The 123,975-nt window shown below is 37.0% G+C and overlaps 4 protein-coding genes across 5 annotated transcripts; 1 reads left to right on the forward strand and 3 right to left on the reverse strand.

The window, feature by feature from the left end:
• Positions 1-2,133: 2,133 nt before the first annotated feature.
• Calr (calreticulin) lies at positions 2,134-10,227 on the reverse strand. Its single transcript, XM_089254255.1, has 7 exons — positions 9,963-10,227; positions 9,663-9,767; positions 6,109-6,312; positions 5,386-5,948; positions 4,864-4,956; positions 3,672-3,794; positions 2,134-2,348 (listed from the first exon to the last, which is right to left on the reverse strand). The coding sequence occupies exons 1-7, from the start codon at positions 10,048-10,050 to the stop codon at positions 2,313-2,315; spliced, it is 1,212 nt and encodes a 403-aa protein (XP_089110381.1). The 5' UTR covers positions 10,051-10,227; the 3' UTR covers positions 2,134-2,312.
• Positions 10,228-12,733: 2,506 nt separating this feature from the next.
• casp (Fas associated factor casp) lies at positions 12,734-46,411 on the reverse strand. Of its 2 annotated transcripts, none has more exons than XM_089254238.1 (18): positions 46,303-46,411; positions 39,677-39,745; positions 37,235-37,526; positions 35,921-36,033; positions 33,501-33,586; positions 32,828-32,930; positions 26,460-26,549; positions 26,055-26,135; positions 25,224-25,344; positions 25,033-25,096; positions 24,372-24,453; positions 23,947-24,101; positions 23,206-23,342; positions 20,229-20,317; positions 19,492-19,572; positions 18,321-18,410; positions 17,992-18,210; positions 12,734-14,156 (listed from the first exon to the last, which is right to left on the reverse strand). In XM_089254238.1, the coding sequence occupies exons 1-18, from the start codon at positions 46,339-46,341 to the stop codon at positions 14,073-14,075; spliced, it is 1,995 nt and encodes a 664-aa protein (XP_089110364.1). In that variant the 5' UTR covers positions 46,342-46,411; the 3' UTR covers positions 12,734-14,072. The 2 variants fall into 2 exon arrangements, with proteins under 2 accessions (XP_089110364.1, XP_089110363.1); XM_089254237.1 differs by having other exon boundaries at positions 25,224-25,356.
• Positions 46,412-48,049: 1,638 nt separating this feature from the next.
• Positions 48,050-61,798, forward strand: LOC149065252 (uncharacterized). The gene is made up of 5 exons (XM_089254196.1): positions 48,050-48,177; positions 52,276-52,461; positions 55,189-55,383; positions 57,465-57,547; positions 58,439-61,798. Exons 1-5 carry the CDS (start codon positions 48,159-48,161, stop codon positions 58,475-58,477), a joined length of 522 nt encoding a protein of 173 aa, XP_089110322.1. The 5' UTR covers positions 48,050-48,158; the 3' UTR covers positions 58,478-61,798.
• Positions 61,799-66,905: 5,107 nt separating this feature from the next.
• LOC149065253 (E3 ubiquitin-protein ligase RNF170-like) lies at positions 66,906-97,555 on the reverse strand. The gene is made up of 5 exons (XM_089254239.1): positions 97,317-97,555; positions 80,463-80,665; positions 78,776-78,849; positions 74,227-74,400; positions 66,906-69,706 (listed from the first exon to the last, which is right to left on the reverse strand). The coding sequence occupies exons 1-5, from the start codon at positions 97,421-97,423 to the stop codon at positions 69,431-69,433; spliced, it is 834 nt and encodes a 277-aa protein (XP_089110365.1). The 5' UTR covers positions 97,424-97,555; the 3' UTR covers positions 66,906-69,430.
• Positions 97,556-123,975: the final 26,420 nt, after the last annotated feature.

The raw sequence follows: 123,975 nt of genomic DNA on the forward strand, positions 1-123,975 counted from the left end.
TGGTCAAACCCCATTAGACCGGAACTCCAAGAGACCCGAGAAATCACTTCGTAATAACGAAATTTCGTAACAAAGGAATTCCAGATTTTTATATTGTTCCTATGTAAACCTATCCGAGGGATTAGAAAAGTTTTCGTTAAAACAATATTTTTCCCGTTGTAATGGTATTTGTTTCAATGAGAGTTGACTGTATTTCCTCTCAAGCTATTTTTTTACGTGTATTTGGAGGCTGCATGGGTAACAGGCACTTTACTGGTGAGCCATTAATGCTAAATAGAAAAACACCAACTGGGGTGAAAATTGCTGTAGTTAAGGGAGACTGCTGTCTCCTCAGCGCTTCACGCTACTAATGCGTGTTATAAGGAATTGAAAAGTACGGTTCTCTGGTGTATTAGTCAGCGCACTTGCCCGGTATGCAAGGGGACCCACGGGTTCGATTCCCGGAGGAGACTAATCCTTTTCTACATCTAGAAAATTCAATTTCTCAATTTTTACGGTTGACCTCTCGAATCTCCTAGGCCAAGCACGGATCCACTTTTCATCCCACCCATTTAATTAGTTGGGAGAAATAGGCCTCTAAAATATGGAACAATCCAACAACCCTAAGCAATAAATCAAACCTCACCCTGGACTAGAGTTCAGTGAGCTTTCTTCAATGCATGGCAGTATCAACATTGGGAGAATACATAGCTAGGTAACGGCTTACATATTTGCACTCGAAAATCATAGCACCAGATTTCACCATTTGGCCCTATGGATTAAGGTTGCCCTGGTGCAATGGCCAGCTCTGCTATAGATTCTGAAAGTAGTCACATTTTTGCCCACCATATTCCACTTGGAAGCTTTATTTCTTAACAGTTCTCTGCCCCTTCACCAGAAAACCGTTACGAAATGTGGCCGGGCCCCCTTAGAACATCCCAGGCAGACCCGACGATTTTAGTAAACTTGTTCCTGAGAAGCCATTTTTCCACAGTGCTGTTCCAGAAGCAATCTAGACTGTACAAGTAGTGTTTCTCAGAGTCTTTCCCAAACATGCCTTATTTTCTTAATCCACGACACATCAGGGAAATACTTTCTGCACATTGTTTGGTCCGAAGTTCACTTGAGCATCAGAAAAACTTTCCTTGATGTGCAGTGGGCTGAGAATAAAGCATGCATTTCTCTTGTCACTGAGTTAATAGTCTTATGTTCCTACTCAACGTATCGTGCTGTAATATATATATATAACATACACAGCATGATATGTATGTTATATAGAAGAAATGAAATTTTTGCATTTCTGGTATATTGTGCTTGTCCAGATTGCAATAGGAGACCAAGGTTCATTTCCTGACAGAAACTAATAACTTTTCTTCCTAAACTTCTTTACATTCCTATCCAAGTGTAGCTTCCTTAACCGTTGGAGTCCCGGGGGTATTGAAAAAACACTGTCGAAGAATCCCAAACAGTGCAACCGCACTTTCTCTAAATGAGTATGAAAAGACCCAAGCAGTGCGATAGCACTTGTTTTATTTTATGTCGAGAAATACCAAGTGGCGAGATAGCGCTTTGTTTATTTTACATAGATGAATCATGTTTTGTTCGATAAAAATTGAGAAAACAATGAAATTAAAATTTTTATTTTGTAATGTATTATTGCATTATTATACCTATTGTAAAATGTACTATTTACATTAAAAGGAGCTGTGTGATGTACTTGCTTCAGTAAATCTGAGCGTGCGACTTCAACAATCGGTAACGCACCGTCAGTTGTCCACAATGTTTGAAATGTACTGGGTTTTCTCGACATAAAATCTCAATGCTTGGGACTAACGGTTAATAACCTTGTTTCTTTATTTGGCATAAGTCTGATGAGTAGATAGAGGGAACATTGATGCAAATGGCCTAAGCGGCAAAGATTTCAAAGTGAAATGTTATACTTTGTATTAACACACAAAAACATGAAATATAGCATCTATAACAAGTCTATGGCAGTATTTCCTATGTTTTATCATGCCAACCCCCACCCTTCCCGAATATGACAGTTAAAGATGAAAGAGATTGGTTTTTTTGTCTGACTTTGCGGTTCAACAAGTGATATATTAATTATAAGCAATGACAACACAAACGAAATTCAAATATGCACGAAACTACTTCGGAAAAACAAAAACAATCTTTTTTATATCACAAATAAAAATGACATTATCTTGATGAAAAGCAATATATCCCAACTGTACAAAAAGTCGACTTAGACTAAGAGTCCTTACAACAGATGATGAACTGCGCTCTCCAAGGGGGAATGGTTAGATGACAGATATAAATTAGGAAGCACCTCATAACTCTGTATGCTCGTGGTCGTGTTTCTCCTCCTGTGAAAAAACAATCAGATTTCATATAAAAACAAACCAAACACTTTTAAACAGGGAGCAATTCATTATCTCGGCACATTAACGAAAAAAGAAAAATACTAGGTGTGCCAATGTGTTTCATTAGCAACGAGATCATTGTAATAGTTCTAAATAGAGAAATTATTGGTGATTAAGGGAAGACTTTGAAAGTTTAAATATGTGTCAGTGATTTAGTCATTATTTCATAATGCCATTTTTAAAAAATGACACTATGAAATAGAATTGACTTATAAAGTTTTTTTTAGTAATACTTCCATCACACATTGATAATATGATTCATCATAAATCATGATTGTTGAATGTTACTAGGGCATGACAAATCAAAAAATAATTTAGACGCCACCCAAATTTCCAAGAGCTAAGCAGTTTTTTTTTAAGAAAAACAGTCTCTCCCAACTGATATTTTTAGACTCCCAACCTTTTCAAAAATCAACATAGAAAATTTTATACGTCAATACTAATTTCATAGTTTTCACGAGGACCCTGGGATTAGTCAAGCTCCGATGTATACTGTACATTTGATTCACTAATATAAGGTAGACAAGATTTTTATGTCATAAAAATCAATGGATAATCACTGATAAAGTTTTGTACATGGAATATTTGCTCATAAAGATCAAATACCGTTTCTAGCCTTATTCAAAGGATAAGGAGAATTCATGTCAAACCACCCCCCCCCCCACTCCCACTTTTGTTAAAAAATACATCCATATAAAAGCTAGGTCCAGATTGACTGTACCATGCCAATCAAAACAAAAATAGGAATTGCCAGCACAAATGCTTACAAAATAATTTCTTTTATGTACCAATGCTTACTGTGGATATAATTGTGTCTCTACAGTACAAAGCAAGGGCGTCTGAAGTGTTTCGAACATGTGGGCACTCGTCTTCAGTTTCACGTGAGAAACTTTGATGTCTAAATCAATTTTGGGGGTGCTCGGACCCATTCTATAAATTTCTGTAGGTGCTCAAGCACCCACAGCACAACTGGTACAAAATCACCTAGTGTGCTGAACGTCTTCTAAAATCTACCTCAGCACAGCCTGTATAAACCAGGTTTTACAGGGAACATGCAATGAACAATAAACAGTCATTGGATCAAGGCCTAAAAGCAGGTGCAGAACTTCAGACTAGCTAAACACATTGAATTTTGTACATATTTTTATGTATAAAACCTTTCCCCAAAACAAAAGTTGATGAGGATGACTTGACTGGACATTCTTATTTAAGCCCCGCAGATCACTATTGAAGAAATTCAAGAATTTTGATATTAGCTTTTAATACCTCTTTATCTTCCTCCTCTTCATCATCCTCATCGTCATCATCCTCATCATCTTTCTTAGTTTCAGTTTCGACTTTCTTCCTTTCCTCTTCATCTTGTTGATCTTTCATTTTCTTTTCGGCTTCCTTCAAAAAGAATAAAAAATGTTTATATTTGGATCTTGCACATGGGAGCGAAAATTCATAAACAGCATGGGCAATTCAGTTTCTGATTAGTTCAAACGTATCTATTTTCCTCGCCTAAAAATTAACTAGACGAAGATGAATGATAAAGTACAATTGAGACATGATCTTCCACCTTCCCCATACAGCAGGGGAGGGCAAACAATAAAACACCCACCCCATTCACTATACACACCCTAGAAGATTCCCAGCACCCTCCAATACTAGATAAGATTCTACATGCTCTAGCAAACCGACAAGTTGTCTATAATGAAGCTTATTCTCTACCGATTAATTAACACTTACCACCAATTTTTACACTTATGTAAATGGATTGACAAAGAAAAAAATTTTGAATACAGACACTAGAATATATAGCTGGAAATATAACCCCGCAAAACCAGTCATAACAATTTGTGATTCATATTTTTGGAGTCTTCCAGAGTTTGTACCGTGACAATTACAGTGGGAAAATTAAAATTAAGAAGCCACACAGATCGAAACTGAATAGGACAGACTTCATGTGGATACTACTCTGACTCATCTCAGAAGACTATTTGTGGATTAATGAATTTGAAATCTAGCTGAATGTCCATTGAACAAGAGTGTCCTGGATGCCAAACTGAAGTTTCTAACTCAGGTACAACTGGAGAATTCCTAGTATTGTGATGGAAGATCAGATTCAGCAAGATTACTGATGCTGCGGGCATCTGAACAGAATGGGTTCGCAAAATATTCTTCACGAGAACTCTGACAGTTTTATACACGATTGGATGCTGCAACAGTAAAGGTTGAAACAGAAACTAGGTAGAAAACAATCTAAACTAAATACAAAATATAATTTCAAAAATTTGCCGATACTCGCCAACATCCGGGTTAATAACCAAGTCACTAAAGAAAATTTAGGGGGGTGGGGGGGTCCAATAACTGATACAGACAATTTATCAATCAAAATGAACAGTTAAAATAAATTACAAAATCTGATAGGTAGTTCCTGTTAACAAACAAATTTGAGAACATCTAGTCAACTTACTTTGGTGACACCCCACACTTCATCGCCAACTTTCTGAGCATATTCTTCATCATCAGTGATCAAGAAGTTATCGAATATGGTACCAGACTTCACCTATCGAAATACACAGTATGTATTTTGTATAAGATGAAAACAATTCAACGGCATCAAGAAATCTGTTACAGCAATATATAATAAAATTGGCAAGTGAGACATTAATGAAAACTTCAAAAAGAAAAATGCTTTGTCTTGACTATTCATATGAACTTTTACATTCAATATCTATTTAAAGCCGGGATTACACTATAAAAGTCTGATAAAAGATCTTTTACAAAACTTTGTTTTTTTTTCAACCAATAAGATAGTTAAATTTGCCGATACATTCAACTGATATGTTTATTTGTTGCATTTTCAAGTTTTATATAATTCCTATAGAACTTTTATAGCGTAATCCCACAACCCAAAATTTAATAATTCATACTAGGGTCTTTCGGTCATAGAAAATACATTTTCTATGTGTGGGATGAGCAGATTAATACTAACCTGCCATAGATCCAGTCCAATACCGCAAACTTCCTCATGCAGGTACAAGTCAGTATCAGGTTTGTATTCCGGATTATCAATCTCTGGATGAATCCATGGTCCCTTGTAGTTGGGATTATCAATCTGGCGAGGCTTCCATTCACCTTTGTAGGCTGGGTTGTTGATCTGGGGTGGTTCCCATTCGCCGTCCATGTCGTCATCCCAGTCTTCTGGCTTTGTGGCCTCTGGATCAGAAATGTATTCCGGCTGGTCCCAGTCTTCGGGTTTGGTGTCAGTGGCATCGTCGATTTTGGGATTGTCGTCCCAATCCTCTGGCTTCTTTGCTTCAGGATCCTTGATCTTCTTGGGAGGGAGGAACTGCCAGTCCTTTTCTAGTTCCCCACTTTCTACCTTCTCGTTATCGATCTTCACGACGTACGAGTTATCTGGCTTGACGATAAGCGTGTACAGATGAGTATACACATCATCCTTGCATCTGATATCCTTCTCAACAAGCAGATTCTTTCCCTTGTAATTGAATATCACGTGGACTTTCTTAGTGCCTGGGCCACAAATATCTGGCCCTATAAATATAAATAAAAGAATTTGTTAACACTTATAACACCTCGCAAATACTTCTAAAAGCAGGTGATCATTCACAAAAAAAAAAAAAATACACAGCGAATACATGAAACTGTGAACCCAGTTCAACTAGCACTTCTGTGAATGAAATATTCGCCTTACCGAACATGATCAGATAAGGTGTTTCGCCATGAAGATTCTTTGGATCCAAAGCACAGTTGAAGAGCTTCAAATAACCACCACCGCAGTCGATATTCTGTTCGTGTTTGACTGTGAACTGGATGACCATAGTCTTATCTTTGTTACTAAAAGGTTCAAACTTCGTGGAAAGAGCATAGAAACGAGCATCTTGAGATGTCATAAGACCTATTAAAAAAAAGATAAAAAATTAAAATTTATTACAATTCACAAAGAAATCAAAAAGTGATGGTTCGTACCAATGCTATTGTAGCCATGGTCGCCTTTGCAATGATTAATTTACAATCCACTCAAATTCACTTCAGCACCCCACCCTCGAATAATGATATTACGTTATGTAATGTAATATCATGTAATGTATGTTACATTATGTAATATTTTCTAGTCTTCAATTAGATTTCACAAGACAAAGAAAGAATAAAGGATTTGATTCTCATTCAACACAAGGTGATGTCCTGCCACTAGTGTTTCCTTAACACATGAGGACCCACTCAAGCACCTCAATTGCAAAAAGGTACCTGGTGGTAATGTGATCTAGTACTACGATTTTTAAGAGTAAGAATAAAATTTCTAGGTAGATATTTCATATAACGGCCCTGAGAACATTACATGGTTTGAGGATCCATGACACAGCTGAGATGACTTCATCTCTGAGACATTTCAAATTATTGCCCCACCCAAGCCTCCTAATGCAATCAAATACAGTGAAATCTTGATAACTCAACACGTGGATAACTAAACATTTATTATTCCCTATATACTAATTTCAATATAAAGGAAAGTCTCTAAATCAACACATGTTTGACATAACTCCGCTTAAGTCGACTACGATTTTTGTCCCTTTTCCACGACTGGATTTTACAATTGCCCGTGTTTTACCAGTTATAAGAATTTTTCAACATTGTTCGTGGGTATTTCGACAATCTTTTGATTCTTTGTTCAATATGGTGGGTCCCTTTTATGCGTTGGGGTGGGGGCATGCTTGTGAAAAATGAATGTTTGAAACCTCTTGACTGGCCTCTGAAACGCCATTTTAGTGGCGTTTATAGAAAAAATCTTTCATTTTTTTCATGGTCAAAAAAGTGTGGATATTGTCAATATCCAATAGGGATCAAATCTCATCTATTGAAAGTTTTGATATTGTCTGTTGCGAAGAATGTTTTTGGCAGAACTCAGTTTTAAGAAATTGTGTTCTCGAAATGATTTCTTGGAAAAGAAGTAAAAGAAAAAAAGAGCTGAAGCTTGTGGTTAGACGCTGAATATATCATTTGGTTTTCATCATGAGTATCGACTGCAGTGCAATGGCTCCACACGAACTTCATACTTTAACTTAAAAATCAAACATTGAAATTTTGAAAGAAAAAAAAATGAATTAGAGAAAAAGAGTGAACTCTCCAAAGAATATGGAGTTGCACGGAACACCATTTAAAAATTTGGTAAAAATAAGGAAAAAATTTTATCAGCATTTGATTCTTATGAACCAAGCAGAAAACGCATAAGAAATCAGACTTCAGTGGTGTCGAAGAAGCAACACTTTTGTGATTCAAATTCATTCGATCTCACTCAATTCCATTATCAGGACCAATAATTCAAGAGAAAGCAAAAAATTTCGCAAAAAGTCAACATCAGAGATTTTCGAGCAATGGTTGAAGAAGCTAGATAGAAAATTTTCAAGTGAAAAAGTTATTTAATTCGCATAACTGCATCGTTCATCCACAAAAATATACTTGATTATTTTTCATGAAGTAAATTTTTTTTATACATTTTGATTATATTATGAAACAACCCAGAATAACCCCAAATTAATGAGAATCAACATTTTATTTAATGGCATTGTTCGAATGTGTATAATTACTTACACAAAAAACGATTGGACAAATTTAAAGTGAAACCCTGCTAACTCGACATCCACTTAAATCGACATGTTTGCGATACTTTTGGGGTGTCGAGTTACCGAGTTTACTGTACTAATTTTTGAGAGAGAGAATGAAATTTTTAAGTGGGTACGTCCAACTTAATAAGACGCTCCTGAAAAACACTTTGCTGGTTCCATGAGCATGGTCAGTTTGAACGCATCAACTTTTTATTCACACCAAAACTGGCAACCCTGACAGCCGCATTTGTATTGGCTAGTTTTTACAACCCTTATCAACCACATATTTTATTGATTCAATTTTTGTGAAAATTTTTTCCATAGTTTTCTTGCATTTCCCCAACAAATTTCAACTGAAGCTTTTGGCTAAATATCAGTTACATTTAAAAAAAAAAAATCTGGTTTTTTCAATGAATAAAGCCCCACATAGAGCTTTCATTACACGTTCCTGAAGAAATCCACAGATGTGGTTGCTATGCACCTTTACAAAAAAAAGGAGTTTTGCTAATTTAGCAATGACTTTGATAGTGAGTGTCTCATCTACAGTTTGGAAAAAAAGACTTGTTCGGCCAAACGCTTCCATTATCGCATATTGTAACATTAGATTCATGCAAGGGCGTAGCCGGGGGGGGGGGGTCTGGTTTCCCCCCCCCCTGAAATGTGAGAAAATGACCGAAAAAAGGGAAAAAGATGGCCAAATCTATTGTTCTGTCACTTTGGTCCCCCCCCCCCCCGAACAAAATTTCTGGCTACGCCCCTGGATTCATGTAATTAATTACACTTTTGTCTTGAATTAATAGCACTAAAAGTAACCATTACTTGACACGGAAAAGTCACCACATATTTAATGCTGACCATGGTTATGGAAAATTAGCCACTTCATTCTGGAACGAATATTGCCTATGGATAGGAGATGTCTCGGCACTAACTTGTAGCCAGCTCACGAGTCCTCCCCCACACCAAATATTCACCACCCCATCGATACAATACTTATAGAAATACAGTGAAAGATGTAATGATAAATCACTCTAGAACAATATTTTTTTCAAGTCTTCAGAATCTCCTACAGCAGGGATTCTCAAACTGCACCGCCAAATTCTTCCAGGGGTGCCACAAAGCAGCAGCGGCTGCCTCCTTGACAAAAGGTTTTTAGATTCTTAAACTGGCTTGGGGGAGCAACGGGTAAACGTTGATTAGGGATGGAAAAAAAATTCGAGAACCCCTGGCCTATAACCTAATGTTAAACTGCTACCTCTTGATATAACGATAATCCCTCTACAAAAGATATTTTTTCCTTGGTCCCCAGCTGTATTAAGGTTTCACCGCATATTGGTTCAACACCCTCCCTCGATTTCCAAATCACTTTACGCCTATGCCCCTACCCAGAGCTTTCTTGTCCCAGCGAACCCCTCCCCCCAACTCTTGAACTAAAGATAATAAAAAGAAAATGCCTAGAAACAAGGGATCAACTTCGAAAGTTTTTCTCCTTTAAACAAATTGCACAGCAGTAACGGTTCATTAACAATTTATGTATTAATTAAAAAATGGGGGAAAATGATATCAGTTTACGGATCAATTAAAAGGAGGGGAGGGGCACAATCTAAAATTTCGAAGAAAAAACGCTGTTTCACGGAGGGGAAAATACCTTTATCCTTTTCAGCGTCGCCAAAGAATTTGCCATGGCTCAGCACAAATTTCCCCAACTCTTTCCCCGTAGCCTCGCTCTGCGTCCATCTAGATTGCCAGCCATCTGTAAAATGGAGAAATATATATATAACACACACATGGTTATGATCTGTGAATATAAAAATTAATAATGAACATCAAAATTTCAAATACATGCGAATTTCAAAGAAATGGAATCTAGAAGAAGAAGAAGAAAAAGAGAAATCGGGTGGGGACGTTTCTATATTCAAGTCGGAAACTACGGAACACGATGAATTACCGGCGTCGGTGAATTCCTCCCGGAAATACTCTTTGGGTTCTGCGAGAACAGAACACAGAAGACAAAATATTATCGATGAAGTCAACATAATTATTCCTGAAAACACCGAGCTTCACAAACTCGCACACGACACGCGAAACAGAAGGATGCCGGCAAATTGAGGCGGCGGACAGCGCAAAAACATACAGGGCTTTTAAAACAGATATGGTACGAGTCTGACAACTGGAAGTTTTTCATTGGTCCAACATTCTCGGCCAATCAACGTCTACCACGCTGAAACTCGTGGTTTTGCTGACTGGTTTGGCAAGTGTTCGCACTCCAGATGCAGCCAAATAGAATAGTCTGAATTACTCGATTAGTGGAATCTACTGATAATTAATTTTTTTTTTTTTTTTGATAAACACGTAAAAATCGAAATTAATTCAAAATCGGTTTGTGTTTTACTCAATAATTTGAGATCATAATCAACGTCACGCGATTGAATTTATTTGGCGTCAGGGAGGGTTGCCGTGAAGTGGGTCGCCAATAGTTGGGTGTGTTATCTGTGAGTTTCGGTTGTTTTAAAATGTTTCATAATCTTTATGAAATAATATGCAGGTCTTTAGATAAGATTAATGAACACCCTATAGTGAACAATTATATTGTGTTATGTGGGTGAAGATCAGAATTTATAATAATTGGCGAATTTCACGTTATATCCTGAAATACATGGTTTAAAATGATAATAAATGACGGAAAATATTGATTTTTCTTCTTCCGTATTTAAAGCCTTTCAAATTAATTCAAAATTGAGATTTGCAATGATAATTAAAATGCAACGCTGATGAAATGCAACTCATTAATTAAAAATTAAGAGTAATGACACGAAAAGATTGTTTTCTAGGAAACAATGAAAGAGGTTGAACCCTGATTTCATAAATAAAAATATGCAGACATGATTTAATTGAATTTATTTTTTGGTTTATTTGTATGAGTTATGTATTATTTCTTCTTTTTAGAACGGCAATAAAATAAAGAATGCTTTTCTGATTGGATGAAGACGAGTAGGTTTCAAATCGAAACCATTCTGAATTCACGGTTACGAAAACTTTTTACTCAGTTGAGACTGCATGGGTTGTCTGTTCTTTTTATAACCAGAACATCCAGATATGGCCATCTTAGACAGCATCATAGGCCACACGGCAAGTGTTTTTTCTAATAGCCTTCCCAGACTAGAAACTCCTAACAAGCTTCGAAATGGAATCTCGAAATCTTAACCAGATCCCATTATCATGAGAGCCCCCCATCTAGAGTCGCATTAAGAGCACCATGGGCTACCGGGTTAAGTGATTTTTCCGAGGCCCACAACCAGGCCTTTCAACTATATCTCACGTTTGTGAGGCCCCCGAGCCGTGCGGGACATGCGTTAAGACAGCATTGCCCTCACCTCTTTGCACTTGAAGCTTTCGGGCTATTCCTTGTTGAGCACCAGGAGTCAAGACTGCACAGCAGCTAGACATTCATACTCTTTCTCAACAGGATTTGAATCCAGACCCGTCAACAATTACAATCATAGCCGGATGCAGAGGACTCCGCCTCCAGGCTCATTAAATGTTTTTTTTTTATTGACGTAAGCAGGAGAGCTGAGGTGGAAAATCACCTCCCACACCGTCCAAAAAGTCTGTGTCCGCTTATGCCTGACGTTAGGTATTAATTTAATTCATCAGAGTGTGCTAGGGCTCCTTGACACTCCAGGCTGACTTAGCTGCCATCTGTGACGTCAGTATTATCGCTATAGGCCAGTTTCCTAAACTTCTTGTTCCCTCGCCTTCCTTCCAAAAAAATTCTCTCCTCACCGCCCCCCCCGAACAAACCCAAAGCTTCAGCTGCCCCCTTGGGAACTTCCATCGCCCACTTTGGGAAACACTGCTTTAGGCAATCGTAAGGCGCCTTGATAAGGACATTTGAAGTGGCTATAGGCAACTGCTGTTCTCTATCGTGCTTTTTTTAGCAATTAAACGTCACTTCGAAAAAACAGATTTTGTCGCTCTACGATGGGAACAATGAGTTCACCCAGTTATATAGGCGCTTTTTGGGTGTCTGCCCCCCTCCAAAAAAGTTCCTATAGATCTCATCTATAGGTATGCAGACATCATGGACGGATTCTGTTCCCGCAAGACGATGAAACCTCCAAGAACAAAAATGGACTAAATAATGCTACGCCACATCGGAAGATTTTTCTTTACAGGTGAATTAGTCCACAATAACCGCAGCTATTGCGCATCAAACCCATATCGCATCTTTCGTACTATTTTGGCATCGTATAGGCAGAGCCGCAACTGGGAGGAAGGCGGGTCTACGAGGGGGTGACCAAGTATCTATAGCTGCGGCCCTGCGTATAAAACTGATTAGCTCCTCTAGCGCCGTGGCAGAACAGAACTAGCAGCCCCCCCCCCCCCCGGCTTTCAAAAATACAATAGAAATGGATAAACCAAGATTATATACACACATTTTTAGTATATGTTCTGTGCTTTCCCCAGGAAAAAGTTGAAATTATAGGCCTGAAAAGGGGATTCACCTTCATTTCTTCTTGCAATAATATAGACCTTATTTCCAAGGGGCTTTCTGAAGCTATAAATCTAGTTGTTGAAGAGCTACAACAGTTGAACAATGATTTTCCAGAGGAAAAGTTCCATGGGTGGAAACCTAGTCAAACGTTTCTAATAATGATTTTTTTTTAGTCAAATTGAAGGCATATTAACAAAATAAAGTGCTAATAAGAACCATCAAAATAACCAATAGCAAAATGTTTATTTTGTACAACTTTATCTTCAAATGACATGTGCTTTCAAAATTCCAGAGGAAACAAAAATCAATAAATAAATTCAAACCTTAACGGAAGCTGAAACATGCATCTTTTTTCTTAATATCAATGTAATGAATGCCAGCATTAATAGAATTTTACAAGAAGAAAGTTTGCATTCATTTGAAACCAAATCTTATAAACTAAAAAGTTACACCTGTGTGAAATATTTTCAAATTTTTGCCAGAAATGAACATTTATATCATTCCCCCCCTCCCCCCACTTTTCCTCCTCAACATAATGCAGCACGAGAATATACTGCTGATAAATATGTCATAAATAACAGCATAATTTTTACCCATCTTGGTCTGGTAAAATAATTATGACACAAATACATAGCTATTATAAATTATTCCTTCTTCTTAACTTCTAAGTTTGATGAAATACTAAATTTAAATACAGATTTTTTTTTTCCAGTTTAATTTGCACGCAAGAGCTTCATTTTCAATTTACTTTAATCACCAGTTGAAGGTAATGCCTTTAGAGAAAGAGACATTTCTGTGATTCAGAACATTACACAAGTTCAGATGAGAAATTATTCTAATCAGGGATACTGGAAAATAAAACGAACAGTACAGGGGAGAGGAAAAATTTAAAAAATGGCAGAATCACTTAAATACTGCCATGATTTTGTTAAACAAATAATAAAAATGAGCAATCTTTATATCAATACAGCAAAGAACTATTGGATAATCAAAACCATTGGTGCAAATGCACCATCATTTCCAGCATCCTTGATTCTTAATTCAGTAATTACTAGATATGATACAATTTTAACTTGTACAAAAGATATAAGGTGAATATAATGACAAGTAAATAATTTTTGTATAATCATTTGAGAGCTTTAGAAATAATTATGTGTTGGTCAATATAAATAAAACTTTGGGGAAAAAATTTCAAACAAAACAAATCAGATTTTAATTTTTGGTTTTTTTACAACCTGCAAGAAAGTACATAAAAAAAACTCCAAAAAAAAAAAAAAATTGTAGCACTAATTTTTTTTTCTTCACAGATCCAATCTGAAGGTGCTGCCACCTATGTATGAGCCAACTTACAACATTCATTCCTGCACCTTGCCAAAAAAAAAGTATATATATAAATTTGTCATCTACAAGTCCATATTTTTTTTTATATCACAGAAGATACAGACCAAATTCATTCTTAGCATTTGTTTTTGTAAATACAGACGACAGCAGTACAAATTTACGAGTCATGCAGAAAAGCGGGAGTGAGATGGGAGAAACGGCAGAAGAAAACAAAAAACCAAGTCAATTCTTTTCTTCAAGGGTCAAGGTCTCTTTTGGATACAGTTTCAATTCCTCGAGAGTGCAGAACTTGTTCAGAGCCGTGAGCTGAAGAAGAAAATAAAACATTAATACGGCTACCAGTGTGCAAATAATTATTTTTTGATGAGAACCAAAGGCAAAACACACAACATAAGAAATACTATTGATATGAGAAACTAAAAACATCTCGCTTTAATTACAAATTACATTGAGCTGTCATCAGTGAAATTTATGAATGAATAAAAATCCCGATACAAATACAAACTTTGTTTTGAAGTTCCAATGAATACAAGTTAGAATTTAGATAAGTAGAAAAACATGAATATGCATCTACAGTAGAACTTTAATGAAACAAAGCTGAAGAAATACCAAAAATATTTTGTACCAAAATAAGTAACTGTATTGAGTGAGTACCTCTTAACAAGATTCGACCGTATACCTATCCATTTCGTTTTGAATTTGTGACAGCCAATAATAAATGACCAACAACTAAAAGGAAGTGAGCTACCAAATGACATACAACAGGCGTGAAAAAATCAAGACACAATACTCAACCCTTACATGGCCTGTTTCTTGTATGAACATACTAGACACTTGCCCAAAGCCCACAAATTTTCAGAGCCCCAAAATTAGTTGCTTTTTGAATTTTAGAAATAACCCACATGACCTTCCCTCTCTCCTGCATTAGCCTCTACCTCAAAGAAGTCTATATACAAGAGGTCCCAAAAATTCATATTTGCCCAAGTCCCGAACATATAAAGAACAAGTGCCCTGAATAAAGTGTCTCAAAAGTTCAGACACTAGATTTTTGATTGTGTGCGTCATGGGGTACTGTTTCAAATTTTTTCCCTCATCATCAGAATGCGAAAGCTTACTTGAAACTTCAGCCATTGTCAAGGAAATTAACTTTTTAAATTCAAAAATTTGAAAAATGGCTGTCTTAAAAGTTTGGAAAAACTTCCGATTATATGTAAATTTTGACGATTTTGTCTGTACGGTATATCAGGGATATGATATTATAGAAGTGGAAAGCTGACTGGTTTTCATTTAAAGAAAAAATGCTCATAGCATATTTTGTATGACGAAATCATGGGAGTACAGAGATACTTCAGCTAACAAAGATAATTCCTTTCTGAATCATGTTTGTGTGTGTGTGTGTTAGCCGAAACATGATTTCCCCATAGGTTTCTATGGGAAATTGTTTAATTTGTTTCAGGTTAAAGCCAAAAATTTGAAAAAGTAAGTTTTATAAAATGATAAAAAGTACTATAAAAAAAAAAACTAAGTGAAAGCTGAGCTGAACAGCTTCATTGGATAAATGAGTAGTCTACATCTATAAAATATAGACTAATCAGGCTCTAAACTTTATTCTACTAAAGCTGGTGTTGATGCAACCCAGTTGAGTTCGTAGGTGTCCTAATCCATTTGTGATTTGGTCAGCTCATTTCTGTGTATGATACATACAGATGGGAAAAACAAGCTCCTGGAATGTCGAGACTCTTTAGTTTGATGCTACGAGTCTTGCACTAAAAAATCTGTGTTCTGAAAACATAGGCCCCCTTTTATCATCGATGCATTTCTTATTAGCTGAATCTTTCATTTTGCATGAAATGGTTCAAAACCTTTGAGAAACAGAAGTGAAAGTACATCTGAAAAATATTTTGAAGTCAACATGAGCAAATCAGGCTCGAATGACAGGAATTCTGATCTGGATGAAAATTCACCTCATGTTAGCAATTGCATCCATATCAGCAAAAATGTTTATTAGCCAAATCTGTATTCATTAGCCAAGGCAGAAAAATCATGGAAAAATCTTCGTAAGCCAAAAAATTAGTAAGTTCAGGTATTCACTAGCCAAGGTATCACTGTACTTCTTTTGAAAGCAAAAAAAGAAAAGAAAAAAGCAGTAAAAAACATTGACTGCTTTAAGAAGGTCAAAATGCAGCACTTATCATGTATTGACTCAACATGTGTCTAAAAGATCCCACAACTAATTGTGGTAGGCAATGCAGTACAAATTTATGCGAAGAAAAAACCATTAAAAGATTGGCTTAAACACAAAAAATGACACTGTAAAATTACAAAAGCTACTGGGGAGTGAGGAAAGACTTAAGAACTTTTTTCAACAGACAGAAAGATGGCACTTCTGTAATGGTAAGGCTAGCATTTGCTTCTAATAGTCGGGCCTCCATAACTTTTGGAACGGTCTTCAAAATTCGGATTCTTATGATAATACCCTTGAGAACAATTTCCTACAGACTAGAGAAGATATAGGAGCACCAAACTGGATATTTCGACTTCACAATGTCTTCAAAGATCAGCTGCCACAAAACAGCTCTTTAATAGTAAAAATGAATCAGTTTCAGATTGGCCACTGCCTTCGATATACCCATCTAGCATTTGTACCCAGGGAAAGAAAGTATATATAATCTTTTTTCCCCCCCATAAAGTTCGGGGAGTGGGAAAACTCCCTTGAAAAATTAGCGTAAAAATTATTTTTTCTCATCTGATATGTGTATTTTTTTCCAAACTCCATGTCGAAAGTGGCTGCTGTTTGGAAATCGTTGTTTGGAGGTTTCTTGTAATGATAAGCCTATGGGACACGTTTGATTCCAAAAAATGTGGCTATTGTTCAGAGGTGGCCCTTAGATGAAATTTTAATGTATTCAATTTTGAATTATGGAATTTGTGCTTGAGGGCCATGAGATACCAACATATATCACTTCTCACCCAAATAAAATAGAATGTCATACGTTAACACTGACACAAAATTATATGCACAGGATTGTAAAATTTACATTACTAAATAATAATTGGTTGATAAAAACTAAAATAAAAATTCAGCTAGACATAAAAACATGTCATGTCCCAAAAAGAAATAAAACACTTTTCTAAAAAAACCACTCCTATAGTCTAAAAAAATATTGAACTATTTTCATAGCATTAACCCTAGAATACTAACTAAAAAATCTGATCAAAACTACGTGTTAACTGTCTAGTAGTATTCTAGGGTATAACAATACAATTAATGCTACAAATTCCACAAAAGACACATTATGTCGATTATAAGAAACTTATAACGAAGATAATACAGTAATATACTTTGATCTCTCATTATTCCCGCCTGAATATTTCTCAGATGTACGAATAATGAATAGAATACTATAATAAATAACTAAAATATCTTACTAACTAATGCTGTTGCATTGTAATAACTGTATCACAAAGTGTGTTTTTCTCTTTATTGTTTTTGTCTATATTGTATTGTTTTGTACTGTGACGTTCACCGTGTTTTTTGTACTTTTGTCTGATTGTGTGTATGTATTTGAAAAAATAATAATGATAAATAAAAAACAATATTTGACTGTTGATAATTTAAAGAGCTTTGTCGAAGAGGCATGGTACAGTATTAATATTGGAATCCTACAGAATTCAATAAGATCCATGGAGGATCATGTGTTTTAGGTTATTAGAAAAAGTTTATTAGCTATTAAAAACCTGCAATTCTAGAAATTTGAATTTTTCTCTAAACTTTTGAGGAAGCGATTTTTTGTATTTTTGATATTCTAAATGTTCTTTTGTAGAATTTTTCCTTCTATAAATATAGAAATGCTTCAGAAATTATCCACTGGAAGGAGCTTCATTTTAAACTTTTGAAATGAACTGTATACTTTTCGGTATGTTGGAAATTTTTTTCTCATTTCCAACCCCCCTCTTAAACAAGTGACTCAGCTGCATACTACACTGGAGCCTTATTAAAATTTGGATCAACAAGATTTGTTGACGACAGAAAAATTTATGAAAGCTGTTTGAATTATCAACATTTGATATGAAATGGTTTCTGAACGAACTGAAGCATGCATCATGCTCATGAACCATTGTCATGTGTTTCTATACTCACATCTCTCCTGGGCCAGCTGGCAAGCACTTTGTAATTGTCAACTGGATAGCCCTGTGAGCCAATATAGGTAAGCAGAAGATTTAAGGGATCAGTTGCAAGAAAACGACGTTCTAGCATAATGCCATTAGGCAAGCGGATACGGATGTGACTGACAGGAAGATTGTGATCTCCTTCTGGCGGCTCAGGTGGGAGCTGATCAGCTAAAGACTTCTGCATTGCCTGATAATATTAGTAAAAGGAAACAATGAATATAATGTTGACAGGAGAGAGATGTTATCATTGGATATTTTTAGAGAAACCAAAAACTGTTTTGAGATTGAATTACATACCCTTTTGATCTCTTCTTGCTCTTGCCGAATCTGTTCTTCTTCAATATCTTTCTTCTGCTTCTCTTCTTCCTCTTGCTTCCTGGCTGCTGCCTAAAGAAAATAATAAAAATAATAGTTGAGACGTCATTCTGGCAACTCAATAAGTTTTCTGAGCCATTTAGCCCTGGTCTGAAATTGAGAAGAGTACAGACATTTTGTCTGCCACTCTTCCCTTTGAAATAACCATGCCATAGCAAGTATAGAAGAGCATATATATATATATATATATATATATAACATTTGTCAGAGAATGATGTCCATGTACGGTCCTATTCAGTGCACACAAGCTCGAGGAAATATTGAGATATTTGTTGCCTTTTTTGTCGAGTGGTCTACGGCGCTCTCCTGGCAAAGTGAGAGGATGTGGGTTCAATTCCCCACAAGGGCAGTTAAATTTTCTCTTTCCTAAATATATATCTTCGCATCAGCCAACTGTTAAAAACCTTCGCATTCAACATTTGAATTAAAAATTTTAATATTCATTCATTGTATATCATTGTGTATCATCTATGTTAGCTACACAAACCTTTCTGTTCTACTGCCCATTTTTCAGAAATTTTCTTGTTATTGTCTCCCAATTTAAATGAATCGATAGGATCCTATGTCATATCCATGGCTTTGAATACCCCCCCCCCCCCCCCCACCTTGCATGAGGCGATATTGCCCATTTTCGTAAACACTGATCTACATGGATTACAAAATTCATGGGTTTGAATTCAACTGAAGTAAATTTTGCTCTTTAGGTGAATTACCTAGCAATGATTTTAGAGTTATTTTGAATATTAAAATGTTATATTTATAACGGCTACAACTACTAATGAACTGAACATGCACCTCGTACATATTCCTCTGTGGAATTTCTAACAAATCTGTGCATATCGGAATGTGTTGTGTGAGTATGTATATGCATGACCCTAACATATGTATATTACCAAACTTTTGCCTGTTATATGTGTTTGCTAGTGCTGTCATCTGCAACTTTAGCAGAATTGCCGGATTTGAAGTGGATGTAATTGTTTTTGATCAATAATATACGTTCGACTGAATTAAATGTAACATTATGTTTGTAAATCATGTGTAAAAATGAAATAAAAACAATATTTTTCCCTTGAAAAATGAGCTGAAATAACACCTTTGCACGATCTGCCATCAGAGATTCTTCATAGGCTGCATCTTGCTCTCGCTTGACTTGTTCCCTAGCTTCTCGTTCCTCCTATAATAATTTCAACACAGATCATCTTAATCATTTTCCAAAACTGAAAAAAATATCATAACTGATGCAAATAATTTATGCACTCAAAAAAACTACGAAACTATTTCTAGTAGAAAATTTCCTTGCAAGTTTTTGAGAATAAAATCTCATCTCGATAAAACCACATGCCTGCAGAGAAATACACCATCAAAATAGTTTTGCAGAACTTGCAAATGATGGATGTACCTGAACTCTATTTCAATTACGTCCTTTTAGCTCAATGATGTTCCGCTGTTTTCATGAAAGCATGCTTATGTGCTGTATCATCATCATCTTTAACCCAAAGTGGCAAAATGCAACAAATATCAATATTGGAACAATCCTGATTCAATCAAATAATCCTCGCTCAAAGGCAATTTTATTTGAGATGAATTCAAATTCATTATCATGAGCTATTATGAAAATCAGTTAATTGGACATAAAAAGGAAACATATCAGAAGAAAAAAAATATTGTGTTTTACATTCACTGTTTCTGTCTCAAAATCATGGTATGGACAGGCATTGTGAATAACAACACACTACTCCTCCCTTATCTTTGTTTCAAAATCAATTGTAAAATTTTCTAGTATTTATGCTTTATCCATGTATAATATATATAGACTTCTTCTACACTTACTTCTTCTCTTATTTCTGAAGATACTTCAGTTGTAAACACATCAACTGCTTGCATCAAACGAGTCATCAATTCGTCTAAACACACATCACCTAAAATGATTTGAAAATACTGATATTAAGAATAGTACAGAAAATTCTAGAATATAACATTAATTGTGTCTCTAACCACAAACTTGCTATTAACCTCTTAACAGTGCAATTGATTTCAGAAAAATTTCATTCACCAATTTTTCTTGGTTCGTTGTTGTGCATTATATCAATAAGGTATTTAACCAGTCAAGTGGTTATGATGGCATTTGCAGACTTTTCAGTCTTTTTCACATAGGTATGACGAAATAATTTGTCTTTCATGTGCTGCCATCTGTACAAGCCACCCTTCTACTTTATTATCTCACCACTAGATGGAGTTGAAAAATTATATTTCAAGGTCTGAGATTATTATTACTACAGTAGACTCTCGGTAACTCGACACGTGGATAACTTGACTATCCGGATAACTCGACATCTATTATTCCCTTGGTTGGCACAATACTAATTTCAATGTAGGAAAACCTCTCTAACTCGACACATGTTTGGCTTAACTCCGCTTAAGTCGACTACGATTTTTGTCTCTTCACCATGACTGGTTTTTACAATTGGCCTTCTATTATCAGTTATAAGAATTTTTTGACATTGTTCATGGGTACTTTGAGAATTCTTTGTTTCTTTATTCTCTATGATGGGTCCCCTTTTTTGCATTGGGGGTGGGGGGGGGGGGGAGTCGTGTATGTGAAGAATGAATGTTTGAAATCTGTTGGCTGGCTTATCATTTTAGTGGAGTTTCCAAAAAAGGTCTTTCATTCTTTTCATGGTCAAAAAAACGTGTGAGTATTGTCAACATCCAATAGGGATGAAAATCTTATCTAGTGGGAGTTTTGATATCGTCTGCTGTAAAGAATGTTTTCGGTGGAACTCAGTTTCCCGATTTCTTCGAAAAAGAGTAAAAAAAAAAAAGAGCTAAAGCTTAGTAAGACGCTGAATATGTCATCTGGTTGTCTCTTGAACTCGCCAAAGAATATGGAGTTGCACGGAACACTATTTCAACATTTGCCAAAAATAAGGAAAAATTTTTGTCAGCATTTGAATCTTATGAACCAAGCAGAAAATGCATAAGAAAATCAGACTTCAGTGACATAGAAGCAAATCTTTTGTGGTTCAAATCCACTCGATCTCACTCAATCCCATTATCCAGACCAATAATTCAAGAGAAAGCAAATGGTTTCGCAAAAAATCTCATTCAAGGTATTTTACTGCGAGCAGTGGATGGTTGACCCGATTCAAACAGCGCCATGGCATTGTTTTTAGGAAAGTTTGTGGAAAGAGCATACCTGCATCTCAAGAAAATGTTGAAAATTGGAAGAATGATATTCTGAAACCAAAAATTATAGAAGAGTATAAAGATGCAGATGTATTTAATTGTGATGAGACACTTATTTTTTCGCCTTTTGCCTAACCAAACGCTTGCCTTCAAAGGCGAAAAATGTGAAGGAGGTAAAAAACACAAAGATCGTTTGACAGTTCTTTTGGCTGCAAACTAGAAAAATTGAAACTGTTAGTTTTTTTAATCGGAAAATCAAAAACCTGCAGTTCATCTCTCCATGATGCATTGAAAGCTGTGATACGTCGATTCCTATGCACTCAGGTAAAAGCCTAACAATAGCGGGATAAACTGAACGGAAGTGTAGAATTTTTGTTTTCTCTGCGGAAAGAAAAACAAACAAATATACTTGATTATTTTTCATGAGGTAAATTTATTTACATGTTTCGATTCTATTATGAAACAACCCCAAATTAAAATTAATGAGAGAATTAGCATTTTATTTAGTCAAATCGTTTGAATGCGTATAATTATGTACACAAAAACGATCGGACAAAAATTTAGAGCGAAACCCAGCTAACTAACTCAACATCAGCTTAAGTCAACATGTTTGTCGATACTTTTAGGGTGTCGAGTTACTGAGAGTCTATTGTATTATCTTTGTCATGTTTTGCAAAAAGCTGCACCCCCCCTCGCCTTTTGTTTTTTCGATTTCCGATTACCTTGGGAAGACACATGTTTTATTATTCATTATTTAATTATTTCATTTTTAATTGGAATGCTGTATTTTTGAAATATATGACATCCATATTTTTATGGGCATCTTTTTTCTCAGCCACCTCGTTGGGCATTTTGCCTGTTGTGGCATTATTTGTATTACTCATATATCTTTTAGCAAAGGTTCAACTACTATGATTCTACATAAATCCGTCAACAGCATTTCTTTTAGTCACAGGACATTATGACCCCCCCCCCTTTTGGGATGTTATATTACGTCTCGACACATTCAAGCTATAAAAAAATATTTTAATATTTCAAACTTCCAAGAAAAGGGAAAAATGGGGAAAAGGCGTGCATCTTAAAAAAAAATTGGGCACTGCAGGTAACGCTCGAAGAAATTAATTGGACAGTTGACTGATTAAAAGACAAAGTCAATTTGGGCTTCATGGAAAAGAAAACACTTTTTTTTTGTAAAATAGTGTTTAAAATATGATAATCAAACCACATATATAAAATGTTTTTTGTTGCCTGAACTGAACTTGGGCATTACTGTCAAGGGGTTAAACAGCCCTTAGTAAAACAAAATGATTTACTCTTCAATCACACGATGGGAAAAATGGGGGTTCTCAGCTACCCATAGGAAAGAGAAAAACCAACATACAACTGATTCTAGTTTTTTTAGTTGCATTGTGCTTATTTTAAAAGTAAGTAGAAGCACTGGCGACATATATAAAATTTTTTGTCTCTTATTCGTGTGAAGGCAAATCATGAATATATAATGAGAGTATCGCATTGCAAAGATCTCTATGAATGATAGGAGCAGTTGAAGAACCAAAGCAAAATATATATATATATATAAATTCCTCCATCCCTTTAAAATTAAATGTAAATATCAACTCACCTGAGATCACAGTGAGGACTTCACTAGTTGACCGCAATCTAGAAATGATGATCAAAGCAGGTAGATTCTGAACGGTCAAAGCTCTTAAGGCATGAGCAACTCCCGGACCAAGCAGAAGTGATACAGAATTCATGAGCCTATACAGAAAGAGAACATATACAGATCACAAAATATAAATGAATGACATTATATGAATAATGGTTTAATAATGACGAAAACTGCAGAAAATGTTCACCAGCAATTTTTGTCTATACAAATATTTTTCACGAAGTAATAACAAGATTAGATTTTCATTAAAAATCCGAAGACAAAGTTACAAAGCTGCCAACCATTAACCTTCTAACAGAAAAATATTTTGGGCATGCCTAACACATGAGTGGATTGGTACTACTATTGCTTTTATTTGCCAAATGAAAAAAAAAGGGAAAGAAAAACACATAGAAAATAAAAACATCTTCACATATGAAACACGAAGGGCTAACAACGGGATATGTCTATATATAAAGAGATATTTCTTTATTCAAAAATAGGCCACAGGTGCTCTGGTGATGAACAAGGAATGGAGTTTTATTTATACAATGCTCTGATCACCATTCTGCCAACTAAATAACATTAAATAATGGTACTCTTCACCCAAATACTTCTTTGTGTTTTTCATTTTATACACAAAATTGAGATGTAATTTAAAAACAAAAATGTTGAGAAACAATATTGAAAAATATATATTAGATGTGATTTTACCTTGTTTCATTTGCTGGCTGAGATATATCCCAAGGCCACGTAACAAAGTTTTGCGTTAAATACGAGATGACAGAATCAGCACATAGCAGCTGAGAGCAAAACACATTTGTGAGAACGCTCGCATCATGGTGCACATAAATAGCAAGTGGGTGTCTCTGAAAAATTATGATGAATAAAACTATTCTCAAATCATGATAATATAAACTGACAGAAAAACTGAAAATAATCATTAAGATTTTTAAAGTTCCCATAAACATTACATCATAGTATAATGCAATTAAAAGGCTTTCTTTACGTGAGAAATAATTAACACAGAATTTTCAATATTAAATTCAAATTTTGACATCAACAGAAACAATTTGCGGAAACTTGAATACTTTGGGATTTGAATTTTACTATGAATAAAAATCAGATAATATGAATACCTCTCGAGCAGGTTTCTGACAAGATGCTTGTAATGCCTCAGCAAGTGTGCCTTGATAGAACTGCGGATGAAGTGCTCCATACCTTAAGAAAGCACCATGTTTGATTTCAAATAATACAGCAACAATTTTCAAGCAAACAGTGAAATGCAATCAGCGATTTTTGTTTCAAAAAATAGTAGATTAGTAAGTGACATAATTGATGATGATAGTAATAAAAAACACATATACGCAGCTTATTTGAAGAAGGCTTATAAATATTTTTACAATTTTAAGTGATTTGATCAACCCTGGTATGCTAGTATCCTCTTAAAATGTACAAGTTCCCTAAATCAATGATGGAACTTATTTATCACTGCTATTCATCTTGATTTCTCACAGAACCTTTAGAGATGTTTTAAGGAATTGTACTAAATGCTAGTTTCAATATGCTAATTATAATCACTTTAAATAGCATTAAAAAAACCAAAGAGTGAGGACATTTTTAAAAATCATTTTCTTTATAATTTATTCAAGGAATAAATTCAAAAGGATCGGTTGAATGGAAACAACTAATTCTATATAAATTGTAAACTTTTTCAGCAATTTATATTGATTGAGCGAAAGAAAAAAAAACGTCAACTTAACTGAGACAAAGTAGCAAATTGAATGTGAGAAATGTTACCTATTTGTGAACTCTCTTTCAAAATGAACAACTGCATCTGCTTCATTTTCTAAATTTTCTGGAACTGTAATGTACGAATGATCAATTTAAATTTTCAGCACATACAAACAAAAATTCTCATAATGGAAAGGAATTGTTGGCATTACACGCTAATATGATCTATATATAAACATTAGTCAAAAATAATTTACTTAGAGGCATAATTCTGTTTGGAGATGAACCTGCCGCAAACATGTCATCATCAACACCGAAACATTCTGCTGCATCTTCGAAGTCACTTTCACTACTCTCACTCGACGTAAGAACCACAAGCTGATTAAAAAACTGATGTTTTAATCAAATGTGTGAATGCCAAAGAAAAAAGAAAAAAAAGATACATATAAACAAAAAAAATTATTCAATCAAAGATATCAGCATTTATAAATGTTAAAAATCAGAGACATGCTCGAAAAATTAAAACTTTACCACTAATATTTACAAGAACAATTTAATTAATGATGCATTCATATCTACATGTAATGCATATTTAACTACACAAACAGTTGGAAATACACTTGATACTGTGTGTATGCAAGGAAAAAATCCCCCTTTATTTTTTCTGTACATAGTCAAATTGAAATTTATGCTTAAAACAGGCACAATTTTAATTTTTTTCAAATGAAAAGAAAATCATCACCACTGGGATCCTATACTTTAGTTTATTAAGGTTTCAACTAATACCAGATTACATTTAACAATGTTAGATTGTGCTATGAACACTTTTTTCTTCTCAGCCCAATCTATTAAAGAAACAGATATTTTCTGGATGTTATGCCAAGGTTAACTCTGAAAGAAAAGTCACCTGGTCTCCACTGGGACTCAAACCCAGGCACTCTTGCAAACCGGGAAAGAGGGCCTGGGTTCGATTCCCGGTGGAGACCAGATTACTTTTTTTTTTTGAGTTCACCTCAGCATAACATCCAAAAAATATCCATTTCCTTAATGTTAGATTGTGATAGCAGAATCAGCATAACTTAATATACCTTATTTTTGGGTTTCTTCGTTTCATCTCTGCTTAATATAAGCTCCAGAGGACCTTCTAAATCAAGTTCCCCAAGTTTCACCTGCATTTTGAAAGAGCAATATGATAAATGAGAACCTGGCTGTGGAAAAATTCTGTGGAAAACAATATAACATGATTAGTAGATAGCATGCTCTACTAATAGCTACATGGCTGCAAGGCAGTGCTATAACTAGGCAGATGCAATAGGCGCACTCGCACAGGGCCCACTTGGAGGGGGGAGGGCAGAATGGACCTAAATGAGTCATTCTAGGCACGAGAATGGGCCGGAAGGGGCCTAAATGCAAATTCTTGCACAGGGCACAGGAATGGCTAGTTACAGCACTGCTGACAGGTGACATTCAAATTTCAATTTTTTTGAACTTACATTTTCATCTCTGCTGGCAGCATCTGGCCACCCAGCCCACTGTTGAAATCGAACCGGAATATTAGTCACATCACGAAGATCTGATTTGATCTGAAAACAGAAAAAGTTAAGAATGATTTTGCATACATATATACATACAAGTCTATTATAGTTTATTGCGCAATATGCTAGAACAGGATTTAAAAATGTAGCATTAGTTAGATTAAAAAGTTGATAAGGTTTTCGCGGCCATCATTTGATAAAAATTGTTTTTTCGGGTTCGAAGACAGTCGTCCGTTTGAGTTAGTTCTCAACGTTTCCCCAACACTAGTGGTTGGCATCATCAGGAGAATTGATAAACTGGATCAAAGTCAAGTTTTCCGGAGTCTCAGGTTGTATTTATGCACATAAGTGGCTTGAACTACACTATCATTTTGCGATTGGTCAGTTGATTCTATGGCTGGCAGCATATTGTAAACAGTTGTTATGCTGGTAGAACCTGATTGGCCGAGAGATGTGGAGTTATCTGATTGGCTGTTGTCGTCATTCTGTTGCTGGATCTTGAAGGGGAAGGTTCTTGTTCTTCTGAGAGCTGGTGTCCAGGATCTGCTCAATTTCAAAGTTTCTTCTCTTCTATTATAGCTGTTTTTGTGCTTGTATATTTCAATAGCCTCTATGTAGATTCGTGGGAAGAAGTGGTCAACATTAGCTATTACCTGTGTTTTGCTGAACTGTACACTGTGGTTGTCGTAAAGCGCATGCTCTGCCACCGCCGATTTTTCTGTTTGGCCCATTCTGCAGCATCGTTCGTGCTCTTTTATTCTCGTGGCCACAGATCTTTTTGTGGTTCCAATATATACCTGACCACAGGTGCACGGTATTTGGTAGATCCCCGGTGTTGATAGATGGTCACGATGGTCTTTTGCTGATCGCAGCATTTCACATATTTTTCTGGTTGGTTTGAAAATAGTCTTTATATGATGTTTTTTCATGACCTCGCTGATTCTTGCCGTCACTCCGGGGATAAAAGGCAGCACAGCTTTTCCAATTGATTGTGACTGCTCATTTTAAGGGTGATGAATTTGGTGGGGGAGGAAATTTTGCCTTCACCCCATGCGAAATTCCCACTGAAGAAATCATCGCAAATGTTGAAGCAGCCATGAGAAACATGCCAGAAGAGCAAGCAGAAGAAATACGAGTAGAAACATCCAGAATTCTGACAAGAGCCAAGCCACCCCGGAAAAATCTAAAAGCAGCCGAACTACGAGCGATTAGGAGCCTCAACTCCGATAAAGATATTCTCATTCTGTCAGCAGACAAGGGAAATGCAACAGTAATAATGAAGACAGGAGAATACGGCCGTAAAATGACAGAACTCTTGGATCCATCAACGTATAGAGTGCTCAAAAAAGACCCAACACAAAAGATCCTGAGGAAGATGAACAGTTTGGTAAAATCCTCGTCTTTACCTGAGAATGAGAAAAAAGGTATCTGCAGAACAGAAACACTTTCTCCTCGCATTTATGGTTTGCCGAAAGTACATAAAGAACTGGTTCCGTTGCGGCCGATTGTGAGTTCCATTGGATCTCCCACCTACAATCTAGCCAAGGTGTTAACCACCATCTTGCAGCCACACATAGGAAAAACAAGCACATTTGTGAAAGATTCTGGTCACTTAGTCGAAAAAATAAGAAATATCAACTTGCAACCTGATGATATACTGGTGAGCTTCGACATTGTATCATTGTTCACCAAGGTGCCACTGAAAGACGTCTTAGCATTACTTGATGAAATATTCCAAAAAGATATAGTAGGCCTTTTCCAGCTTTGCCTTACTACAACCTATTTCACCTGGAACAACATCATCTATGAACAGACGGATGGAGTAGCTATGGGAAGCCCCTTGAGCCCGGTAGTTGCCAACTTCTTTATGGAAAAATTCGAGGAGCAGGCAGTAACAACAGCGCCTCTCAAACCAACAATTTGGCTCCGCTACGTTGACGATACATTCGTTGTTTGGGGGCATGGTAAAGAAAATCTTCACCGATTCTTGGACCATTTCAACGGAATTCATGAGAACATCAAGTACACTATGGAAATAGAGAAAGAAGGACAGATCCCGTTCTTGGACGTTCTGGTCAGCCATCAAGGTCAACGTTTAGGCCACAGCATCTATCGCAAGCCTACTCACATCAACAGATATGTTCATAAGCTCTCCAATCATCATCCTCACCAAAAACGAGGCGTACTGAAAACCTTGATCGAGAGGGCAAGAAGACTATGTGAAGGAAAAGATCTAGGTAAAGAGATTGAGCACTTAAAATCAGTTTTCCGCTCTAATGGGTACACAAAAGACGACATCAAGAAAGCCTTACGCTCCATCAAGGAATCACCAACAGAAAATGAGCAGTCACAATCAATTGGGAAGAGCTGTGCTGCCTTTTATCCCCGGAGTGACGGCAAGAATCAGCGAGGTCATGAAAAAACATCATATAAAGACTATTTTCAAACCAACCAGAAAAATATGTGAAATGCTGCGATCAGCAAAAGACCACCGTGACCATCTATCAACACCAGGGATCTACCAAATACCGTGCACCTGTGGTCAGGTATATATTGGAACCACAAAAAGATCTGTGGCCACGAGAATAAAAGAGCACGAACGATGCTGCAGAATGGGCCAAACAGAAAAGTCGGCGGTGGCAGAGCATGCGCTTTACGACAACCACAGTGTACAGTTCAGCAAAACACAGGTAATAGCTAATGTTGACCACTTCTTCCCACGAATCTACATAGAGGCTATTGAAATATACAAGCACAAAAACAGCTATAATAGAAGAGAAGAAACTTTGAAATTGAGCAGATCTTGGACACCAGCTCTCAACTGAACTGAATAGAAGTCTGGATTTGGTGGTTCCTAAGAATTTAATCCCAACTGCCATCTTAGGAAGTGCCATGAAAAGGCTGTGAAAAAGAGATTTGTGTTTAGAAAATGTGTGTAAAGTTGTGTGTGTAGAAGAAGAAAAGATAGAGGGGAAAATTAAAGTCAAAATCGGGAAAAACGTTGTCCAATAACGAGAGAGTTTTCCAATGTCACACTAAAAATTCTTTGCACGAAGCACACCACAGTCCATACGGAGACAAGTTTCTCTTCAGCAAGTCCAACATCCAGCAAGCAAGCTCTTAAACAATCACTTTATGATAATTCAAGCACATTTACAGATCACCGTCTACATCAAAGTCAAGATTTTTGTGGAACTATATGGGATAAAAAATTTATCTTCCGATGTTAAACAAGATAACAAAAAACCCATTTTTTCTAAGATGGTAGGTAAGAAAAACCGCTCATCTCTTAGAACGCAAAAAGACCTTAATAATTCAATAGTTAAGATTCATTTATGTATCAAAATAAGAATTCAGGATTAAACCTGAAAAACAAGCACTACGACCATTATTATCATGGCATAATTTTATATTTACAGGGTCCCACTAACACAAGAGGGTCTTATTCAAGAATTTTTAACAATAATTATACTTTATGCTTTTTGCTATTTTGCTGATAAAGTCCTCATGCTATACCATTTACAATATCCAGTATTTACATGGGATTTTCCCCAAAAAACTATTTACAAGAGATTTTTATCCCAATCCAATATTTACAAGGGATTTAAAAACCTCAAAATCCACTATTTACAAGGGGTCTTTTATCCCAAAAAAAATCCAATATGTGACCGGAGTCAACAAAAGTTCAGTAATATATCATTAATTTCTTTCATTTTAACTTTTTTCAATTTGGAATAAGATACCATTCTTCCAACAATATCGATTGCAAGTTGCAACTTAGAATTTATAACACACCTCTGCCTTATCCAAAAAGTCCAAAATTTACTCAAAGCAATTTTACAAACAGACCAAAATGACATCCTAATTAAATCCATCCTATAATTCATAGGAAGGTGTGAAAATTTTTTACCAGAGTAAATCAGCATTTCAGTAGTGATACTCACAAAAATACTGGCTCCCATAACATCAGAAAAATAATTTACCATATCAGAAAAATCACTAGTTTCCGAATCATCCCAGTTACTCAAAATATAGCCCACAAAGTAGACCGGAGGGATGCTATGTGCCTTACCAATACTCATTTCAGAGTCAGCTTCACCCTGAGTAAAATATGTGCAAGAGCAACAAGAAAATAGCTCAATCATATGTGTCATCTTTTGCAAGATTAACTCAAAGAGTTCTTCAGAACCACTTGCTAAGTATTTTACATGAACTCCTAAGAGCTCATTTAAGCATTTGGCTAACTTACAATTTTCCACTAAGTTGAGGAGGTTTTTAGGGGCTTCGAGCCAAATTTTTCCAAGAAAATCCAAAATTCTGGAAAAAACATCTTGTTTTATCCAAGAGTACTTTTTAGCCAAGGGAACACATAAAACTAACTCGTAGAGGTCCCTATCAAATAGCTGGTCCCTGAAGGGGCAACTAAATGCCATGATAATAAAAATCACAGTACTTACCCAACTAGCCAGGAACCACCAAGAGAAGAACCTATACACGAACACTATACGGCGACCGCTCTAAAAATAGCAACACTATACGGCGACCGCCAGAAAAATCCAGTAGAATGCACTATACGGTGACCGACACAACCACGGCGACCGAAAGATATTCTTAGAACTTCTTTTGCGACGAAGACGCTAGAAGTTACGCCATTTTACAGCCTATTAAAGACGACCGTTATACCTTCAGAAGCTTGTAGCATATAAGCCCGTAGATATACAACCACAGCAACATGACAGGAACATAAAAAAGCAGTTACAATATCAAAATCCAAATAATTATGCTAATTACTTAATTCGCAAAAACAGACTTTTCAACAGACGTAGTAACCACGCATATAAAAAGTGCCGAAGCCCCCCACACCAGCTCTCAGAAGAACAAGAACCTTCCCCTTCAAGATCCAGCAACAGAATGACGACAACAGCCAATCAGATAACTCCACATCTCTCGGCCAATCAGGTTCTATCAGCATAACAACTGTTTACAATACGCTGCCAGCCATAGAATCAACTGACCAATCGCAAAACAATAGTGTAGTTCAAGCCCCTTATGTGCATAAATACAACCTGAGACTCCGGAAAACTTGACTTTGATCCAGTTTATCAATTCTCCTGATGCCGCCAACCACTAGTGGTGGGGAAACGTTGAGAACTAACTCAAACGGACGTCGGTCTTCGAACCCGAAAAAACAATTTTTATTAGTTAGATTGTTTTTTTTTTGGGGGGGGGGGGGCACTTGTTTATTCTGTGTTTATATAAGGATTTCTTCAAGTAAAATAGAATTATAAAAATGAAATGAAAAGCATGAAGCAAATAGGTAGTACAGCTACAGTAACTTCAAAAGGTCGCAAGAGGTCTATGACCAGTTTAGCGAAGTCAAAATCATGCTGATGACGTCATCTACGGAAAAAGTTATTGGTAATTGTAACTACTAGCTATGTGTTGGAGTACTGTATTTAAGATCTGAAAGAATTTGATGAAAACATGAAATTACTTCATTGTAAATCAATTGAGAATTTCGTCACATGCTTATATTTTATATAAATATTCATTTCTTATACAGGACCAAAATAACGCAAGAAAATACAAAATTAAAGGGATTATGAGAAAACTTATAAGTTAGCCCAATTTTATTTTTCAACTTAATACTTTTTTACATTATACATTGCTCAACATCATACTTCATATTTTATTACCAGGCTTAATGTTTGTAAAACATATAAAAATATTACATGAGATTAGGTAATAAAAATGCATTCAAGAATAATTAGCATTAAAGTTTAAAGAAATTCCAATTGAATAGGAAATTTCAATTCATGTGAAAAAAATAAATTTTATAAGGAAATACAAATAAGAGTTTTCTTAGGTAAAATTTAGAAATCACACATAGAAAAACTTAGACATCAATTTCAACTTTTTAAGTCACCGTGAGGACCTGAGATTTGTCTACTTTTGATTTACACAAATTTTTTTAATTACATAAAATATCATACAAATACGCACATTATTTCAAACCACAAATGTTCTAGAAATACATTATAAGCCTTAATTATGTGCATAATTTATTTGTTAAAATTAGAAGCTAACTTTGCAAAAAGAAAACATGGACCTTCATACAAAGATCAACAGATCATGCTATTGATGGTTTGACTCATTTATGAGGAAAAGTCGTCATATCAAACACAAAAAGTTTTATCTTTCATAGCAAAAACTACAGATAAACCTCTCACAAGCACAATATTCTTCATAAATGGTGAAAGAGATTTTAAAATTTATGTCACACATGAGTAAAAATAAGGTATACATGCATATATGCACAACTTTACCTCAAGTATTGTTTTCGAACCAGGGAATGAAAGGTCATACTCTTTACTATTTGTGAAGTCCATGATGTGGAGCTGATAGACCCTACCCATTGAATCTTCTCTCCTATGAGAATTTAAAATAAAAATTGTAAAACTATATAGTAGTTATGTTTCTGTACTTGAGCAATTAAGAATACGACTTTAAAAAAACCTTTTATTGAAAACATTTAATTCACATTAATAATGGACAAAACACAAACTTGCAAATGAATCTGCTAGTTTGATTGAATCTTTATTATTTGAATTAGTAAGCAAGCAATGGTAACTAATGTCAAATGGGGCAACATGAATTGCTGAATGAAAATAAACATAACTCAGATTTATTCTAATTCAATCAAGATCATAACAGACCAATACTGATGAATAACCAAGTAAAACTAGAATCTTATTTGGGATCAATCATGTCCTAATAATGTAAAAAAAAAATTATTCTGTATTTCATATTTTTTCTGGATTACTGGAAAATACTAAAATTTTCAATTAAATCGAAAAATATCACATTTTTAAGAAACAACTAAAATCTGAATAGATAATACAGTACCAGTTATATTACCATTATTTGAAAGTAACTGTTTTTTAAAAAGGAGAAACAACCAAGACGTCAAGAAAATTCAAACACGTTTGAGATACTCACTGACTTGTGGATGCTGAGTTAGAAGGTTCTGCCTCATTGAGGTAAAGATTTGAATCACCAGGAAGATGCATTGTTGAAAGTAATGTCTATGGATACCAAAAATAAAAAATTATATAAATTTATCTTTTCTATTCAGAAGGGTGAACTAATACATTGGTTGTAGAATCAAACATCATTTTATTGTAAGCATCCTTAATAATAATAGATATCAGATACAGCAGACACAACATTACACTCAGACTACAGTCATGAAAATAAAATAAATTAACATCAGAAAGGTACACACTGTACAATGAATAATAGCTCAAGTCTGAAATATTTTGCATTGGAAAGAAGAAAAGACAAATTCTCTACAGATCTCTGTTGGAAAGCAGTTTATTCATTAGCATTCTAGTCACAACATCTTTGATACCATGTAAAAAGATTTTATTCCTACTTCTGATTTAATAAATAATTTTTAAACAAATATGGAAGTGGGGGAGGATGATTTTAATTTAACCTAAATTTCAAATCATAGAAAACCTAAACATAAAATATCGTTGAATTCATTTTATTTGAAGGTTTAGTTTAATTTATCATTATGAAAAATTGCACAGTACAGTCAAAGCTCCATTTTATGAACATGCTTTTTTTTTATCCCGAACAGCATGCCATAGAGCTAATGTTACAATCTGCTCTATTTTACGAACTAGTGTTTTTCTTCTGCTATTATATTTCCTGTTATTTTATTCTTCCAGCTGCCTGATTTTGTTGTACTAAAAAGCAAACTTCAATTCGAATGTTCTACATGTCTAAAGGAATAGACATAGGGAGTGGAGGAAGAGAGAGAGTTCACCAATTTTGTCATGACCAACATGCAGGTGTCTTGCAAACACATGCCAGGAAGGAGGGTTTGACTGTTGGCAGGGGTGGCCATGATATGAAGATGCGTAGACAATGTAATTCACTCTTTGTGCATTTTCATTGGTTGAACTAGTGGTTTGAGATATGGTATGATACATTAGCTCAGGGGTTCTCAACTTTTGCCCCACAGAGCTCTGTACCCTTCCCGGGGCCTTCACGAATGTTCCAGGAAAATAAATCAGTAACTTTGATGAATAAATTTTAAAATAGTGGCAGACAGGACTTCGCCATAGAAATTATAGACTATAAATTACTCTGAGTCAAAAAAGTTTGAAAAGTGTTGCGTTAGGCTTGTTGATAAGGCCATGGCATGTTAATAAAGCCAGAGTCAACCGAACTCTACTTCAGCTAACTGCTGTTTGTCTATTTTCCTCCTTGCCAATTACAATTTCAACAAAACAGAAAAGATTGTGCTTGACTTTGGATGAAAAAAAAATATTTTGAAAGAAATTAATATGTGAGCTCTTACAAAGACCGAAATTGCCAAAAAGTATGGGATTCCAAAAATTACATAGGGTTTTCTAATAAAAGATTAGCAAAAGATCGTTTCTGTGACAACTGATTCCAGTGGAAAGTGGGTACTTTCCCAAAAATATTTCAGAGTAGCGCAATTTGAGTGAAATTTTATCTTACATCGATTCTTATATGTACTTACCTTATATCTACCAAAATTTTGAGAACAAAAATTAGTTATTTTTTTAAATCAATAAATGTGGGAAAACTAATTTTTTTATTTTTTTTCATTCCCTTCCCTATTTATAAACTTTCGATTTTACGAACTAATTATCAAGTCCATACAAGTTCATAAAAACTGGCATCAATTGTATAATGCAAAATTACTTTTCCCTTAAAACTTTTTTTGCTATTTATCTGGGTATGGCTTACGACATTAGTGCAGTTAACCTTCTAAAAATTGAGTCATACGATTCCAAAATTCATTTTGTCCCAACATATTGTAATTTTTATGTACACAATGATAAATCTACAACTATAGCGAGCATGATTTGAAAGACATTTATAAGATCGTAACTGCCAAGCTTTTTTCTAACGTGTTAACTGGTGGGGTTTTCGGCATACCGGCCCTTCCCTTTACCCCACTAGTAAAGTGAAAAAATTTTCACTCGTGGGCAATAACTTATTGTTTTTTTGTCAATGATTATGACTACTGCCACACTGTTGGATGCCTTTTCTTCAAAGTGGTCCACCAGTTTGAATGTCTTATAAAATGGCCTGGTAACTACCATGTCAACAGTCAGATAAAATATGCAAGAAATTTCATATAATTTATTATATTCAATTACAAAATAACAAAAAAAGAGTAAAATTTTGTAGACATACACCAAAGTAATTATAATGAGGAATTTTTCTTGAAGCATAGTATTCTTAGCATACTAAATTTTTACTAAAAGAATACACGATAAATACAAAGGACTAAAAAGAAATTTTCATACTAAAAAAATCACATGGTTAAACATTGTTAGATAAAATGGCTAACAACCCATTCAAAAAAAACTTACATGATCACTTATCGGACCAGATGTACTAGCCGATGCTACCCTAGGCCAGCCTCCAAGATTTTGACGACAAGGAGGAACCCCAAGTTCTGTGTGAAGAACTGCTTTTATGGTGCCTTTTTCAGTGAAATAAATCAAAGTAATCAATTTCTTTTAAGTAAAAGTTTCTTTCATAGAAGTACACAAACAAAGTAAGAATGGTTATTTTAGAGGCAGCAAATGAACCAATAACTAAAACACTCAAATAGATGCCTACATCATTTGCAACAGACACGAATGACATTTCATGAATTCAAAATAATTCAGATAGAATTTTCGTAACAGCACCATATTACGAAGTATAGATTTAAGAGAAAAAGAAAAGTGAACTTTATTGAAATGTGAAATTTTTAATGAGGGTAAAATAACCACTTCATGATAGGATTTATTTATTTTTATTTATACAATGATATTGACCAAGGATTATACATGAGAATACGGTTGATGGTGACAGAAAAAATGTTTAAATTTTTCGAAAATATAAATGGTGAATCAACGACAGTGGAGGAGAGAGTAAGCTCCAGTTAGCTATGGTATGCGGAAAGAACTAAATTTAAGACAGCCAGTGGAAGCAGAGATAGGGTTTATCTTATGTGGATGGTCAAGTTTGCTAGAGATGCACGTTGGCGTGGAGATTTGACAATGTATTTCACAAATGAACATGTGTGTGTGTCTTAATAACTCAACTCTGGTTTTAATGACAAAATTCCCCTATTCTTTGAATAGCATTATAATTGTAGTTTTAAGAGATGCAGCTGTTATCGGCTGCAAAAGCAAAACTACCAATTTCACAAATTCAATGAAAGAGCATAAGAATGATGAATGAATGCTGTTAAGGAAATACTATGAAAAATAATTTCTTCTGCATCAATGTCATAATTAACTACAAGAATAGACAAATCTGAGAAAAAATTTATGTGCCAGCCAAATTTCTTAGGATCCAATTACTTTTTTTACTTGTAAAAATGGTCTAATATATTTTTCTCTCGAATTTTTCGGAGACTTAGTGGCATATTTCCCAGTTAGTGGACAAACTAGCATAAATTCTGAAAATTCTGTGTTGTCCTTGAGTTTCAATTTATTAATCACACAAAGTCTGATTGTGCCAATTCCAACGTTTTAGTTGAAACTAAACATTGGGATATAAGGTCAGGCCCTGATAGCTATAATCTCGAAAATAACAAATTCTCTCATACAAGCAACAGTTATTTGTTCTTAAATGAAAAAAAAAAAACAAGGTAAAAGATACCCTCAAAAAATAGAATGAGAAAGGCTTACCAACAGTTTCTGATTCTGGAACTTCCAGAGGAATCATATTCTCCTTATAATGAACTTTAAACTTCAAGATTCTGGGTGCAACCGTGTGGGTGACATCATTTACAAGCATGATATCATCGAGTGGAGGATCCAAACTTTCACGCCTGGGTTGAGAAGAATTTGAGTGCATACCACTGGCAACAATATGCGGTTCCCCTATTAGATCTATAGGAATGTTGATCTCTCTGACAGGTGGCGATCGCTCTGACGGGAGTGTCTGGGATTCATCTGGCATAACATTGTGTATAGCACTCTACATTAATAGAAAACAAAAAAAATCCGCATAAATAATGATGTAGTAAAAATTTTGAATTTGATTATTTTAATGTCAGTAATCAAAACGTGAAGTTAAAATAATAGCGATATAAGAAGTTGTAAATTTATGACCACTGTTGGTACCAATAAGGATTAGTTTATACAAAAATTGCCACGTTTTTAAGACAAATAAATTACACTGGTCGAATGGTCGACGCGTTTCGGCTCTTCAATGGAGAGCCGTCATCAGGACCTCGTGGTCAGAACTCACACGAATGAAGAGTGATGTTTACGTCTGGTCGTCCGAAGAGTTCGCCTTTGTATTTGCTGCGTCCGAGTGGTCTTTCATTCGTGTGAGTTCTGACCACGAGGTCCTGATGACGGCTCTCCATTGAAGAGCCGAAACGCGTCGACCATTCGACCAGTGTAATTTATTTGTCTTAAAAACGTGGCAATTTTTGTATAAATTAAAACCAGGCAAAGTTACTCATTTTTTTGTGATAATAAGGATTAGGTTTCTTCTCTATGGTAAAAATGATTCATCTGAAAATTCATGACCTAATATCAGTATTATTTCACTTTAGAGATGTGAGGTGAGAATTTAATATTCTTCTGGATGTAAAATTGGAAAATAATTGAGAATATTAATTTTTCATTTAATTAATTTTTTTACTAATTTTGTTTATATACTGAAATATAAATCAGTTTTCATCTGAAACACTTAAAACAAAGCAATTTTTGACATAATCACTCCAAACGACAGCTTTCAGTTCGAGAATATTATCAAATGGTCATGATGAGAAGTTTTAACAGTTTGGTTATGGAGATTGTAGAAACCTTAACACTTTCGGGTCTGAGCTATTTTGACTTTGTCCCTGTGGACTGAGGGTTTTTGGCACTTTTCATGATTTTTTTGAAAATACTTAGAATATACAGTTTTTTAGCTAGAAATTTCAAACACTTTTCCTTCATATAATATAGCAATTATTTAAAGGTACTAATAATTAATATTTAATGAGAAATAATTAAAAAAGTATGTTTCAGAGTTTTAAAAAAGTTCCGCATAAGAAAACGTTTTTCAACATAAAATTTCAAACAGTTCTGAATAAAAACTTACCCAAATATTGTACAAATATCTAAAAATAGTTTTTGTTAAAAAAATATATATATATCTTGCAAAATTTGCTTTAGCATTTGGTACACTTCAAAACACACATGTTTGCACACAGAGCAGCACCACAAGGTTCGTAATAAGTTTGAGTTTTTTCCCTCAAGCTTTTTCCAGTTTCTGCCTTTGATTTGCTGCTGCAAACCATTTTTATAGCTATGAGAGTTAAAAGTTAAGCCAGAGTCTGACTCTGGCTTAGTTCCCTTGAACAAAAACGGCATCCCAAGCCAGGCTTAGACCCGAAAGTGTTAAGATTAAAACCTTAAAAAAATTATTTTAAAATTAGATAAATTTTCAGAAACAAGTTCAAAACAAAAAATTAAACCAAAGGGATGACTGATAAAGGAAGCTATTCTTATATAATCACCTTCATTCAAACAAGATACTGAACTGTTGTTTTCTTCAATGTACATACACTTAAATTCTGTATCACTCGCATTTCTTTGGAAGTTGTGCGATTCAGTCATGTTGGTTTAATTTTCTTGCTTTCAAACTCTAATATTGTGGGCTACAAACTTCAATATTCCCCGTCTTCTTGACGGGAAGTGAGAACATTCTTGAGAATATTCTTATCGAAAAGAATAATTATTCTCAAGTTATTTATAGAGATTATTTATTACATGTTATTACATATATTCTTGAGAATATATCCCTCTGGAAAGACTTCTATAAGTGGAGAATATTCTCATTGAGAATATTCTCCATACTCTCTGAAGGACTATTATCAATAACTTGAAAATAATTCTTATCATTTTCGATAATAATTCCCCAGTAATTTATAAAAGTAATCCTTCCAGAGAATATTTTCAAGGATATTATATATAACTAGTCTATATTATATAAATAACAGGAGAATATTCCCAAGTTATTTATAATGGGAATTTCCCCAGAGAATATTCTGAGAGTTTTACACCTCTGTTTACCTCAGACAAAATTAAAACAATTGCAAGTTAAGAAGGAAATAACAAAGTGATACCTACCAGTAGGTTCCAATTAGAGGCTTCCAGATGCATAATGCATTCGCCGACATCATCAATACCAGTGCACGACTAAAGAAACAAAAATTTGTTCAAGTACATATACACAAACAAACTCAATTACATTGCTATGGATAGGCTGTACTATTTTAACATTGTGAATGATCTTTGCTCCCATCAAATAAAGAAATTTGATACACCAGGGAAAGACCAATGTATGTAGACCCAAAATTTCAAGGAACCGCGGCTAAACGCGTTTTGGAACTATGTGAAGTTCCTTCATCAGTAACAAAGAAAGAATAGTGAAAATACTCCTTATAGCGAGAGTTACTCGCTGTTGTAGGCAAAGAGTCGAATTAAAAATGAACCGGCAACAAGCATAAAGGAGGAGAAAAGAAAAGAAAAATGGAGGAGCTAATCACACACAAGAACATGATAGTGATGCTGGTTCATTTTAAATTCAACTCTTTGTCTACAACAGCGAGTAACTCCTGCTATAAGGAGTATTTTCACTATTCTTTCTTTGCTACTGATGAAGGAACTTCACATACAGTAAAACCTCGATAAGTCGTCACTCCGGTTAAGTCATCATTTTTCTTCAGATCCTTCCAGCTCTCATAGACCACAATGTTATTAAACCCTCTTTTACTCATCGCTAATTTTGGTTAAGTCGTCACTATGAAAAAGTATGAGAAAGAGGAACAGACTATTTTTATAGCTCCCATTAAAAAAAGAGCTTGTTAACAGCATTGCCATATTCTTAAAAGTCACCATAAAATCCTATATACCCAAACGGAACAGTTTAAGTAATGAAAGTTACGCTGGTTAAAAAAAAAAGTTCATTTGCCGACTAAGGTTTTTGGAACGTTGGGGACTGTTCAAGCTAGATCTCATTTCTGCCTGGGCTCCATTGGAGAAACTGGACAAACCCAAGCTCAAACCCAAAGACACCCAAACTCTGTGGCAAGAAGCAACGTAAGCACTTCACTCTCCCCGGGGGGCCTCAGAGCATCTCCGGCAAAACCACAACTTATTGATATGTCAAAGATTACATATAGTGCAAGGAAATCAAAAATTGTGTAAATCGAAGAATCAAATTAATCAAGTTAAAGTCAAAGTGCAACGGCACGGATAATAAGTATTTTTCCCTGCCCAGAGCACCTCAACAAAGTCAAAAGTGTTCGAGATTACTTTGTAGTTGTATCATGACTACTGATGAAGAATTAAAAAACTAAAATTAAATTTGATGTACTTATATATGTAAAATTAATGTGCAATAGAGAGTTTCTATTGCGAAGAAAAGCTAGCAGTTGCTCTGTTAGTCTAAATTAAAAATTGCTAGTATAAATCAAAGTGTACAGTACATTTTACCACGATAATTTAAGTAATAAAAGAGATATAAAAAGTTAGAAAATTGCTATTATTTTTTCTTTCGCAATTTATAAATTTTATTAATATTGTTATTTTTATTCATACTTTAATAAATGTCATATTACTTTAAATTTATACGATTTTCATAACATTGCACATTAAAACTGATGGAACTCCGCTTAAGCCGCCATAATTTTTCGATAACTTGAGGTAACGACTTATCGAGGTTTTACTGTAGTTCCAAAACGCATTTAGTCGTGGTTCCTTTTTGCAATTTCGGATCTACATACGTTGGTTTTTCCCTGGTATTATCTAACCCAAAAAGTAATTCATTTCTACAGAAATTTGACACATAAAAAGCGAAAGTGTCTGCCTTTAAGATCATGGCCCTATTCTCAATAACGCTGATCCAACTGCTGGGTAGGTCTAGGTTCAGATTTGGGACACTAGGGAAAAACATTTTGGTACACAAAAACTGTCACAAATCAAAAAATTTTTTATCAATTTATAGTGAACTGGTATATGCTGGAAAGTATTGTGTGTGTCCCTAAAAAGTGTAACATATTTGAAACACTTATCTTTTAAATTGGAAGTGAAAGTGGCAGATGACTGAATATTTTTGTGTTTCACTATTACATTATTACATGTCTGACAGCTCTTTCTAGAATGACTTTTGAAATTAGAGGCAGACTCCCATTCACACCCCAAAGTTGAAAAACTAATTTCAGCCGGTCACCACTAATGCAGCCTTTGGAGATCAAATCTGAGCTGTCCAAAAGAAGTCACAACAATACCCTTTATGATGGCACAGAGGAACTTATATAGGACAGCTACTGCTATGTGAACACTGTAATTGGATTGTTATATTAATAATGGATATTATTGTCTGTAAAAAAGGCGAGGAAGAATAGAAATTGTGCAAGAAAAAAAGAAAGAAAAGATAGAAAAAAAGAAGAGAAAACATTTACTTCAGCTTTAAATTTTGCAAAATGATCATGATTGAATGAAAGAATACAAAAAGAGTATTTCAAACTTTGGACTGCAATCATTAACATTTCCTCAGTCATATGCAGTCAAACACGGATTTAAGATTACTTTTCTCAGCCTAATACATCAAAGAAATGGGCTTTTTCTGAACATTATGCTGAGGGGAACTCTGAAGGAAAAGTCATCTGGTTTTCACCGAGAATCAAACCCAGGCTCTGTTTTAAACCAAACAAGTACACTACCATATACACTACTACTGCTAAACCATACATGCACCTCGTCCATATTCCTCATGGAACCTCTAACGAATTGGTACATGTTGGAATGTGCGTGTTCGTGTTGTGATTTTAACCTGGAGTTTGTTTCTGTGTAATACTTGTTGTAGTGCTCCACCGGAGACACAATCTTGCTCTATTTATTAACTTTCTCGCGGTAGTGCACTTGGAGAGTTTGCAAGAGGACCTAGGTTGGATTCCTGGTGGAGATCAAATGACTTTTCCTTACGAGTTTACGTTTGTGGCATAATATCCAGAAAAGATCCATTTCCTTCTGGATTTACCTGCCGAGACCATATGATTTTTCTTTCTGAGTTCACCTCTGCCTAATATCTAGAAAAGGGATTATTTCCCTAAACCCTTTCAATGTTTTCTCAATGAATTTCAGTCTTTTTTTTCTGTTTGCATATTTGTTTTCACATGGTTTATTAAACTGGGATTTGATTGCGGTGGGATACCTCAAATGTCTTCCTCTGCAGAGCAACCATGGTTTGCATGGCATGAATGCAATACGATACTTTTTGCTCTCTTTTTTTTGGTCCATTGTCATTTCATGTCCACAAGGGTTAAATCAGATTAGGATCTAACCCATTTGCATCCTTCCCTTGAATTCACGGATGATTTCTGAATTTGTTTTCACCGTCGATACCAATGGGGAGCCCATGGTGAATACTGCATCAAATCAAACTCCAACAGAAAATAACAATCTTTGTTATTGGTTCACAATCTCATTACCAAGACATTTAAAATGAAAAAAAGGAACAAAAAATTATGGACTGTTTCATTTCATTTTGTGTGACCAGCGACCCATTAACAAAATAATGTAAATGGCCTACACTTCCTTTGTAAAAGTTGAGCATCTTCAGTTAAGGGTTAAGCGAAACATTGTGTCGGTGTCTTTTTTACTAGTCAAACTAACAAAACTCTAACCTTTGGTTTTAATGAAATTTGATACGGACCGACTACTTCATGTATGGAAGTAACTTGAACACACAGTTTAGGTCCTATGTTTGGATAACCATTCAAATCCCATACATCAAATACCTGTAGTATGACAAACAGTAGCAGAGATACAGTGGCCCACGAGAGGTCCTTCCCTTTCTCCCACTGTCAATGATGTGATCAACTGATCTAATTTATATCTTTATATATCATTGATCTTATGTCAAACATGAATGTACAAATTTCAGAAAAATTAGAAATGACGTTTAAATGATCTTACTCTACCTATGTCTCTAAGGATGTCATTTTCCTGAAATGTTTTGTAATGTTTTTCAATAGCAATTTTTCAACATTCATGTTTCTGGAAAAATTTATACAGTGAAACAAGGTATGCAACCAAATGAAAAATGCCAAAAAATTAAAATTCACACATTCATGTCTTTGGCATGAGTGGGATAATATGTATTGCAGGCCTGGACAAATCTACAAAAATCAGGGGGTCTGTTCCAATCACTTTTTTTTGTAGGGTCCCATTTTTATGAAAATTTTCCACATTTTCTTAAAAATGAGTAATTATGTGGAAAGCGAAACCATCTAGTTAATTTATCACAAAATGAAATGCCAAATCTATTTTCTGGTTGATTAGTATTTTACGAAAGGTCAATTTATCAGATCCGAAATTTTGTGAAGGGTCCTGTCCAAAAAACAGACAAATTTCATCTGAACAGACTGCTAAAAATTTATATGCCAGTTGAGTTACTGTATGAACCTTAAAATAATACATACTCGAATCAGTGTTTCCTATGCCATCATCAGGCATGCAGTTAAAAAAATACACACCCGGTTAAAACCTTTACATGCTCCGAGCATGTTGGGCAACAGATTTGTCCAGCTCTTTATGCGCTGACGTCACCATATCCTTTAAGTCTATATTACTGCATATGATGTCAAAAATAAAACTTCGTGCGTTTTTATATGCTACAATAAAACCTTAAGGGCACATGGTTGCAGACACCATAAGAGTAGCAACCTACACATAGGTGGCGTGTAACTCAGTCTAAGTACAAGGTTTGGGCATGGATGTTTACTAACACTAGCAAATTCCCTGGACGGATCATGCTGATCTCTTGGGAATACGTGAGGATCACGTTGAAAAAAAAGGTGATAACTTAGCATAAATAAAATAACTTTTCATTGGTTGAAAATAAGAAACATACGAGAGTATACTACACACATAATACAAAATTATGAACACGTAGAAATAACGTAGTAGATTGACAAACAAGATGCATACTGATGGGAACAAATAAAACACAAGAACTATATTAAAAGAAATGATACTGATAGCAGTGCCAACATTAAACCCACATTTTACAACAATTCCACCATAAAAATATTTTAAAAAACTAGGAACCAGATAAATTGCCCACGAACCAAGCACATTGTTTTCTCCAAGAAAAAATAGCCAAAAAATATTTTTTACGGCTTTTATGGGACCCGATGACTTTTCACATTTTTTGGTGGAAGCTGCAGTGGTCAAATAACAATAGTGACTACGGCTGACTCGTCACAAGGCTAATGAACCTAGAGATCACGTGACTTTATCCATCCGAAGTAAGGAATATATTCGGCATGATTGAACATATTCCTACATATATGAATATATTCCTTACGTTCATCCCTCAGCTGGAATGTGTAATGTGATTAAATACATTGAGTTGGCCATGCTTGAGGTTCGGACGGTTAAAGTTACATAATCTCTAGCTTTATTGGCCCTGAGTACAGCCAGCCATGTGGTGACCGGCTGAATTTGTTTTTCCATGGTTTCCAACTTCAAGCAGCGAATGTAAGTATATCTCTCCATTAAAAAAAGTCTTGCCACTGAGAGCAACAGGCCTACAACAATATAAATATTCAATCACTCCACTTACGATTTGAAATACAGATAGCAGCACAACACTTAATACACGATCAGTCTGTAAGGAACATACACTTTGTTCTAGACCCCGCCACGAAGCTGAGCTAGAAGAAATCTCAGCAAAGAGGATAAGTTCGGTGGAGGAGTCCTGGCATTATTCGCACTTGGTAGAAACTGTTATGAAAATTTTAATTTGTTCTCAGGTTCCCTCATTCAGTAATCGCCAGGGCTTGGCGAATTCAGAAGAAATCTAGACACCAGCGAAATATTTCAGTAACCAAGTCTATTTATTTTACCCGAGCTAGTACCCACACAAGGGTAATTTGAGATATACCAATTTTTCAGTCACTGTGGTGACCCGATGCTTGGGATTCGTCAACCCTGGGTAAATCACGCACAGAAAATTCTAGGTGCCAGCACAATATTTTAGCAACCAAGTCTATTTATTTTACGAGAGCTAGTAACCACACAAGGGTAATTCTAGGCGCCAATATTAATTTTTTAGTCGCCGTGGTGAGGGGATTTGGATTGGGGATTTCACCTGGCGCTTGGGATTTGTCAACCCTGGGTAATCACGCATAGGAAATACTAGGTGCCAACACCAAATCTTTAGTCATTACAACGAAGTAGGAACTGTCAAGCCCTGGTCATTTGTCAAGCAAGATCTTTAAAAACCCCTCCAATCAATTGTCGACTACCTGTACGAACACAACAAGAGCTTTTTAGATCTCTTTGAGTAAATTATTGACCATTATTGAAATTGGTCGGTTCGTGGTTCGAGAACCGAAAGAAAAGGGTTATTTACTTGAATAAGTGAGTCTTAAGACTGATCAGTTCTTGATGCGACCATGGTAAGAGAATTTAGAGAATAAATATTAACGCTGGATATCTTACGTTATTATAGGGGTAATCAAACATCTCTCATTGATGGAAACAATATATAATAAGGAAGTATAAACAAAAAATAGAAACAACGTTGTTTATTATGTCTTATCGTTCTTGTTGATCAAACTAAATCGCGTATCGAATGACATTGCGACATGTCTCTTTATTCTAAGATACTATTCTTGAACTAAATTTTCAAAGAAACGTTATCAAGAGGCGTTATTGATTGTGAATAAATGTCAAAAATTAACCTGAAAATCCGCCAAAACTTGGTCTTTGCTCTCTTCCATCTTTGTATCAATGAAACAGCTGAATTTGGAAGTTACGGGACTTCAGACTTGACTGTACTTACGTAATACAGTCGCGTCTCACGCACTGGGAAACAAAGAAATCCTTGGGAAATTTTCTTTGCTTTTTTTTTTTAATTTTAATTTTTTTCATAAATTTAGGAAATTTTAACGCTTAAAAAAATTTGTAAAATAATTTGTTTCCCATAACATGCTTTATTATTTTTTTCTTTTTATCATTATGGAGATTTGAGGAGAAAAACTTTTTTTTTTTCCTAAAGAGAAAAATTAGAGAAAAACTAATTAGTGAACACTAAGAAAATGCAATGGATAAAAAAAATTGGATAAAAATGTATTTTTTGTGAAAAGCTAACTATTAAGCCGTGTTTTCCTAGGAAAAGGTTTTCTACGGTGTGTACAGCGTGAAATCGCTGATTGGTTAAAAACACGTTTTTTAACCAATCAGCGTTTTCACGCTGCATACGGAGCAGGTTTCCTGTGCCGCGCGCAACGTGATTCACCCAGCGCGACACGCCGTCCACTCTCCAGTAAGAAAACCAGCATGACTGTTTTCCTACATAGCGCAATACGCCTGACGACAGCGCTTTACGTCGGGCGTGATTGGCTGACTGCTTCTGGAGGAGTCAAATGCGTCGTGCGCCACGGTTTTGCCGATATTCTCTTCACTCTTCTGTGTTTTCTTTTCCTTCCCTTCAAACCGGAGCATGCAGACGACAGAGTAGCTGATGCCAAAGCCATATACTTTATATAGATGCCCTGATCTGATGCGCCTCGCTAGGAAAACACAAACGCGTAGCGTGATTATGTAACACGTTTCTCTCGGCGCGAAATAGTCTAATTCGGTTCACGCTGCGCAACAAACCTATTCCTAGGAAAATCCGGCTCTAAGCCAAGTTTTCCTAGAAGCAGGTTTCGACAGCGCGTGCAGCGTGAAAACTCTGATTGGTCAAAATAACCTGAATTTCCAGTTTTTAACCAATCAGCGTTTTTACGCTGCACACTGCGAAGATATTCTACGGAAATTTAATTTGTAAATGACGGTAAATCACCAATTCTCGCCAAAACAAAAATGCCAAATGTCAGCGAAGTTGCCAATGATTATCAAATCTCATCACAAAAAGATTATCAAATCTCATCACAAAAAGATTATCAAATCTCATCACAAAAAGATTATCAAATCTCATCACAAAAAGATTATCAAATCTCATCACAAAAAGATTATCAAATCTCGTCACAAAAAGATTATCAAATCTCATCACAAAAAGATTATCAAATCTCATCACAAAAAGATTATCAAATCTCATCACAAAAAGATTATCAAATCGCATGAAATGAAGGACACCTGCAGATTGTAGGGAATTGAAATGTATTTCAGCAGAAAAATTAAATTAGAAATTACAGAGATGGAAATTTAATTTTATGGTTAAAATTATCATAATGTCCGGTTATGAAAATTAATAAAATTATGAAAATAATTAATAATTTATTTAAGTATGAACAGCATCTTAACTCATGATATCATTGACGAAAGCAATATCAAGCAAGCTCCATTAAAAAATGCGGTTGGGAAAACCAAACATTACGCAAAAAAAACAGAAAAATGTCCCGTACAATATGGGTTGCATGGTCACAGCGGTTTCTTCCCGGCGTTGGGAAATACACGAAACCGCAACCGTGAGTGATTTTTGTTTATATATATCCAATCAAAACAAGAACGAGAAGCGGTTCAAATTGGTTGATCGCTTAGAAAAGGACGGAGGGAAAAGAAACGATATATATCTCAATTCCATTAAAGTGTCATGAGTTTAGAGCACCTCGGTGAGATTTATCATTTGAAGAGAAAGCTTTTATGGAAAAGATCTTGATCTTTTTAAGCTTTGTTATTTCATCGCTTAAATAAAAACATGGCCTCGGTGAAACGGAAGCGTTTTTGTTGAAAAGGTCAAGGGTTGACTCGAGAGAATTACAGCTACACTCATCCAATGCAGTTAACGGGAATGCGTTCGGATATCATTTTAATTGAATTAGATCATCCAGCGAGTTATGTTATTCGCCATAAGCTGATTAATATATCTTTTATTAGTTTTAAATAAATGGCGGGAATCTGATAACGACGATTGTTTCGCCGCAAACTTCGCGATATACGCTGCGTTAGATCTTTCCAGATTTTCTTAATGTCACCCCGTGCCGTAGTGTGCCTTTTTGGGGCCAAGGGCACATTTTTCCTTCAGGCCATTCTTGAAAGGGCTATTATTCTGAAAAAACTGAAAATTTTTTTTCTTTCCCCCCTCTATTCGGCTCGGGGCTCAATGCCCCAGTTGCCCCAGCCAAGTTACGGCCCTGATGTCATCAATTTTGAATTGACGTAGTTATCTAATATTTTGACGGGTTTTAGGAAGTGGGGTACTGTACTTTGATGCTTTTGTAATGAAGTTTCAATGAAGTAATCTTATAAAGTTTCACAAAACTGCAGTGAGAATGAAATGAAAATACAGTAAAACTTCGATAAATCGTCACCTCAAGTTATCGAAAAATTATGACGGCTTAAGCGGAGTTGCATCAGTTTTAATACGCGATGTTATGAAAATCATATAAATTTAAAGTAATATGACATTTATTAAAGTATGAATCAAAATAACAATATTAATAAAATTTATAATTTGCAAAAGCAAAAATAATAGCACTTTTTACCTTTTTTTTAAAATCTCTTATTACTTAGATTATTGCGGTGAAATGTATACTGGTACACTTTGATATATACTAGTAATTTTTAATTTAGACTAACAGAGCAACTGTTAGAATAGGTAGCTTTTCTTCATAACAGAACTCTATATTGCACATTAATGTTACATGTACATCAAATTTAATTTTAATGTTTTAATTCTTCATCAGTAGTTCATAATACAACTACAGGGTAATCTCGAACACTTTTGACGTGAGGGGGACCCTTTGCTGGGAAAAGTAAACAGAACTATGAAAGAATGTATGATTTTTTTCAACAAAGATATTTTGTTTAAATTTGAAGCCCTAAATTAGTAGAGCCCATGCTTTCTATGATTACTTATTATCCGTGCCGTTGCACTTTGACTTTACTTGATTAATTTGATTCTTCGATTTACATAATTTTTGATTTCCTTGCACTATATGTAATCTTTGACATATCAATAAATTTTGGTTTTGCCGGAGATGCCCTGGGGGGGGGCGAAGTGCTTATGTTGCTTCTTTCGACAGAGCTTGAGTGTCTCGTGGTTTCTCCAGTAGAGCCCATGCAGAAATGAGATCTAGCTTGAACAGTCCCCAACATTCCAAAAACCTTAGTCGGCAAATGAACTTCCCCAGCGTAACTTTCATTACTTAAACTGTTTCGTTTGGGTATATAGGATTTTATGGTGACTTTTAAACATATGGTTATGCTGTTAACAAGCTATTTTTTTTAATGGGAGCCATAAAAATAGTCTGTTCCTCTTTCTCAAACTTTTTCCTAGTGACGACTTAACCGAAATAAGTGACGAGTAAACGAGGGTTTAATAACATTGTGGTCTATGAAAGCTGGAAGGGTCTGAAGAAAAATGACGACTTAACGAGGTTTTACTGTATCTGTAAACAGGTCTTTAAAATTAAACACAGTTAACAATTATGTCTCGGCATATGAAATCATATTTTTACATGCATATTCTTCAATAATAACAAGGAAATAAATTGAAAATCCTGTCTTTAGTTACCATGCCATAGCATTATTAGGGGTTGCTGACAAGGTTCTAGAGCAGGGGTTCTTAACCTATTGGTCGCAACCCAAATGTGGGTCTCCAGGGTTCCCGAAATTGGTCGTTATCTAAATCCACTAACAATCAGGGACTCTGAGCTATGTGATTCGCAGGGGGGATTCCAAGAAGGGTTGTACAAATCCACTTACATCCAAGGATTCTTGAGCTATGGATCATGACCCAACCTTTATTCATTGGGTCATAAAAATTCCACTAACAGCTAGGGTATCCTGAGCTATGGCTGGCTAACCAGACTTGCTTGGCAGGGGCTTCCAAGATGGATCTTACAAATTTACTTACTTACAAATTTACTCTTGAGATTATGGATCTCGACCCCCCCCCCCCGGCCGAACTCGATTCGCAGTAATTTCTGAGACGAGTTGTAAAAATCCACTTACAGTCCTGTTATAAATGCACTTATTGTGTCACTGTTTTCACTTATTGCAAAAAATAAAGACAAAGGGTTGTAAAGCTGATTTTGGGTCGCGATTGGAAAAGGTTAAGAATCCCTGTTCTAGAGAGACCCTGTGCGGGAGCATTTTGAGGGTTCAGATTAGGTCCCAGCCCTTAATTAAGGTTAATTCCCAATATAGGGTGTAACTATGGTCAGAGGTACCAACATTGGGGAGGCTGAAAGTTGCTGGTTATCCTGTATAAGCTATACAGGACTGAAACACATAACGCTGGAGAGGAAGGGTGCATTGCATTGTTTTTCCAGAAATTATTGGGGGTGGGGAACTCGGATATCCTCAGTCCCTAGGTCAGAGGTCTTCAACCTTTTTTCCAGTTGCAAGCGCTTCTTGTAAAAAAAGAACGCAGCCTTATGGTAAGTTCGTCATACGAATGCGTGAAATCAGGATGATTTCAATCTTTGAATACAATTTGTACAAGGTTGAGACTTTGATCAAGTGCTTGCGATCACGAAATCAGACACAAGCATTGAGCACTCTGGGTATTTCAGGGAGCACCATGTCCTCCCGAGCAATGGGTTGAAAATGCCTGTTGCATACCTTTTTGTTGTTAAGTTTTCGACTATGATATGTTGACAACATCTCTTTTCTTGCACATTCATAAACATTAGTGGGTGTAGAGCATGAGTTGACTTTTTCTCAGCCCAATGTATATATATATCAAGGAAATAGACCTTTTCTTCATATTGTGTTGAGGTGAACTCGGGAAGAAAAGTCATCTGGTCTCCACTGGGAATCCAACTCAGGTCGTCTAGTGAACTGGGCAAGAGCACTATCATATACCACTGAAGCAAGACCGGTACAGGAATGAAAATATTATTTATTAAACATTTACAAAGAAAGAAATGCAATGGCGTGTCGATGGCACATAGCAAACTCAACAGTCGAAGACGAACTACTATCAACGTTCATAGATTGGTATTGACAGATATATTGTGTCCTCACAGAAAGAATTTTTTTCTTCTGCCAGCGGCTGTGCTGCCATTTGTCGGATTTGTACTTGACGGCAGACCACACCACTGAGGTGTAAAATGCATGCCATGGTTGTCCCAGTGTCAAACATGTACCAAAGGAGGAGTTAAAAGGTGAATGATGAATTCGGTTGCTGAACACACCTGTCCCCTCCCCCCCACATCACCTCTCTCTAAGTTTAAATGCCTTGTCTGATTAGTAAAAACAGTACTTCAATCAAAAGAGGCTTGACTAATCCATAAAGTTAGCATGGAAGTTTTTTAAAGAAAAATCGTTAAAAATAATGAGAGATTTTTCTCACCTGTAATAATACACAAGAAAAAAGACATTTCTGTCTGAGTGAACCCAGAAAGCAGGGCTTGAACTGGCTCTAGGTAACGACAGTAGAAAGATGATGTAGAAAGTGATTTTTTCCAGCGTTTTGTATAAATCAATTTTTCAACGAGTAAATATATTTTTCTGGCTATTAGGCATAATGTCATTTATTATACCCACAAAATATGTAAAAGTCTCTCTTTCCTTGTGACAAAAAGAGTATTTTCTTTTAATTTTTCATGATTTTTTGCACCTTTTTTTGTGTTGGTAGCTGAAAATTTTATCGTTACCTTGCGTAGAACGTTTTGGGTGCCCATATACTATTCTTTTATAACATGCTATAAGTAAAACCGACCTCTTCGACTTTGATAATCTTTGTCTGTTTCTATCTCCAGATAAGCTGAATCTAGTTCCTCTTGTGGCTGGCGAAGGCGTTTCTACAAATGGTGACTCAGTGAGTTCACCTTTTCCACCTCCTACGAGTTTGAAACGTCGGAGAACAGAGGAGTATTCTGAGATGGGCATTTACTCTGCAAATAAGATAAACTACATATGTTCTGAAACGAGAGGTTATTCTACTGGTAATTATTCATTCATCCTTTTTGAAACGAAAAAATATTTCCTTGGACAATATGCCTGCTTCTTTCAGATATTGTAACAAGCTTTGAGCTGGATGTCAGGGATTTTTGGTACTCTTATCGCTTAATTTGTAAAATATATTTCAGGCAAATTTCGTAACTGAACAAACAAACGTTTTTCCAAAAAAAAGTTTTCTCCCTATAGCATACATGCCACGAAATATCAGCATTAGATATTTAGATATGTCATATTTATCTCGCCTAAAACTGTATGGTGCATCAGCATAGCCTGATGTTATTTTCTAGATTTCTTTGTTAAGGCTTAATTACATTTAGCGAGTTTACTAGCTACTTGCTTGTGGTTTTACTCGCTGCTACTACAGTAGGTCCATGTAATAACCGTGTAACTCGCCAATCGCTCTGCTAGTGCGAGTAAAGTTGAAAGGTGGGTTACTTTTCTAACTACCACCGGCGTTTTTATTATCTCCCGGGTGCAATATGGGTGTGGGTGTTTTTCCCCCCTCTCGCTTTGGCTCAATGAAAGAAAAAGACAACAATACACAAAAGGAAGGGAAAGAAAACAAGTTGCTCGCTCATCTAGTATAAGCGATGATTTTACTAGTCCTGTGTAATTTTCAATCATTACACTTCATGCATAGTTAGAAAAATGGATGGCAGATGTTAGCACTATACATAACAAGCATTACACAGAAACAAACTTTATGGTTAGGTTCACAACGCGAACATGCACATTCCATCATGTGCCAATACGTTTGAAGTTCCGCTGAGGAATATGGACGAGAAGCATGTGTGTCTTAGTAGTAGTCCTGTATAATTTAAATTTTCTGTGGTAGTTGAAACCAGTTTGATCACAGCTATTTATTCTCTGGAAAATAGGTAGTAAACTCACATAATGTAATTTAGTAGTAATGATAATTTCCATATTTTTTTCGATTCTATGGTGACTCACTCTCTCAGCGCCTTACAAGTACTGTGTTTCTTGGCAATTTGCACTCACACATTCATGTCATTTTTCATGAAATACAGTATCTCACACATCATGGTATCACAGTGAAGTTGTACTGGATCATGTTGGAATACCAGGCAATGAGAAAGCAGACACTGCAGCTCGAATGACATCTAACATTGACAATAGTCTTTTTGTCTCATGCCAGTGACCATTTCTCAATCCTTTGAGAAGTGATGCATTGCCACTGGCAGGATCATTGGAATGAGAAGCGTTCATTGGCGAATCATTGGCATTCGAGCTGCAGGACCAACCGCAAAGAGGAAATTTTGCTTGCCCATTTGCACGTAAGACACAGTTGCCTCACACAATCATATCTTTTATTACGCAAGAATCAACCAGAGTGCCCATTGTCAAAGTCCACTGACCATTGCTCATGCTTTTACTTATTCACATTGCAACAATGATCGTTGCATGCCCGGATTCGTTTTATGATTCACAGACAACAATTTGAAAACAGGAAACAATATATTCTGTCAAAACTATTTATCATTAACAATTAAATTCCCCTTTTTCCCATTTTTTTTGTTTACATTTTACATTTCAAACATAAAATTCAGTGACCGTGAAATATGATTCACAAAATAGGTCAATCATTGCTCACAAAGAATAACAATAAACGATTTCGCCAACACGAAATCTCTGTGGGCTTCTCCGATTTTAGCTGCACATTCAGACCAGGGTTGGATTTTTCACATGATAAGCATCAAAAACTGGTTTAAACCATCAAAAACTGTCAAAAACCTAAATGAATGCTTTTTGATAATGTTTTAAACACAATAGGTATTATAACATGATGAAAAACTACTTTTTTGCATATTACAATGTTTTATTTTCAAACATTAATTTATTACAATAATTAAAACAAAATGTTAATTATAATTTACAATTTTGAATTTTTCAACATAAGAGTCTAGAACATATGAAATATAATTTTATGGTTTATTTATCGCATTAAAACTTTAATGATCAAAGATCAAATGTTAAACTCAAGACATGAGTATAAAGTGATGATGGAAATAGAAGTTGCGCATGTGATTCTGACCATAAGCAATACTTATGCTTGAGATCACAGACAATTTTCTAGGTACTGTTGGGATATTTAACTTTTTCTTTCAAGATAAAATAAAATGACATCACTAAAAATCATTTACATATTTTTACATGAGAAAACAATGTTTCCGATCGCCAACACCAATTGACTGCCAAACACACGACCATCATTGCCGATTGCTGAAGATCTGATGAACAAAGGGTAATTTTTAAACGTATTTTAGCTTACTTTAACAATTATTTTAGAAAATAATATACTTTTAGAGACCTTTTTCCCAAACATTTATGTTGGTAACATGGATCATGTTACATCATCATCATCACTGTGCGACCGCTTTTGGTCACACTCATCTTTCACTTCATGACATTTTAAATCACGTTTTTAAATTAATCAAAGAATTGGTTTTTTCAGCAAAATATAGTTGCTTACAATCTACGTCATTGTTTTATGTTTCAGGCATTTTTTTTTATCACACACACTTTTACTTTCTTGACATTGCAAGAATAAATTTTATCTTATTTTATCTTATATGGTCATTTGTTTTGGTGCAGTTTGACCTAATTGATCCTTGCGCCAAAACAGAAAAAAAAAATCCAATCTAATCGATGTTTCAGTGATGGTTAATTTCTCTTCTGTATATCCTAAACAGCAAAAACATTTCTTTCGATTCGCCATAACACGTTCGTGTACCATACAGAAGATTGGAAACCTAAAGGATGTACGATGTATTGTCCACTCACAGAAGATATCATGATAAATACCAGGAATATTGATGAAATCAGTTTCGAGACTGACCAGTTTTTCCTTGCAGACAAAAAAGGCAATTACGTTGGTGCAAAATCAGGTAATAAAAAGAAAAAGACAAGTATCTTTTATGAATAAGATTTTCTATTGTTGATATTTGTACATACTTTTTCACTTTTGCATTTGTCAAAGAAACTAATAGAAATGTATTGTGATCGTATAAAAGCAGTTAAATACTGTATGTACAGGGTGGCACATATTGTGTTTCCCAAATTCAAAATGAAATGATAATGCATTCTTGTAACATTACATGATTATGTAATAAAAGTAAACACAAATGCATAGGCAATTAATGCAATGGAAAATATGGGCAATACAGGTATCATTTCACAGTGAAAATAACTCCTTCCCCCACTCTTAATAACCTCTTTCTACTTTGATTCAGGAAAGCTTCTAGGCACAACATGTCCTGCGAAATAGTTACATTTCAGAGCTGATGGCTTTTTCAATATAGCACTATACTAGTACATTCAAAAATTTCCAGTAACTTATTTTATCGTAGAAGAATGAGTACAGGTAGTACCTGTTTATTTGGTGTTCCCTTCACGGTAACTACTCTGTACAATTATTCATTTTTGCCATAGTTCACACAAAGATGTAAATGCGGATTGCAAGCCTGCTTTTTGCCACATTATCCTGTGCCTTTGTCGCTGTAACTCATTGAAACCTGAGAATCTTTGCCCCTTTAGCAAATTCTTTATCCAAGGAAAAAGTTACATACAGATTAAGCTGGTTGTGGAAGTATCGGAATGTGATGCTTTGAATCACATTTATGTAATCTGACACCAGGATTCCAGGAAGAACCTATAAGCCGGTGCATTATCGTGATGGAGCATCCACAACTTGGCGTTCTAAAGATCTAGTTGCTTGCATCTCACCAAATCATGCAGACATTTAAGGACTCACAGGTTCCTCCTTGTGTCAAATTACCTGTCAAAATATTGCATTCCATTACTTCCACACCCAGCTTAATCCCTATGTGACTTTTCCCATTTTCCTCAAATAAAGAATTTGTGTAAGGGGCAGCGATTCTCAGGTTCTGAAGAGGTGCAGTGAGCAGCAACGAAGGCACTGAAGGATGTAACAAAAAGGAGGCTTGCTATCTGCATATACATGTTTGTATGAACGATGACAAAAATGCATAACTGCACAGGGTAGTTACTTTGAAAGAAACACCAAATAAACAGGTTCTATCTGTACTCATTCTTCTGTAATGAAATAAGTTCCAGAATTTTTTCACGTAGTGGTATAATAAGTTATAATACTCTGCAGCTTTTTATAATAAATGGAGATTGTTAGGACTCGGATGGCAGCCCTTCTCAAACACATAGAAATCATATTTAAATTAGGTACACAACACATACGCGGTATTTTTTGGCATGCACCAATCCATAAATAATTCCTCTGAGGAATTTTTATGTCTAGTGATCAGCGTTTCTTGCCTCATCCTCAGAAAAGTACAGGAAACAATCAACAGCATCTTTTGTCTCATCTAAGCCTTCTTGTGTGAATGCCAAAGAAGTTTATGCAGTTCCACATCCTATACCAGCTAATCATTATTGCTGTAGCAATTTTCCCCATCTCCCAAATATCAATGTTAAGCGCATGCACAGTTACAGGGCTGCAACTAGATGCTTGGTCACCTGGGGCAAGTGCACATTTTGACGCCCCCCTTGTAATGTTGAAGGAGAGGTTTCAGAATAAAATTTACGCCCGGGGCACGAAACTTGCCTGCTCTCTCCAGTTGCTGCCCTGCACAGTTGTATTCTGAAATAGTCGCAAATTCAAATTCAGTGCATACAATTTGTGCCCCCTCGAGCAAGATTAGGAATTAGGACTACTTTACAGCACACCAACTCTTGTCATTCGGCAATTTTCTACAATGGATTTGGGAGGGAAATGAAGGCATCATCTATCGATGGTCACCCCAGGATCAGTAGGTAAAGAACTTGCTTTCTGTTTTCTCCCAGATCAAACATCAGGAATTAGGACTGGATAGTTATGAGTGTACTATAATAGGAAAGTAAATGAAATGAGTAATAGGGATCCTTGTGATTAGTTTGTGTACCTGAAAAATCGACTTAGATATCACTCAATTGTTTGATTCTGATTTTTCTGTAGGAAGTGCTGTGCATTTATGGAGGTATGATCCTTCTTCCAGAAAGCTGTATATATCACGGTCCGTTCTGTTTCTGAAAGAGCAGGTATGTGGGTTCATTTGTGTCTGTAAAAGAGTTATGCTTCTAATTTTTCTAGACTAATGGTTCTCAAGACTCTCGGAGGCATTGTCAAAACTTGTGAAGAGTCTCATTTGTAGATAAGGGTAATGTATGTACTCGATGGTACCTGAATTAGTATGAGAGTATTTGATAGGGAGTTTATGGGAGGTATAGGCAAAATTACATTCACCCCTCAAATCATGACCCAGATTCTTAGTTGTGACTCTGAAAAAAGGCAATGATCTTCAATAAAAACTGGGGGTGACAAGTCATTCATAGAAAGCCAAGAACTGGCTTGATAAATTTAATTATTTCACCAAACACCAACTCAGGATATATCGCTATATTGCAATTTACTGCCATTAATGAGATGGGTTGGAAATGAAGGATCTATCTATCGGTGGTCGCCTCAAGCTCGTTAGAGGAAAATATCTTATCTATATCCTCCCTCAGGTTTGAACCTGGGACCGTGACTGCAACCTTTACGGTGGTAGATAAGCATCTTACCACCATGACACTCAGGTACACAGACAAATTTAACTAGCAACATGTAGAACCATAGCTCTAGGTATGTATGGAGGAAAAAAACTGCAATTGAAGTAAATGAATTTATCTCTGAGGCTCTATAAGGCAGTTAATTTTTATTACATTTTTAGGGATAGTCTTTATTAATCTATACTTACGATATCCGAGGGGGATTTTGGAACTACCAACTCTTCCTGGTTAGTTGAGGTCCTATCATTATCATGGTTTGACCGATATTTTGACTGACAGTAGTGGGCCACATGGCTGCTAGGTTGCTGAAATGGCCTTTGATATAGCGTACAATATGTTTTAATTTTATTTTGTGTATCAAATTCGATTTTCTCCATGCAGGATTACCACGACATCCAGTTGCAGTTACAAAGTCTGTGATCACAAGAGCGCATGCAGTTGAATGGAATATCTTGTAAATAATGTTTGTTTGCATGCACAGTCTTTGGTTTCCACACATCTATTAATGCATGTGAACTCATTTACCCTCAGCTTTGTACACATATATCGTAGCAAATATTTATGAATATATGTATGTATATTCGACACACAAAAAAAGTGCATTATTTTGAACAGTCATAAACATACGGTATAACACATTTTGGTGTGTTTTGTTTTCAATCTAAAAATGTTACTGTTATGCGTCGAATGCATGCATTCTTGTTGTTCGGTGTTGCATGTTTGTTGGTCGTAAACATTTCAGATTTTTGTGTATACATTTGAGCACGAACGCTGTTAAATGTCCTTGTCATTGAAATTTTTGCGAAATAATGGATCAGTATAGATGTACTTTATTTGACTTTTTTTTGTGAATATGATGTTCATGATTGCTTATTATTATTAAAACCTTCAACAGTACTTTGATGTGTAAAGGTGGGTCTACATTCTCTGGCTTGTGAGTAATATCGATGGAATGACAAGACAGGCAATTCATGGGAGTCAAAGGGTCTAGTAGTCATGGGTGTATTAAAGAAGTATGTATCAAACTTCTAATTCTCATGTGGATGAGTCAACTGCTGGCAGTTGCCAGACTTTCCAAGCCAAAGCCTGACAGGCGATTGAAATAGTGTGGACATCGACTGAACAAGCACGAGAAAAAGCTAGATGAGTAGTATGGACCCACCTATGCTTGGACAAAGTCACTCAGGTTCAGGGGAGTTTTCGTAGTAGTGTGTCTGTTATATGTATTTAGCTACTCTTTCCCAGAGTTTAGAGCAAACGATTATTACATTATTATGTGGGGCTCTATAAACAGTTTGTCTAATATTCCTTGTTCAGTCAAATTTTGTTGTTAGATGTAAACATGAGAGAATTATGAAATATTTTTTGAACTTAACACAGAACTGTAACGCTGCATTCACTGATTGATCATTTTTGCTTGTATGTTTTTTTTAAATGTTTGTTTAAAATGTATGTTTTTTTTATAAATTGGGGTATGTTTTGCTTGTATGTTCATTCCCACTACTCAAATATAGATTTTATGTTATTCTTGCCCTTTTCTCTGTCGTTTCCATGTGGTGCTAATATATCGTGGCCTTTTTCTATTATTGTTGTGCCTAAAAAAACGACAAAAAAAACCCAGCAAAATTATCTGTTTTTAGTTCATTTATAACTATTAGCGTTTGTTCACCAAGGTTTCAGTTGTTTTATTTATGTATTGTATGATAATTGGTTTTACATATTTATATGGTGTAATGTATGTCACTTAGGAAATGCCGCACACATGAAAATTTCACAGCCGCAATATAGTTGTAGCAGACCAAGCTGCCATTCTTCATAGGCGGCCATGTCCCCAATCGTATCTGCCATTTACTCAATTAGATGGGTTGAAGTTATAGTGGTGCAAGTCCAGAAATGCAATCAAGAAGTTCGAAACTGTTAAAAAAAATATGAACTAGGTCACAACTTCAATAGTTTGTCACTAAATTGTGAAATCAGAAAATTTTTAACGTGGGACTGTATTACAACAACTTTAATAAAACCATCTTTTTCCTCAAAATGAGGACTATTGACCTACATTGCTGTAACTTTAACCCGTCAAATTAGGTGGATATGTATATGATAAATTCTAATGAACGTAAAGCAGTCTCAACACATGAACCCACCCGGGTGCCTCAGGATTCCCCCCCCCCCCCCCACAAATGGTGAGTTCTGTCACTGAGGTTTTTGAATGTATGTAAATTGGTAGTGCTACTGCCTGCTGTAGAGGGCATATTGGAACCTTTAAGGTCCATAACGATGGTGGGATTACTCTGAACATAAGCAGATTTTGGTTTCCTTGTACAGTAGTGCAAGTTGAAAATTTAGTCATTCTTGAAAGTTTCTCATACATTGAAGCAATGAATGGTGATCTCTCGCACTGATTTGTGCCACATCCCCCCAAACACTGTATTAATACTCATACGAAAATCAATGTGGTACAGTGTATTCCAGTGGGTGTACTATGTGTTTAGTCTGCAAGTCAGGTATATGAGTTGGGTGGCCATAAGATGATATATTTGTCATGCGTGGCTTTTTTTAAGCATAACATCTTTCTCTGGCTGAATGGAACTCCATCATGAGCCGAATACAGCTTTTCCCTGTGAATTGTATGCAGAGTAAAAGACACTCTGTCCATTATGGCACTCAAAATGACGCAATGCATGTCAAATAGGCTTTTTCCTCTATGTTTCAACCCCGTAATTTCATCATTTGCAAGTTTAAGGGACTTCAACAAATACTTTGCAGTCTTCCTAGAAGCCAGCTCACGTGTTTATCTCAAACTGGATAAATCAAATTGAACCGATTCTTCAACTGGCACATTATTCCACCAAGAAATCATTCCTTGTTTAGACATTTGTAAGACACAGTGTGGCAATCAAACTCTGCGCCTTTTTTGGACATCAATTTAGCTCCTGCATAAAACCGACCAGGAGATATTAGATACTTTTAAGACACTGAATTAAGTTCGTAATAACCTATTTGAGTAAAACAATTTTTTTTTTGCTTACACACACACACCAGTCATCTGGATAAAACAAATGAAATTTTCTGCCCCATTCCATAGGGTACTCTCCAGTTGTATTACAGGGACTACAAACTTATTACATCAGATACAGTGAACCAAATTTTCTGTCCTGTGAAGTTATGACAGAATTTTACCATATCTGTTGGAGGATAGGGCTTTTAACGGACAATGTGGAAAAACAACAAAACTTGAGTTTACATAAGGCTCCTCAAAAACGATTCTGTGTAATAATCGTCAAATTCAAGTATGTTTTCGCTGAATTTTTTTCCTCCTCCTATGTTTTGGAAACTGCAAAGCTTCTTTTTTCAATTGAATGAAGATTGTTTGTGATAAAAAAAATGGTGATACTTTTTATTTATAAAATTTTATATATTTAGACTCGTTTCAGTTCAAATTTTATTGTAAATACATGTACAGCTTTAAATCGTATATATATATATCGTTAAAGCGGATGTGTGTTATTTTTTCGCTGGTTTATATCGAGAAACTGTAAATCTGCATGTTTGAATGGCTTTAAAAAAAAATTCAAATACAATGTAGAAACAAAAAGAAGTGCCGACAAACAATTTACCAAACACGCACAGATATTTATATAAGCTTTTGTGTTTAAATACGGAATCAAAAACAAATAAAGTAACATTTGTTGTGAAGTCAAAATGTTTTAATGCTTAAAATAAAAAAGCAGCTTTACTCGACTAATGTGGTGTTTGATTCTCTTCCTTAATCTGATAGAGGGATTTTTTTTATATTAAAAAATATTTCTAGAGGGACTTGTGTATATTCCTTTTAGATCATCTGAATATAGAATTGCAAGATATACAGAAGACTGGATGTTGTGAAGATATTTATTATTTTAGATGTTAATTTTTTCCTTCCTTAAAAAATTAACATCTAAAATAATAAATATCTTCACAACATCCAGTCTTCTGTATATCTTGTATTAACAAGTGGAGAGCGACATTCATGTCATATACAGAATTGCATTCTCCTTGAACATGATGTCAGTGCAGGGAAACAATGTTTTTTTTCCTCCTAATGCATAGGTGACAATGCTTCCAATTTACCCGGAAACCTTCAGGGGTTTTTCAGCCTTATTAAAATCTTCCAGTTGGAAATCAGATTCTTCTGATTTTTTATATCATGGAAAGATCCCTAAAAGTCCTCGAATTGTTTTTTGTTTGAATGGAAAATCCTTAAAGAAAATATTTTTTCAGTCATTGATATTCTAGGCTAACCACATTTTCTTGGGAAAAATATGGAAAATGACAGGATTTCAAGAAAGAAAAATTGTTAATTGTTGCCAAATATGATGCCGAAAGCAAGTAAAGTTGCCAATTATTGCCAAATATGATGCCGAAAGCAAGTAAAGTTGCCAATTATTGTCAAATATGATGCCGAAAGCAAGTAAAGTTGCCAATTATTGCCAAATATGATGCCGAAAGCAAGTAAAGTTGCCAATTATTGCCAAATATGATGCCGAAAGCAAGTAAAGTTGCCAATTATTGCCAAATATGATGCCGAAAGCAAGTAAAGTTGCCAATTATTGCCAAATATGATGCCAAAAGCAAGTAAAGTTGCCAATTATTGCCAAATATGATGCCGAAAAAGTAAAGTTGCCAATTGTTAAACAAATCAAGACCCTGAAAAATCCATCCCACAAAAATGGGATTTATGTATGGTCATCTGTTGCAATCACAAGGAAAAAAATCCCTAGGTTTTCCCTTTTATTTGTATAACATGTTTCCTTCGATGCGAAGTATGTCATCACATGATAAACTAGATTTTTCAAGTATGAAAATTGACACCTATGCTAATGAATGAAAGATTGCAATGCTATGGTGGAGCTTTGTTTTTTTTCCTGGCAAATATTTGATTTCATCTATAACGTTCACTAATTGTAGTGGCAAACAAAATACAGTAAATACACAGACGGCTTTTTCTCAGCTTAATATATCAATGAAACATATTTTCTGGATATTATGCCGAGGTGAACTCGGAAAGCCCTGGTCTCCACCAGGACTCGAACCTAGGCCCTCTTGCATTCTAAGTAAATATGCTACGTTCTACACCACACTGAAAAAACACTTTACTTTCCTTATTTCACGCACTGTGGCTTGAAGCACTGAGGTAGCCTCTCAACTTCAGCAAATGGCCTGCAGGTGGGACGGTAGAGATAGACAGCTTTTTCTTTTAAATATAGAAAATATGTTTCCTTGATATATATATATATATATATATACGGGGTGATTATAAAAAAACTATCCCGACATATGGGCCCCTAACTATCATACCATTCACAGAAACTGAATGAAATTTTGGCATAAGGTATTTTGAGGTATGCGCTCAAGAATGATATGGAAAACAACAGTGTCACTCTAACAGTTACGGTTACAGTGAGAAAACTTCGAAAATATCAAATGGCAACACCAAGTTTTTTGTATTGGAATGCGATCTCCATACTGAAAAACACTAAATAGCGTTGGAATGGCACCTGTAGCACGAAAATCCCCGGAGCTAGGCAAGGAAAAAGTAAAAAGGACTTTGCCGTGCACCAGAGCATTAATGTTCGTTTCATTCGTCACACCGTTTCTTCGGCTGAGATCCCAGCCTGATCAGTCCTCCACAAGGTCATGTGGAAAATTTGTGAAACACAATAAAATGCTTTATTTTATGCTGCTTCTCTGTCCTTATTTGTCCTCACTTTTAGCCTATCTACCGCAGGTGATTTTCATGCTACAGTTGCCGTTCGAACGCTATTTAGGGTTTTTCACAATGGAGATCACATTCCAATACAAAAAACTTGGTGTTGCCATTTGATATTTTCTCACTGTAACCGTAACTGTTAGAGTGACACTGTTGTTTTCCATATCATTCTTGAGCGCATACATCAAAATATCTTATGCCAAAATTTCATTCAGTTTCTGTGAATGGTATGATAGTTTTTTTATAATCACCCTGCATATATATTGGGCTGAGAAAAAAGCAGTCTATCTCAACCATCCCACCTAGAGGGCCATTAGCTGAAGTTGAGAGAGGCTACAAATGCCTCTATTCCAGTGGCTCAAGCTAGTGCATGAAATAAGGAAGGCAGGGTCATGTCTCCAGTGGTGTGGATGGTAGCATGCTTGCCCCGAATGCAAGAGGGTCTGGGTTCAAGTCCCAGCTGATACCAGATAACTTTTCGTTCAGAGTTCACCAAAAAAAAAAAAATCCAGAAAATATGTGTTTCGTGGAAAATACAGTAAAACCGCTCAGATGTGGTCCCCCCTCTTTTACAACCAAATAATTTCCCCTTATATAATAAAAGTATGCATTTCAAAACCCATGATTAATGGTCACCCTTTGTTTTAGAGTAGAGAATTTTTTTTTCCTGCCGGTGTTCGCAAAAGAGGTACATATGTATAGCAACAGAAACAAATTTTTCATAATCAGAGTTGTCCTTGAGGCCGTGCGGTTGCATTTGACCCCGCACTTATTGTAAAAGCAGCGAAAAAATTAACCAAGTTGAAGCTGGACAAGTGAATTGCTCATCAGTTAAAAAACCTGAATTTTCATCTATAGGTCATAAAAATCTGAGCCCTAGTTATTACCATGCCTGTGTTTCATAAAATGCCATTAATGTTTTCAAGCCCCCTCTCTCTCAAAAGTTCATCTTTTCAATCATGTACTTCAAGAAATATAGGCTATGATCACAGAACAGCTGAAATTTTTCACAATGACTGTTTGACCGTCTAAAACAGGGATGTTCAACCCACACAACCCAGTTAGTATTTTCGTCACAAATGCAAATGAAATGTTTCTAATACTTCAACACTGTTTCGGGTAGATTTCAGTGTCGCACATCATCGAAGACAAAGAAAAGCAGCTTTTTTCCCTCTTTCTAACACTCAAAATGGTAAAAATTTGGCCACAAACCATTCCCTTTTTTTGCAGTTGGGTAGTAGTGAAAATTTCCCCCATCCCTCCCCATACAAACCCCAAATGGGGTCTTCCTTCTGGCACAGTGCAGAACATAAAACTCAAAAGGTTAGACAATAATTCAAACCATTTGATATTGTAAATCAAATTAATGACAATCCCCCACTTGAAAAAATTTCTAATCTCATGATTCATATCAAGTGACAGTCTGCACGACCCACACCGTTGCTCTGTAGGTTTTCTGTGGTTCCCAACTTCCAGGCCCGATTGCAAGCCGATCTCTCTGTTAAATAGTCTCTTTACAGAGAACAGGCCATAACAATACAATTAATCAATCATTACATTACACGCATAGTTAGAAAAATCGATGGCAGATGGAAGCATTACACGGAAACAAACTCCATGTTAGATTCAAAACATGTACATGCACATTTCAACATACACCAATTCGTTAGAAGTTCCACAGATGAATATGGACGAGCTGTGTGTGGTTTAGTAGTAGTTATCTGCCCACTCAGAACTGAATTTCACAGGGCAGCCATGATCCAGAAACACCAAAACTTCATGGCAGTCTCATTTTTAATGAATTTATAATTGTAGTGACATCCTCCTATCCCAGGGCAATAATAGAAGTAATTTCCTGTGCTGTCCAGAATCAATGTGCGTACTTGCCAATCAATGCTGATACAGTGGCTGAAAAGTTATCTGAAATATTTCACATTGGTGATCTGCACGATATACGAACAGGCAACTTATTAAAGAAAACAGATTTATTTATAAGAAATTGGAAAAGACGATGTGACAATTTAATTGGAATATCAAAAGTGGCCAAACATCCCTACAAAATCCAATGATGGGTCCAGTGGCACTATCATGTTTGGCCCAGAGAAAAGATCCATTTCTGGTTTATCTAGAATGCTTTAAGTGCTCAACTCACTGTATACTAGGGAAAAAACATGTGTAGACCCAAAACTAGAAAAAGGAACCATGGCTAGATGCTTTTCGGAACTGCATGAAGTTCCTTCATTGGTAGTAAAGAAAAAAATTGGAAGATAGTGTGAGAGAGAGAAAATATTCTTTATAGCGGGTTTTGAAAATTACTCGCTGTTTTGGGGTCATTCAAGTATTACGTCAGCATCGAGGGGGGGTTTGAAGATTGCTTACGTCATCAACCACCCCTTTTTGAAGATATGAAATATTCTAAGTTGCTGACGAAATTTTGCTGACAGGGTGGTCAGTGTTTTGCTGACGGGGGGGGGGGGGGGGGGTCGGTCAAAAATGGCTGAAAATCTACTTACGTAATACTTGAGACTACCTTTTAGACAAAGAATCGAATTGAAAAAAAAACTGCCTGTCATCTTTCCCTACGGCACTATGCAACACAGTGACCACAGACAGCCCAGTTCCACTTTGCTAGGATGCCAGTCTCTCTCCAGACTTCAGCGTGGTAGATTAGGACTCTCAGTAACGCACGCTATGAACTTCCTCTGATTAATAGGTATTGACAGGTTCTTGCACCAGCTGCAAGACAAGAGGAAAAGAGTACACAAGTCAAAAGAGGTCACTGATGCCACATATGTGCTCTCATGAGAGTGTAGTTGATGTGAAAGAAAGTGATGTGAAAGATGGATGACTGACTAGCTGATACTCTATATAACCTTTGTTTTAATATAATTTATGGGCACACCCTTCCTTCAGGAACACTTTGAACCCCTAAGATGTGAAGTGGGATGTGTCCAGTTCTTCAATAATGAATAAAAGAAATGTTACAGGCGATGTAATCTATTTCTGCTGAGAGAATTCAAACTGCGTCGAAATTTATATATTACAAAAAAAAATTATAGTGACCATTCGCCTTACAAAAAAAACTCACACTAAATCATATAACGATAAAATAAAACACTTTATTCAGATTTACATGTAAAATATCAGGTAGGAAAAAGAAAGTGTCGTGGCCTGGCGTTAATTACAACGATAAACATACTCAATGTCAGAGTAGGACCATATTAAAATATACCAAGTATACTTCATTAAAAAACAAGAAATGGTCAACAAAACATGCGAGACAATGTTATTACAATTTTCACCAGTGACTATAAAGACTCTTATACTGGCACAATCATCCGTCAATGCAAACGTCCCAAACAATTTTGACAATGTTCAATGCATTACGCACAAGAACCGACAATACAAAATTCCCCAAGAACGTAACGATTAGCATTGCATCCTGAAGCGTTAACCTACAGGAGTGATCGGAATCTTGACTCGTTCATCACTTTACTGCCTGGTCATAAAAAATCAGGACATTTCCTGGAATAAAACTGAAATTTCTTGGGAAGAACTGATCTGTCCCGACTGGCTCTGAAGAAACACACAAAAGCATAAAAGCAACAGACAAAGCTTTAGCAACGAATACCACTAAACAACCAATCGTTAGTCTATTTCAAGGCAGAGTCTACCAAACGATTTTATCTAAGTGTCATGGGAGCGACTGCGGAAATGACACAGATCAGCTTAGATCACAGGAATGGGAAGTTCTACGGACAACCGCGTTTTGACAACCTTGAACGATAGTAACATGCTCTCTTAACTAACCAGAAACATGTTTTTGAAAAATTCCCGCTTTAGTTTCAGAATCAGGCCAGGATTTAAACTATAAAAGTTTTTTTTTATAAAACTTGAAAAATGCAACCAATAAGTGTATTGCTTACATTCGAGCAAATGTAACTAATAGGCTTATTGGGTTTTTCTAGTTTTGTAAAAGATCTTTTATCACACTTTTAAAGTGTAATCTTGGCCTGTCTCACATAATGCAAGAACATAAGCTTACATATCAGGCCTGACTATTTCCAGAAATACACAATTTACATAGCAGTATCCGATTTTACGGAAAAACCATGATTTTCTGGACACCGAAACATCTTATATAAATATAAACTACGCGGAAGAGTTCTATGCAAAGGTTTCGAACAAAATGCGATCACATTTCGTAACATGGAATGTTCATAAATTCATTAAAATTTTTGTGCACGTAAACTAAGTGCTTCAATTGATTAGGTTTTTGCGGCAGTCATCAATGGAAGGAAAGTTTCTTGGGCCACAAGTGGTCATTGTTGGTGAGAACTGACATAAGCAACTTTTCCCCTAAAGCTTGCAGTTGGCATTACCATAGTTGGAAAAATTGATGGCAGCACTACACATAACAAGCATAGCACTGAGGCAGACTTTGTTGCACATGCAAGTGCGTTCCGGCATGTACTGGCTCGTTGGAGGTTTCGCAGAGGAATGTGTACGAGGTGCATGTACAGTAGTAGTAGTTGGCGTCATCAGGGGTCATGTGTGTTTGCAGGTACATAATTTTTGTATTGCATTCTACACCTTCAAACATTTCCTAATAATGTGATGATGCCAACTGCAAACGTTATGAATGTGAACTTGTAAAACAGATGAACCGCATCTTTCCAGAGAAACTCCCTCCGAGTGCCTTAACAACAAGGATTGTTTCACGCATAAACTGGGTATTTGTTCAACGTTTTATTTCAGAAACACAAAACTTTGTCTCCAAAATAAAAGCAGATAAAAAAATTCGACAAATGAGAAAGAAATACTGCATTTGAAAATGGATGTAGACTCTCGTGGCTGGCATTAAAATAAGAATTTTGATGTCCAAAGGAATTTGGATTTAAAAACTTTTCGTCCAAACCTGTGGCGGAAACGTCTAGATCTTCAGGGGGTCTGATAACTCAGATATTGTTAGACAGTGGAAAAGATCCAATCGACTTCTCTCTCAATTGAAAATGTTTGTTACAGATAGAGGACGAATTACTGGAAAATCAAGATTCCTCGGTACTATGGCTCTTAAGCTCACAATCTTCTCACCATAATTTGTAATGTCGCAATTAGGCATCATTACAATAGAAAAACTGACAATTTTCTAAAGATTTTTTTTATAACATCATTTGGCAGAAAAATATACATCCTTCAAAAGACCATTTTGTAACAAAACCCCACAGAAAATAAAGTCGGAAACACTATTCACACTTATTTAAATTAATACGACACATAACTGAAACAGGTCGAACCTTGTTAACATGAAATCAAAGGAAGCCAAGGATATCATTTCACAAAAATCGATAAAATTTTGAAATAACACTTTGACAGAGAGCCAAATCTACATTTTTGTGCTAATGAGGTTTGACGGAATTAAGAATTAATGGTTTCATATGGTCTTATAGATTTTTCAGTTAGGTCAACGCTACCAATTTCCATCGATAACAATGCACATTACAGAAACCGAAACAAACGTTAACTGTCTGAACACAAACTATGCACTGAAAAGAAATAAAAATGCAATCGGGGGGAAAAACATACCAGGGGAACTTTGATCACACATTTTATTCAACGAGAAGTCACCTATTCTCGCGCCACCTGGATGCCAAGAACCGCCTGTATATAACAGTCACATAAATTGCTAGCAGCAGCACAACAAACATGTCATCAAGGAGACCCAAGATTCCAAACACAGCTTCAGGAATCATGTCCAGGGGTGAAATCAGGTACAGGATAGCGGCAAAAAAACACAGGACGATTCGGAGACGGAACATGTACATGAGCCCACCGACCGAGAAGAACTCCGACCCAAGGTGACGTAGGAGAGTGGGCAAGTCCCAGAGGTAATCCTGCCACTGAAAATACACAAGAATACAACTCAGAATACAGCGAAAACTAAAAAAAACAACAACATAATAAGTCTATTATAGAAAAATGGGGTAGTAAAGAAGCTTGTGAGAGATGCAAGTCAATTTCGGCAATGAATATGGTGTCTGCCATACTACAATAATATACAGTATAAGAAAGAGAACAGTGATAACATTAAAAATTTTCTAATGACAACATGTAATACTCAATATACTAAATAATCAAGAATGCAACTCGGACAAAACTTGGTGATACAAGGGACATTGAAAATAAAATAAACTTGTACCGACAACCAAAGTTCCCTCTAATGTTTGTTTTTTTTTAACCTGAGCAGAGCTGTTTTTCCTAAGCGCGATAAGGCAATTTGTCATATTTCCTACAGCGAATTTCGGGATTTTGAGTGCAGCGCTTAGAGGAAACATTGTATACAATCAATGTTCCCTCTTAGCTGTAGGTGTTTGTACCCTCAAAATCACCAATTATGCCAAAAGTCAGCATTTCTCAACCTATAGTCCCCTCTGGACCAGATGTGGTCCACAACAATGGCATAGGTAGTCCGCAGGCAGACTCGGTAATTCTCAATTCTAATTTAATGAAAAATTATTCAATTGTTGTAAATTGATTCTTGCAATATCCATATGGATTTGAATAAAAATTGTATATACACCTTTATACTTTAATTCACCATTCCCTATCAACAAAAACGTGGAAAATTTTGATCCTAGGTATGGGAATGTCACTATTTGTAGCCAAAAAATACAATTCATGACGAATTTGCTAATTAATGCTGAAATGGGTGGGAAAGTAAGGGGCTGCTACAAACCACAGCGAACAAAAAAAAAAAGTAATAAGTTAATAAGAAAAATAAGTAGATCTTAACCCTTTAAGCAGCATTGACGAGATATCTCGTCTTCACAGAAACCTCTTATTTTAGCACTGACAAGCCCAGATATTTTGTAAAGTCGATTTCTTAACGGAAAACTTTTCCTTTACCCCTTAGTTTCTCCCCCAACTGAAAATCGAAAGGCCAACTCCATTAAAAAGATATGACATTTTGAAGGGGGGTAATGATTTCTATGAAATTTTTTCCCCTTAAAATACGGACGGTTAAATACGGGACGTCATCAGTTAGCATCAAAAACATTTTCAAAAGTCGGAAAAATCCTCAATTGTAGTTACAATCGCTGAAAAATTACGGAAAAACATTACACCTGATAAATATGTAAGATGAATATTTGCATTTATAACTATAATTATCATAATACAGTGGAACTTTGATTAACGAGCTTAATTCATTCTGTGAATGCACTAATTATCTGAATCATTCGTATATCGAATCAAACGTCCTCATAGGAAATAATGGAAACTGATAATTAATTCTACATCTGTTCATTAACATAAAAATGACTAATAAAAACAGCATTTAATCAATAATACTGTGACTTTTTGAAAAGAAACTATCCAATGACACTAGCTTTTGCCTCCTGTACAAGAGGATAGCATTGTTGTTGGACCATATATATATATATATATATATATATATATATATATATATATATATATATATATATATATATATATGGGGGGGGGGAAATAATATTACATACAATTCCACAATATGTGTGTTGGTGAAAGCGGAAAAATCATCAGCTCAGTTGCAATGACGTAAAAATAAATAAATCAAGTGAAAATTTTTTCTTGTAATGCAAATCATCACTCATTAACTGAGTCAAAATTTTGTTAAAATTTTTTGCTTGTTATGCGAATTGCTTGTTAAGCAAACCGCTCGTTAACCGAAGTTCCACTGTAAGTTATGAAAAAATGCTGTATATTCAAGATTTTAGTAAATAATTAAATTAACATCACTGAAAAAACAGGACAAATGCATAAAACAATGTGGAATAACTAAAACGTACAGGAATGCGCTGTAATACAGGACAAAAGTGGTCCGTTGATATGCTTCAGATATTTTACTTGTCCTTGGGTTCAGAAAGATTGAGAAACGTCACAGGTGAGCACATTTAAAAAAATTAGGACACCCTATTAACCTGTGAGCACGATTCATCAAATGCTCGCTCAAGTTGGACCAAATTTAGAGTGTGGCTGTAATTTGCATTAACATATTCTGGGGGGGGGGGAGGAGGCTGTTTTTGAGTATATTGGTAGTAAAAGATTTGCATGAAGTAGATTGAATGTCTACTAAAACAAGGGTTAGGTTTAGGTTTTTGACATGAAAAGCCTCGAAAACTGGTTTAAACCATCAAAAACCTGAATGAACACTTTTGGATAATGTTTTGAACACAATAGGTATATAAAATGATGGAAAACTTACTTTTTTGCATATCACAATGTTTTATTTTTAAGCATTAATCGATTACAATAATTACAACAGAAAATTATAATTTGCAATTTTGAATTTTTCAACACAAGTCTAGAACATATAAAATATAATTTTATGGTTTATTTATCTAAACTACTCATCACCTGTGTTCAATTTGCTATGAAAAATAGAGCAGTTTATTCAAAATACGTGCAATAGGTTTTTGACTTCAGAAACAAATTCAGTATTAAAAGTCAAAAACTTATTATCAATGTTGTCAAATGGTTTTTTTTAACCTGATATATATGTTAAATAACGAAACACTTACTTCTATGTAGATTAAAATGTTTTATAATTTGAATTACCATCTATAAAATGTCTATCACGGTATTTTAAGTTCCCTGATCTCCCCAAAATTATATTCCATACAAAAATTCTTGTGCAGCATCTGCTGCATCATTAAATACACTTATTCATATGTACATCAATTAAACTCACTTATTCTCACCTAAAAATTTCTTAGCACAGGTGATATAAATTCACTGTTTTAACCATTTATATCCTGAATTAATTTACAGTAACTATTTCCTTGGGCTGAGTCCCATTGCCAAGTTTCTTTGAAACTTCAATAGTGAAATTCCTCCATGTATTTCTTTGTAAACATCATAGGAATTGACATACGCCACTTCAAGCATCAAGAAGAACAGTCAGCACCACCATTCCTTTGACTTTCTATCCCTGTCATATAGTAAGTGTAGCATATCTGCCTTGTCCACTCTGCCCACTGATAAATATCACAGGTGCTACAACACCTTTTTTCGTCCCATCTCAATGGCTCAATGTAGTTGCCTCAGTAAAAATTAGCATTATTTTGCTTCCCACATTAAAGTAATTTTTATTATAGGAAAAAAAAAATTACTCTCATTTCCTGGCAGTGCTTTACAGTATCGACATACATTTTTGACATTTATGATAGAAAATAAAATAGTAATTTTCAAATAAAATGTAGGACCTGTACAATATAGGAAATAACAGCACCCATAAACTGGTAACTAGTTACTTAATTCACTCAAATAAACAACACGCCAATCGACTCTACTGCAAAACTTCTTCCAATGCCACAAGACAAAGATAAAACGCCCACAGACAAAGGAAAAAGGATTTCTGCCTTTAGCTGCCATCCTACTGCTTGCTGTCAGAACTACACTAATAGTGTCCTTGTAGATACCATCAGTAAAAGTGGTCATATTATGAAGATATAAGCATTTGATTACAGCGATGCTTTAAAGTACTGCAAGGATATAAAGGGTTAAAGAGTATTTTTCAATCAAAGCAGAGCTGGCAGTACTTGACATACCCAAAGCATTGCTTTGCAAGTTTAGATACAGCTTCAATTGAAAAACCATTACATTATATAAATGCTAGTAAATATAACATAACTTAGTCATTTTTACTTTTGCACTAAGAATAAGTTATGAGAGTTTCTTAAGCTTCAAAAACAAGCCAGCACCGCCAAATTGAAGGGCATTTTAGTCCTACAATTTAGTATTTTCATTTTTAGATATATTCTAATATCTTGCAATTTACAGAGAAATGCATTAATGATTACTTACAGGGGGAAAATGACAATACATGATAAATAACGACTATTTACATAATTTTCATGACAGTTAAGTTTATGTTCATTTGCATGAAAACATTCATGTAATAATCCGTTTTGAGTCAGATGTTCCAATTTTTTTGAAACGAAGATGAAAAAGGAATTTGACATTTTGAGAGACATTCAATTTACTTTATGCAAATCATTTACCACCGATATGCTCAAGAAGAACCTGTTAAAAGTGGAAAATGAAAAATTCAGGGATACTGTGAAATTTGGGCCTCCCAACTTGACTATTTCATGAACTACGTTTGGGAGTTTCTGGGGTGTTCCAATATTTTAAACAAACATGCATATGGAATATTGTCATACAGTGCATAAAAAATAGAAATTGAAGGGACCCCCATTGCTCTCAACAGCTCTTCATCCTCGAGAAACTGTGTGTATCAATAGACAACAGAAACAAAAACTTTATCAGTTAACACAGCAGAATTTTTCGTCGAAACAATAAATAGGCCTAAGGTTCTGATTAACAATCAGTTATTGGACAAACTCAAACTACCAAAGTAAAAAGAAATCAAACTTACTGGTCGCGGTTCGCCAGAAAACCTGCGGTTATAATCATTTATGTCATATATGATTTGATTCCTCTCATTTCCAGGGCTTGGACTGTCATTCACATCATTGTTCGAGTCTTGATTAGGTGATGATGAGTCTGGATCCGGACCATGATCCCTGAAGCATCTCAAAATGACTGTAACCTAGGATGGAAAAATAGGAAAAAACCTTCTAATTGTTGAATTTTGTTTTTCAAATCTGACAAACACAACGATACCTTGATACTCAAATAAATTGCTCCTGACAAGTACAGAAAAGATCTTCTATATAAGAAGAAATTGAAAGAAATAACTGTTTCCTTATTATTGCATACCTTACTCTCAATTGTTTTTGAAATCTTAAATGTTACCACATTGCAGCAATTTCAGTTAGAATCATATTACCCTCATACTAAGATTTCTTATTTCACTTCCGTTGTGACCAGGCACAAAGGTGCGAAGAAAACACTGGGTGTGCGGAGGGGGTGGTGACTAAGGGCTGACAGATATTCAAGGGTGTGGGCATCAGAGAGGGGGGCACCTTGCACAATTCTGCACAAATTCCGCCCCCCCCCACCAAACCCAATTCATATTTTAAAAAATCTAGGATATGTGTATCAATTAAAAAAAAATCCCCTAATAATTTCGGGAACCAAGTTGTACTCTAGCCACTGAGCTTAGGCACTAAGACGCCATCGATTTCAATGGTATGACAGCTGGGACCCAATCATTCCCCCAAATCCAATTCAAATTTAAAAAAAAAAAATCTATGTATATACTGGGTAGTAAGGAAAGTCCCTAAGCCACTTTACTGGTGAGCCATTGATCCTAGAGGCGAACTTCCAATTAGAAAAAGCATCCAAATAATGTGTGGACCTGAGTTGCATCAGCGATATTGCAAGGGGTTGTAAAGTTATTAAAACAAAAATTTTAACTTTTTTTATTGTACACAAAAACCCAATTAGAAAGTTGTTGCTCTGTTTCTCCTGACGCAAAAAAAAAAAAAAAAAAAATATTCATCATTTACAAGTGCAATATTCTTGCTAAGGTATTTGAATTCAAAAAATCGGGAAGGAATAGCTTAAATAAGGAAAGAAGCATTACTTAGTTTTCGCTGTTCTTTTCCAACTCGTCTTCATTTTTTGAATTCGAATATCTCAGTGGACATTGCACTTTAGAAACCTGGTCACTGATCATTGCTCATTTTTGCCTCACCACAATTATTTTTTCGCACAAAACGGCTAATTAGACCTAAAATTTATTGCAGATTCCGAATGGCAGCCTTTTTTATACTCACAGAGAGGTTGGTGTGCTAACCCCTCTTGGAGTGGAACTCGCTGCAGTCACAATCTTTTTCCAGAGTCATGTCGCCATTTCTGCTGTCAGGAAAGTTTCTGACAAGGACGAACTGGGTATCGAACTCCCCACATCTCTAAACATCCTTTGGTACTTTAGGCGAGTATCTTAATAATGTACTTAAAAACCTGGAAACTTTTTTTGTTGACGTCAGTTGAGACAAGGCAACAATTTCCTAATTGGGTTTCTGAGGACAAGGTTTCCGTATAAAAAGTTAATTTTTGTATTTCAATAATACACAATCCCTTGCAATATGAATGACATATCAGAGTACTGCATGTTATTTAGATACTTTTCCTAACTGGAAGTATGCCTCTAGGATCAAGAGTTCGCCAGTAAATGTAGCCTGGGGACTTTCCTTACAATCCTGCATATGTGTATCAATTAAAAAAATTTCTCTAATAATTTCAGGAACCAAGTTTCACTCTGGACTAAGTCTAGGCACTAAGATGCTACTGGTTTCAATAGCAACATTCGAAAATACTTGCAAGCTTCTATGAAACTGAAGTATCTACCGGTTTCATCCTGAGAGTAGATGACAAATTTTGAGTACAGAAACTGTTTTTCTCATTAAAATACTATAGGTTTCGAAACCACTAAGTATCAATGAATGATTGTAGAACTTGAAGCAACTCGGGTCACTGATTTGGGAATTCTTTAATAATTTCAGAGAGGACCTTCTCTAATAATTTCATTTATGAGTGGCTTAGCTTTTCTGAACATTGTTCGGTGTTGGTCAAAAATTCAAATAGAATGCTCGGTTTCATTCTTAGAAAGGTCTCTCTACATTCTCCTAAAGTCATTCTTCTGTTTTTCAGAGGTTTATTTTGTCCTGGACTGGAGTATGCTATAAGGTTTTACAGACCATACATACAGAGGGACATAGTCTTGATTGAGGGGTTGCAGAGAATAGTTACGCATGCTCCTGATGTCACACAAGGCGTGAGCTATGAAGAAAGTCGATTTCTTAAATATTTTTACATTAGAGGATCGTGGGTGTCGAGAAGGATGGATCATGAGTTAGATACTCCATCAATCAACTTTTCTGACAAGGGGACACCAGTAGTGCTTAGTAAGGGAAAATTCCAGGTTGCGGTGTTGCAGGGAGTTTTTTTTTTCTAGTGATTTTTTTTCTAGTTAATGAATGGAATAGCCCACCTCCGGGGAACCACAAATTCTTACACAACTGACATGTTTAAAAAATATGACAAACATACTGCAATAAATCAAGAAGCTATCCATACTTAGATTAAGATAACCATAATCTTTTTTATGGGCAGTATATTGTATAATATTTATTATGTTTTTTCTTTCATGAGATATGCTTTATATCGGGTTGCTGTATTTTGGTTAAATTTGAAATCCATATTTTTTATGGGAATCTTTTTTTCAGCCACCTCGTTGGGCAATTTGCCTGTTCCTGTTGTGACCTTTGTGTTTGCATTTGTAAATTTTATAGTCTACACTCTACAATTTCTAGATATTAAAATTTTAGGAGCCAAAGCTTTTTCTGTTTTTATCAAATTACAGTGCCCTGCTCTTAATGTGATCACATTAGGACTCAGGGTTTCTGATAACAATAACCGATTGATAGCTATACCTTAAAAAGAAATCCTGATCGTAAGTACAATGACCATATGTCCTGTTAGATCAAATGAGACAACTCAGTTTTTCTTTCCCACATAGCTAGTTTCAAAATATTGAACTGTATCTTTCTTTTCCCCTTTTCATATTGTTCTGTTTAATAACAGGATTTATTTTCCTTTTCACTAAAATCCCTTTTCTATTCAGAAATTATAAGGAGTTATAATGGAATTTTCTAATGTGTATCACAAATTGTGGTACTTTTTAATGCAAGATATATTCTGTTGATTTCCTTGTGAAATTCTTCTGGATGAGGAACTGTAAATGTGGTCAGTTGAAAGAAACTGACGAACTGAAGAAAGGAACTTTTTTATATTACACACCCCTCCACTCTAGGAATACCATTGCAAAAGCAGCTATACACGTACATGGATCATAATGGCTATTACAGTCCAATTAAGGCATTGTGAACCTGAGCATGGAAAATTTTGTCAACAATGGAGGATCTTTTGACTTCCCACGTAATCTTGCAGGGTGACAACGATAATTTATAGGGAAAAATGAGTTTGGTTCAACCTTAGCTTCAAATTATGCAAAAAAGAAAAAAACTTTCGATTTTTTCTATTAATTAAATTTTTTTTTCCGACAAAAGTCCAGATAATTATAGAATTTTTTTTCTTCCCATATTTGATATTATGATATTGGCCCATTACCAGCTTTGCAAAAGTGATAACAATACCCAAACGAATAACACTATATGTGATTCTAATAAGCCGCAACTGTATTGTATTAGCAAAAACTGCTCTTCAATTTTTGAGTAATCTAAAGGGGTTGTACACCTTCCTACCCACAGAAGACACTCCTATGCATCAGTGCGCACACCACGATAAGCACACCATTTTGTGACTTAGTGAACAGCAGCCATCTCTCATATCTGGCCCATAGACCAAAAAGGTTGTGCATCCGTGTTCTGAAGACTTTGAATTTTGAAGTATGTAGTCTAAAACATACATGCTCAACCCATGTCTCGAAGGCCAAAAGTGGCTCTTGGAATCATCTGTGATGTGGTCTGTGACCTCAAACATTTTTTTTTCCAAAAAAATTAAGCACGTTCACAGATTTCTTAAAGGACCCGTGGCACATTTAGAGATCACTAGAGTGACCAGCGGTGCAGTTTCACGTCACTTATGATCAACAGCAAATTTACAGATCACTTGAGTGACCCTGCAATGCAGTTCAAGAGCACTCAAGTGGTCCATGGTGCTTTTACACATCACTCAAGTGGCTTACGACACATTTTCAGATCACTCAAGTAGCCCATGGCACATTTACAGATCACTCGTTACCCCACACTCTTCTAAAAGTTGAGCACCCTTGGGTCAAAAAAACTCATAAAAACCTGTGAATTCCAAAAGCATGGATAGAAAATTAAAGATTCTTGAACTATACAATATCAAATCGGTACATACATCATCTTCAATTCATTCTAGATTATACTGATGTTTGATCACATTTCAATGCAAAATCACAGAAATCGAGTAGAAAATGAAATGAAGTAGAAAATTTCAAGTATGAATAAATGCAAATCAGACTGCCTTACACTCTGACGACAGACAGGACATCTCACTGCCCCGATCCAGTTCCCGTGTCTCCAGTATAAAACGATACATTGAGCTGCAACAACAACAAAAAACTCAATTTCATTTTGAGAAGCAACGTTGTTTTACATTTTCTAATTAAATCTATTGCAAACATGGAACAAAAACTTCTTAAAGTAACGGGAATTCAAAACAGAGTGAAATTCTATCTATCAATGTGTAAACCTACTCATGGTATAGGCAAGTAGGTAGGTTGACCCAAAAAAGATATGACGGGCAACTATAAAATCATGTGCTTCAGGAAGCAGTTACATAATTATGGTCGCAACATGTCAATAGATGGTGTTGGTTGTCACTGCTAGTTGATGATAAAAGCAGTTATAAACATTTGATTCTGTAATGGCACTAGAGCAAAACAAAATGGTGCAGCAGATATAAAGTAGTTTCAGACTGAAATCTGATTCATCTAATGCATGATTTGATTACAAGATTTTTTATGGCGAGAAGTATTTACCAGCAGCAACTGATAGAGAAATGCAACACCAAATCGTTGAAGTTGTGGGCGAGAAAATGTGATGAGTATTTAACATATGGCAAACTGTTTTTTTAGAGCTTGCAGCGAAGACACTACTAGTTTCCGCTATTACCATGCTTCACACATATAAATCACTTCAACTTATCTATAATATCATTTTGTTTTTCTCCTACAACATTAAAGAATCAGTTGCGGCACTGAGATTAATAGTGACTAAGGGGGAGCAGGTGGGTCTAGTGCCCTGGATTCAGGACAAAAAGGAGCACAAATTTAACCATTTGACCTCCCCTTCAGCATTATGAGGGGGTCGGTGGTCACAGTGATGAACTCATATTGCGAGGTCCCAGGTTTGAACCCAGTCACCACAGTGGTGGTCGGCTGAAGTTGGTTTTCTGTGGTTCCCAACTTCGAAGTGCAAATGCAAGCTAATCTCCATGTTAAAAAGTCTCGTGACAGAGTGCAACAGGTTTACAAACAGTACAAATATTCAATCATTACACTTCACTCACTTTACTTCTGAAATATAGATGTGACAGCACTAAAAAATCAGACTGTTAGGTACATACACACACACATACACTTCCGGCACAACTCAATTGGCAGTAAATTGCCTATGGTGATAGACCCGAGTTGTGCTCATTTTGAAAGAAAGCATTATGGGAGAAGCCTGAATGTGTGCTTGCCCTGGCTGACCAAGTATCCAGTTGCTGCCCTGATTATTCTAATGGTGCCCTGGACAACAAGTGCTCTCTATTGACCAGAGTGATCACAATTATGTAACTGTTTCTCCCATATATATATATATATATATGATTTAGAGTTGCCTTTTCCTTCTTTTTTGATCGACCCTTGTATAATGGCACAGAAACTCAGTACACTGGAATGCATTAACTATTGCAACCTCAAGAACACTTGGCTATTTCTAGCTAACAGTTCAAAGTGTGATGACTCTCAATTCTCGAATTATGAGATTCCTTAAAAAATTTCAACACAATCAATCATATATGAATATAAATGAATGAAACAAAACTACTATAAATAGACCATAAAAATTCTCACTTCGAACAATGTAACATTCCAATTTAAGTCGATTTCAATTTATACTCAATGTTCACATGAATCTGCATCAAATTAGCAACCAAACGAGAACTTACCACAAAATAAATGTCCACAGTTGGTTTCTATAGGATAGCGGGGCTCATTCAAGCAAATCGGACACTGGTGGTCTGAGCCAAAATGCGGGACGTTTGACATGTCTGAATCAGCATCATTCAGGAACCGAGAGCTATATCGACCAACGCGTTGACTTGTTGAACTAGCAGCATCATTAGTGAAGTCAAACCTCGAGAAATCGAACCTGGAATGAGATAATACAGAATATAAATTTTTACACAAATTATGCATAAAAAAGTTCAAGCTACTTTTATGTTGACAGTAATCAAATTAAGAAAAGATTAATTAATCTACTTTCCCCCCTTCAAAAGTGAACCTGTTAGTCTCAGGGAGGCACTTTCTCTGCTCCTCAAAACACGCAAAGTAACGACATCGGGTCAGAAGTTCATGTTAGCAGTATAAAAAACTCATTCATAAAAAGATGTTTTTCATTTGCATATTCCTGGTAAAGAAATTAAAAATGAAATCTGATCTTTCAAAAACTCAAAATTGGTTGAAGTTTATGGAGTCTACGATTAAGTCAAGAGCTGGAAGCTGGAAGCATTGGTTCTAACTGATGAACAGGAAAGAAGAGAAAGTTTCTCTCTTTTAGGACACTATCGTTGACCATTGATGTTCTTTGTCACATGCCATAGATGCAGACACGTTTCTCTTAGTTATATTTGTTACTGTGCAGAAACATTTCAGTCCGTGTTACGAGTGCTTCAAATATCCACGGCATGGTTCACAGAGATGCCTTCTTATATGGTACGAGTACTGGCAGATTTCAAAGTCCAAAATGGTATTTCATTTATGGAAGCTGATCTCCTAGTTGAAAAGTCTTGCCACAGAGAGCAGCAGGCCTACAATGGATACAATTGTTCAATAGTTACACTTCACTCATAGTTAGAAAAAAATTATGACAGCACTACACATTAGGTTCACAACACATACACGCACAACTTCTAGCATGGCCCGGGTCTTCTTTGACCACCTGCTAAAATCTCTTCATCGAGACAGAGCAGCCTGCGATGGTTAGGAGGTAATTGATTTACATTGATGGACTGGGAACACCCCTCTTCACATCTGCAAGAAGAGATTTCAAAGCATTTCCCGAGGGGGATGGGTGAATCCAGAAGCCCAACGCACCTTCATTAAATTTAGAAGAGGAACATAAACAACAAAAGAAAACCAGCAAGCTGACAAATATTGCTTACATGCAATATAAAAAGAAACAAAACCGAATCATCTATGTATAAATAATAATAAATGGTTAAGAATCATCTAGGCCAGGGGTTCTCAAACTCTGCGCCTCCAAGCTTTGTAGGGGGCTGCAGAGCGGTGACCTTGAGAAAGGTTTCATAAAAATATCCTTTGTTAAACAGCTCTGGGAAGCCAGTGGAGCTTATGGATAAGCACTAATTGGGAAAAGGGGCGCTGCAGGTGGAAAAAGTATGAGAACCCATGATCTAGGCCTATATATAAATCCAAACCCATCTATGAGTGCAGTAGCCCAGGTCAATAAGATATTTACCTAAAGTACCAAAGGATGTTTAGAGGTGTTGCGAGTTCAATGCCGGGGTGTCATCCTTGTCAAACTTTCCCTATACAGGGGTACAATAGAAACGGTGACATGACCACAGAAAAAGATTGCTACCGCATCGAGGAGTTAGCGCACCAACCTCTTGGTGAGTATAAAAAAGGCTGCCGTTCGAAATTGCCAATAAATTGTAGGTCTCTGTACAATCACCCCTCGTGTGCAGAAAATGACAGTGCGCAACAAAAATGATCAAACTAAACCAATCTATAAAAATAACATATCGATGAATCATCATTAGTAATCAATAAGAATTGTCAATAAAAAAAAAATAATTAAAAATAAGATTTTCTAGTGATGTAAGTTCTACATCAATGTCTGCTCGCTACTGATCTGCACCAAGATTGAGTAGTTGAATAGTTACTGTTTATGGTAACATGTATCCATGAATTCTTCAGCTCCATGTCATCGATAGATATATATGGCGCATGATGTCATTAAAAATCACCATTTTTTTCTCCTCCAAAACTGTCCAACATTGAGTATAAGAATTGTTTATACATAGCTGAGTTATTTACTTAACATCATGGATTGACTGCTAGGGCGTCCGTACATTTAAGTACGTGGCCAAATCAGCCACTCATTTTGACTTTTCATTTCTTCATGATCATGTCTATGGCAGCTAGCGTATCGGTGCTTGTGCCACAGCCTGTTCACTTCAGTAGCTACTTATTTGTAAAGGTACATGGTCAGGATCCAGCTGCTGGTTTGCCCCATTAACTTGCGACATCCTGACCTGCTTGTCATGCACTAAGTGTAAATTCTTTCAAGGGAATAGTACACCTCACATTACAAATGTATCAACCTATAAAAATGTGAGCAAAACAAATAGAATTCAAACTCAATACTCAACACGATAATGAGAAGTTTATTCCACAAATTAAAGCTCTAGTGCTTTTGAACAAGTCAAAGCTGACAGTCGATATAAGAAAAGCTGATGTCCAGGGTACGCTGATTTGAATTAGCTTGATTAAAATCACAAAATTTGAATTTTGTTTTTTCTTTATATAAATTCAATGATTAAAGTAAATGTAACCTGATATGATTGCATGTTACTGATATGTTGTAAAGTTTGTGATAAAAAGAAGTATAGAAAATCTTCAGGGCAAATATAGGCTTGAACTTAATATATAGATACAGAACAGAAAGAAAGCTGCTCTATTTATAGATTTTGTGCATGGAAAACATTGCAGTAAAATATAAAAAGATGAACTTAGCTAAACTGCACTATTTTCGATGCATTGCAACGTGGCTGGTACTAGGGTTCCCATGATTAAAAAAACAGAGGAATAATTTTCTGTTTAACCCTTTACCGATTCTTGAAGGGTACTGGGAGGTTCGTGAAAATAACCTATTTTTGCTTTCTGAAATGGACTCGTCCAAACTTTCACCTCTCACCTATTCCCCCGTCCTTCCTTCCATTCAGTTCCTATTCATGCCGGCCACAGCGTTGCTGTTCATTTTTTCGTTTCAAGATACCCTGTGGAGACAAATTGTAAACTGAAATCACCCTTCTTTATACAGCATTTTTCTTTTATGTAAAGGAGTAGGCACCCAACTCTTTTTTCTTCATGAAAGACATGTATATATGCATACGAGTTAATTTTATCCCTGTACGCGTATACGGGTCCAGCTGAAGGTCCGGTTAGTTATTTAATCGTGAGCGGCGGTATATCGCCCTTTCTCTTCAAGATATTCTCGCCAACTTTGCCAATTATTTTTTCCTTTTCTCGATTTTTATAATTTTGTAGAAGTGAACTATTAATATATGAATTTTTAATTCAAAAGACAACTTCAAAAATTAGAAAAGACAAGTGCGTCCAGATATAAACTTTCGTGTATCTCGATATGAAAACAAATAAGCTTTACCAAAAAAAATTCAGGCCCCATTCCAATTTTACGTTAGCATCAGGAGGGGGAGGGGGTGTATTCGTTGATTTTTGATTACGAGAAGGGCGACAGTACGAAGCTTGTAAAAACATGAAATTGGGTTTAGCCTGGTGTCATTTTTTTGAGTGGAGTGTCTGTGCTATGCCGACTTTTGACAAAGACAGAGGAGTAAAAATATTGGCAAAATTCTGCCGACAAAAGAGGAATCTAATTTATTTTTGGTTCTGTCAGAGAAATTACGAATAACTGACGTTCTCCCCAGGGCCGCAACCAGATGCTTGGTCACCTGGGGCAAGTACGCATTTTGGCACCCCTTTGTAATGTTGAAGGTAAGGTTTGAGAATGAAATTTGCGCCCCCTCTGGTCCAGCGCGCGGGGCACGAGATTCGTCTGTCCCCCCCCCCCTAGTTACGGCTCTGGTTCGCCTCCTCCATTAGAAAACAAAAAGTGAAGATGTAACGAAATATTTTCGCACACTTGTTGCTGGTGATACGTACAACTAGGAACATGATCGCAACGTATTGGAGGTGAGGGGATAAACTTAATTTTTCCGCTTTCAAAGTTGCAAAAAGTGCTTATGCACAGTATATCTCCTTGAAAAACTTCACCCTGCTACTGTGCCTCTAGTTCCAGCCATATTGAACTTCCTCCAACTCTTCTTGTGATTGGGGGGGGGGTGATATTTAAGGGCATTATGTTTACCCATGCATACAGAAGCGACATGATATTCACAAATATACGGATAAACCTTCAATCGTAATTCAACCTCCCTCCTCCCAACTGTGGCCCTCTTGCATTTTCAGTATATCTCCGTCATAGGTGTCTGCAGAATTTTCTCGAGGGGGGTAGGGGTTCAAAATTTTTTCCTTCTGGGGGGGAGGTTACGTTTTTTCCTGCAAAATAACACTATAATCTCTGTTTGAGGGGAGGGATTAGAACCTCAATATCCCCCCCCCCCTCGTTCGCCAATGATCTTTGTCCACGCTTATGCTTGTGATAAAAAGTAATCAAAGAGGGAATCCCCTTCTTATTGGTTAACATAACATACGAAAGGTATTTAGTTTCGATATAGCATTTTTTTACCGAAATAATTTTTTTCTAATTTTTGGTTGACTTGGAGGAGGGGATACGGACCCTCTATGCACCTCCCTGCTTACGCCTCTGCTTATGACGATATATTATCCACTATCCTATCTCCTTATAGCTATGATATACGTGTACTTGTGGTCTCTTGTTCGTGACTATATACTCGCTGTCGGAACTTTCAATTGGAATCACCTGAATCCTCATGAAACAAAATACGACGAATTTCTTCATACACGAGACTTTCTTTAGGCATTTTCCAAATCGAAAGTGATGCTTCAAATCGATAATTGACAACTTAAACATAGAAATGATAAATATTTAAAACTCTCAAGAGTAAGGAAAAAGGTCAACCTATTCACGTTTGGATAGAAATGGAATGTGAGTTTTGAAGAAAAATATCTATTAGTAAAACCAACGTTGACCTTTGGATAAGATCGTATCTGTGGGGAAGAAAAGGGGCTGGCCATTTTCTGAATGCACTACCTAGAAGCGATAGAAAACTCGATTTGGGAGCAATACGAAAACTTTACAAACAATTTTGTTGAATGTATTCACGTACTAATCCGGTGCCAGCGTACTTTATTTGGAACACTCCCATAAAAACAGCCCACTTATAAGGTATTATCTGCTTCGTAAGAAAAAGAGAGGTAAAATCACTATGTGGAAGTGTCCCTTTTGCGAAAATGAGTTTTTCAAACTTGACAATGAAAGGACATAAATCCCCTGAACAAATTACAGCCGTGCCTTCTTTGCTCACGTTGACTGTCTTCTTATCAATAATCCTAACCCCAGTTGGTAGTAACAGCAGATGTTTATCAAAACGCTAGATCCGTAGAAAATGAGGAAGTCTCATGCTCAGATACTACTACAATCGGGCAACAATCAGAGGCGTATTTACTGTTTTGCCTCCCTTCTTCCATTCTATTCTAATATTCTTGACCACTTATTCCTAGAATTCACCACCCTGGGAAATACCCGTCTTGGACTCCCGCTCCTGTGAAAACGCCTGTGTCTGTAAATCAGTAAATCACGCTTTGGGCCACTCGCATGCTGGCATACTGCTTCGGTCATTCACGTGCTCACACAATCTCTACGTTCCCCCCTTTTGGTCACTCACATGATAGCATACGCTCTATGCCACGATTTTGATCGCTCACTGACCTGGCATAGTCGCTCTTTAGGTTACGTTTTGGTCATCGTAATTTTGGTCATTGTTTGATCATAAATTTGATCATACGTTTTGGTCATTGCTTGCACCCGATCAAGGTCACGATTTTGATCGCTCATTAACCAGGTCCCTGGCTCTGTAGTTCTTTGCTTGGTCATTAACACGCTTGCAACAATTCTAGGTCACGCTTTTGATCGCTCACCGACCTGGGGTCACTCGCTTTCTTTTTTGGTCATCCACGTACTTGCACACGCTCTAAGTCAGGGTTTCACAATTCCCAGGCACCAGGTCACTATGACGAATATAGAAATTTGGCATTGGTGCCTAAAATATTATATGTTTGATTGCTAAATTGAAGTGTTAGGATAACAAAGTTTTTGGTAATTATGTCAGTGTGTCTACCAACATGGAGAAGGGTTGCTGAGTCCTAGATAAGCTGAAAAAAAAAGCATTATTTTCAAAATAAAGCCATTATTTTAATAAAAAATGCTTGGCTCCTATGAAATTTTGGTTGGTGCTTAAATTATTTTTTGATTTGTCAAGCCCTGTTCTAGGTCACTCACTCTCTAGGCTGAAACTGATTTATGATTTTGCCACTCTTTTCACATTCCACTAATTTTCTCGGCCACTCATTCCTCAAACCTGCCGCCCTTTGCTATAGCTCGCTAGGCTCCCCCTGTAACAATGTGTTCCCCCCCCCCCCACATTCTTTATTTAGGTGGTTTTTTTTATCATTGCACGGCCATTTTATGCACGAAAATGGACATAATTGAGCCTGTGCAGTCTGGTGCCAAATCCTAAAGGCAGCCGTCCCAGAAGGAAGTCAAATCGTATTGCTAGAGGTTTGTGTACTAACCTCTCAACTAACAATCAAAAACCTTAGTAATACGCTAAAGAAATAAAACAACACTTGCAAAATTGTGCACAAAATGAAATATACTACTTAGTATTGTACTACTATCACGGGCTCAGTTCATGTGCATGTTCAAGGGCATGTCCCTTTGCAACATGCCCTTATGTTTTTTTACACAAAAAAACATACCGTAATTTTTTTGCTTTTTACAAATTTTTCTTTATTGCTTTTACAGTCCTAGGAAATAATATCGGTCGGCGATTAGTCATGTTTATCCAAACATAGAAGGTTTTCTTTGTGTGAACTGAAAATATGCGTATTGATGACCAGGGCCGCAACTAGGGGGGGGGGGGGCAGGCGGACATGGTGCCCCGGAGAAGTGGGCGCTAATTTTTTCGGCTTGATTTTCCAACTCCCAGAATCACAACAAAGTGCTTTTATACATTTTTGTCACTAAAATTGCCATCCCCCTCCAATTTTCCGTACGGGGCAGCTGTCCCTCCCTAACTCATGATCCAAATATATAACCATTAGAGAAAGTAACAGAACTTGCGAAGCATATGGCCGTTAGGAAAGGAGTCTCAAGGTTGTGAACGTTTTCAAGCAGGACCATTCCCAGTTTCACAGTAAAAATTCATTTCAGCTTATGTAGAGAATCTTTTCATGTTTTTCATTCGATACGAGGGGCATCATCCCCATAACAATAATTTTCACAATAGTACATTAAAATTCATTTTCACTTCTAAAAATCTTATTAGGAGTAAAATACTTCCCCGAATTTTGGGTAAAGGAAAGTTCTTTTCATGAGAGTATCGCCATAATTGTAATAAAAAAGAATAAAACATTTTCTGAAAATTTCAGAAGATGGAGGCTTTCAGAAGTTCAGTACGGATAACATTACACAAATGACACCGAACTTTCGGAAATCTAGCAATGTTCCAATTAATAAATTGCCAGGATTTTGTTCGGATAGAACACCTGTTATGACAGGCTCAATAAATTGTGTTGGTACGCAACTAATAAAACAAAATTATTTGATGCTGCGTGTCCTTTTTTTTGCACATAAGCTGGCTCTAATTGTAAGTCAAGTTCCAGGAAAACGCAACAATCGCAAAAGTACAAGATACCATAAATTCTAAATATCTAAACAATATAATCTATTATAAGCAATAAAATTTAACACATCTTGATAATTTTAAAATTATTTTCCCAAAATTATTTCGCCAACGTCGTGGGTAACAACATGATAGTGTAACCTCTCGTTTTGTTGTATTGTTGCAAACAACAGTCAGCTTTATCGAAGTGGAGCTTCCGGAATCCAACTGATGGGGCGTATACGCTTGTCTTTCTCGTTCCCGCCTCTGACGACAGCTGTCAATCTTCCCTCCCTGCCCTTTCACAAAAATGTCTTATATACCCATACCCCCCATCTCGGCCGGCTACGAGCGGTTTGGCTGTTTGCATGTAGAGCCGTCTACGGCCGGGTTGGTTTTTATAGAGTTAAAGCCTTGCCCTAATTACTGATTCAAAATAATAATAGATGTTGCACCAACATAAATACCATTGGGCATTGACTTTACTTTTCGTATTAAAATTTTGAGTTGCTCATTTTTTTTACCAAAACTCAATAAATCTGTGAAAGAATAAAAATGTGCAAAGTATTAAACATCACACAAATCGGTCGTCAGAAACACACTCATTCATCGTACAAGAAACAATCTTGCCAACATAGAATTTGTTTTATCTAGTTGATGCTGAATAGCCCTTTGGTTGTGCATTGAGTGAATTGAGATACCTGCACATCATAAATGTGATACTGAGTTGCTACCACTCATTCACTTTAACGGGGGAAGGAGATTCATGAATAAAAGCACTTTTCTCTACAAAAAAAATATGTTAATCCATGAAGTTAATTTGGGCTCACAATGACCTTTCATGTTATTACGAACACAGATTTTTGGTGTTGGTATTTTTTGCTTATATAGTTCTTTTGTAGTTTATTAATTAATGCTTAATTAAATTTGAGCAATTAGAAGAAAAGAAGCAGTTAGGTGATATGGTAATATGCATTAGAGAAATAATAAAAAACTAGCAAATGTGTTTATGCGTATGCCATCTGTACATCATTTAAAGAATTTCATCTGAAAGGAAAAAAAATTGTAATCTTTCCCTGGATGATGAAAGCATGCTGAGGATTGATAGCTACAGGGTTCTCAGAAAAATCTTCTTGATCATTTTCCCGACCAAAACCCTGGAAGACAGAAATACCATTCAGATTATTAACCTTAAAAATTTGTTTTTTTGGTTTGTTTTTTCCCCCTTCACAGATCTTTCCCCCGACTTTTATCAAATATTTGCACATTTCCCTGACTTTCCAGGTCATTGGGAACTCCGAACTGTAATGAATTTTGAGAGAACCTAACAGATATTCAGTAGTTTGTTACTTCTACCAAATCACTATTCATCTCATGTTTCCAACAATACACTAAAAATGCATATTCTATTGGAATTGATACTTTATATGTGTGCGTGCATGCAGAGTAGGGAAAAATCACGATTTTTAAAATATATATATAAAAAAAAATTTTTTTTTTTTATTTAAATCACTTTTTAGATTTTAACTGATCATTTATTAATTAAAACAAATCTTAATCAGTAAGAATGCATATTTTCATATCCCCTAACTGCTCAAATTTAATTTGTCATTAATGAATAATTGACAAATGAACTATATACAAGCAAAAAATATGAACACCGAAAATCTGTTTATGTAACAAAATGTCAATGAGCCCCAAATTAACTATTTTGAATCAGCAATTAGAGAATAGAATTCAAAGCTCTATAAAAAAAAAATGACTTCTGTTTTTCAATCAGGGGAACCCTCCTACCACATTGTAATGCACCGAAAGTACTCACTGCAGTTTAGCTAACAAGGAAAGTGTCCCAAGGTGACGTCTTCAAAAAGTTTTGAAAAAATTGCCACTGATTCGACTCATTTAAACATGTACAAAAATATTTCAAAAAATCTGGTGGAATTATAGATTACTCAAAAAAAAAAAAAAAAAATTACAAGCTAATATTATGAATGCTAATAGCGGCCAAGAATGACTAAAAATCCTACAATTCTAGTCTTAAAGTGGAGTCATTACAACAACATTTATTATCTGAGCACAGACAAAGAAAAAGAGGGGAAAAAAAGCTAGTTTCTAGAAGAGAAAAGTGTTGGAGAAGGCAAAGAAAGGACAAAAAGAGAAAAAAAAGAGCTAGAAAAGGATTTTTTTTATAGATCTCGCCAAGAAGCGATGAGCAGCCAACCACTGCAATTTTTATTAATTTTTTGCAGCTTTATTAATTGCACTCCACAGCTAATTTTTTGGGGTTTTATGTGTTTCCCGGATGAAATCAATATACATGAATTTTTTCTTAATTTTTTGAGGACGACACCTTGGGACTCTTTCCTTCAAGTGCTAAGTTGGACTCCCTATTATTTTCCTGTGATTTTTTTCCCATGCACAAATCCTGGAAATAGAAAGCTTTCTTTCTGCAATTTATCTAGGGGATTAAGTTCGTCTATATTTACTACCCCCAAAGATCTTCCATACTCCTTTCAATCACGAACTTTACCACATGCTAGTAACATGCATACCATACCAGGTTACTTTTACATAATATCACTGAAGTTATGTAAAAAAAAAACCAATTTAAATTTTGTGATTCAAATCAATGATTTTTCCAAAAAAAAAAAACCAAGTTATTTAAATTGTGATTCTAATAAAGAATCAAACGTACCCTGTGCGTATGTAGTGGAAGGGGATAAAAGAAACACCTTAAAATTCAATTAATGTCTTACATAATAGGGGCTGTTCAAGTATTACGTAAGCAAATTTTTAGCCATTTTTGATCCCCTCTCCCCCCCCCCCCCGTCAGCAAAATTTCGTCATTAGCTCTGCCCCTCTGAATCCTAACTCATATTTTCATAAAGGGCGGTTGATGACGTAAGCATTATCCCAACTCCCCCTCCCCCCCTTGTCATCAAAATTCAGCAAATCGGAAACCCCCTCCCCCCACCATCAATGATGATGTAATACTTGAACGGCCCCCATAGTAGAAATGTGAACAAGGAAGAATTCTATTGAGAATGGGGCAGCGTGGATATACACAATACACAAGGAAGTCATTAACCAGAAGATATTACCAATGATTATAGGCAGCCAAAATTGTCATATAATTAAATTAACTCTCCTTTAACTTTATCTCGCACATCATTTCAACGGCAGAGACCATTATTTTACCCACCTTTTGTGGGTACATTGTCATGAAACAAGTTAGAATACACTACGTTATTTATTAAACTAGCTTTAAAAGTCAAGGGAATCTAGAATTTCCTTGTCTTTGGATTCAAAGATACGTTGCGATAAAAGCTTAAGATTGCCTGTTAGATATGAAGAAAATTTTTTTTTTGTCTATGAAAACAACAGCTTGCTATGAAAAATTATATAATAAACGATAAATAATCAATATTTACACCATTTTTCACTTGTAAATAATCAGTGCCGTATATCTCTGTAAATCTCGCCAAATTTAAGGACAAACTTGGCATGTTTGGTGACAGCTCCAATTCAATGTTATGATGCCAAACAAGTAATGAAAAGATGCCCTGCGAATCATCAAGATTTTTCTGAAAGGTTTATTTCTACAGTCGAATCCAGTTATAACGAACTTCAAGAGACAAGAACTCAGAGAACTCTGGAGAAATCACTTCGTTATAACGAAATTTCGCTATAATGGAATTCCAGGTTTTAGCATTGCTCCTATGTAAATGTATCAAAGTGGATTAGAAAAGTGTTTGCTTAAACGAGATTTTTTGCTATAACGGTATTCATTAAAACTAGATTCGACTGTACTTATATAGTGACACCACCGGAAGAGAACTAGAGCAGTTGTAGAATTTTAGTTGGAAGATAAGATCTCTCTGTAGATTGCTCTATTTGTAAGTTGCGTTTTGTCGAATCGCTGCTTGTAAATAGCTGTTCTGTAAGTAAATCTGTGACTTCCTGCATTTTATTTCATCCTCAGCTCATTTCAAGCACTCGTGTGAAAAATTATCTGGAACAAGCTCTTATATACCAGGTTCTGGATAATTAGAGTTCCCAAAGTGTGGTTCGCAGACCATGGAGGTTTCTGAAGTAGAGGCTAACAGCTGCAATAGATGCATTTCAGAAAGAACAAAGCAAAGTTTAGGGTTAGAATTTATAGTGTTCTCAGACTTTTCCGAGACTTTGGGGACCCTTTTGTGCAAGCAGACACACCAACATTGATTTCCAATATTTTTGTCAATCTGGGGGGGGGGGTTAAATAATAAAAACGTCTTTTGTTAATTTTTTCTCTTTCCTTTTATTTTACCTATGCACAACCTGGTTGTGACCGCAGTGCCTTTGCTATACTGTAATGTACATATCCACCCCCCCCCCACCCTCGGCACAAAGGTCTGATCTAGCCCTTGCACTTTTTGTTAAACAGTTTTCGTTTAAAAATACATAATTGTTTACCCGTTTATTCCCTCGATCTATCACGTATAAGTGATTGCAGCTGATTAAGTTGTATTTTCTGTTGCCGTTCTGAAATATCATTTTACACTGTACTCTCTCGAAGCGTTGTGTACATTTTATATTAAGACTAATTTTTTAACAACCATTATAATTTTCATCCCACAATCATGTTTTATTGAACCCAGAAACAGTTTTTGGCAAGCCCAGAGAGCATTTTGTACCGTTGCATAATTTAAAAGAGTCCTGGTTTTTATTATTTTTAATCCCGTATCTGGCCTAAGGATGTTATTTTTTTTCACGACCGATGTTATTATTTATTCTAGAGTGTTTCAGTTTTCAATTTTGATTCTTATTTCGTCCAAGAATGGTTTTTTTTGTCATCGTTGTTAATTTTTCATTGCTATTTCTTTGTTTTAACAGCCATAGCTAATGCTAATGACTATTTTTTAGCAAATATGTTGGAGATTTTTTTATTCTGTAAGAAAGACATCCGAAAGCACGACTGTTTCACTCTTGGTGACTTCTCGTAATGCTTTCCGATATTTTCTTTGCCAAAAAAAAAAAAAAATTCCAAAACATCACTAAAAAGGGGATTGAACTACAGCTGTTATACATAATAGGGTTAATTTTTCATAAACATGGTCAGCGTCAAAGTGATGACTTTTTTCAAGCCAAAATTGGCAACACTGATACCAACATCAGTATTTGGCAATTCCTTATAAACGGCATATTTCATTAAATTTTTTGTGCATAATTTTTCTGTATTTTTTCCCATTTCTTGTTATATTTTTATTGATTGTTACATATTAGATCGATTCATGTAATAAATTGGATTTTCCGTGTGATTGTTTGCGCTCTTTGTCAGCCATCTTCAATTTATCATAAAAAAGTGGCGATTGCTTGGCTGGTGCCAAAAAAAAAAAGTGCTGAGCCCGCTTGTGGACAATTAACCCACAATAGGCCAATGGACATAATAAAATGTCAGATTGAAACAACACATTTTTTCCTCTGACATAGTTAAAAACAATGGTAGAGGCCACGCTTACTTGGGGATGACATGCACTGAAATGATTATTTCATGGGGCAGTGACCAGGGTTTAAGCTATGGTCGCATTTTTTGCAAAATGCGAAAATCGTAGAATGCAAAAGTAGTATCCACTTTTGCAAAAATGCATACAGGAGGTACGAAACGAGTAGACATCCAACCATCATTGGGGGGAGGGTCCCCCCTGGCTTTTGAAAATACATTAAAAATGGTGTATATATAGGTGTATATATATGGTGTACATACATTGAGTACATGTTCTTTGCCCCCGCCCCCCCTGGAAAAATTTAAAATGACGCCCTGCATCAATCATTACATTAGCATTGTAGCATTTTGATAAAGCTTCCCCCCCACTTTTTGCTTTTTTGCGAAAGGAATATTTTATCCAGCTTAACCCCTGGCAGTGACGTCTTAACCATTTCAGACCCCACATCAAATTCACCAGAGGAGAAAGTTTTTCTATAGCAAAAATATAATTATATAAAGCCTATGTTAACTCTATGCACAAAAAATTATGAAAATTTAATTTTTAAAGAAATTACAGCTATGTCCATCAAGATGGACACTGGGGTTTCAACGGGTGCAAAACTTCCCCAAAGCAGAATGTGCCAAAATCTGTGAGGTACAGCGCAGAACAATTAGCGCTACTGCAGAATAATTTGGAAGAATTTTAAGAAAAAGTACAAAAAACACTATTACTTGTATAAGGATTTTTTCCGTTGAACATTTCCAGTCAGCTGAGGGATCATCGCAGAACAATGCTAAACATTCTACTTTGGGACAAAATTTGTGAAATCTTGTTTTCAATGTCAAAGTCTAAAATATATAGTAAAGTAAAATATATTTGTAACCGCAATGTAGATTCAAAAATTGTTGTATCTGAAAGCAGGCTTCATGACTGTTCCCAGTAAGAGCTCTGTCAACACATGGGCTCACTAGAACGTGGCCTGGGGGCTGAGCCTCTTAGTGGCAGAGGAGCTTCTGATTACCTTTCATAGCAATTAGCATCAATTATAAAAGAACTGAATGAGGTCTGTTGGATTGCTCAGAGGGTGGCCCTTGATGTTGTCTATATGGCTCTGCCCATATGGTTGTGGTACGGGGGGGGGGGGGGGAGACTGATAGGCTCCTAGCCTGGGAGCACGTTAAAAATTTCACTGGTTGTTTTTTCGCACTAACTTATATGGTTATAATTAGAAGGAGCCATGGAAAGTCCTGGGCTTCGGCTCACCAAAGAGTCTAGTTTATAGGGATCCAGAATGTGTGGGCCACGAGTTTATTGATATGAAATTTCTGTTTGGTGTCATCACTTTTTAATGTGTTAATATTTGATATACATCAGATTGACTATACAAGTCGGGCCCAAAGTCAGTGACACATCCATAACTTACATATTTATATAAAATCACAGAGTTTACGAGGGGGCAGTGAAATAAACATATCACTATTTTATTTTATTTTATTTTTTGGAAAATGAGAAGTTCAAAATTTCATGCATAGATTACACTCTATCGTTTATAATTGGTTAAAATTAATAAGTTTGAGATGAATCACGACAAGAATCAATACTTTCTTAAGCATAATCGATACTGCAGATCACGTTAGCAAATGCATGAATTGACATAAAGTAAATTTAAGATAAGACTTGGCTGGCCTACAAATATTACATCCATCAAAGTGTAACAGTTCCCCCAAAGCAGAACGTTTAGTACTGTTCTGCGATGAGCCCTCGGCTGACTGGAAATGTTCTGCGGTAAAAATCCCCATACATGTAATAGTGTTTTTTGCACTTTTTCTTAAAATTCTTCCAAATTGTTCTGCGACGTACGTCGCAGATTTCAGCACATTCTGCTTTGGGGAACAGTTCTTGGTGAGAAGCAAGTCAAAACTCAAATGCGAACTGCTAGTCAAAATTTTGCTTTTGTTGTTTGTTTACATGTTTTGAGGTAAATACAAGCAATGCATGAAATTTTGCACAATTTCTTTTAATACTCAAGAAATAATGCTCAATCATTACACTGCAAACAACGCTAAGATGTCAGTTTGTTGATTTTATGTTGATTTTTCAAAATAAGTCACTGACTTTTGGCACACCCTGTACATTACACATAACTGCTTATCACCCAATCATACTTTTTCGAAAATTCTTTGCCGTAGAATCAGTTTCCAATGAAGATATAATTAAAATTTCAACCATAAGAGCACGACAAGAAAATGCTGGAAGAAAGGTTTCGCTACCTTTAAGACAGTGTCCATCTCAATGGACATCACATTAGCTTTATACAAATGCTTAAATACGAGTGCAAATGAAAAAACCGTCTATGGTATAAGAAATAGGGTATAGAGACGATGTAAAAAAAATAGTGAAGGAAATTCCACTTTAAAAGAATTTTTCGTGAAATAAAAACGAACTTTATTGTATGAGCCAAGAAGCACAATTGCTGCCATAAATCGTGGCAACGTTGCCAACGTAGAAATATAAATCTGATTCAGTGGAGAAATTGTTGTCAATACCAAAAAGTAAATAATGAACCTTATCACACGATAAACAAATTTGCTGTGGACATTTGAACATGGGACTCACCCAGGCAGGGCCTCATAAAAATGAGATATGGTTAAAATGCTCAAGAGTAACCATGTAAACATAGGTATTTCTGGCCTGGATAAGGGTCTCTGAAAAATCAGTCTGGGAAGTGGCGTCATAGAGCACCCCCCCCCCAGTATTTTGTAGCACAGGTCCGAGCACATCCGGAATTAATTCAGAAATCAAAATCTCCTATATAAAGACCAAGTCAAGAGGTCTAAAGTACTTCCGACGCTTCTGTCTGAAGCTCTTGCGAATCAAGTTCGGGTCATGACTTGTAGCTGCAGATTCCCAGGCTGTAAGTTGATGCGTAAGACTCATCTCGGATTACCCTGTGAATCACGTCTAGAGTCAGGACCCACAGTTCAAGAACGTTAGTGGAATGTTGTACGATTTATCTTGGAAGCCAATGCCGTTGGAACCAAGGGAGTGCAGTGACATCTGAATATAAGGAAGGCCACCTGAGCACGACCCAAGAACCTTAACGGCAGAGGAGCCCTCCCTCATAAAAATTAGACTTGGTTAAAATTTTCAAGGAGCAGCAAGTAAAATTCGTGGACGAGCATTTATAGCCAGATCGGGGCCACAGAAAAATCAATTTGGTGCTCTTAAGACGGCTGAGAACCCACAGTGTTTATTAGCACCGTTTCTGAGCAATTTCCCCCCCACCGAATCAATTCAGAAATAAAAAAAATCTCCTATATAAAGATCAAGTCGAGCACCCACAGGGCTTAAATACTTCAGATACCTCTGAGTAGGGAGGGGGGGGGGCATGATTCTCTTTAAGACAGAACATCATGGGTGGGGGGTCTTGATTTTTTCATAGTACAAACTTGTATGTAACCACGGCTGCAACTGGAGGGGGGGGGGGCTGATGCCCAGGGCCCTAGACTGGATGGGGGCGCGTAATTCACCCTTTAACTGCTCCTTCTAAATTACAAGGGGGGGCGCATAAATCGACCCGGCTGACAAAGTATCTAGTTACGGCCCTGCATGTATGCATGTAACAAGCTGCTTCAGTGATGTGTAATCCTATGACTAACAAGTAAGTAGCACGAAGCAAGTTTGTTTACGTGATACTAACCTTCTGGATAAGCAGAGGAGGGCAATGGCTACACCGAGCAACGCCGAAGAGACATAGAGCACCTCGTTCCCTATTCCTTCAATTAATGGATTTTCATCGTCAATCATAACCTCAAAGTTTGAGAGAAATTGAATTTCATTTTCTTCTTCCTAACGCATGAAAAGCGTCGTCTGTATTATCACGAGCTCCTCACATCATTTGACAAACATGCATACGTCACACGGGAATTACGAGGCTCCGCAGGTGTAGATAGTTTGTATAACTTTCCTACGAGAAACGAGCGGCGCGTAAACGAAACACGTTGAAAATTTACCTTTTGACTAAGGTGACCATACGTCCCGAATTTCCCGGGACAGTCCCGGTTTTCTTTCTTTTTTTGGTGCGTCCCGGTTTTTACATGCGCCTACTTGGATTTTTATTCTTTATTGAAGTCAAAGATTGAAATTATTTTTCAACTCATAAATTATATTACGATAATTAGAACTATAAATAAGAATGCTAATCCTACATTTGTCTTGTTGAACGTTTTATTTCGTGGAGTTCATTTTAATCCACTACAATTTGCAGTGACGCTTCGTTTCCCGCCATGGCGTTTTTTCCAAATTTTCGCAATAATTGGCAACTTTGTGCACTTTTGGCGTTGTTCTTGGCGATGTCCCGTATTTGGAATTCCAATTTACCGTATTTCTCTCGAGGAAATATGGTCAGCCTACTTTTGACTAAATTTTTCCCACTCATTCCAAAAATTGTGCTAAAAATCTATCGCTGGAAATATTCAGTATTTTTCACTAGGAAAGCGTTGTTTTGCGTTTAAAATTGTTTTCAACAAAAATTCTTTTGTTTGATGCTCTCTCAAAATTTCCCACAAACGCCAAGAAATTTCCCACGTGGACCAATTTTGGCCAATTTTTCCCTCGAATATGGGAAATTTCCCCACGAGTTACCAGCACTGTTTGGGGGTCATTCACGTATTACGTCAACATCGATGGGGGTGGGGTGGGGGTTTCGGGTTTTCTGACTTTTGATGACAAGGGGGAAGGGTGTGTGAATGATATGCTTACGTCATCAACCACCCTTTTTAAAAATATGAAATATTCTTAATAGCATCTTACTCGGTGCGCCGAAAACAAGAAAAACCTTTGGCTAAATTTGTGAGCACCTAACTAACATTCTTCCTATATTGATAAGCTCTATAGAGCCACTTTAGTGGATCTTTAAATGTTCCGCGGATCCTTCAAGCGATCTGAAAATGTGTCCGGTCCACTATGTTCTAGAAATGTGTTGCGGACCGCTTAAGTGCTCTGCAACTGGACCGCGTGTCACTCAAGTGCATGTCGCGGATCACTCAAGTAATCTGGGAATGAGCCGCGGGTAACTGGAGTGATGTAGAACTGCACTGTGGGCCACTTAAGTACTCTAAAACTGTGCCACATATCCCTGAAGGGGGGGGGGGGTCTCTCAATGTGTCAAGGACCGCTTAATTGTTCTGGAACGGTGCCGCTAGATACTTAATCGATCTGTAGATGTGTCGCGGGGTCACTTAAATGATCTGTGAATCTGCCACACGGGCCGCTTAAATGCTCTGCAATTGGGCCGCAAGTCACTTAAGTGATCTCTAAATATGTCGCTTAGTTCATTCAAAAAAAATCAGGTTTGAGGTGGTGGGCCACATCAGATAACCTATAACCTCGAGGGCCTTATTTGGTCCGCGGGTCATGGGTTTCGCATATATGGGTTAGAGCAGAGGTCTTCAAATTTTTGTTGCCAAATCTAGTTGCGAGCACTGCCTGTACCCACAATCAAAAGAAGAGTACCCTTATGGCAAGTTTGGTATACAAGGCATGAAATCAGGATGATTTCAGACCTTGAATGTAATTTATACAAGGTGTTTCATTGGAACGTTGAACAAGTGCTCGCGAGCACAAAATTGAACATGGGCATCGAGCACACTAAGGTCTGCAGGGAGCACCGTCAACCCCCCTTTATAAAAATAAGAGATGTTCCTTAATGACATCTTACTGGGTGTTCCAAAAACGAGAAAACCTTTCACTAGTTTGTGGGCACCTGAACTAACATTCCCCCTATTACAAGTCCTCTACAGAGCCACTTTAGTGATCTCTAAATATTCCGCGGATCCTTCAAGTGCTCTGGAAACGTGCCGCGCGTCACTCACTTGATCCGTAATCAGGCGTCGGAAGTGTTTCGATTTTGTGGGTGCTCGTCTTGAGTTTCATGTAGAAAATTTTGATTTTTGAATCAATTTTGGGGATGCTCGGACAAGCTCTACAAATTTCCATGGGTTCTCGAGCACACACAGCACCCCCGACTCCGTCGCCACTGTCCGTAATTATGTCGCAAATCACTAAAGTAATCTGGGGATGTGCCGCGGATAACTTGAGTGACGTAGAACTGCACCGGGGGGCCGCTTAAGTGCTCTAAACGGTGCCACGCGTCACTCAAGGGTTTCTAAATGTGCCACGGATCGCTTGGACCGCTCTGGAACTGTGTCACGGCTCACTTAAGCGATTTGTAAATGTGCCGCTTAGTTCATTTTTACTAAGTTAGGTTTGGGTAGGCGGGCCACATCAGATAACCCCAAGGGACAGATTTGGCGGGTCATGGGTTTAGCATATATGGCTTAGCCCTCTCCTTAATGAATTTCTCAAAAATAAACTTTAAAGAGTTTTTAGACTTCAAATGGCATTGAAATCAACAGAAATTGAATAAAGTAACATATAAAATTATTTTCATCCGAAATTTAACGAGCAATTCGCATAACGAGCAAAAATTTTGAACAAATTTTGACTAGGATAACGAGCGATTGTTCGCATTACGAGTAATTTTTCATTTATTTTCACGGTATCACAACGGAGCTGATCATTGGCGGAGATAGACTTGGAAGTCTGGGGGAAGGGGGGGGGGCACGGTCATTATTGCTGGGTGGGACACGATGATGATGATGTCAATTCACATATACATATATACATTAGATCATTACTCCACCTTTGACGCTGGAGGGCAATGCCCCCCCCCCCCGTATCTCCGTCAATAGAGCTGATGGCTTTTGCTTCCGCCTACACACGTGTTATGGAATTGTGGGTAATATTCTCCTTATGGTCCCCGGTAAGCGGGTCTCAGTCGGAAAATTAACGCACGTGCGGGTGTGAATATTTACGATACGGAACTAGATGTAGCATAGCAGCGGTGCAAATGAAGGTTTTTTTTTTAAATTCTGCTTGTAAAAAAAAATTGTATTATTTTGTATTAATTTTATATGGCTGATTGTATTATTGAACGTGATTTTAAGGGGGGGGGCTAGCTCATGAACAAGAGCCACTACCTGTGGGAGAGATTTTGTGCTCGGAGAACACCATGGACTGGAGGTGCATGCGGATGACATTCAAGAACTATTGATGAAAAATGTCTAGAAGTTGACGGTAGATGAAGTTATGGTCCTCTTTTTCACGCACCAGCGAGAGTTCGTGGACGCCATCTCGTCTGAGGAAGAGAGAAGTAAGGAGAAGTCCCTCACATAAGATGAGATTATAGAGATGTGTAGAATGTGGGGGAATCTCTGCAAAAACCTGTAGAAAAGAACCATCCAAATAAAGCTGTAGCAATGTGCAATCTCTCCAACGAACACCGCAATTTACTATTTCCGAGAAATCCTAAAAAAAGAGGAAAAAACAAGTGTCATTGGAGACGGCTCTTTTTGAAAGTCACGCAAAAAGAATAAATTTGCAAACAACGGTGAGTCTCTGTAAATCCTCCAAAACTATAATTCTCTTCTCTCTCTCGTCGTTTAGAGTAAGTTAATATGTAAAACATTATCGTATATTGTAGGTTTATTTATGGCATTATAGTTATTTTATTGCATTTTGTATAATTATTAATGTGTTTAATTATTTATTGAATGCCGTCGTTTTTTTTGTTAGTTATTTTTATGTGAATGACTAATTGTGGAACGAATTATCGGAATTTCCATTATTTCCTACGGGGAAGTTTGATTCGCATAACGAGCTATTCGGATAACGAGCACGTTGGCGGAACGAATTAAGCTCGTTAACCGAAGTTCCACTGTGGTTTTGTGGTTTCATTTCCATACTTCATATTTCCTGAAATTCTATTTTTGTCTTTAAAAGGAGTTGTTCTCAAACTTTTGTCACCCGCTGCTCCCAAAAATAGTTTAGTACTGGGGTGGCCCAACCCGCGGCACGCGTGTCACAAATGGTACGCCATGGTATCAGGAGTGTCACACGCGAACGATTATGAAAAATCAAGTAAATTCTATTCCATTTTTCAATTAAAGAAATTCTCTCCAACTTTTAAAAAATCCTTTTAGTGATGGTCTTGTAGGCTGCCAAAGCTAATGTATATTTAGTATGGTAGGAAACGGGGCGGATAAAGCTTACCTGCCGCCTGGATACAAAGCCTCATGTGCCACCTTTAAACACGACCCGTTTAGCCTTGTTCAACCTGTTATAACGAAGATCTCGCTACAGTGTTGAGCAGGTTCAACAATTTTCAGACCGCGCATGCGCGATATTAGAGAAGGCGATTTTTTCCTGTAAAATGTCTCCGACTGTTACGTTTGGAAACTTATCGTAAAATGTAAAACATTTGCAAAAAAATGCAAAAAAAGTTTTAAAAATTCTAAAAAATGAATGCTCGAGTCTGAAAAGGCTTTGGTGAATTCATAGCGTGAAAAAAAAGTAATTACCAGAATCGTCTCGGGTTGGAGTAACAACCCCTAAAGATAATCTTATCTATGGGGGGGGGGGAGGGAGAATGTTTACTACTATAGTCGAATCCCGTTTTAACGAATACCGTACGGTATATATAGCGTTATAGCGAAAAAATATCGTTTTAGCGAACACTTTTCAAATCCCCTTAAATACGTTTACATAGGTAATATGCTAAAACCCGGAATTCCGTTATAACGAAGTGATTTTTCCGCGCCCCTCGAGGGTGGACAGAAATAATTTTCTTTGAGTTTTTCAAGTAAATGAAACTTTTTTTTTCATCCATTCAATTCGAAGTCAGCACCTCTCTTGTGCGGCAGCAACGGGTCACATGGCCTAAGAGCTGCTCCTGTGCTCTATAACAACTCATTTGTTCGTTCCCTGCACCACAAGAAAAAAAACACCTTTGAAATGAATCCCTTAATAAAAACCAACCTCGTTATACATCACGTTAAACATCATAAGTGTCGTTTTGGAGGATTGGGCTATCTGGCATTATTAAGAACAATCAAATGGGTAGATATTTATACCAAAAAATAGAAAAATTTGCTTTAAAAGCGGGACGTATGGTCACGAACATTTTGTACTATAAATAATGGCATGCGGCTTTCTTTTGAAAAAAAAAAATCCAGGTTTATCTCAAGGTCCCCCTAGACTAGAACCCTACCAGCTCCCCACCAGGGTCACCTTTAGGGCTGCACATGAGACCTCGCACCCCCGGGCGGCAGGTAAGTTCGACCCACCTCTGTCATGATCATTACTTACTTTTTCCATAAACAGGGGCGTCGGAAGTAGTTCAAATCTGTGGGTTTGAATGCAGAAAAATTTGATTTCTGAACCAGTTGTGGATGTTCAGCGTGGCCCAACCCCTCGAGATAATGTGCTTATATCCCGCACGGGACAGAGCCTGGGCCATGTCTGGCATCGCAGTTCTGGATGCTCAGACCCGCGCCGCAAATGCCTGTCATCCACAGCATCGCCGGCTCCGACGCCATTACCATAAAGAAGTATAGCGAAGCAAGTTTTATTATTTAATTTATTCAAATTACTTTCTGGTGATCCAGAGCCGCACAAGTTAAGAAGCTAAGTTTTTCCTTTGCCTTTATTTGATCGTTCCAGAAAAATAACTGAGTGGGGGCACCAACTTGTCCTACTTGTGACAGAGTACGGATAATTTCTCCCAAGTCCTTGAAATGAGCAGAGGATGAAACCAAAAATGCAGGACACCACAGATTTATTTACACAGAACACCAAAGATGTTGACGGAACGTGACCTAATAATAACGGAGAGAGCGATTTCGTCTTCTCGATACAATTTCAACAACTGCAAAGCGTCAGTGGAGAACGGCCACCCAAGGATGTCGTTTCGTCTCCTCGCTCACCAAAAACAACACTGAAGATGTCCACCACAGTAGTGGATGAAACGTCTACCACAAAACACAGGTTAGAACACGGCATAACAGACCGACGGTATGAAATTTATTATAACTGCATAGTTCTTGAAAAGCAAAGCCACCTTTAAAAGGCCAGAGAAGACCTTCTTGATTTTCTCTGCAAGATCCGATCCGAGTGCATCTTCATATTTCCGGTTTGGCATCATCACGTCGCTTTATCGGAGCTAGCGCCAAACTTTCTGACTTGGTGATATTTCGAGGCGTTTTGAACAAAATGCGTTATCGATGACAATTTTCGTAACACTGCCGCCCCTCCTTTAAAATTGTCGTCCCGGCAATTGTCTTCGTCGGCGGATTGCACTTTGTCACTAACTGTGGTAAGGAGCCAGTCTGTTGAGGTGAGTGCCCGAGTGGCGCAGTGGTAAGATGCTCGTCTTCCACAACGAAAGTTGCCGTCAAGGTTCATGGGATCGAATCAGCATCTCCTATGCGCATGCGCCAGTAAGCGTGGCCTGCCGCTCTTGGAGGGGTCTCTTTACTCTCTCACGGAGGGGTTTATTTTGATCTCAAGCGTGAATCTGTTTGTGCTCCGTCGTCTCCTACCGTTTCGCTAGAATTCCGCGGAAATATAGGATGGTGAAGTGGCCAGAGGACACATCCTTCAAGTTTCAGTGTCTCTTCAGATAAAATATCAAATTAATTGGTGAGGATAAATATAGCAGCATTGACACGGTTTTTACTGAAACAACTAGTGAAATAACGAATCCAATTGATATTGCTGAACGTTTTAATGACTTTTTTTCTAATTTTTGTAACAATGATCTTCCTAATAATTGTAATCATTAAATTATTAAATTGTTCAAATTTGACCCCCCCCCCCCACTTATACGTATATTTTACACAATGTTGAATCTATCAATGGGAAAAAAACATTGAATGAAACTTCGTATTTCAGAAGTAACTAATCTAACACCAACAGTGGATCCAGAAGTAGAGTGGGGAGTAATCATCCCTCCCAAAATTCGGATAATATGGTAAAACTTGGACTGTCTCGTAAATGTAGTACAATCTTGCACAATTAGAGAGCCACCTCTCCTGACCCATCGCTGTGGATCTGTGACTATGTCTAAGGTTGAATATATGATCTGGATATTTCTGAGCACTCACTTTATTTATCTAAAATCTTTCTTCTACTTTTTTTCTAGCTCAAAGTCTTTGGTAACATCTTTAAAATTAATGCTACTTACCGCATTTGTGTCTATATTTAGTAGAGATATGAGCCATCATATATTTTTACATACTTTAAACGAGGAAAAAAAAATGGACCCTCAATGAAAAAGGGTTTTTTCCACATTATTTGCTTCTTAACTCAACGCATCTTAAATTTTCCTTTCAGTGTTTTGATTCTAGCTTTGAAATTACAATGCTAAATTTTATTGCTTTTTTCATCCTCAAATTCAGCTTGGTCTCTCTATACTTTTCTTGATTAAAAATTCTTATGAAAAATTATTAAAAGATTAATTTTTAAAATTATACAAGATAAGAGACATGCATGTCGATTTTACATTTTTTTTTTTGAATTGCCAAAATGCACGTTTTCGAACTCTTTTTTTCATTCTTTAGATAGACCATAGGATTTACAATATAGGGTGGCCTCTGTTAATTCGCCCTTCATATCAACTATTTGTCGTAGAGGTAAGGTTCCAATTTGGTGAAAGCTAAAAATGCGTCCAGAAACTACTCTGTTTCAATTTTGAGAATGAAAACACAGTGTGTCGCCAAATAAAAAAAAAACGATTTTACATGGACACCCTGTCCTGAAAAACCCAATTAGAAAGTTGTTGCAAATACAAAAATCTGCGGAAAGTTGGGAAAGAACATGCAAACTAAGGGACAAGCCTCTTTCCCTCATTTATGCTGTTCTTTCCCAACTTGTCTCCGATCTTAGGGGGAGGGGTGCGGAAGGCGCGGTTGCACCGGGCCGCAAATTTACAGGGGGACGTATAATTTTTTCAAAAGAGAAACCTTTTCCTTTCTCGGCAGATGCTTTTGAAATTTTTAATTAAAATTTAATTTCTTTCCCATTAAACTGTTATTGATTATGAAAGGAGGTTTTTAGTTTAGAGTCCCAACAATATTATTTTTAGCGTTATTAGGCATGGCAGTAGCTTATGTGTAAAAGAAAAAAGAGTATATTATGCAGGTGGTCGCATTCTTTATCCCTGAAAGAAGTCTGGTCTTTCTTTCTGCCGTTAAAGAATAACAGGGCTATATTAACCAAGAAAGAAACATGCTTAGAGCAACAAACGAAAATGGAAACTAGAAAAGATATCTAGCATTTTTTTCCCCTTGAAAACCTTCCCTCTCGTTGGAGTTACCATCTGGAGGTATCAATAGTGCACATAAGATGAATGTTTGTAGTTTCATTTCAGCGATGCTTCCACTATTGATGGTCCATAGTACACTGTAGCATGGATATCTCTAGATGATGACTACCCCGGAGAGAGGCAACTTGGACTGTCTTCTGGAGTGTTAATTGCATGCCTTCCTGGAAACCTCTGAACTGTCATGTTTCCCTAAGGAGGCTTGAGAATTTTTAAGTCGTAAACATTACTATCTCTGAATCATTCTCTCATATATTCCGGAAGACGGATATACAATGTGTAAATTCTAAATTTTGACAATTTTTACTACTGAGCTTCCGGAAAGAAAAGTAAGGCGCGTTTCTCTCTGATATTTTTTCTGAATCTAATTATTCACCTAGTACCAGTACCAACGCTAGAGATATTTTGTTGCATGAACAAGAGCCGGATCTTGAATCCTGCGAACTACGCGGCCGCAAAAGGCGCCAACTGAAAGGGGTGATTTTTTTTATCACCAAAGCATCATTCTCTTACACTTGCAAAATGTCCAGAACCAACCCTGTTCATGAATAGAGAGTTCATGCATGAAAACATTTGAGAGCACAAATTTCCGAACATTTAGGATGTAGGCTACATTACTTACAGCCCCGGTAGTTCATTGGCTACTATTAAATAAATTATATCTGAGGTTTAGGCTGATTGCAGCTAGTGTTGTTAATATTCGCCACAACCTATTCCAGAGCCTATTTTTGAATTTCGAATTTGAATATTCAAATATTGAAATTGCAATCTTGGATTTTGTTTGTGGCAAGAAACTCTTGGTTTTAAACAAGTAATAACATTGAAGAGCTCATATACAGTGAATCCCACTTATAGCGTTTTCCAAAAACTCATAAAAAACGTTGTTGGCGGGAAAACGTTTTAAACGGGTAATTTCAATAAGTGAAAGTTTTGAAATTTAGTAAAAGTTAACAGATCACGAAAATAAGTCGTACTAAGCGAGAAAACTTTTTAAATGGGATCATTAAGCGGAATATGCTGCAGTAATTTTAAATTAATCTACATTTTCAATGTAGTTTTAACGTGTTTCAGAATGTTTTTCTTTATTTTTGTGAATTCCACATCTCCCTTCCCATATCCTGGAGCAGGGCCCTTAGGCTGAGATTTTTAGCGGGCCCCAAGCCAGACTTTTAACGAGCCCTTCCGTAATGAATTTATTGCGTGAAAAAAATGATGGTTATTGACCCAGATCCCCCCTCCCGGTGCTGGAGCCCTGTCGGCAGTGGCGACTTAACGCATGGACCCACCCGGGCACGGCCATGGTCCCCACAAGACCGGGCTGACAGGGTTCTAGCCCCGGAGCCCAATTCTCATTTTTTGCTTTTTTACGATATAAATTATAAAATATAAAAACTACAGAAGAGCCCATGAAAAGTCTAACCGGGGGGCCCCACAAAAAATTTCAGCCTAGGATCCCTGCTCCAGATGTGGGGGCCTCAAGAGAAAAGGGGCCTCACAAAAATGAGATACAGTTGAAATTTTCGAGGAGCATACATGTATATTTGCCTGGTAGGGTCTCTGAAAGATTACTTGGCTTAGGGGCCCATGATGCTCTTAAGACGGCCCTGGCACCCGAACAATGATATATCTAAGCCCTCACCGTTTCCCTTCTGACTGGAAATGCTGACCTAATAATTTGTATGAAAAATGCTACGAAAAAAGTTCACCAAATTTTATTATTCTGAGCCCCCCCCCCCCGGGTGGACCCTGGACCGTAAAAGGGCTGGAGGCAACCAGAGTCCTGCCTCGAGCAGATGGGGAGGGGGGCTTACAAAAAATATACACTTATTTTGCATGATGACAAATCTTTTCAAGAATGCCCCAAGAATGTCTGCCCCGGGGCCCCGAGAAGGCACGCTACATCCCTGGGTGGACCCCCCATAGGCCCCTTCCCACAAACTGGGTCGCAACAGGGTCAATGCTTGGTCAGCCGGGCAAGATTACATTTTGGTGCCCTTTGTAATGTTTGGTTCCCTCTCTGATCTGGTGCCAGGGCACTGGATGCCCTTGCCCACCCCCACTAGTTGCGATCCTTCCCACAAGAGTAAGCAGGACTGCAACCACTGCAACGGATAAAGATGAAGAGCGATCGCCCCTCCCAAGAGAAGAATAATATGGGAGAAATTTGTCTGTCCCGTGAAATACGGATGATCCAATGCATGCACGTACACAGGAAGTCGCTTCTGGATCCAGGGCGATGTGTCGCCCTGGATCCGCCTGCCTTCACTCCATTCGAAGCTGAAGATGTCTGCCACGGCTTCATTCACAGCTAAAGATATCTGTCTCGGCTTCATTAGCAGCTGAAGATACCTGCCTTCGTTCCATTCGTAGCTGAAGATCTCTGCTTCGGCTTTTTTCTCCTGTACTCGGAGGTACAGGCATCTTCAGCTGAAGATGCCTATACCTCCGCTCCATTTGGAGCTGAATATTTCTGCCTCCGCTCCATTTGGAGCTGAATATTTCTGCCTCCGCTCCATTTGGAGCTGAATATTTCTGCCTCCGCTCCATTTGGAGCTGAATATTTCTGCCTCCGCTCCATTTGGAGCTGAATATTTCTGCCTCCACTCATTTCGCAGTTTAAGATGCCTGTCTCAGCTTCTTTCCCAGCTGAATATTTCTGCCTCTGTTCCATTCGCAGCAGCTGAAGATGTCTGTCTTTGCTCAAGAACGGATCCAGGGGTGGGGGCGATAGGTAAGAACCGAATAATTTTGGAAAATTTTCCTGTCCCGGAAAATACGGGACGATCCAACGAACTTATTCGCTTCTCCCGACACATCGACCTGGATCCCCACCTGAAGGTGCCCCATACAGCCGCGCAGGTCGCACGGCCAGAGAACCGTCTTTAGTTAAGAGCACCGATTATGGTTTCTTTTCTGAATTGTTTCCAACTCTGCTTCAACATTACAAGAGAGTGCCAAAATGCTTGCTTAACACAGCTGACCAACCCCCTAGTTGTGGCTCCGGGTCTACGATGGTCTTAAAGTGGCCTTGATGTACAAATGGGTAGGGGCAGAAAAGAGAAAGGAATCTGTCCATGCGGGATACATTTTTGGTGCTCCCGATGACGTTTCTCAGCTCAAAATTTTTTTTAACCTTCCAACTCGGATTTGGCACCCTTTCCTAGAGAGGTGCTCCATGTGGCTGCACAGGTCGCACGACCTCTGTGGGGGCTGAAAGGCTTCAGCCTAGTTTCTTATACTTTTTGGTTTTTTTTCATACTATAAATTTTTTATCGAGGGACCAGTGAAAAATCTGGCCTCTAAGGCCCCAACAAGGATCCCAGCCTATCGACCCCTGCTGTAGGACGTGGGTGCGATAAATTAATCCAGGCTTCCCGCTAGGCCAGTGCGTCCTACAGATATTGTATCTAGGAAGAAAGGACTCCCGTAAATACCGGGTGACTCGAAACGTTACACCGTCCGCCAATAGCAGTTTTTTTTGCCTTTTAGCATTTGCAGCGAATTCACAATGGCACTAACAATTTTAAGGGAAATAAAATTAATTTAATACTCTAGAATACTTTAAGACATTCATTTTTAAAAATATTGTTGGTACTTTCAAAATCAGAAGTGCCTTATGTGGTGATGATGAGAAACCCTGGCATAAAAAACTAAATTCTTTCATTCAGCTTTGCTCCTTATAAAAGCTTATAAACTGATCTGAAAGATCAAACTTCCAATACAGTAATTTTTCAAGACCCAAGGAAACATCCAAAACAAAGGACCTCCACACAAGTACACGACAGGTAAGATCGTAAAAAGTACTTACTTATAGCTCAGTGATTTTTCCACAGTACACTTTATAATAATGTGCTGCCATCTAGTCTCAAATTTAAAAGTGACTCATGTGGTGATGAGGAAGTTTAAAGTAAAAAAAACTATATTCTTTACTCCACTCAGTTCCTTATAAACAAAGCTCGTGAACTGAACTGGAAATTCAAACTGAAAGTTCGGTTATTTTATTTGAGCATAAGGAGACGTCCAAAACAAAGAACCTCTTAATGAGCAGACGACAGAGAAGAAGTCGGTTCCCAACAAGCAAAGCTCACAAACAGAACTGGAAGTTCAAACTGCCAGTTCAGTAATTTTTACAGGACTCAAGGAGACGTCCAAAACAAGTAACCTGGAAAGAAGCAGACGACAGAGATTCAGAGGCTTGGATCGAGCTTATATTACCAGTGGCGGATCATGATTTTGGGAGGCCCCAGGCGCAACCTGATCTGGAGGCCCCCCCTATCACGGGCGGATTAAAGGTAGGGGCTGTCAACCCCCCCCCCTCCCCCCCGAGAGCAGAAAAATTAAATGGAAAAAAAAAATGTTTTCTACGTTTTTGACTGAGTAACAAACCAAGAAAATAAATTTGCTTAAAAAAGGGGGAAAATTCAGAATTTTTTCCAAAAAAAATCAGAACCGTCCTGAAAAATTGAACACATGGTCACAACCACCGCCCCCACCCACAAATTTGCGTTTATCCACCACTGCACCCTTTTGGCCCTAATAAGAACGAGATGGTTCACTAAAATGAACAATATTATGAAAATCATAACTTTTTTTTTATTTTTGCATCACCAAAACCATGAACACAAAAATAAGATAAGGAAATATAATGATATTCTCTGGTACTAGATGAAAAATAATCACACTCCCATTAAAAAAAAAATCACAGTAAAATTCTGCATCATATTTTTAGTAATCTAAGATGTCCGTCCTGGTGCCTTCAGCCACACGGCAAAAATGGAGATCCGTCATAGTTTTAGTAATTTAATATTACTGATTAATAAAGATTTGATAATATCTCAAATATAATATATTTATGACATGAATGTCGCTCTCCACTTGTTAATACAAGATATACGGAAGACTGGATGTTGTGAAGATATTTATTATTTGAGATGTTAATTTTTTAAGGAAGGAAAAAACTCATCTCTGCCTCTACCGGGAGTCGTAGGGACCCGGGTTCGACTCCCGGTAGAGGCAGAGATGAGTTTTTTCCTTCCTTAAAAAATTAACATCTCAAATAATAAATATCTTCACAACATCCAGTCTTCCGTATATCTTGTATAATATATTTGATTTGATATAAAGATACTGATAATATTTAATAGAAAAACATTTCTTCAATAGAGGGAATAGAGGGAAGAAATTATATCAGAGTAAATATAAGAATTATATTTTTAATGGAAGAAATTAGTTCAGAATGAATTAAATTTAATGAAAGAAATTATTTCAGAATGAATTAAAATTATTGTCAATGAAAGAAATTATTTAAAAAAATTTTTTTAGAAATTATTATTTTTTATTTGTTTATTCTATTTTATTTTTACTATTATTATATTATTATTATTTTCTCTTTCAGCCACCTCGTTGGGCACTCTGCCTGTTGTGGCCTTTTCCTTTGTATTATTTGTATTCAGAGTGAATAAAAATCTTCTATATTATGCCCCCCCCCCGTTTCGTTTAATAACGAAAAATGCCACAGTATAACATTGTGGCCCGCGTACTTTATAAAATGTTTCAATATGGCCTGCTATGCCTCAAAGGTTGAAGACCCCTGCAGTAGACTCTCGCTAATCCGGTACGTATGCCGTATCCACGGTGTGCCAGATTTTACCGAAATTGCTGGATTAACTTTGAAGAAACCCATTGAAATAATATATGAAATTTCGTGCAAAGACATAGTCAGGACTTGATCAGCAATTAAGAAATATTAGAACGTGTTAAGGGGTTAGGGCATCAGGAGAAAAGTGACACCACACCACCTAAATATCCTGGACTACTGGACGTGCTGGATTAGAGCACGATCGAATTCTCGAGAGACTACTGTAGTTGAATTGAAATGCTCAAATAAAAATTTATCAGATAATTTATATATTTTTAGTTTTGCTTACCGTTATTTTTGGAGATTCTGCAATCTAAATCCTAAAGGAAATCTTGAGGATCGGCATGAAAATTTTTTTCATTACAATAACACACATTACAATTACATTAGCAATAAACACTTTTCGGTCTGACACAAAGATGTTGTCTACCCAAGCCTCCTTGACGAATCAAAAAATGTAGCTCTTTTTTTTAGAAAGAAGGAAAAGAAACCCCCTTGATTTTTTTCAGCCGGGGAGGGAGTGTAAAAGAGAAACAGAAAAATCACGTGATTCAGAATGCATGTCATTCAGCATTCATTTCAAACCCCACTTTTTTTTTGTCATATGGTCGTATGGTTCCAGTCATAGATTGCAAGTGTATATGTTGTTTGAACCAGCTTATAGTATTTTATTCAAACAAGTGGGAGACAAAATCACAATAAGAGCTCTACTACATTCATTTTAATTAGTACGAGTGTCTCTTCCTGTCGATGTCGCCGCTTGCCGATAGCCATCTTGTCATCCATTATACTGTATACAAAAGCTTACACCAAAGCTGTCGTATTATTGGCGCCCATAAGCATAAAAGCATTTAATACTGTGGAATGAGACATCTGTTTATGCCTTCACTCCAATTTTCATTTCGGACAGACATTAGGACCTGCTGTTCTCACCCCTCCTCCTGCTTGTGCGCTTAGGGAAATACTGTTTGAAAATGACCCTCCCTGAATGATCGCTTTACAATGTCTCTTCTTTCTTTGTCGGGGAAGAACTGGCCCTTGAGAGCTGCGTCTTGTAAATTGTTATAGGTACAGTATACATTAAAAAAAAAAAATTACGGTTAAAAAAAAAAAAGGGAGAGCAGATACTGTACTTAGTTCAAGAGATTTGTTGATGCGCATGTAAATTCATATGTAGGATGAAGCACACAACTATTTGGAGGCCCCCCGCTCTGCCGAGGCCCCAGGCGCGCGCCTCATGCGCCTGTGCGGTAATCCGCCACTGTATATTACTGGTGGGAGCATCCAGCCGCCGCGACGGCAGCGACATCAAATACGAGGAAAACAAAGTTCCCGTCTGGCAATTTGCTCATAGAAATGTACAGTTCGGTCTCTAAATATTGCGTTTTAAAGATTAAAAAAAGGATAGAGAACTTTTCTAAAGGTGAAAAAACATTAAATTATTTATTTCATTAATACTGGAATAATTTCTTTCATTAATTCTGGAATTTTCTTCTATTAATTCTGTAATTATTTCCTTTATTAATTATTAATTCTGGAATTATTTCTTTTAGTAATACTGGAATTATTTCTATCATTGATTCTGAAATTATATCTCATTAATTCTGGAATTGTCTCTCTCATAATTTTGGAATTATCTTTCATTAATTTTGGAATTATCTTTTCATTAATTTTGGAATTATCTTTCATTAATTTTGGAATTATCTTTCATTAATTTTGGAATTACCTCATCGATGCTGAAATTATTTTTTCATTTATTGTTTTAAACTCCTATTTAGCATCATGTGTATATATTATTTACAATTTTTGTTAATTGCATTTTTAATTGGGTTGCTATATTTTGGAAATATATGACATCCATATTTTTTTATGGGCATCTTTTTCTCATCCACCTCGTTGGGCGTTGTATTTGTATTTATGCCATAAGAAAATAACGGGGGATCGTGTTTGTTTTCACCGAGTCACGTGATGTTCCGACGAAAGATGTTGGGGGACACTGTTCTCAGCACTGCCAAGGCGGAGATCGCTGCCGTCAGACTCTCTCCAGTAAGGGGCCGTTCAAGTATTACGTAAGCAAATTTTTAGCCATTTTTGACCCCCCTCCCTCCCTTGCCAGCAAAATTTCGTCAGCATTGCCCCCTACCTCCTAACACATATTGGTGGGATCAGAAACGTACGCGGGAGGGGGGAGGGGGACATGGGGGACGAGCCCCCAGACGGAAATTTTTTTTTTTAAATACATTTAAAAAAAATTAAAATTTCGAAAGAAAATACCTTTATATGTAATTATTAGGGATACGTAAATTTCGTATTTACGAAATAACCGCGATAAATGGCGAAATTTGCCAATTTTGACGAATAAAAGCTAAAATTTGATTTTTTACTACTTTTTAGCGAAATCTACTTTCATAATTGTTGTACATTAATTATGTGTGTGCATATTGTTTTATTGAATAAATTTATTCACTCATTGAGCTCATCAAGTGAAATTATTGAACCTGTGTCTGTGCTATTTAGCATTTAAAGAAAATTCAATTCGTTCATTTATGAAATCCCTTTCTTCTGGGTGTTTAATGTTTCTGAAGTTATTTCCTTTATGTAATCTTAATTGTCATTTCTATAAATAAATGGGGTTTTTTTTTGATGCCGACCTAAAATTAAGGGGATTTGGGGAATGAATTTCACACCCCCCCCCCGTTTTTTCACCTTAAATATTTCCGTATGTATGCTAAAACAGGGGAAAAAAAATTAAGTTCAAAATAAGTAAGTATGAAAATATTATTGCTATAAATTAGTGTGTAACTGAATTTTACATCGTAATCGCGCACGAACTCTAACGAATTCCACTCGTGGCTACTAATAATTTTATGAATTTATTAGTAACCATATATTCTATTTCCCACAGAAAATTCGATCGTCGAAATTTATCATTTTTTCCTTAAATCTAATTTTTCATATGCATTTGTCCCCACATTCCCAGCGTGGGGGGAGGGGGAGAATTCTGTTAGGTTGCCATGTCAAGTCGATCCATTTTTTTTTTAGTCTGCTTGGCGGTCATTTCCGAAGCGACGATTAAGTGCAGAAACCCTCTGTAGGACCTCAGCGAGGACAAAAATGGCTGATGGTTCCGCTCGTATATGAAGGCGTCTTAGCTTTATCTAAAAGGAAATAATAGAATCGTCCGAGTGACGTAGGCGATGTTCTTGTTACGCTATTGTGGGCGCGACGTTGTTCAGTAGGCTCGCTCATAAGTTGAATATAGCGATTGTTAATTATTTACATGTTTTATTTACAATTTATATAACTATTACAAACTCAACAGCGGGAGCGTGTGGCAGACGTACGGATATGCCGAATGTAAACAACAATAATGATAGTCGGCTTTGACTACATAAAAATACACATGTTGCCACACTGACATAAATAATAATAATAAAAAAGAATGATAATAAACAGTTGAAGAAGGGTCGCTACATGACCCCCTCCCAGTCGAGAGGATCATAGGCTCTCGACGAATTATAAGTTGAAACGCACTTTCTTTCCGGAACGCAGTTCCATTTCTTTTTGGCCTGAGGGTACAGTCTTCCGTGGGATCGAAATTATGTCCTTTGGCTTCATTAAGAAGGCAGGTTTCAGTCTGTCAACACTTATAGTAGTGACACGATCCGGGAACTGCAATGTGAAATGTCTATCACCTCTGCTGATGACTGCGTAAGGGCCATCATAAGGCGGCCGCAAAGTGGGCTTAACTGCGTCACATCGCACAAAAACGTGAGAACAATCATCTAGAGCTGGATGCCAGAAGATTTTGTGCGAGCCATGTGTGGTTGTAGGAACTGGACGAATTTGCGACATAGTGTTGCGGAGTGTTTCCACAAATTCATCGGGCGGAACATCGTTGGAGAGCTGGAAAAACTCCCCAGGTAAGCGAAGTGGCGTCCCATAGACGAGTTCTGCTGATGAAGCTCCGATGTCCTCCTTTACACACGAGCGGATACCCAGAAGAACGCTAGGAAGCATGTTGGTCCAGTGGTCAGTTTCGAGGCAGCGTAACGCTGTCTTCAGGTCACGATGAAAACGTTCAACACAACCATTTGCGGCCGGATGATATGGTGTGGTACGAATTCTTTTAATACCAAGAATTGTAGCAAGGGCTCGAAACAAGGAACTTTCAAACTGTCGACCTTGATCACTGGTGATGGTTTCAGGGGTACCGAAACGGCTGATCCAACCTGAAAAGAAACATCTTGCAACAGTTTCTGCTGTCATGTCCTCCATGGGAATAACTTCCGGCCATCGAGTGAAACGATCCACTATTGTTAGGCAGTACCGGAATCCACGGGATGGTGGGAGTGGTCCCACAATATCTATGTGTACATGTCCAAAACGTTTATCACACAACGGGAATTTTCCAAGTGGCGCTTTGGTGTGTTTGATGATTTTAGATTTTTGGCATGAAAGACAAGTCTTGCACCATTCTGCGCAGTCTTTCTTCATCTCTTTCCAAACGAAACGACTGCAGAGCAAGTTTTCAGTAGCTCGTTTACCAGGATGATTCAAGTTGTGGACAGTGCTGAATGCTTGAAGTCTGAATGGTTCAGGAATGTAAGGTCTAACCTTTCCAGTTGAAACGTCGCATAAAATTTCAATTTCGCTGTTGATCAGCATGGGTTTGAACTTTAAGCTAGTAGAAGTGCGAAGTTGTTCCAACTCTTCATCTTCCCTTTGAGCTTTGGCAATTTCCTTATAATCGAGAGGAGAAGGAAATTCGATCGAACTGATACGGGAAAAAGCGTCAGCAACAACATTTTCAACACCAGATATATGACGAATATCGGTGGAGTATTGCGATATAAAGTCCAGATACCTTATCTGCCTGGCTGAGTTGTTCTTACTGATGTGACTGAAGGCATAGGACAATGGTTTATGGTCACTAAAAATTATAAAGTACCGTCCTTCTAATAGGTATAAAAAATGCTTTATAGCAGCGTATATGGCTAATAGTTCTCTGTCGAAAGCACTGTAGTTCTGCTCAGATTTTGACAATTTACGAGAGAAAAACGCGATGGGTTGCCAGTCATTTCCAACTCGTTGTTGTAGGGCACCTCCAATCGCATAGTCGGATCCATCGACCATCAGAGCCAACGCAGAATTTTGCTATGGATATGACAAAAGGGTTATATTAGCCAAATCAGTCTTGCAATTTTCAAAGGCAATTTTGGATTCTTCAGTCCATTGAATGAGACGTTTATCGTGCCTTTTGCTATCTTTAAGGTACGCGTTGAGCAAAATTTGCTTTTCCGCGGCGTTTGGAATGAAGCGTCTGTAAAAATTAAGCATTCCGAGAAATCGGCGCAGCTCTTGAATGGTCTTCGGTTGTGGATAGTTCAGGATAGCTTCAACTTTCTTTTCCAATGGTTTGATACCGTGCTCACTCACAGTATGTCCTAAAAATGCTACTTCAGATTTTCCGAAAATGCACTTATCAATATTCAAGACAATTCCGAATTCGGAGAATTTCTCGAAAATGCATCGTAAGTGAACGAGATGTTCCTCTGGAGACGTCGAAGTGATGAGTACATCATCCAAGTAAGGAAAACAAAAGTCAAATTCTTGAAGTACAGAGTTCATGAACCTTTGCAGTGTTTGACCGGCATTGCACAAACCGAAAGGCATGTAAAGAAACTCGTACAGTCCGAATGGAGTGATGACTGCCGTCTTCTCAATGTGTGCTGGCTGTACAGGAATCTGGTAGTAGGCTTTAACCAAGTCAAGGGTACTAAATATCGTTTTTCCAGCGAGAATATTAGCAAAGTCATGCACGTGTGGAATTGGGTAGCGGTCGGGTTTCGTTCTGGCATTTAACATGCGATAATCCCCGCAACAACGCCATCCTCCATCTGCTTTCGCAACCATATGCAAAGGGCTGGCCCAATTGCTTTTGGAGGGCCGACACCAACCTTGACTTTCCATGTAAGCGAATTCGCGTTTAGCGATAGTAAGCTTGTCTTGCGCCAAACGTCTGGCCTTGGCAAAAACAGGTGGGCCTGTCGTCTCGATAAAATGAGTAACGTTATGTTTAACGGACTTGGTCGAGAAATTTATCTTAGTCAGTTCGGGAAATTTGGATAACAGCTTATGATAATCAGTAGTATCATGCATAGCAAATGTCACACCAGTGGAAGGTACTTCTGCCTTGGATCCGGATATGGACATTTTTGAATCGTGTGAAACTAATCGACATTTGTTCATGTCAACCAAAAAGCTGTATCGACTAAGAAAATCAGCGCCTAGGATTGGCTTATTGATTGAGGCCACAACAAATTTCCAAACGAAATTCTTATGCAGACCAAAGTCCAAGTTCAGCATCTTAGTACCAAATGTAGGAATTTGAGTGCCATTAGCAGCAGTTAACTGAAAGGAATTGGTTTTAGTTGACAATTCAGATTTTTCAGCGGGTAACACAGATACTGATGCTCCAGTATCAACAAGGAAGTGCAATCCGTTTTTACGATCATACACAAATAGACGACTTGCAATATTACCATTTTCGCTGTGCGCCCCCAACGAATGCTCTACTCGTTTTTTGAGTGCTTGTAAGAGCAGGGCGCTGTGCACTTGTGCGCTTTTTCTCTGAATTTCCTGTGGTACCAGCATATTTGAGATGTTTGTCCCGCTGAGAGAGATTGGCGAGACCTAGATCGCGAACGATAATGAAAACGCTGACCATGAGGTTTAGTTTCTAATCTAGACAGGCGAGTGCAGATCTCATCTAATCTGGTATCGATTGGACACGGCTGGACTGAACTGACACCCGTGGGCTTGGTAACGTCCAATATGCCATCTGCCATTTCCGCAAGCTTCGGCAAGTCGTCAGTGCTTACGGCTAATATCTGCTGAACAGCTACTGGCAATTGTTGTAACCACAAGGTTTTCAAAATTTTATCATCAAAATGCTTGCCAGCTAAATCGCGCATCTCCAATAGCAAACGTGACGGGCGCTTGTCACCCAAAACCAGGCCTTGCAAAAGAGCCTTTAACTTAGAAGATTCGGAATCGGCATACTGGGATATCAACCGCTCTTTCAGGGCATCATAGCTATTTTGAGCCGGTGGATTCATTAAGATATCCGAAATGGCCGAGAGTTCCTGCTGATCTAAACTAGTAACTACATAGTTAAATTTCGTCGAGTCAGCGCTAATTTTGGAGAGCAAAAATTGCGATTCGATCTGTTTGAACCATAATTCCGGGCGATTTCGCCAGAACGGAGGCATTTTTACCGCGACTGGGTTGATTTCCATCGATTCGGGTTGAGTCTTTGACATCGTGGCGTTTGCGACACACAAATCAAGAAAAGTTCAAAAAGAGCCTACCGTATGCTTGACAACATCTTCAGAAGGTGAGATGACCGCATCTGTTTTCATCGGAAACCGTAAAACGCCGGTAGCCGAAAACGCAAGTTCACGGTCGTAGCACAAACAACGTGGTCGGGAAAGGGAAACAGCAACTTGCATCTCACATGTTCAAAAAAAACAGGTCACCACTGTTACGCTATTGTGGGCGCGACGTTGTTCAGTAGGCTCGCTCATAAGTTGAATATAGCGATTGTTAATTATTTACATGTTTTATTTACAATTTATATAACTATTACAAACTCAACAGCGGGAGCGTGTGGCAGACGTACGGATATGCCGAATGTAAACAACAATAATGATAGTCGGCTTTGACTACATAAAAATACACATGTTGCCACACTGACATAAATAATAATAATAAAAAAGAATGATAATAAACAGTTGAAGAAGGGTCGCTACATTCTTCTCGTGATCGGTGGACTATAACAGTTGGCAAAGAAAAATAATCGCCAAATTTGGCGGGTGCAACCAGGTTTACGGAATCGTAACCTTGTTCCCTCTTGTTTTTATAAAACGATAATTTACGTCGTCCCCCCCCCCCCCCCACAGACATTTCTCCTGCGCTGATCGTATGAGTGACCAAGCACATGACTGTATGAGTGATCAAGTGAGCGACTAAGTGATTTGAGTATTCAGCCCCGGGTTTTTCACACCCGACATTTGCCCCCCCCCCAAGGGAATGTTCAAGTATTACGTCAGCAAATTTTTAGCCATTTTTGATCTCCCTCTTTCCCCTTGTCAGCAAAATTTCGACATCTCTGCCCCCCCCCCTATCTCCTGACGCATATTGGTGCGATCAGAGACAAACGCGGGGGGAGGGGAGGCATAGGGTGCTGGTGCCTCCCCCGAACGATCAAAAATTTTTTTAATGCAAAAAATAATTTAAAAAAAAATTGAAATTTCGGAAGAAAATACCTTTATATGGTTATTGTAATCAATTTCTGTTAGCATTGAAATTATCTAAGAACTCAAAATTTCTGTTTAAGAAATTGATTGCTACCCACCCCACCTTGAGCCATATACAGTAAACCCTTGGCCCGCGGAGCCAATGTGGCCCTGGGGGTTATCTGATATGAACTGCTCTCTCAAACCTTATCTTGCTAAAATGGATTAAGTGACATATCTACAGATTGCTTAAGTGATCCACTTTCTGTTTTTACTCTTGATATATTCTTCAGGTCCTCTTCAGATTCTGCCATCAGAGTTGTTATTCATCAGCATATCTAAGGTTGTTGATCACTCTACCTCTAAGTTAAATGTTATGTTGAGAAAAAACTGTGATAACTAAATGGGGGGTTATTTAAGTATTACGCCAGCATCGATGGGTGGGAGAGGGGTTCTTCGATTTGCTGACTTTTGATGACGGGGGGGGGGGTGGATGATGCTTACGTCATCAACCACTCTTTATGAAAATGAAATACTCTTAATCATAGGCGTACGCAGAATTTTCTCGGGGTGGGGTTTACGTTTTTTCCTGCAAAATAACACTATAATCTTGGCTCGAGGGGGGAGGGGGAGTACGCCAATGCTCTTAATAGCATCTTACTCGGTGCGCCAAAAATGAGAAAAATCTTTCGCTACTTTGTGGGCACCTGAACCAACATTCTCCTTAATAATCCCTTACAGAGCCACTTCAGCGGTATCTAAATGGTTCACGGATCCTTCAAGTGCTATGGAAATGCTTCCGAGTAGCTCAAGTGCTCTGGAACTGTGAAACGCATCACTCAAGTGATCCGCGATTATGCCACGGATCACTTAAGTAATCTGGGAATGTTCCGCGGGTAACTTGAGTGATGTAGAACAGCACTGGAGGTCGCTTAAGTGCTCTAAAATTGTGCCACGTGTCACTTAAGAGATCTCTAAATGTGCCACGGATCGTTTAAGTGTTCTGGAACTGTGTCTTAGGTTACTTAAGTGATCTTTGAATGTACCACTGGCCTACTTCAGTGATCTGAAAAATGTGCCACGGGCCACTTGAATGCTATGGAATTGTGCCACGGGTCATTTAAGCGATCTGTAAATGTGCCGCTTAGTTCAGTTTTACAAAATTGGGTTTGCGGGGTGGGGGGCAAGCCACATCAGATCAGGGGCGTAGCCAGAAATTTCGTTCGGGGGGGGGGGCCACTTTCATTTCGGGGGGGACCAAAGTGACAGAACAATGGATTTGGCCATCTTTTCCCCTTTTTTCGGTCATTTTCTCACATTTCGGGGGGGGGGACCAGACCCCCAAGTCCCCCCCCCCCCCGGCTACGCCCTTGCATCAGATAACCTTTAGGGCCACATTTTGCCAATGGGTCGCTTAAAGGGTGGGTCACAATGAAATTCTTAAAGAGAAATTTTGAGTTCTTACCCTTCAAATAACATTGAAATTAACAGAAATCAATTATAATAACATATAAAAAGGTATTTTTTTCGAAGTTTTAATTTAAAAAAAAATGTGTTTTTACATTGAAAAACTTTTATTTTCGTCTGGGGTGGGGAGGCACACAAGCCTCCTATGGCCCCTCCAGCGTACGTTTCTGATCCCACCAATATGCGTTAGGAGGTGGGGGGCAGTGCTGACAAGGGGGGGGGGGGGTGTCAGAGTTTTCTGACTTTCGCCGACGATGGGGGGGGGGGTCAAAAATGGCTAAAAATTTGCTAACGTAATACTTGAACGGCCCCAGATTAAGAAAATGTTATACTGAGATTACAAATTTTAATACTTAACAGAGAATAAATGTTTTGTTTTTATAAAGAACGATCTGGTTTGTTTTTTGATTGTCGTCATCTGTTCAGTGATTAATACTGGATTTAAAAATAACAATTGAACCGGGAAATGCAAAAGGTATGTGGCAACACGCTCTTGGTTTTTTTCAGATTGATCCTCATGGGTTTCTTCACTTGGACTTATAGGTCTGGAGATCTTTACCCCAGTGATCTTCTTCGCAGCAACCTTCAATATCCTGGACTTTTTGGGACGTTCAGGAGGCGTCTTTCCTTTCACGCTGCTTTTCTTCATGGGTTTGACTTGAGCGATGACGGAGTTTCAGATTGTTTTTCTTCGGGAGATTAGACCGAGTGGCGTCGATTGTACTTGACTGGTTCCTGTTTTCCAAACTTCAATATCTGTGGTTAAACCAAAGAAAGGGGAAAGAGTAAAAAACATGAGAACAATATCAAACCGTACAAAACATTTAACAGCCCCACGTCTCATTGGAATCATTCAGACAAACTAAAACTGTGCAAACCAGGTTTTTCTTTTGTGATGCAAAAGTGTTATTTGCACTGTTATGTTTTTTGTGTTTGTTTTTTAACTGTAACCGTGCCGCGCACATTTTTTCCACCTTGTAACTGCTAATTTTGGACAACGGTATACTTTTATGCCACGCTATCAGCATGAATGCTCTAAGTCAAACCTACATTTAGAGTTCACAAGAATGTCAAGTCGCACAAGAGATCATAACTTTCAAGCAGGTTTGTGCTCCAAGATCAGCGTCCGAAGGAACTCCATAGTCAACCGTTGAAGAAGATAATGAGTCCCGCGGAGCCAGGCCTAAAGTCTCTACCGAAAAGTATGAAGAAGCTCAGTCGACGAAGGTAACTTTTTTTTTTTTTGCGGAACACAGAAGAAAATATCACGTACCAATGTCTGCCGAAGAAATACCGATTAAAAAACCTAAATGATGGTAATTGCCACGCATGGTCCATTCGTACCCGTACTGCTATGGTGCGCAGAAGAGATGTTGGGAAGCTGTTGACCACAGGTACAAAGGGAAGATGTCCGTGGGCGAGAGGAGAAGAAATGATGAGGACTTCTCTCCCGTGTTCCTCATCGTGAAGGACAGTTACTTAGATGACATTGGTGACCGTCCCCGTGTCCGGGAGGACCTCGGAGAAATTCACACCAAGTTTGTACACCTATACTCTGTTCGCTCTAACTTGGGTCCTGATGTAAATAAACCGCTGTACCAATTTTTGATATCACTCCGCATCCTTTATCTCTATTGGTTGTAATTTTACCCGCCCCTTCATTACGTGTTCCGAACACGTGCGTTTTTTCCTCAAACGTGAGATTGTAAATTCGTTATGAAGAATTTTCCTGGAAAATTTTTTTCCACTGTTCTAAAAATTTTGTTGAAATAAAAGCTGTTGATAACACTAATTAAAATAGAAAGTGGCATATATCTCCCAAAAAAAAAAATTCGATGAGGTATTCTGTCGTTATCACGTCACACTCCTCAAGAGTTGGGATGGCAGGTCTCCAGCCCGGACATTGCCTGCGACAATTCTTGTCATTTTTTTACGGTAAAAGTTTACTATATAAAAGGGCTGTTGAAAGGTTGGTCTGAGGGCCCGTCAAAGATCACAGCCTGGGGGTCTTGCGGCAGGATGTGGGGGCCATGGTCGTTACAAAAGCTTGTGCGAGTTGTTTATTATTTTACGGCAGATGGTGAGGAAAAAATCCTCATTCTTTCTTATTACTTTTTTTTCTTCAGAATTTTGCAAATTTTATTTCTGAGCTGATTTACGCCGTATGATTTTCCTGGGCCGGATATGCTACCAATTATAACATGAAACAAATTAGGAATAACTTACCGTTGTGTTGCCGCTTTTTATTTTTCTTGCGGGTCTGTATAATTAAATATTTTATAATAATCCACGGGCTGTAGCAGTTCCAATTTGACGAGAGAGAGAGAGAGAGAGAGAGTCATCCACATTATTTCGTTTCTTTACTTCAACCTGTTGTTGATATCCTGTTTTTTGTCAAGACAATTTCGGTTTTTTTATCCGTGCGTAGGTTGCGAGCCATGACCCCAATATCCAGCAGTTGGAGCCCCTGGACTGGGATCTTTAATGGGCCCCCAGGCCAGGCTTTCTCACGGGATCTATAGTGTCTGTCATAATGCGGCTAACTGATTCAAAAATGAGCATCTCTTTCGAGAGAGAGAGAACCAGATTTTCAAAACTTTACCTTCATGTCTGCGTGATAATTCTCAAACTTTCTCGGCTCGCCGCCTTCGACGAAAAAAATATTACTTCCTCCCAACAAGCTTTGACCTTAGAAAACCAAACACACCCCGCTTCCCATCTCATTGAGATATCG

Source organism: Pholcus phalangioides, unplaced genomic scaffold, assembly GCF_987345545.1.
Source record: "Pholcus phalangioides strain wild (caught in Gottingen) unplaced genomic scaffold, Ppha-v1.0 ptg000040l_1, whole genome shotgun sequence".
Lineage (NCBI taxonomy): Eukaryota > Metazoa > Arthropoda > Arachnida > Araneae > Pholcidae > Pholcus > Pholcus phalangioides.

Excerpts from the sequence above, each read along its gene's own strand:
- casp (XM_089254237.1), bottom strand. The coding sequence starts at position 46,341 with ATGGAAGAGAGCAAAGACCAAGTTTTGGCGGATTTTCAG. Across the intron at positions 37,527-39,676 it reads CCTCTAATTGGAACCTACTG|AGTGCTATACACAATGTTAT; the intron begins GTAGGTATCACT and ends CTATTAATGTAG. Across the intron at positions 26,550-32,827 it reads GTTCGAAAACAATACTTGAG|ATCAAATCAGATCTTCGTGA; the intron begins GTAAAGTTGTGC and ends TTCTGTTTTCAG.
- LOC149065253 (XM_089254239.1), bottom strand. The coding sequence starts at position 97,423 with ATGATTGACGATGAAAATCCATTAATTGAAGGAATAGGGAACGAGGTG. Across the intron at positions 78,850-80,462 it reads CTGTGGACATTTATTTTGTG|CTCAATGTATCGTTTTATAC; the intron begins GTAAGTTCTCGT and ends TTGTTGTTGCAG. Across the intron at positions 69,707-74,226 it reads TTTCTGGCGAACCGCGACCA|TGGCAGGATTACCTCTGGGA; the intron begins GTAAGTTTGATT and ends GTGTATTTTCAG.
- LOC149065252 (XM_089254196.1), top strand. Across the intron at positions 52,462-55,188 it reads AACGAGAGGTTATTCTACTG|CAAAAACATTTCTTTCGATT; the intron begins GTAATTATTCAT and ends TATCCTAAACAG. Across the intron at positions 57,548-58,438 it reads TTCTGTTTCTGAAAGAGCAG|GATTACCACGACATCCAGTT; the intron begins GTATGTGGGTTC and ends TTCTCCATGCAG.
- Calr (XM_089254255.1), bottom strand. The coding sequence starts at position 10,050 with ATGTTGACTTCATCGATAATATTTTGTCTTCTGTGTTCTGTTCTCGCA. Across the intron at positions 9,768-9,962 it reads GGAGGAATTCACCGACGCCG|ATGGCTGGCAATCTAGATGG; the intron begins GTAATTCATCGT and ends TCCATTTTACAG. Across the intron at positions 6,313-9,662 it reads CGACGCTGAAAAGGATAAAG|GTCTTATGACATCTCAAGAT; the intron begins GTATTTTCCCCT and ends TTTTTTTAATAG.